The 131,173-nt window shown below is 48.3% G+C and overlaps 1 protein-coding gene across 1 annotated transcript; it reads right to left on the reverse strand.

The window, feature by feature from the left end:
* Positions 1–35,819: 35,819 nt before the first annotated feature.
* Positions 35,820–110,778, reverse strand: NGFR (nerve growth factor receptor). The gene is made up of 6 exons (XM_075580345.1): positions 110,646–110,778; positions 74,919–75,060; positions 70,131–70,490; positions 52,606–52,822; positions 46,342–46,493; positions 35,820–37,540 (listed from the first exon to the last, which is right to left on the reverse strand). The coding sequence occupies exons 1-6, from the start codon at positions 110,679–110,681 to the stop codon at positions 37,248–37,250; spliced, it is 1,200 nt and encodes a 399-aa protein (XP_075436460.1). The 5' UTR covers positions 110,682–110,778; the 3' UTR covers positions 35,820–37,247.
* Positions 110,779–131,173: the final 20,395 nt, after the last annotated feature.

Genomic DNA, 131,173 nt, shown 5'->3' on the forward strand with positions numbered 1-131,173 from the left:
AGGTTTGGAGACGCGGCAGAGTTAGGGTTGAGATGTTCTGCAGGTCTGGAGATGGGACAGGGTTAGGGATGAGATGCTCTGCAGGTCTGGAGACGGGACAGAGTTAGAGCTGAGATGCTCAGCAGGTGATCTCCAGACGGGCAGAGTTCGGGTTGAGATGCTCTGCAGGTATGGAGACGGGACAGAGTTAGGGATGAGATGCTCTGCAGGTATGGAGATGGGACAAAGTTAGGGATGAGATGCTCTGCAGAGCGGTTAATGCATTATTGCGATTATTTTTGGTAGCAGGTGTCCCTGACACTGAAGGGGTTAGCAGAGCGATGGTCTGCAGGTCTCTCTGGCAGGTGTCGCGGGGCATTGCTCCCCCTGTATCACTCACACCCCAAAACCCCATCCCTTAATGTTTCAGCTCTCCCCCTCTCCTCTTCATCCTCTCTCCCCTCTCTCACATCTTCCTCCTATCCCCCTCTCTCACATCTTCATCCTCTCTCCCCTCTCTCACATCTTCCTCCTCTCCCCCCTCTCTCACATCTTCCTCCTCCCCCCTCTCTCACATCTTCATCCTCTCCCCCCTCTTGTCTCCCACATCCCCCTCTCTCCTCTTCATCCTCTCTCCCCTCTCTCACATCTTCATCCTCTCTCCCCTCTATCACGTCTTCATCCTCTCCCCCCCTCTTGTCTCCTCTTCATCCTCTCTCCCCTCTCTCCTATTCATCCTCTTCCCCCTCTCTCCTTTCTACCCACTATCCTCTCCTCTCTGTGTAAGAGGGTGACCCTATTAAAGTGTATGGGGGTAACTGATGTGTGTAAGAGGGGGACCCTATTAATGTGTATGGGGTAACTGATGTGTGTAAGAGGGGGATCCTATTAATGTGTATGGGGGTAACTGATGTATGTAAGAGGGGGATCCTATTAATGTGTATGGGTATAACTGATGTGTGTAAGAGGGGGATCCTATTAATGTGTATGGAGGTAACTGATGTGTGTAAGAGGGGGACCCTATTAATGTGTATGGGGTAACTGATGTGTGTAAGTGGGTGATCCTATTAATGTGTATGGGGGTAACTGATGCGTGTAAGAGGGTGATCCTATTAATGTGTATGGGGGTGACTGATGTGTGTAAGAGGGTGATCCTATTAAAGTGTATGGGGATAACTGCTGTGTGTAAGAGGGTGATCCTATTAATGTGTATTGGGGTAACTGATGTGTGTAAGAGGGGGATCCTATTAATGTGTATGGGGGTAACTGATGTATGTAAGAGGGGGATCCTATTAATGTGTATGGGGGTAACTGATGTGTGTAAGAGGGGGATCCTATTAATGTGTATGGGGGTAACTGATGTGTGTAAGAGGGGGATCCTATTAATGTGTATGGGGGTAACTGATGTGTGTAAGAGGGGGATCCTATTAATGTGTATGGGGGTAACTGATGTGTGTAAGAGGGGGATCCTATTAATGTGTATGGGGGTAACTGATGTATGTAAGAGGGGGACCCTATTAATGTGTATGGGGGTAACTGATGTGTGTAAGAGGAGGATCCTATTAATGTGTATTGGGGTAACTGATGTATGTAAGAGGAGGATCCTATTAATGTGTATGGGGTAACTGATGTATGTAAGAGGAGGATCCTATTAATGTGTATTGGGGTAACTGATGTGTGTAAGAGGAGGATCCTATTAATGTGTATGGGGTAACTGATGTATGTAAGAGGAGGATCCTATTAATGTGTATGGGGTAACTGATGTATGTAAGAGGAGGATCCTATTAATGTGTATGGGTAACTGATGTATGTAAGAGGAGGATCCTATTAATGTGTATTGGGGTAACTGATGTATGTAAGAGGAGGATCCTATTAATGTGTATGGGGGTAACTGATGTATGTAAGAGGGGGGATCCTATTAATGTGTATGGGGGTAACTGATGTATGTAAGAGGGTGATCCTATTAAAGTGTATGGGGGTAACTGATGTGTGTAAGAGGGGGATCCTATTAATGTGTATGGGGGTAACTGATGTGTGTAAGAGGGGGATCCTATTAATGTGTATGGGGGTAACTGATGTATGTAAGAGGGGGATCCTATTAATGTGTATGGGGGTAACTGATGTGTGTAAGAGGGGAATCCTATTAATGTGTATGGGGGTAACTGATGTGTGTAAGAGGGGGATCCTATTAATGTGTATGGGGGTAACTGATGTGTGTAAGAGGGTGATCCTATTAATGTGTATGGGGGTAACTGATGTGTGTAAGAGGGTGATCCTATTAATGTGTATGGGGGTAACTGATGTGTGTAAGAGGGTGATCCTATTACAGTGTATGGGGGTAACTGATGTGTGTAAGAGGGGGATCCTATTAAAGTGTATGGGGGTAACTGATGTGTGTAAGAGGGGGATCCTATTAAAGTGTATGGGGGTAACTGATGTGTGTAAGAGGGGGATCCTATTAATGTGTATGGGGGTAACTGATGTGTGTAAGAGCGGGATCCTATTAATGTGTATGGGGGTAACTGATGTGTGTAAGAGGGGGATCCTATTAATGTGTATAGGGGTAACTGATGTGTGTAAGAGGGGGATCCTATTAATGTGTAATGGGGGTAACGGATGTGTGTAAGAGGGGGATCCTATTAATGTGTATGGGGGTAACTGATGTGTGTAAGAGGGGGATCCTATTAATGTGTATGGGGGTAACTGATGTGTGTAAGAGGGGGATCCTATTAATGTGTATGGGGGTAACTGATGTGTGTAAGAGGGGGATCCTATTAATGTGTATGGGGTAACTGATGTGTGTAAGAGGGTGATCCTATTACAGTGTATGGGGGTAACTGATGTGTGTAAGAGGGGGATCCTATTAAAGTGTATGGGGGTAACTGATGTGTGTAAGAGGGGGATCCTATTAAAGTGTATGGGGGTAACTGATGTGTGTAAGAGGGGGATCCTATTAATGTGTATGGGGGTAACTGATGTGTGTAAGAGCGGGATCCTATTAATGTGTATGGGGGTAACTGATGTGTGTAAGAGGGGGATCCTATTAATGTGTATGGGGGTAACTGATGTGTGTAAGAGCGGGATCCTATTAATGTGTATGGGGGTAACGGATGTGTGTAAGAGGGGGATCCTATTAATGTGTATGGGGGTAACTGATGTGTGTAAGAGGGGGATCCTATTAATGTGTATGGGGGTAACTGATGTGTGTAAGAGGGGGATCCTATTAAAGTGTATGGGGGTAACTGATGTGTGTAAGAGGGGGATCCTATTAATGTGTATGGGGGTAACTGATGTATGTAAGAGGGGGATCCTATTAATGTGTATGGGGGTAACTGATGTATGTAAGAGGGGGATCCTATTAATGTGTATGGGGGTAACTGATGTGTGTAAGAGGGGGATCCTATTAATGTGTATGGGGGTAATTGATGTGTGTAAGAGGGCGATCCTATTAATGTGTATGGGGTAACTGACGTGTGTAAGAGGGGGATCCTATTAATGTGTATGGGGGTAACTGATGTGTGTAAGAGGGGGATCCTATTAAAGTGTATGGGGTAACTGATGTGTGTAAGAGGGCGATCCTATTAAAGTGTATGGGGGTAACTGATGTGTGTAAGAGGGGGATCCTATTAATGTGTATGGGTATAACTGATGTGTGTAAGAGGGGGATCCTATTAAAGTGTATGGGGGTAACTGATGTGTGTAAGAGGGGAATCCTATTAATGTGTATGGGTATAACTGATGTGTGTAAGAGGGGGATCCTATTAAAGTGTATGGGGGTAACTGATGTGTGTAAGAGGGGAATCCTATTAATGTGTATGGGGGTAACTGATGTGTGTAAGAGGGAGATCCTATTAATGTGTATGGGGGTAACTGATGTATGTAAGAGGGGGATCCTATTAAAGTGTATGGGGGTAACTGATGTGTGTAAGAGGGTGATCCTATTAATGTGTATTGGGGTAACTGATGTGTGTAAGAGGGGGATCCTATTAAAGTGTATGGGGGTAACTGATGTGTGTAAGAGGGGGATCCTATTAATGTGTATGGGTATAACTGATGTGTGTAAGAGGGGGATCCTATTAAAGTGTATGGGGGTAACTGATGTGTGTAAGAGGGGGATCCTATTAAAGTGTATGGGGGTAACTGATATATGTAAGAGGGTGATCCTATTAATGTGTATGGGTGTAACTGGTGTGTGTAAGAGGGTGATCCTATTAATGTGTATGGGGGTAACTGATATATGTAAGAGGGTGATCCTATTAATGTGTATGGGGGTAACTGATATGTGTAAGAGGGTGATCCTATTAATGTGTATGGGGGTAACTGATGTGTGTAAGAGGGTGATCCTATTAAAGTGTATGGGGGTAACTGATATATGTAAGAGGGTGATCCTATTAATGTGTATGGGTGTAACTGGTGTGTGTAAGAGGGGGATCCTATTAATGTGTATGGGGGTAACTGATGTGTGTAAGAGGGGGATCCTATTAATGTGTATGGGGTAACTGATGTGTGTAAGAGGGGGATCCTATTAATGTGTATGGGGGTAACTGATGTGTGTAAGAGGGGGATCCTATTAATGTGTATGGGGGTAACTGGTGTGTGTAAGAGGGGGATCCTATTAATGTGTATGGGTGTAACTGGTGTGTGTAAGAGGGGGATCCTATTAATGTGTATGGGGGTAACTGATGTGTGTAAGAGGGTGATCCTATTAATGTGTATGGGGGTAACTAATGTATGTAAGAGGGTGATCCTATTAAAGTGTATGGGGGTAACTGGTGTGTGTAAGAGGGGGATCCTATTAATGTGTATAAGAAGGGGATCCTATTAATGTGTATGGGGGTAACTGATGTGTGTAAGAGGGTGATCCTATTAATGTGTATGGGGGTAACAAATGTATGTAAGAGGGTGATCCTATTAATGTGTATAAGAAGGGGATCCTATTAATGTGTATGGGGGTAACTGATGTGTGTAAGAGGGTGATCCTATTAATGTGTATGGGGGTAACTGATGTGTGTAATAGGGTGATCCTATTAAAGTGTATGGGGGTAACTGATATATGTAAGAGGGTGATCCTATTAATGTGTATGGGTGTAACTGGTGTGTGTAAGAGGGTGATCCTATTAATGTGTATGGGTGTAACTGGTGTGTGTAAGAGGGGGATCCTATTAAAGTGTATGGGGGTAACTGATGTGTGTAAGAGGGAGATCCTATTAAAGTGTATGGGGGTAACTGATGTGTGTAAGAGGGGGATCCTATTAATGTGTATGGGGTAACTGATGTGTGTAAGAGGGCGATCCTATTAAAGTGTATGGGGTAACTGATGTGTGTAAGAGGGGGATCCTATTAATGTGTATGGGGGTAACTGATGTGTGTAAGAGGGGGATCCTATTAATGTGTATGGGGTAACTGTGTAAGAGGGGGATCCTATTAATGTGTATGGGGTAACTGATGTGTGTAAGAGGGGGATCCTATTAATGTGTATGGGGGTAACTGATGTGTGTAAGAGGGTGACCCTATTAAAATGTATGGGGGTAACTGATGTGTGTAAGAGGGAGATCCTATTAATGTGTATGGGGGTAACTGATGTGTGTAAGAGGGGGATCCTATTAATGTGTATGGGGGTAACTGATGTGTGTAAGAGGGGGGATCCTATTAATGTGTATGGGGGTAACTGATGAATCCGACCTTTAAAAGTGCATTTCCAGTGAAGGTTTCAGGGTAACACTGGGTGAGTTCAGTGAGATATCGGCCCGCTACTTAATGATAGGATATACCTGTTTCCCAAACCCAAGTCCATACAGGATTTTACACCGGAAATCATTATTCCCAGCGCAAGAAAAGACGCGGTTTTATGAAGTGTTTCACAGAAGCTGCAGCACATGTTAATAAAATGTGGGGGGAACATTTCAGCCCAGATTAAACATCCCCCCCCCCGATTAATTTCCCCCTCTGCACCCGGCGCTGGGGCCGGTAACGACAGGGTTAATGTCTGAGGTTTGGCGTTCTTCCGCAATATCATTTCCCAGGAGACCCCGAGGTATTCGGTGAGAGGCGCGGCTCATTAACATAAAATGTTATTCCAAAACACTTGTCATTGGTATATTTTTAATAAATGGTGTTTAACCCATTAACCACGTCCCTGTCATTAGGTCACTTTGCCCCTATGTGGGACTGACCCTTTAACCCTTTAACCACGTCCCTGTCATTAGGTCACTTTGCCCCTACGTGGGACTGACCCTTTAACCCATTAAACACGTCCCTGTCATTAGGTCACTTTGCCCCTACGTGGGACTGACCCTTTAACCCTTTAACCACGTCCCTGTCATTAGGTCACTTTGCTCCTACGTGGGACTGACCCTTTAACCCATTAAACACGTCCCTGTCATTAGGTCACTTTGCCCCTACGTGGGACTGACCCTTTAACCCATTAAACACGTCCCTGTCATTAGGTCACTTTGCCCCTACGTGGGACTGACCCTTTAACCCATTAAACACGTCCCTGTCATTAGGTCACTTTGCACCTTCGTGGGACTGACCCTTTAACCCTTTAACCACGTCCCTGTCATTAGGTCACTTTGCTCCTACGTGGGACTGACCCTTTAACCCATTAAACACGTCCCTGTCATTAGGTCACTTTGCCCCTACGTGGGACTGACCCTTTAACCCATTAAACACGTCCCTGTCATTAGGTCACTTTGCCCCTACGTGGGACTGACCCTTTAACCCATTAAACACGTCCCTGTCATTAGGTCACTTTGCCCCTACGTGGGACTGACCCTTTAACCCATTAAACACGTCCCTGTCATTAGGTCACTTTGCCCCTACGTGGGACTGACCCTTTAACCCATTAAACACGTCCCTGTCATTAGGTCACTTTGCACCTTCGTGGGACTGACCCTTTAACCCATTAAACACGTCCCTGTCATTAGGTCACTTTGCCCCTACGTGGGATCGCCCCTTTAAATGAGATGAAAGCCGTAATCTTGCATGTTAAATGCAGAAATATTGCATTTTTAGGCCCGACGGGAGCAGTCCTATTAAAGGAGACAAGAGAAGGCTTGTCAGAAATAAAATATATCCCTGTAATATTTCCCTTACAAACCCAGTAGGATTTATTTATGAGGCCCTCTGGCTCGCTCTATATTATTACTAAATCTCCCGAAATCTGATTTAAAGCCAAATTATTATTAAAACTTCCATGTCCGATTTTTCTTAACCGTTAACTGATAGAAGCCTCTTGGTCCCACTGTTACGTTCTTGGCAAACAATGCAATATTACAGGGATTATTATGGGAATTTCGCCATTCATGTGATGGTTACAGAATGTCTTAGGGTCAGTGTGTAAAAAGGGTCTCGTTCCCATCTTACGGGTCAGTATTTTGGGGGAGAACTGGAGTCATAGGGAGCAGTTTTATGGGGTACTAGGTGGAGTTATAGAGAGGGTTATATGGGGTAATAGGAGGAGTTATAGGGAGCGGTTATATGGGGTAATAGGAGGAGTTATAGGGAGGGGTTATATGGGGTAATAGGAGGAGTTATAGGGAGGGGTTATATGGGGTAATAGGAGGAGTTATAGGGAGAGGTTATATGGGGTAATAGGAGGAGTTATAGAGAGGGTTATATGGGGTAATAGGAGGAGTTATAGAGAGGGTTATATGGGGTAATAGGAGGAGTTATAGAGAGGGTTATATGGGGTAATATGAGGACTTATAGAGGGTTATATGGGGTAATAGGAGGACTTATAGAGAGGGTTATATGGGTAATAGGAGGAGTTATAGAGAGGGTTATATGGGTAATAGGAGGAGTTATATGGAGAGGTTATATGGGGTAATAGGAGGAGTTATAGGGAGGGGTTATATGGGGTAATAGGAGGAGTTATAGGGAGGGGTTATATGGGGTAATAGGAGAAGTTATAGAGAGGGTTATATGGGGTAATAGGAGGAGTTATAGGGAGGGGTTATATGGGGTAATATGAGGACTTATAGAGAGGGTTATATGGGGTAATAGGAGGACTTATAGAGAGGGTTATATGGGGTAATAGGAGGAGTTATAGGGAGGGGTTATATGGGTAATAGGAGGAGTTATAGAGAGGGTTATATGGGTAATAGGAGGCGTTATATGGAGAGGTTATATGGGGTAATAGGAGGAGTTATAGGGAGCGGGTATATGGGGTAATAGGAGGAGTTATAGGGAGGGGTTATATGGGGTAATAGGAGGAGTTATAGGGAGGGGTTATATGGGGTAATAGGAGGAGTTATAGGGAGCGGGTATATGGGGTAATAGGAGGAGTTATAGGGAGCGGTTATATGGGGTAATAGGAGGAGTTATAGGGAGGGGTTATATGGGGTAATAGGAGGAGTTATAGGGAGGGGTTATATGGGGTAATAGATAGTGGGTTAGAGAGAGCGATAGATTTGCATATTTCCCAGGTATCCCACGCGCTCTCCCCCTCTCCTACTCAGTGTCGCACCTTTTACTAAGTGCGAATTTACTGGGGGGGAAAAAATTGCCGGTGAAAAAAAACGCTGTAAACGTGGGATTTTTGATAGTTTCCCATATCTGCGCTTTTCGGGGGATAATTTCCGGTGAGAAATGAATTCTGCTCTTTTTTGTTGTAATTTCCTAGCAATAAAACCGTTCGCTATACGCCGCCCCCTATATGCCACCTATATATTGTCTCCCCCCCCCCCCCCCGGAGTGGTTTAGATCTCTTTTGCTGTTGTAGGGTCAGCTCAGGGAGCGGGAAGGGTTGACCATGCAGTTGTAGGGCCGGCTGTAGGATTTGGTTACGGGGGAAAACGTCTCACTTTACTGTCACCATATTGTATTTTTTATTTTAATTATAGGCCGTTACACTACAGAGAGAAATACGGCAGGTAATGACGTTTATGGACTTTTTATACGTTCAGTCCCAGGAATAAAGTGGATCCGATGATATAGGAGGAAATCTGATCGATTTTAGTATGCGGGGTCATGCATAAATTAATTTCTCTATCTTCATGTGTCTGGGAATTGGCAGGGTGGGGGAGAGAGGGGTAAAGTGTGTGGGTGGGGGGGGGAGAGGGGGAGGGAGGGAGCAGGGGGAGGGAGGAGAGGTAGAGGGAGAGAGAGAGAAGATAGAGAGAGGAGGAAGGGAGCAGGGGGAGAGAGGAGAGGTAGAGGGAGGAGGAAGGGAGCAGGGGGAGAGAGGAGAGGGAGAGAAGGTAGAGAGAGGAGGAAGGGAGCAGGGGGAGAGAGGAGAGGTAAGAGTGAGAGAAGGTAGAGAGAGGAGAGGGTGAGTGAGAGAAGGTAGAGAGAGGAGGAAGGGAGCAGGGGGAGAGAGGAGAGGTAGAGGGAGAGGGAGAGAAGGTAGAGAGAGGAGGAAGGGAGCAGGGAGAGAGAGGAGGGAGAGGGAGAGAAGGTAGAGAGAGGAGGAAGGGAGCAGGGGGAGGGAGGAGAGGTAGAGGGAGAGAGAGAGAGAGAGAAGATAGAGAGAGGAGGAAGGGAGCAGGGGGAGAGAGGAGAGGTAGAGGGAAAGAAGGTAGAGAGAGGAGGAAGGGAGCAGGGGGAGAGAGGAGAGGTAAGAGTGAGAGAAGGTAGAGAGAGGAGGAAGGGAGCAGGGGGAGAGAGGAGAGGTAGAGGGAGAGGGAGAGAAGGTAGAGAGAGGAGGAAGGGAGCAGGGGGAGAGAGGAGAGGTAGAGGGAGAGAGAGAGAGAAGGTAGAGAGAGGAGGAAGGGAGCAGGGGGAGAGAGAGGAGAGGTAGAGGGCGAGAGAGAAGGTAGAGAGAGGAGGAAGGGAGCAGGGGAGAGGAGAGGTAGAGGGAGAGAGAGAAGGTAGAGAGAGGAGGAAGGGAGCAGGGGGAGAGAGAGGAGAGGTAGAGGGTGAGAGAGAAGGTAGAGAGAGGAGGAAGGGAGCAGGGGGAGAGAGGAGAGGTAGAGGGAGAGGAAGAGAAGGTAGAGAGAGGAGGAAGGGAGCAGGGGGAGAGAGAGGAGAGGTAGAGGGTGAGAGAGAAGGTAGAGAGAGGAGGAAGGGAGCAGGGGGAGAGAGAGGAGAGGTAGAGGGAGAGAGAGAGAAGGTAGAGATAGGAGGAAGGAAGCAGGGGGAGAGAGGAGAGGTAGAAGGAGAGGGAGAGAAGGTAGAGAGAGGAGGAAGGGAGCAGGGGGAGAGAGAGGAGAGGTAGAGGGTGAGAGAGAAGGTAGAGAGAGGAGGAAGGGAGCAGGGGGAGAGAGGAGAGGTAGAGGGAGAGAGAGGAGGAAGGGAGCAGGGGGAGAGATGAGAGGTAGAGGGAGAGAGAGAGACGGTAGAGAGAGGAGGAAGGGAGCAGTGGGAGAGGAGAGGTAGAGGGAGAGAAGGTAGAGAGAGGAGGAAGGGAGCAGGGGGAAAGAGGAGAGGTAGAGGGAGAGAGGGAGAAGGTAGAGAGAGGAGGAAGGGAGCAGGGGGAGAGAGGAGAGGCAGAGGGAGAGAGGGAGAAGGTAGAGAGAGGAGGAAGGGAGCAGGGGGAGAGAGGAGAGAGGAGAGGGGGAGAAGGTAGAGAGAGAGGAAGGGAGCAGGGGGAGAGGAGAGGTAAGAGTGAGAGAGGAAAAAAAAGGTTCAGTGAGAGGGAAATAGGAGGGGGAGAGAAAGAAAGGGGGAGTGAGAGTTGATAAAAGTAAGGATGGGAGAGAGGAGGAGAATATGGAGAGAGGGGAGAGGGACAGAGAGAGGATAAGTAGAGGGAATGATAAGACAGAAGAGGAAAGCACTGCCGCTCTCCCCCCCCGTGTCTGTGTCCCCCATATAATGTAAGGCAGACCTGTGTGTGTAGATATACTCTCCATATAGTGGGGGGACGGGGGCACGCTAAGATCTCTGTGATCTCCGAACTGTATCTAGCACTTACACAGGAGGTCCCGGCCCACTCATGTAACGGCCCTTTACCCAATAACCACGTCCCTGTCATTAGGTCACTTTGCCCCTACGTGGGACTGTCCCTTTAACCCATTACACACGTCCCTGTCATTAGGTCACTTTGCCCCTACGTGGGACTGACCCTTTAACCCATTACACACGTCCCTGTCATTAGGTCACTTTGCCCCTACGTGGGACTGTCCCTTTAACCCATTAAACACGTCCCTGTCATTAGGTCACTTTGCCCCTACATGGGACTGACCCTTTAACCCATTAAACACGTCCCTGTCATTAGGTCACTTTGCCCCTACGTGGGACTGTCCCTTTAACCCATTAAACACGTCCCTGTCATTAGGTCACTTTGCCCCTACGTGGGACTGTCCCTTTAACCCATTACACACGTCCCTGTCATTAGGTCACTTTGCCCCTACGTGGGACTGACCCTTTAACCCATTAAACACGTCCCTGTCATTAGGTCACTTTGCCCCTACGTGGGACTGTCCCTTTAACCCATTACACACGTCCCTGTCATTAGGTCACTTTGCCCCTACGTGGAACTGACCCTTTAACCCATTAAACACGTCCCTGTCATTAGGTCACTTTGCCCCTACGTGGGACTGACCCTTTAACCCATTAAACACGTCCCTGTCCTTAGGTCACTTTGCCCCTACGTGGGACTGTCCCTTTAACCCATTAAACACGTCCCTGTCATTAGGTCACTTTGCCCCTACGTGGGACTGACCCTTTAACCACGTCCCTGTCATTAGGTCATGGTGGGACTGACCCTTTAACCCATTACACACGTCCCTGTCATTAGGTCCCTTTACCCCTATGTGGGACTGCCCCTTCAGTATAGGACACAGTAGCCCAATATAGCTGCATCTGAAATGCATTGAATTTACAAGTTCTTTGAAGCCCTTTGGGGAGCCGGGGGGGGGGGGGGGCTCACTATTAGTCTGCAGAGTTTCTTTGAAGAGGTTATGAATTTTCACTCTACTAAATCTGGAGTTCCTTTTATTCCCGGTCTGGATCTGGTTAGCAGTTTATAAATCCTACAGCCATCCTCCGTCGTCGTTACCCCAGACCCAGAACACACACACCTCCACCACTCCCCCAATTCTCTAGTTCATATCGCTCGCTATCTAAGACATGATAACCTGTGTCCTAGGGGTGCAGCTTCGACCTTCCCATGCCTCAATTCCGGGGTGGGGTGGGGGGGGGGGGTTGTGGTTCAAACAGGATTACCCAATATACCCTACCCCAAATAATCCACAGGCAACAGCTTGGAAGAACAACTGGTCATAGCTTTATTTATACATTCAATATGTAACCAAAACTAGGTGTAGCCCCCCTATTGGTTGGCTACTAATTTCTAGTAGGGGTTCACCGAGTGGGCTCACTCCAGTTCCTCTTATTCCAATATGTCTTGTCACCAGGTTCTGCCCCTCCCTTGCTACCTTGTGATGTCAGTGTGAAGGGTAGAAATGCCCCGACCATGTTCTAGAAGCAGGTTCTTTGGAGTTCTGAAAGGGGTGGCCTCACTGTGAGTCCTGTACATAGGTTGTCTGTGTCTAGTCTGTAGCTGGCTATGTCCTGTGTCTGTTTGTTATTGTACAGTTAACAATGTGACCTGTTCTTTAGTAGGCGTCGGTTAGAGGATCAGGAAGCCTATGTCTGTGGGAGAAGTATGTAGCACTGTTATCATAGAGTTGCCCAAACTGTAACCTGAACTCATGTGGAATATGCCCCTCCAGAAGGTTCTTAAAGCACCACGGTCACCATGCGAGCTGTTTCTACCTCATCCTCCACAATGGTCACCAAAGTATGTACCTTCTCAGGATACCTACAGTACTACAGGACAATTCCCTAAAAGCTGTTCCTCTCTGTCAGTATATGGGAGCTCACTTCAGGTTCTGCCACAACATTTCCATGGGGTTTTGGTCCGGACTGTGACTAGGCCCATTCTAACACGCGGAATCTCTGACCCACTTTCGCTTCAGCTCCAGCTCACGGACGGGTGGCCTGACGTTCCCCTCTACAATCTTCTGATATAATGCCGAATTCATGGTTCTGTCAATGATGGCAAGCCGTCCAGGTCCTGAGGCAGCAAAACAGCCCCAAACCATCACGCTCCCACCACCATGCTTGACAGTTGGGATGAGGTTCTTCGGTTCAAAAGCAGTGTTTTCTTTTCGCCAAACATGGCGTTTCAAATTTGGGGCCATAAAGTTCTACCTTTGACTCGTCTGAACACTCAGATTAGCCAAGGGGAGAGAGGCCTGCAGATCCTTAGATGTTACTCTTGGGTTCTGTGTCACTTCCTGGATGATTTGCCGGGTTGTTCCTGGAGAGATTTTGGTAGGACGACCGCTCCTGAGTAGAGTGACTGTGGTCTTGAACTTTCTCCATTTGTCTGACAGTGGATTGGTGGAACCCCAAATCCTGAGAAAGGGTTACATAACCATTTCTAGACTGATGAGCATCAATAACAGCTTTTCTGAGGTCCTCAGAGATTTCTTTTGACCGTGGCATGACGTGCTTCCACACACACCTGTACGGTGAAGACCAAACTCACAAACCTTCTGATCTTTATATAGGGTGGGGCCTCCCAAACTCACACCTGAAGATCTACCTCATTATTTAAACACCTGATTGCAATTATCCCCTTTAATTTAGCAGATCAAACCAGGGTTTCACTTACTTTTTCCACATACCCTGACTCTTAATTACTCATTGTTTGTCTAATTCGTACATCATTTTGTTTCAAAAGACACGGAATTGGTTAATATAAACCCCTTTGGATATTTAAGAAAAGACTGGTTTTGATTCAAGAAGGTTATCATGGAAAAACGATGGAATTTCCGTAATTATCGTTGGGGTTCACAAACTTTTTCTCGACACTATATATATGTGTGTGTGTGTGTGTGTGTATATATATATATATAGAGGTATAAAAAGCTGGCACTCCAAGTGTGACACAATAAAGTAGGTGCATGTCCCATAATAGGTAGACAAGCATACGATACTGTTCGCCCGGGAATCAGCAGACCGCGCTCAGGTTTTGAGTTGTAGAAAATATATTACAGAGACGTAAGACACAAATCGCCAACGTTTCGGACCCACAAAGGGGACCTTCCTGCACTACTCCGAGGAAGGTCCCGTTTGTGGGTCGGAAACGTCGGCGATTTGTGTCTTACTTCTCTGTAATATATTTTCTACAACTCAAAACCTGAGCGCGGTCTGCTGATTCCCGGGCGAACAGTATCGTATGCTTGTAATATATTACTAAATATATTACTAAATATATTATAAATACTCTGTAATATATTTTATACAATTCAGAACCTGAGTGTGGTCTGCTGATTCCCGTGCTAACAGTATTGTATGCTTTTATATATATATAATATATATATATATATATATATATATATATATATATGTGTGTGTATGTGTGTATGTATAGTACTGTAGATATGAGAGAGAGAGAGAAGAGAGAGAGAGAAGAGAGAGAGAGGAGAGAGAAGAGAGAGAGAAGAGAGAGAGAGAAGAGAGAGAGAAGAGAGAGAGAAGAGAGAGAGAAGAGAGAGAGAAGAGAGAAAGAAGAGAGAGAGAAGAGAGAGAGAGAAGAGAGAGAGAGAAGAGAGAGAGAGAAGAGAGAGAGAGAAGAGAGAGAGAGAAGAGAGAGAGAGAAGAGAGAGAGAGAATAGAGAGAGAGAAGAGAGAGAGAGAAGAGAGAGAGAGAAGAGAGAAGAGAGAGAGACGAGAGAGAGAGAAGAGAGAGAGAGAGAGAAGAGAGAGAGAGAGAGAGAGAGAGGGAAGAGAGAGAGAGAAGAGAGAGAGAGGAGAGAGAGAGAGGAGAGAGAGAGAGGAGAGAGAGGAGAGAGAGAGAGAGGAGAGAGAGAGAGAGAAGAGAGAGAGAGAAGAGAGAGAGAGAAGAGAGAGAGAGAAGAGAGAGGGAGAGGGAGAGGGAGAGAGAGAGAGGAGAGAGAGAGAGGAGAGAGAAGAGAGAGAGAAGATATATATATATATGGGCCCCTGCCTCCATGTGCGGTACATATGGCCGGCAGATTGTAAACGGGATATGATTTCCTTCTGCTCACGGCTCACCTCAGCGAAGTGTAATTACTGTGTCACATACTCCTAACTAATCTATATACATGTTATGAAATCCCACACCAATATGCAGTTTAACCCCCCTTATAACGCTGTGCTTGGGGTCCTAAGAATCACACCGCGCTATAAGCGGGTCGCGTTAGAAATAATGTACCATTGTATGCGTTGTACAATAAAGTATTTAAGACGCCAACAACCGTGTTGTAAAGTATTCATACATACGATAAATTGGGAGCCACACGTGCACCGCGCTATAAGCGGATCCGCGTTGTAACGGACCGCGCTATAACGGGGTTGTGCTGTATTATATATAATATATGTGTGTGTGTGTGAGATATAATCCTATATACAGTACGTGTTATGAAATCCTACATCTATAATATATATGTGGAGAGGGGGTTCTTAGTCCCATTTTGCCATATAACACTGAGCTTAGGGTGGTCCGCAGAATGTGGGGGGGTTTGAGATGTCCTGACGAGTGTGGCCTCTGCTCAGACAGCCGGGGGGGATTTCGGCCTGGGCACACCGTCCATGTATTCGGGGACATAAACTCTGGGCGGTGAGAGGTCTCCAACTTTCTGCACCGTAGCTGCCAGCGGGACAGAAGCCATACAACGTCACCTCGTCGGTATGATGGACACCTGTCATACAACGGGGGTGTCCCGGGGTGGAGGGGAGGGGGTGGGGGGGGGGGGGGCTGCGGTGTTGGCTCGGTGATGGCCGCAGCTGTTGGGGAGGGTGTGTGGTTGTTGGGATGGGGTAGACGTGTTAACCCCTCGGCTGGCACGCCGGCGTGGCCTGTTTTGGGCTCGGGTGACAAAGCAGAAGGCGCGTGGGACATTGCAACGAGCTGAGGACACCGCCTGCCGCCGGCTACTAAACGTGAGCTGGTCTCGCGCCATGGGAGGGCGGTCTCGCTCAGAAAGCAGTCTGATTCACTACGAGGCAGTCTGATTCACTACAAGGCAGTCTTATTCACTACAAGGCAGTCTTATTCACTACAAGGCAGTCTGATTCACTACGAGGCAGTCTTATTCACTACAAGGCAGTCTGATTCACTACAAGGCAGTCTGATTCACTACAAGGCAGTCTTATTCACTACAAGGCAGTCTGATTCACTACAAGGCAGTCTTATTCACTACAAGGCAGTCTTATTCACTACAAGGCAGTCTGATTCACTACAAGGCAGTCTTATTCACTACAAGGCAGTCTTATTCACTACAAGGCAGTCTTATTCACTACAAGGCAGTCTGATCCACTACAAGGCAGTCTTATTCACTACAAGGCAGTCTTATTCACTGCAAGGCAGTCTTATTCACTACAAGGCAGTCTGATACACTACAAGGCAGTCTTATTCACTACAAGGCAGTCTTATTCACTACAAGGCAGTCTTATTCACTACAAGGCAGTCTGATTCACTACAAGGCAGTCTTATTCACTACAAGGCAGTCTTATTCACTACAAGGCAGTCTTATTCACTACAAGGCAGTCTGATTCACTACAAGGCAGTCTGATTCACTGCAAGGCAGTCTTATTCACTACAAGGCAGTCTGATTCACTACAAGGCAGTCTTATTCACTACAAGGCAGTCTTATTCACTGCAAGGCAGTCTTATTCACTGCAAGGCAGTCTTATTCACTACAAGGCAGTCTGATTCACTACAAGGCAGTCTGATTCACTACAAGGCAGTCTTATTCACTACAAGGCAGTCTTATTCACTACAAGGCAGTCTGATTCACTACAAGGCAGTCGTATTCATTGGATGGCAGTGTCATTCATTGGGAGACAGTCTTGTTTGTTGAAAGGCAGTCTCGTTCATTGGGATGCAGTCTCACACATTGGGAGGCAGTCTCACACATTGGGATGCAGTCTTGTTGATTGGGAGGCAGTCTCAAACATTGGGAGGCAGTCTCACACATCGGGAGGCAGCCTCACACATTGGGAGGCAGTCTCACACATCGGGAGGCAGTCTCACATATCGGGAGGCAGTCTCACACATTGGGAGGCAGTGTCACTCATTGGGAGGCAGTCTCACACATTGGGAGGCAGTCTCACACATTGGGAGGCAGTCTCACACATTGGGAGGCAGTCTCACTCATTGGGAGGCAGTCTAGCTCATTGGGAGGCAGTGTCACTCATTGGGAGGCAGTCTCATACATTGGGAGGCAGTCTCACACATTGGGAAGCAGCCTCACACATTGGGAGGCAGTCTCACACATTGGGAGGCAGTCTCACACATTGGGAGGCAGTCTCACACATTGGGAGGCAGTCTCACACATTGGGATGCAGTCTCACACATTGGGAGGCAGTCTCACACATTGGGATGCAGTCTTGTTGATTGGGAGGCAGTCTCAAACATTGGGAGGCAGTCTCACACATCGGGAGGCAGCCTCACACATTGGGAGGCAGTCTCACACATCGGGAGGCAGTCTCACACATCGGGAGGCAGTCTCACACATTGGGAGGCAGTGTCACTCATTGGGAGGCAGTCTCACACATTGGGAGGCAGTCTCACACATTGGGAGGCAGTCTCACTCATTGGGAGGCAGTCTAGCTCATTGGGAGGCAGTGTCACTCATTGGGAGGCAGTCTCATACATTGGGAGGCAGTCTCACACATTGGGAAGCAGCCTCACACATTGGGAGGCAGTCTCACACATTGGGAGGCAGCCTCACACATTGGGAGGCAGTCTCACACATTGGGAGGCAGTCTCACACATTGGGAGGCAGTCTCACACATTGGGAAGCAGTCTCACACATTGGGAAGCAGTCTTTCTTTAAAGTTTAACGCAGCTTAGCACACCTCGCCCTCCGTGTCCCACTTGGCCAATCTCCTCACATCCTTAATCACTTTATGCTTGGACTCTCCTTCAACGCGTGAAAACATCCCCCCCCTCCCGTGTAGCCATCTCCCACCAGCACCCACCTTCCCGTCCTCCTTCCACTTAGCTCGCCAACTCCTCGCCCCCTTCCATTTCATTCATGGCTCTTACGCGCATAATTACGGACCAGAAGCTGCCCGTTATTAATGCCAAACCCCCAGCACGGACTATTTAGGACAATTTACCACTGCCGTTGGAGTGTCTTTGAGAGTTAATGGGTTCATAGTCCTCGGCTGGTGTCACTTAATGGCAGAAAACACGTTTAATGGAGCGATGAGTAAGATGACATCTGCTCCTTGTCCCGTTACTCCCTCCCCACCACGCCCCTCTTATCTTTCATTTCAGCCACGATTAAACGTTCCTTTGTTCTGAGGACAAATATTAAACCTTCTCAATCTGCAGGAAATCATCACCCTGCGGCCCCCTACTCGTTAATTAACCGCCCCTCTGTGTTGGGCGCAGTCTACGGTTGAGCATTGGGCCACGCCCAGGCTGAATGGCTGTGCGCGCGCGTGTGCACGTGAGCGCGCGCGGCGCTCAGCTGCTGGGCGAGACAAATCAATTTGATTTGGCCGCTCGCTGGCGAGTCACGCGAGCGGTTCGCGCCCCGACATGCCCCCCCCCACCCGAACGCGCAACTGGCTGGCAAGGAATCACCCAGCACCTGACGTCACAGTGATGGAGCGCCAGCGAGCGCTCTCCCACGCTGACAAAGTCCATGCTGCCGCAGACTGCGTGGAGGCGTCCGCGCGCGGCGCGATCACATTGCCTTAAAGCATGGATGGTGCCCGTAGACTGGCGCGGACGCACGGCAGTAGAAGGAGGCACGCGTTGCGCGTAGAATCAGTTGAAACTGATTTGTCTGCGCGACGGGCAGGTCAAGTGAGCGGTTCGCCCAATGAGGGCAAACCAGCTCCGTGACGTCACTGTGACGCCCCTAGACACGCCCCCCCCGGCGGCACGTCTAGCATGTCCAAAAAACGCACCCGCTTTACGCGGGTGACATCACGGACACGCCCGCCTCCGCGCTTCTGTAGGCAGTATGGACCTGCCCTTAGAAGAGGAAAACTGATATACGGCTACATACTGTAACGACTGTTACCAATCCGTCACGGTTCATGGCTCACCTCCTCTCCACTGTCTAATCCACCGGGAATGTAGGGCATATGAAATTACTGACCCCCCTCTCACTGCCCTTAATCTCTCATCTTCTCTTCTTTTAGGGAAAATAATACTAGGATCCAAAGAGGCAAGCCCAGGACTCGACTCTGCCCCCTACGACCATTTTTGTCCCCCCACCATTTACCTACCTTGTTACCTTACTCTGGGGTTAGCATCCGCAGTTGTGCTTTGCTCTAAGTTTTGTCTTGCAGTTGACCTCTTGTGTACTGGCTCGGCTTGTTAGTGGACCCTTCTGGATTTTGGACTTTGGCTTACCCTTGACTACGGCGATCTCTCCTACCCTTGAACACGGCATACGGACTCGGACTACTCTACTCTACAATCCCAGACCACGGCTTACGGCCCCCTACTATCCTGATCTCTCCAAGCCAAGGACCCGGCAAGTATACCGCATCTCCTACACTCTCCAACCCAGACGCTGTAACGCTAAACTATCCGCCTTCCAGGCACGCCTCCGCTGCTGAGGGTGTGTGGTGTTATACCTTCCCACCTCAGTGCCGGGGTCTTGTCTTGTTTGTGGGCAGCGCGAGCGTTACAATATACGCTTAAGAGACCGTTGGTGAATGTTTCGCCCCCAAAATATGTGTTAACCTCAGGGAACATAACGCCCCCCGTTCCTGTTTTAGGTAACGGCGTAACGAGCCCGGATATAATGCAGTTTAGTGAATCAGGGACTTAAGACTAAAATCAGGACCTATGGACACTATTAAAACACCTCAATACTCTACGGCTCCAGGCTCTGATGAGTTTACAAATCATTATTTAAAGCCGTTTACCTCTAAATGGTCCTTCGTGTTTCATTTATATAATGCGGTGTTGAAAAGGTGATCCGTTTCTACAAACATTAATCCCGAAGGAAGTTAAAGATTCGACATGTTGGAGCATCTACAGACCAATATCTTTAATTAACTCTGACATCAAGATCTTTGCCAAGATACTTGACACCAGACTCAACGAGTTCATGCCCAGATTAGCATGCCCAGACCAGGTGGACTTCATACCAGGGAGGCAAGCGGCGGACAACACAGGAAGAGCTATAGACCTTACTTAAATTGCTAACAAGTCTATCCCACAAGCTTTCAACCAGGTAGACTGCCGATATGTGTTTACCGCTCTACAAACTTTCTACAGGCAATTTCTGCCTTATATTCCTCAACTAGCTGAGAGACCCGGCGTTACAGTGTAGGGGTTTTACTGACTGAACCAATCTATAGCATAAAGGTTTCAGACATGGATGTCCTCTATCCCCATTGCTGTTTGCCCTGTCCATGGAGCTCTTGGTATTATTCATATGAGATACTGTAATCTCAACATACAATAGTGTAACTTTTTTTGCTAAGGATATTAGAGATTTACAGGTAATATTGATATGGAAATACAAAAAAACCTAGGCTCAGTGAGAGTGCTGCACCAACGTACTCTCTTTGGCGGTCTAGCACTCAAGCCACCTTGTTATATTGTTATTGTTATTGTTATTGTTATTGTTATTGTCTGAGCTAAACAGATGGCTCGAATTTCCTCAATAGCTCCAACTAAATCGGACATGTTATTCCGGCAACTTCACTTCTCAAACTGTAGCTCGTTCTTTAAAATGTGTGGGAAATCCGCCAACTCCAAAAGATAAACTCGCTACCAGTAAGTGTATTATAAACCCCTTCGTTTTGGAAATACAGATTGTAAACATTGCGAAAACTTTACCGAGAAAATGGCCCTTGTTCGATTCCTTCAACGATGCTACTTTATTAACCATTACAGCCCCATGTCATCTCTGGACTACATTGGGGGTCCATGTTCAGTATACATTTACGAGGGCAGAAAGGTCTACTCTCTCTCTTCTATATATACCTCCTTATAGCTCTGAGCTTCTAGAAAAAGTCAGACATATTAAACATTGAGAGCCCGAACGTGTTAGACCAAGGGGTTTGGGATGATATATAAAGGTCATGTCAGGCCTGCCGCTTCGCCAGTCACCTGACCTGGCTTCCCTGGTATAGTGTCTTTGGCCGCTCTGGGTCTCCTGGTTTCAACTTTTAATCAAGTTGCTGAAGAGTAATACCTTAATCTGCCCCATTTTTTCCCCACGCTCATCTGTTGCTCTGTAAGTTCTTCACGGTTGGGACTACAGAAGCGCAGGAGATGCTATCATGCTTTGCTGCTGCAACAGGTTAAATCCCCTTGTTGGTCTCTGCTGCCTTCCTTATTATCTAGTTATTGCTGGACTTGCCCCCCCTTACTATCCTGACCCCTTTCTTTCCACTGGACTCCCCGTTTATGACCTCTGCTTGTCTGACCACCCGCCTGCTTGGAGCTGTACCTGCCTATTGCTTCTTCTTCTCCTGGACGCCTCTTCTCGCCTGGATCCACCTTCTCTACTGGACCCCTCCTCGCTCCTGGTTCCCTCTTCTCTACTGGACCCCTCCTCGCTCCTGGTTCCCTTTTCACCGGTGCAGTTACTTTGCAAGTTTTCCACTGTGGCCCCCTGGGTGTTGCTTATTGCCCCCCTGTGTGCTATCAGAGGGGGTGCTCCTGGGTGCTCTGCTGTCTGTGTTCTTACAATAAAAGCTTAGTACATCCAACGATTGTGTAGATGGCGTACAAACTGCTAATGAGATGGTGTCTCACCCCAGTAAGGCTTTCCCCTATTCTACTGTATGCCTACGAGAATGTGACCACGAGGGGGATTTTCTCCACATGTCCACATGTCCAATAGTGACACAACTGTGGCATTAGGTCCACACCCTAACTCAAAATATCCTAGGCCAGCGATTCCCCCTTAGACCTATGGTCGGTCCTATTAAGCAAACCAATTCAAGGAACCCACAAATGTGGCAATACCCTGTTTTGCCCGTTTGTAAGGCAATGTTTTTTTTAAATAAAGTTACTTTGAAAAGTACATTCTCGCCTTATAATCAGGCCCTGCCCACTTTCCGAGCCAATCAGCAGTCGGATGTATGAGGTGGGAGGAGCCTTAGGAGGGTAAAAAAAAATCCTATTACAGTGTATGGGGGTAACTGACGTATGTAAGAGGGGGATCCTATTAATGTGTATGGGGTAACTGACGTATGTAAGAGGGTGATCCTATTAATGTGTATGGGGTAACTGATGTGTGTAAGAGGGTGATCCTATTAATGTGTATAGGGTAACTGATGTGTGTAAGAGGGTGATCCTATTAATGTGTATGGGGTAACTGATGTGTGTAAGAGGGTGATCCTATTAAAGTGTATGGGGGTAACTGACGTGTGTAAGAGGGGGATCCTATTAATGTGTATGGGGGTAACTGACGTGTGTAAGAGGGGGATCCTATTAATGTGTATGGGGGTAACTGATGTGTGTAAGAGGGGGATCCTATTAATGTGTAACAGTATGGGGGTAACTGACGTGTGTAAGAGGGGGATCCTATTAAAGTGTATGGGGGTAACTGATGTGTGTAAGAGGGGGATCCTATTAATGTGTATGGGGGTAACTGACGTGTGTAAGAGGGCGATCCTATTAATGTCTATGGGGGTAAGTAATATGTGTAACCGGGGGATCCTATTAAAGTCTGGTGGTAACTGATGTGTGAAAAGGGTGACCCTGTTCAAATCTATGGGGTAACCGATAGGCGTATGATGGTTATCCTATTAAAATCTGCAGTGCAATTGAAGTGTGTAAGAAGGTGATCCTATTACAATCTACAGGGTCAACCGAAGCAGTCCTACAAATGAGAAAATACATAATTTCTCTTGGAGCAGCTGGTCTAAAATCCCAACACTGCAAAAAAAATAAAAATGTATATACAGTATATTACTATTATTATATACTAGCAGCAAGGGAGAGAGAGTGAGGAAATATCGGGCCGTCTCATGGTGTGAATGAGAAATAATATAATGGCAAGGAACCAAATGACATGATACCCCATTGCAGCGTCCTATCGCTGCACCGAGCCGTAACTGGCCAGCTGTGCGGAGATTCCGGAACGGGCTTGTTCCCCGGCTTCTCACACCACGGTTCTGTATCCCCCTCGGCCCATTACGTGATCACACGCAGCTAGACCACCCGCGCTGGATCCTCTCTCTGAGCCTTCTGCCAGGGGGGGGGGGGTTGACGGGGAGAGGAGGCAGACCCTATCGCTGAGACCCTTTAACCAGTGGGGACGGGGTCGTTCTTAAAGTAACGTGCCTCCCCCCCACCCCCGTTCCTATTGTTTGGCTATTAAGTAGAATATATTGGGACATATTTTATAAGAAGGAAGTATAGTTATATCTGTCATCTAAATTTAGCATAGGTTGAACTTGATGGACGTACGTCTTTTTTCAACCTCCTCCACTATGTAACTATGTAACTATATAACTATATCCTCCTACTATGTAACTATGTAACTATGTAACATCAGCAAGAATACACGAAAAGCGCAATCACAGAGGTCGCAGTGCGTGTCCGTGACCTGCCGGACGCTAGTTTTCCGCGGGACGCCTTCAAAAATCTTCTTCTTTTTTTTTCTGTGTCCATTAATCGTTGGCTTATTTTCGCATTGAAAGTGATCCTTGCTATTATTATATACCACCGTACTGCGCTGGAATGCCTATAATACACGCTCAAATATTTACACACCTTTTCCAACAAAGGATATTCGGGAAACAGGCAACATCTGCTCCCATCTCCTGCGTTGTGCTTTCATTCGGTATTATATTTTTATATTTGGATGTTTCCCTGAGCTTTGTCTCGGTATTATATTTTTATATTTTCATGTTTCCCCGAGCTTTGTCTCGGTATATGGGTTTTTTTTTTTTCTCTCTCCTTCTTTTCAACGTGAAACGCTGTTAACTTCATTCCAAAGGCAACCAAAGAATACAATAAAAATACAAATATAGGACCCAACTGGAACATATTATCTGCTTAACCTCTCTTCCTCTCTTTCTCTGCTCTGCTACCTCTTTTTATAGTCAGTTGGCATGACAACATAGTTCAATAAAAGTCATTTGTAGTTTGAACCTATTTAAGTGATTATTCAATGGACCTAATCCTCCCGCATTCCGTGATAAGTTACATAGTTACGTAGTTACATGGCGTTACATAGTTACATAGTAGGAGGATATAGTTATATAGTTACATAGTTACATAGTAGGTGAGGTTGAAAAAAGACGTACGTCCATCAAGTTCAACCTATGCTAAATTTAGACGACAGATACTTTATCCTATAACCGTACTTACTTATTGATCCAGAGGAAGGCAAACAAAAAACCCCAGTGTTATATAGAGGGGGGCGGGGGGGAGAGAGGGGGAGAGGGAGGGAGAGAGAGAGGGGGCGAGAGAAGGGGAGAGTGATGGGTGGGAGAGAGAGATGGAGGGGGGGGGAGAGGGGAGATAGAGAGAGACAGGGGGAGAGAGAAGGGGAGAGGGGATAGAGAGAGAGAGAGAAAGAGAGAGGGGGGAGGGAGAGGGGGAGAGAGAAGGGGAGAGAGAGAGGGGAAAGAGAGGGGGAGAGAGAGGGGGAGAGAGGGGGAGAGAGAGGGGGAGAGAGAAGGGGAGAGAGAGGGGGGATAGAGAGGGGGAGCGAGAGGGGGAGAGAGAAGAGGAGAGAGAGGGGGGAGAGAGAGGGGGGAGAGAGAGAGGTTTGACTCTTGTTGGGTTGCGTGGTAGTTTTGCTGGAAAGAGCCTCCTTTTGGTGTCTTTTCAAGAAAGTAAGCCTTGTCCGATTGCTGCTGCTTGGGCTCCTCCATTCCGTTCTTCGCTGCGAGAGGAATGCCTGCGCCTGTTGTGGGTTTTACAAAAAGATAATGATTGCTTTCTGCAAAACGCAACTGTCCTTTGGAACTGTTCCTTGCAGAGAGAATTGTACTACCGTGTGTGACGGCACACGCAGTCCCAGCGCCCCAGGAAAATCCCCATTTTATTAAACGTTAGGCTGTCTGACCAGCAGTCGTATCGCCAAAAGAGGTTAGATACGTGTTGTAAAAACCCTACAGCGCTTCACCTGTGAAACATGCCACATGCACATTTCATCCTAAGAGAGACTGACCCTTTAAATGGGCCGTTCCATTCAGGAAGTCTTTATGGGTAATTGGTGAGGGAATGACGGCGATCGTGACATTTTATAGGAGGATCCCGTTAAAATCTACTGTATATGGACAACTGTATTTGCATAACAAGGGGTAGGGGCTCCATACACCCCTTTAATTTTATAGATAGGGTGATCGTGAACTGAATGTCTATGGGGTAACTGATGTGTGTAAGAGGGGGATCCTATTAATGTGTATGGGGGTAACTGATGGGTGTAAGAGGGGTATCCTATTAATGTGTATGGGGGTAACTGATGTATGTAAGAGGGGGATCCTACTAAAGTGTATGAGGGTAACTGATGTGTGTAAGAGGGTGATCCTATTAATGTGTATGAGGGTAACTGATGTATGTAAGAGGGGGATCCTATTAATGTGTATGGGGGTAACTGATGTGTGTAAGAGGGGGATCCTATTAATGTGTATGGGGGTAACTGATGTGTGTAAGAGGGGGATCCTATTAATGTGTATGGGGGTAACTGATGTGTGTAAGAGGGTGATCCTATTAAAGTGTATGGGGACAACTGATGTGTGTAAGAGGGTGATCTTCTTAATGTGTATGAGGGTAACTGATGTATGTAAGAGGGGGATCCTATTAATGTGTATGGGGGTAACTGGTGTGTGTGTAAGAGGGTGATCCTATTAATGTGTATGGGGGTAACTGGTGTGTGTGTAAGAGGGGGATCCTATTACAGTGTATGGGGGTAACTGATGTGTGTAAGATTGTGATCCTATTACAGTATATGGGGTAACTGTGCAGTGTGTAAGAGGGGGATCCTATTAATGTGTATGGGGGTAACTGGTGTGTGTAAGAGGGTGATCCTATTAAAGTGTATGGGGTAACTGTGCAGTGTGTAAGAGGGGGATCCTATTAAAGTGTATGGGGGTAACTGATGTGTGTAATAGGGGGATCCTATTCATGTGTATGGGGGTAACTGATGTGTGTAAGAGGGAGATCCTATTAATGTGTATGGGGGTAACTGATGTGTGTAAGAGGGGGATCCTATTAATGTGTATGGGGTAACTGATGTGTGTAAGAGGGGGATCCTATTAATGTGTATGGGGGTAACTGATGTGTGTAAGAGGGGGATCCTATTAATGTGTATGGGGGTAACTGATGTGTGTAAGAGGGAGATCCTATTAATGTGTATGGGGGTAACTGATGTGTGTAAGAGGGAGATCCTATTAATGTGTATGGGGGTAACTGATGTGTGTAAGAGGGGGATCCTATTAATGTGTATGGGGGTAACTGATGTGTGTAAGAGGGAGATCCTATTAATGTGTATGGGGGTAACTGATGTGTATAAGAGGGAGATCCTATTAATGTGTATGGGGGTAACTGATGTGTGTAAGAGGGTGATCCTATTAAAGTGTATGGGGTAACTGTGCAGTGTGTAAGAGGGGGATCCTATTAATGTGTATGAGGGTAACTGATGTGTGTAAGAGGGGGATCCTATTAATGTGTATGGGGGTAACTGATGTGTGTAAGAGAGGGATCCTATTAATGTGTATGGGGGTAACTGATGTGTGTAAGAGGGGGATCCTATTAATGTGTATGGGGGTAACTGATGTGTGTAAGAGGGTGATCCTATTAATGTGTATGGGGGTAACTGGTGTGTGTAAGAGGGGGATCCTATTAATGTGTATGGGGGTAACTGATGTGTGTAAGAGAGGGATCCTATTAATGTGTATGGGGGTAACTGATGTGTGTAAGAGGGGGATCCTATTAATGTGTATGGGGTAACTGATGTGTGTAAGAGGGGGATCCTATTGAAGTGTATGGGGTAACTGATGTGTGTAAGAGGGGGATCCTATTAATGTGTATGGGGGTAACTGATGTGTGTAAGAGGGGGATCCTATTAAAGTGTATGGGGGTAACTGATGTGTGTAAGAGGGTGACCCTATTAAAGTGTATGGGGGTAACTGATGTGTGTAAGAGGGGGATCCTATTAATGTGTATGGGGGTAACTGATGTGTGTAAGAGGGGGATCCTATTAATGTGTATGGGGGTAACTGATGTGTGTAAGAGGGTGACCCTATTAAAGTGTATGGGGGTAACTGATGTGTGTAAGAGGGGGATCCTATTAAAGTATATGGGTGTAACTGATGTGTGTAAGAGGGTGACCCTATTAAAGTGTATGGGGGTAACTGATGTGTGTAAGAGGGGGATCCTATTAATGTGTATGGGGGTAACTGATGTGTGTAAGAGGGGGATCCTATTAATGTGTATGGGGGTAACTGATGTATGTAAGATGGTGATCCTATTAATGTGTATGGGGGTAACTGATGTGTGTAAGAAGGTGATCCTATTAATGTGTATGGGGGTAACAGATCTGTGTAAGAGGGGGATCCTATTAATGTGTATGGGGTAACTGATGTGTGTAAGAGGGGGATCCTATTAATGTGTATGGGGGTAACTGATCTGTGTAAGAGGGGGATCCTATTAATGTGTATGGGGTAACTGATGTGTGTAAGAGGGGGATCCTATTAATGTGTATGGGGGTAACTGATCTGTGTAAGAGGGGGATCCTATTAATGTGTATGGGGTAACTGATGTGTGTAAGAGGGTGATCCTATTAATGTGTATGGGGTAACTGGTGTGTGTAAGAGGGTGATCCTATTAATGTGTATGGGAGTAACTGGTGTGTGTAAGAGGGGGATCCTATTAATGTGTATGGGAGTAACTGGTGTGTGTAAGAGGGGGATCCTATTAATGTGTATGGGAGTAACTGGTGTGTGTAAGAGGGTGATCCTATTAATGTGTATGGGGGTAACTGATGTATGTAAGAGGGTGATCCTATTAATGTGTATGGGGGTAACTGATGTATGTAAGAGGGTGATCCGATTAATGTGTATGGGGGTAACTGATGTGTGTAAGAGGGGGATCCTATTAATGTGTATGGGTGTAACTGATGTGTGTAAGAGGGGGGATCCTATTAATGTGTATGGGGTAACTGGTATGTGTAAGAGGGGGGATCCTATTAATGTGTATGTGGTAACTGATGTGTGTAAGAGGGTGACCCTATTAAAGTGTATGGGGGTAACTGATGTGTGTAAGAGGGGGATCCTATTAATGTGTATGGGGGTAACTGATGTATGTAAGATGGTGATCCTATTAATGTGTATGGGGGTAACTGATGTGTGTAAGAGGGGGATCCTATTAATGTGTATGGGGGTAACTGATGTGTGTAAGAGGGTGACCCTATTAATGTGTATGGGGGTAACTGATGTGTGTAAGAGGGGGATCCTATTAAAGTGTATGGGGGTAACTGATGTGTGTAAGAGGGGGATCCTATTAAAGTGTATGGGGGTAACTGATGTGTGTAAGAAGGGGATCCTATTAAAGTGTATGGGGGTTACTGATGTGTGTAAGAAGGGGATCCTATTAAAGTGTATGGGGGTTACTGATGTGTGTAAGAAGGGGATCCTATTAAAGTATATGGGGGTAACTGATCTGTGTAAGAGGGTGACCCTATTAAAGTGTATGGGGGTAACTGATGTGTGTAAGAGGGGGATCCTATTAATGTGTATGGGGGTAACTGATGTGTGTAAGAGGGGGATCCTATTAATGTGTATGGGGGTAACTGATGTATGTAAGATGGTGATCCTATTAATGTGTATGGGGGTAACTGATGTGTGTAAGAGGGGGATCCTATTAATGTGTATGGGGGTAACTGATGTGTGTAAGAGGGGGATCCTATTAAAGTGTATGGGGGTAACTGATGTGTGTAAGAGGGGGATCCTATTAAAGTGTATGGGGGTAACTGATGTGTGTAAGAAGGGGATCCTATTAAAGTGTATGGGGGTTACTGATGTGTGTAAGAAGGGGATCCTATTAAAGTGTATGGGGGTTACTGATGTGTGTAAGAAGGGGATCCTATTAAAGTGTATGGGGGTAACTGATGTGTGTAAGAAGGGGATCCTATTAAAGTGTATGGGGGTTACTGATGTGTGTAAGAAGGGGATCCTATTAAAGTGTATGGGGGTTACTGATGTGTGTAAGAAGGGTGATCCTATTAATGTGTATGGGGTAACTGTGCAGTGTGTAAGAGGGGGATCCTATTAATATGTATAGGGGTAACTGATGTGTGTAAGAGGGTTATCCTATTAATGTGTATGGGGGTAACTGATGTGTGTAAGAGGGGGATCCTATTAAAGTGTATGGGGGTTACTGATGTGTGTAAGAAGGGGATCCTATTAAAGTGTATGGGGGTAACTGATGTGTGTAAGAAGGGGATCCTATTAAAGTGTATGGGGGTTACTGATGTGTGTAAGAAGGGGATCCTATTAAAGTGTATGGGGGTAACTGATGTGTGTAAGAGGGGGATCCTATTAAAGTGTATGGGGGTAACTGATGTGTGTAAGAGGGGGATCCTATTAAAGTATATGGGGGTAACTGATGTGTGTAAGAGGGGGATCCTATTAATGTGTATGGGGGTAACTGATGTGTGTAAGAGGGTGACCCTATTAAAGTGTATGGGGGTAACTGATGTGTGTAAGAGGGGGATCCTATTAAAGTATATGGGTGTAACTGATGTGTGTAAGAGGGTGACCCTATTAAAGTGTATGGGGGTAACTGATGTGTGTAAGAGGGGGATCCTATTAATGTGTATGGGGGTAACTGATGTGTGTAAGAGGGGGATCCTATTAATGTGTATGGGGGTAACTGATGTATGTAAGATGGTGATCCTATTAATGTGTATGGGGGTAACTGGTGTGTGTAAGAGGGTGATCCTATTAATGTGTATGGGGGTAACTGATGTATGTAAGAGGGTGATCCTATTAATGTGTATGGGGTAACTGTGCAGTGTGTAAGAGGGGGATCCTATTAATGTGTATGGGAGTAACTGGTGTGTGTAAGAGGGTGATCCTATTAATGTGTATGGGAGTAACTGGTGTGTGTAAGAGGGTGATCCTATTAATGTGTATGGGGGTAACTGATGTATGTAAGAGGGTGATCCGATTACAGTGTATGGCGGTAACTGATGTGTGTAAGAGGGGGATACTATTAAAGTGTATGGGGTAACTGTGCAGTGTGTAAGAGGGGGATCCTATTACAGTGTACGGGGTAACTGTGCAGTGTGTAAGAGGGTGATCCTATTACAGTGTATGGGGTAACTGTGCAGTGTGTAAGAGGGGGATCCTATTAATATGTATAGGGGTAACTGATGTGTGTAAGAGGGTGATCCTATTAATGTGTATGGGGGTAACTGATGTGTGTAAGAGGGGGATCCTATTAAAGTGTATGGGGGTAACTGATGTGTGTAAGAGGGGGATCCTATTAAAGTGTATGGGGGTAACTGATGTGTGTAAGAAGGGGATCCTATTAAAGTGTATGGGGGTTACTGATGTGTGTAAGAAGGGGATCCTATTAAAGTGTATGGGGTAACTGATGTGTGTAAGAGGGGGATCCTATTAAAGTATATGGGGGTAACTGATGTGTGTAAGAGGGGGATCCTATTAAAGTATATGGGGTACCTGTGCAGTGTGTAAGAGGGTGAGTCTGTGTTTAACACAAAGGTGACAGCCACACAGTGGAGGTGACCTGAGGGACACGAAAGAACACGACACCACAACTGAGCGTCTGTTGTGACCCTGAGAGCTCCGCATAGCAGGCCTCATTCTCCAGTTGCCATGGATACCTCATTAGGCCTCACTTCAACTGGTAACCATGCTGGGGTTGCCATGGATACGGCACAGGGCCTCAGCCCTGCTCCCATATATATATATATTCCCTATTCAGAGGTTCCCTTTAGTGTCCCTGCTAATGCAGGCTGGGCTGTGTTGGTGTGAGGAAGTCTCTTTAGTAAAAAAAGGCACCGGGGGCTTTTATTTCAAAGCAAACAACCTTTTATTATCTTCACCTGACAGCAGATGTCCCCCATTCCCAAGGACGAGGTCAGACACGTGTGTTGGGACATCCCCCATTCCCAAGGACGAGGTCAGACACGTGTGTTGGGACATCCCCCATTCCCAAGGACGAGGCCACACACGTGTGTTGGGACGTCCCCCATTCCCAAGGACGAGGCCACACACGTGTGTTGGGACGTCCCCCATTCCCAAGGACGAGGCCACACACGTGTGTTGGGACATCCCCCATTCCCAGGGACGAGGTCAGACAAGTGTGGTGGGACGTCCTCCATTCCCAGGGACGAGGTCACATGTGTGTTGGGACATCCCCCATTCCCAGGGATGAGGTCACACACGTGTGTTGAGATGTTTCCCGTTCCCAGGGGCGAGGTCACACACGTGTGTTGGGACGTCCCCCGGGAAGAGATCACATATATGTGTTGGGACATCCCCAGGGAAGAGATCACACACGTGTGTTGGGATGTCCCCCGGGAAGAGATCACACACGTGTTGGGACGTCCCCCGGGAAGAGATCACACACGTGTGTTGGGATGTCCCCCATTCCCAGGGCTGAGATCACACAATTGTGTTGGGATGTCCCCTGTTGCCAGGGATGAGGTTACACACACATGTGTTAGGATGTTTCCCGTTCCCAGGGATGAGATCACACACGCCTGTTGGGATGTCCCCTATTCCCAGGGATGAGGTCACACGTGTGTTGGGACATCCCCCTTTCCCAATGACTAGGTCACACGTGTATTGGGACTTCCCCGTTCCCAAGGATGAGATCCCACACGTGTGTTGTGACGTTCTCAGGAACGAGGTCACACATGTATTGGGATGACCCCCGTTCCCATGGATAAGATCACACACGTGTGTTGGGACTTCCCCTTTTCCCAGGGACAAGATCACACACTTAAGTTGGGACTTCCACCGTTCCCGTTCCCAGGGATGAGGTCACATGTATGTTGGGACATCCCCCTTTCCCAATGACTACGTCACACACTTGTATTGGGACGTCCCCCGTTCCCAGGGACGAGGTCACACACACGTGTGTTGGGATGTCCCCCATTCCCGGGGCCGAGATCACACAATTGTGTTGGGACGTCCCCCGTTCCCAGGGAAGACATCACACACGTGTGTTGGGACGTCCCGTTCCCAGTGACTAAGTTCCCAGTGACTAAGTCACACACTTGTGTTGGGACGTCCCCTTTTCCCCTTTTCCCAGGGACAAGATCACACACGTATGTTGGGACGTCCACTGTTCCCAGTGACTAGGTCACACATTTAAGTTGGGACATCCCCCGTTACCAGGGACGAGGTCACACCATTGTGTCGGGACGTCGCCCGTTCCCAGTGACTAGGTCACACACTTAAACTGGAATGAGTTCCCCAGGGAGCAGTGGAGGGTGGAAGAACTGGAGGGGGGCAGTGGCTGGTGTTAGAACTGGTGGGGGCAGCAGTGTGTGGATGGTGTGCAAGGACTGGAGGGGAGCAGGAGAGGGTAGATAGGGTGCTAGGAATTCCAGGTGACTGACAGCTGCCTAGTACTTTAACTTCCCAGAATTCAGCGGTGGAGCATCCTTCTGTGTAATAGGTCCAACTAGTCTTACATGAACCAAACCTATGTAGTGTTCCTGCTGAACACTGTAGGTACAGTACACATGGAGGGTATACATTTGCATCGTCACGCTCAGCTTCGACCTTGGAACATGTCCCCACCATGTGAGACCTGGCTGGTCACCATCTTTCCATGACTCTAGATGGGATACCCACACCCAATTAGCACCCTCTCCGTCCAACTTTAGGACCTCTTAAAACCCAGCTCCATAACGAAACACACGAGTAGCTCCGTGGCTGACACTTCACACCTCAAACATCGTCTTTGACCCCTTGCTGACGCACTTACCTGAACACCTTCCTACACCCTCTGTACATTCCTCCTACTTACCAATTAGAGTGTAAGCTCTTCGGAGCAGGGACTCATTTTCCTAATGTTACTTTTTGTATAGAGCGCATATTCTTATACTGTCACGTGTTACTGTGCCTGAAATATACATACAGCTCAACCCCCCTTATAACGCTGGGCTTGGGGTCCAAAGAATCACACCGCGCTATAAGCGAATCGCGTTAGAAATAATGTACCATTGTATGCGTTGCACAATAAAGTATTTAAGACGCCAATAACCGTGTTGTAAAGTATTCATAATTATGAAAAATTGGGAGCCACCCTTACATCGTGATATAAGCGGATCCGCGCTGTAACGGATCGCGCTATAACGGGGTTGAGCTGTACATACTCCGGCGGGAGACATGGGTTGAAACCGTGTGTCACACGGTGGGATGGCGCCCGGTCGCTCGACCGACACGGTTGGAGGTGATGGGTTTTCATCCAACTCTTACCAATCGGCAAACGGCGCCCGATTTGATATCGGAATAAACAGCCCACAGACAATTTCTCTGTAATAATTATAATGTTCATGTCGTAATTGTCAAGTGAAATTATTTTACACGAGGTTTCGGGGAGGGGGCAGGGGGACGGGGGGAAACGGGAGAGGATGGGGGGTGGGGGGGATTTATCGCAGGACAAGACGTCGAATATTTACAATGCCAACAGATATGAACACAGGAGAAAAAAAAAATCTCTCTGAACGGTAACAAAAACAGTAACAGAAACGGACATTTTTTTCTTTTATATAATATATATAAAAAAGTGCTATAAAAAATTATTTTGTAAAATAGCAGAAAACTCTGCGATTGGAGGGTCTGTTACAGAAAACAACGCATAGCAAAGTAAAGGCACCTTTTGAAAATAATGGGGAGTAGGCCTGCCGCGTGACCTCTGCTCTCTCGGGGGGGGGGGGGGTGGGGGGAGGTCGTGACCTCTGCTCTCTCGGGGGCGGCGGGGGGTAGGTCGTGACCTTTGGTTAAGTGCATGCCCTATGGCGGTGGCCTGTACCTCTGGCATCAGAATCTAGAACGGATCTCACCATTGCATAACTGAATGACCCTTGACCCTGAATGACCCTTGACCGTCACACCCGCCACCTACAGTTGGGGGGAGAATGTTTGATGATCGCGACCCTCCGTTAAGTCTTTTTGATCTAGGGGCTTTGATGAGATGGCAACCCCACTCCTGCAGTGCCTCGTTGCTACTTGCGCCACTGCAATGTGGTTATATGGAGTAAAAGGAGCATTTAGGGGAGGAGTTATAGGAGCAGTTAGGGGAGGAGTTATAGGAGCAGTTAGGGGAGGAGTTATAGGAGCAGTTAGGGGAGGAGTTATAGGAGCAGTTAGGGGAGGAGTTATAGGAGCAGTTAGGGGAGGAGTTATAGGGAGCGGTTATAGGAGCAGTTAGGGGAGGAGTTATAGGGAGAGGTTATAGGAGCAGTTAGGGGAGAAGTTATAGGGAGAGGTTATAGGAGCAGTTAGGGGAGGAGTTATAGGGAGCGGTTATAGGAGCAGTTAGGGGAGGAGTTATAGGGAGCGGTTGAAGGAGCAGTTAGGGGAGGAGTTATAGGGAGCGGTTGAAGGAGCAGCTAGGGGAGGAGTTATAGGGAGCGGTTAGGGGAAGAGTTATAAGGAGCGGTTGTAGGAGCAGCTAGGGGAGGAGTTATAGGGAGAGGTTATAGGAGCAGTTAGGGGAGGAGTTAAAGGAGCAGTTAGGGGAGGAGTTATAGGGAGCGGTTATAGGAGCAGTTAGGGGAGGAGTTATAGGGAGCGGTTGAAGGAGCAGCTAGGGGAGGAGTTATAGGGAGCGGTTAGGGGAAGAGTTATAAGGAGCGGTTGTAGGAGCAGCTAGGGGAGGAGTTATAGGGAGAGGTTATAGGAGCAGTTAGGGGAGGAGTTATAGGGAGCGATTGTAGGAGCAGTTAGGGGAGGAGTTATAGGAGCAGTTAGGGGAGGAGTTATAGGGAGCGGTTATAGGAGCAGTTAGGGGAGGAGTTATAGGGAGAGGTTATAGGAGGAGTTAGGGGAGGAGTTATAGGGAGCGGTTATAGGAGCAGTTAGGGGAGGAGTTATAGGGAGCGGTAATAGGAGCAGTTAGGGGAGGAGTTATAGGGAGATTTTATAGGAGCAGTTATGGGGAGGAGTTATAGGGAGCGGTTATAGGAGCAGTTAGGGGAGGGGTTATAGGGAGAGGTTATAGGAGCAGTTAGGGGAGGAGTTATAGGGAGAGGATATAGGAGCAGTTAGGGGAGGAGTTATAGGGAGAGGTTATAGGAGCAGTTATGGGAGGAGTTATAGGGAGAGGTTATAGGAGCAGTTAGGGGAGTAGTTATAGGGAGAGGTTATAGGAGCAGTTAGGGGAGGAGTTATAGGGAGAGGATATAGGAGCAGTTAGGGGAGGAGTTATAGGGAGAGGTTATAGGAGCAGTTAGGGGAGGAGTTATAGGGAGCGGTTATAGAAGCAGTTAGGGGAGGAGTTATAGGGAGCGGTTATAGGAGCAGTTAGGGGAGGAGTTATAGGGAGCGGTTATAGGAGCAGTTAGGGGAGGAGTTATAGGGAGAGGTTATAGGAGCAGTTATGGGGAGGAGTTGTAGGGAACAAGTTACTCTTTATAACATTATAACGGATGTAGCAGTTTCCCTCTCTCTCACCGTTAACCGCAAGAGATCAGCGTCAGACGCAGGAAACCCCCAACGCCCCCCAAAAAAGGTTTCAAACAGCGGACACGAGAGAAAAGTCGTGTTTTGGGGGGTTAGGCGGGGGGAGGGGGGAAAGGGGGCACAGTGTTCATCAAATATGACTATTACCCAGCTACGTAGGATAAGGCTAGTTCACTAGTATCTGGTCAGCTCGTGAACCCCGTTACCGTCGCTCCTCAAATCCCTGAGGGTCTCGCGGGCTGGAGGTATAAGGTTGCCCACTTATTAACCCCTTCCCTGCCAGAGAGGGGGGGCCCTGCGTGGGGTTGTTTTTTTATGCCGCCCCCCTCCTCTCTGGCAGTCACGGGGTTAACGGTTTGTGGCAGGCGTCGTGGTGACACTCTTTGCGCGCCTGGCAGTGCGCACCGCACACTCTTTGCGCGCCTGGCAGTGCGCACCGCGTGTGACAGCCGCCCGTGCCGCGTCATCTTTTTGTCCCGTCACCTGGGTCGACAATCAAGGCGGTCGGTGTGTGTTGGCGTGACACTCTTCGGGTGGGTGTGTGTGTGTATTCTTTGCGTGACACAACTTGTGCGTGATAGCATTTCTGAGCGTGTGTGTGTGTGACACATCTTCTCTAAATGTGTGGGTTAGTGAGCGCCACATACTGACACAATTGGCGTGTGACAACATTTCTGCGTGTGTAATACAATCTTTTCTTAAGGTGTGTGGGTCAGTAGGGAGCACAGCCTTGACCAGGGAAGCTTGCGCATGCGGGATAGAGCGCGGCCAGCGCCGCCCTAGTGGTGACGGAGTCTTGCCCCCCCCCCCCCCCGGTCATGCTGTATGTGACACCATTTTGGTGTGATAACCTTTGAGTGTGTGTGTGTTAAACCATTTCTCAGTGTGTGACACAATCCAAGTGTCTAAATACAGTGAGGCAGTGACAAATTTATGAGTGTGACACAACTTTTCAGTGTGTGACGCAAGGTCATGGAGTGACATTCTCTTTGAGTGATGTGCGACACAATTTGTGTGTGTGACCTCTGAGTGTGGGTGCGACACCATTTCTGATGGTGTGACACAATTCGGGCGTGAGTGTGACAGCTCATCTTCAGGTGTGTGGGTCAGCGAGTGACATTCTTTGAGTGCGTGGGTGACAGTCTATGTGTGTGACACATGTTTCTGGGGCGCATGCCACTGTCGTTCTAAGTGCGTGTGTGACAACATTCATGAACATGACAACGTGCACAGCCACATTGTGTTACAACACCCCGGTACTATACACAACCTGGGCATTTCATAAAGCAGGCTGTTTAAGGTGGAGGGGGGATCACCTGTTTTTTTGGGGGGTCACCAGCAGAGAGGCCTATAAAAGAACGAGGAACCACAGCAGATATAAGGGTGTGAGAGATCGGGGTGGGGGGGAGGGGATGCACCCCTGAATTCTCAGAGGGCCTCTGAGTTCATGATTCCTTTTCTCAACGTCCTATGGTCCATCACAGTGAGAAGACCCGAAGTCGACGGACACGAGAGCTCCAGACAGAAGAAGATTAAACAACGACAATACTGAAAATAATGCATCAGTGCAGACGGATCGTCCGTTAATACTGGATAACGGGGGAGGTCGGGTGGGGCGGGGGTGGGAGGGGGTTGGAGGTGGAGGGGCAAACTATCCTTCACATCTCGGGTGGGATGCTGCATTGAGTTAAGGGTCAACACGAGCATCTTCCTTCTGCCCCCACTGCTCCCTTTCACACCGGGGAAGTGGCGGTGGAGTCGCTGTACAAACTCTGGGCGATGTCCTCCCGTTGGATTTTACGGAGGGCAGAGTAGAGGCTGTCGGTCGTGGCACTGTCTTTGTTGGACCAGTCGGAGAGTAAAGCCCGCACGGGGAACTCTTCCTTAGTGAAGGAGTCTATGAACTCGTCTTGGTAGCCAAGTTCTCCGGCCAGGCACCTCCAGGTCTGTTCCACCGAGCCGGTCAAAAGCTTCTCCACCTCTTCTTGTTTGTGAGGAGACAGGTTGGTGAAGAGGTCGTTTTTACCTGGGGAGGGAAGGAAGGACAACGGGGGGGTCACTTGCTGCAGTTAATACTCCATCTTGGGTATTGCCATGAGACGTAACATCTCCGGTTGACTCCCCAAATCACAATCTGACTCGGTAGAAGACAAGGGAACGCGTCGGCGCTCATGGGAGGTGGGAAGAATCCTGTATTACCCCAACAGATCACGAAGAAAGAAGTGGACATCCGGGCACACGGACTCAATCAACAGGCGATTTATTCAGCACAACGTCCAACGTTTCGACCGACACGTAGTCTTTGTCAACTTGAGGGCTCGCTTTGACAAAGGCTGCGCGGCAGTCGAAACGTGGGACGTTTTGCTGAAAAAATCACCTGCTGATTGTCAGTGTGCCAGGATGTCCACTTCCCTTTTCCCCCCATTCATAGCAACACAATTGAAGAGACGTAGGATGAGGACAACTCAACATCCATTTAAGGCCCAAATTCCCGTCAACAAAGTGAAGAGCAGATCCGATCTCATATCACGGATCGCTACTAAACGCTAAACTCCTAGTTATATTAAAACAGGTATTATCACCCCCCAAAAAGCAACCAAAGCGAAAAGTAAGACGCCGAGAGCGTTATAAATACCCCATATATCATCACCCAATACAAAGGTATTGTACTGCTGGCTGTGCATTTTCAAGACGTTGGGGTTTACCATCACGTTTTAAGTTATGGTGGGTGAAAAAGGCAACAAGAATGTTACACTATATGGTGGAGGTTTCTTGTTGCCTTTTTTCACCCACCATAACTTAAAACACATATATATATATATATATATATATATATATATATCAACTGGAAATATTACTGTGTGCTCATTTGCATGTCTTAGACAGGTCTGCAACACTGCTTTTCACCATTATCACCCAGCATACAGTGCTTCCACTGCAGCAAGGGATTCTGGGAAAAGACAAGCACACAATGTGTCACCTTTTGCTATATATCTTGTGAGAGCCACAACATATCTCTCAGTAGATGGGACAGTAGGCAGGTCTAGCGTGAGCTACATGGTGTAGAAATGGTCGTAACACACCTCAGTACTCTCTATTCTTCTCATTCATACCAGAGACCGGGCAAGGTGCTAGGTCACTGGCGATAGAGCTGGCCACCGTAACGAAACGGTGCTAAAGCCATTTAAACTAGTATCTAGAAGTGGACCACACTGTACATGGTGTAATGTCTCCCAAGAGACAAGCGCCAGTCCTGTTATTAGGGTTATTATCAACGTGTGAAAATCCCGATGCAGAACGTTCTTGCTAAACCTCACTGCTGTTACAGAACACGTCCTAATGGTAATAGAGGGTTTAAACAAACCCTGTAATTAGATATTGGCTAATTACATTAGGACTTGTTCTGTAACGTCAATGTGGTTTAGCAAGGACATTCTGCATAGGGATTATCACGCTTTGATAAAAACCCTAGGGCTGACATTATTACCGATGTGGACACTAATAATGTGTATTTACTAACCATAGTTATATAATAATGTTACACTAATAATGTGTATTTACTAACACTGGCTATATAATAATGTTACACTAATAATGTGTATTTACTAACACTGGCTATATAATAATATTACACTAATAATGTGTATTTACTAACACTGGCTATATAATAATGTTACACTAATAATGTGTATTTACTAACACTGGCTATATAATAATATTACACTAATAATGTGTATTTACTAACACTGGCTATATAATAATATTACACTAATAATGTGTATTTACTAACACTGGCTATATAATAATATTACACTAATAATGTGTATTTACTAATACTGGCTATATAATAATGTTACACTAATAATGTGTATTTACTAACACTGGCTATATAATAATATTACACTAATAATGTGTATTTACTAACACTGGCTATATAATAATGTTACACTAATAATGTGTATTTACTAACACTGGCTATATAATAATATTACACTAATAATGTGTATTTACTAACACTGGCTATATAATAATGTTACACTAACAATGTGTATTTACTAACACTAGTTATATAATAATGTTACACTAATAATGTGTATTTACTAACACTAGTTATATAATAATGTTACACTAATAATGTGTATTTACTAACACTGGCTATATAATAATATTACACTAATAATGTGTATTTACTAACACTGGTTATATAATAATGTTACACTAATAATGTGTATTTACGAACACTAGTTATATAATAATATCACACTAATAATGTGCATTTACTAATAGTAGTTATATAATAATGTTACACTAATAATGTGTATTTACTAACACTGGTTATATAATAATGTTACACTAATAATGTGTATTTACTAACACTGGTTATATAATAATGTTACACTAATAAGGTGTATTTATTAACACTAGTTATATAATAATGTTACACTAATAATGTGTATTTACTAACACTAGTTATATAATAATGTATATTTACTAACACTAGTTATATCATAATTTTACACTAATAATGTGCATTTACTAACATTAGTTATATAATAATATTACACGAATAATGTGTATTTACTAACACTAGTTATATAATAATGTTACACTAATAATGTGTATTTACTAACACTAGTTATATAATAATGTTACACTAATAATGTGTATTTACTAACACTAGTTATATAATAATGTATATTTACTAACACTAGTTATATCATAATTTTACACTAATAATGTGTATTTACTAACACTAGTTATATAATAATATCACACTAATAATGTGTATTTACTAACACTAGATAAATAATATTACACTAATAATGTGTATTTAGTAACACTAGTTATATTGTATTGTATGTCTTTATTTATATAGCGCCATTAGTGTACATAGCGCTTCACAGTAGTAATACATGTGGTAATCAAATAAATAACAGATAATATAAATAACAGAGCATGGGAATAAGTGCTTTAGACATAAAAGTAACATTTCGGAAGAGGAGTCCCTGCCCCAAGGAGCTTACAGTCTAATTGGTAGGTAGGTAGAACGTACAGAGACAGTAGGAGGGAGTTCTGGTAAGTGCGTCTGCAGGGGGCCAAGCTTTATGTATCGTGTTCAGAATATCCACAGTGCTATTCATATGCTTCTTTAAGCAAGTGTGTCTTAAGGTGGGTCTGAAAGGTGGATAGAGAGGGTGCTAGTCGGGTACTGAGGGGAAGGGCATTCCAGAGGTGTGGGGCAGTCAGTGAAAAAGGTTTAAGGCGGGAGAGGGCTTTAGATACAAAGGGGGTAGAAAGAAGACATCCTTGAGAAGAACGCAAGAGTCTGGATGGTGCATACCGAGAAATTAGGGATATAATAATATTATTATATAATATAATTATATAATAATATTACACTAATAATGTGTATTTACTAACACTGGTTATATAATAATGTTACACTAATAATGTGTATTTACTAACACTAGTTATATAATAATGTTACACTAATAATGTATTGTATTGTGTCTTTATTTATATAGCGCCATAAATATACATAGCGCTTCACAGTAGTAATACATGTGGTAATCAAATAAATAACAGATAATATAAATAACAGGTTATGGGAATAAGTGCTTCAGACACACTGTAAGAATAACATTAAGGAAGAGGAGTCCCTGCTCCGAGGAGCTTACAATCTAATTGGTAGGTAGGGGAACGTATAGAGACAGTAGGAGGGAATTCTAGTAAGTGCTTCTTCAGGGGGCCAAGCTTTATGTATCATGTGTCCATGATTATCCAGTGCTACTCATATGCTTCTTTAAGCAAATGTGTCTTAAGGTGGGTCTTAAAGGTGAATAGAGAGGGTGCTAGTCGGATATTGAGGGGAAGGGCATTCCAGAGGTGCGGGGCAGTCAGTGAGAAAGGTTTAAGGCAGGAGAGGGCTTTAGATACAAAGGGGGTAGAGAGAAGACATCCTTGAGAAGAACGCAAGAGTCTGGATGGTGCATAGCGACAAATTAGGGCTGAGATGTACTGTAAGGAGGGGCAGAAGAGTGTAAAGCTTTAAAAGTGAGGAGAAGAATTGAGTGTGAGATGCGGGATTTGATAGGAAGCCAGGAGAGGGATTTCAGGAGGGGAGATGCTGAGACAGATCTAGGAAAGAGTAGAGTGATTCTGGCAGCAGTGTTTAGGATAGATTGTAGGGGAGACAGGTGAGAGGCAGGAAGGCCGGACAGCAGGAGGTTGCAGTAATCGAGACGGGAGAGAATGAGCGCCTGAGTCAGAGTTTTAGCAGTCGAATAACAGAGGAAATGGCGTATCTTTGTGATATTGCGGAGGAAAAAGCGACAAGTTTTAGAAACGTTTTGAATGTGAGAGGAGAATGTGAGAGAGGAATCTAGTGTGACCCCTAGGCAGCGTGCTTGGGCTACTGGGTGAATGATCGTATTTCCAACAGTGATGTGGAAGGAGGTAGTAGGGCCAGTTTTAGCAGGAAGTATAAGGAGCTCTGTTTTTGCCATGTTAAGTTTCAGTCGGCGGAGGGCCATCCAGGATGATATTCCAGAGAGACATTCAGAAACTTTGGTCTGTATAGCAGATGTAAGGTCAGGGGTTGAAAGGTAAATTTGTGTGTCGTCAGCATAGAGGTGATATTTAAACCCAAAAGATGTGATTAGGTCACCTAGAGAGAGTGTGTACAGAGAAAAGAGAAGAGGTCCCAGGACAGAACCCTGGGGTACCCCCACAGAAAGATCGATAGAGGAGGAGGAGGTGTTAGCAAAAGAGACACTGAAAGTATGATGGGAGAGGTAAGAGGAGATCCAGGATAGAGCTTTGTTCCGAATACCAAGAGTATGGAGAATGTGGAGGAGAAGAGGGTGGTCCACGGTGTCAAATGCTGCAGAGAGGTCGAGTAATATGAGCAGAGTGTAAAGACCTCTGTCTTTGGCAGCATGTAGGTCGTCGGTTATTGTAGTGAGGGCTGTTTCAGTAGAGGGAGCAGTGCGGAAGCCAGATTGTAGAGAGTCTAGAAGAGACTAGGTGTTGAGAAAGTGGAGCAAGCGAGAGAATACAAGACGTTCAAGGAGTTTGGAGGCAAAAGGCAGGAGGGAGACAGGTCGATAGTTAGAAGGACAGGTAGGGTCAAGCTTGCTGTTTTTGAGTAATGGTATAACGGTTGCATGCCTGAAGGAGGATGGAAAAGTACCAGAGTAGAGGGAAGAGTTAAAGATCTGTGTGAGCATAGGGATTATAGAAGGAGCAAGAGGTTTTAGAAGATGGGAAGGAATGGGATCAAAAGGGCAGGTGGTAGAGGGAGAAGAGGAGATCAGCAGTGACACATCCTCCTCCGAGATAGCAGAAAAAGAGTCAAGAAAGGCAGGAGGAGAGTTGGGAAGCGGTGTGGGATGGAAGGAGGAAAGAGATGGGATGTTCTGACGTATGGATTCCACCTTTTCCTTAAAAAAGTCAGCAAAGTCCTGAGGTGAGATGGAGGAAGAAGAGGAGGCAGCTGAGGGTGGTCTGAGTAGAGAGTTAAAGACAGAAAAGAGTCGGTGTGGGTTAGACTTGTGTGTGTTGATTAGTGCAGAAAAGTAGGTTTGTTTAGCCTGAGAGAGGGCAGAGTTGAAACAGGACAGCATAAATTTGTAGTGAAGGAAGTCTGCGAGAGTATGAGACTTCCTCCAGAGGCGTTCAGAGGAACGAGTGGAGGAACGCAGCATGCGTGTGTGGGAGTTTAGCCAGGGTCTGGGGTTAGAAGGGCGAGTGCGGCAGAGAGAAAGCGGGGCATGTAGATCACGAGAGGAGGACAAGGCAGAGTTTGAGTTCCTGACCAGGTTGTCAGGGTCTGTCACAGAGCTGAGAGAGGAGAGGGAGGAGCGTAAAGTGGACTCAAAAGCTGGTAGGTTAATAGAGCGTAGGTTTCTGCAAAAACGAGGGCTAGATGGAGATGGAGAGGGGGAGAAGCGAGTGAGAGAAAATGAGATGAGGTGATGGTCAGAGAGAGGAAAAGGAGAAATGGAAAAATCGGTGAGATAAAAGTTTTTAGTGAAAACCAGGTCTAGGTAGTGGCCATCTTTGTGGGTGCTGGCTGCAGTCCACTGTTGAAGGCCAAAAGAAGAGGTTAGAGAGAGAAAGCGGGAGGCCCAAAGAAGAGAAAGGTCATCAATGTGGTAGTTGAAGTCCCCAAGGAGAAGAACAGGGGAGCCTAAGGAGAGAAAGAAAGAGAGCCAGGATTCAAAGTGAGAGAGAAAGGCAGAAGGGGGATGAGTAGAGGTAGGTGGGCGATAGATGACCGCTACGTGGAAAGGGAGAGGCGAGAAGATCTGGACTGTGTGAACCTCAAAGGAGGGAAAAGCAAGAGAGGGGGGAATAGGAAGGGTTCGGTAACGGCAGAGAGAGGAGAGCAGGAGCCCCACGCCTCCACCCCTGCCATCAGGGCGCGGAGTGTGGGAGACGGAAAGGCCACCATAAGAGAGGGCAGCTTCCAGAGCAGAGTCAGGCTGAGTGAGCCAGGTCTCAGTTATAGCAAAGAGAAGCAGGGAGTGAGAGAGAAAGAAGTCATGCACAGGAGAAAGGGAGAGAGGAGGGAGGGTGGCAGGGGATGGGTATGAGGTTGGAGGGGTTGACACCAGAAGGAGTAGAGGTTGCAATTGGCAGGCGAGGACGAGCGCATGTAGGAATAAGGCAGGGACCAGGATTGGGAGAGATATCCCCAGAAGCAAGGAGGAGAAGCATGGAAAGAAAGAGAATGTGTGAGGATGATTTATAGGGGTGTGTTTTAGTGCAGGGGATATAGCTGTGTGGTGACAGAGGACACAGGTGAGAAAGGAGTTCATGTGAACAGAGACGTGGGGAAGTAAGGAGAGATGGAGATATATGAATAGAGTTAGAGACATAAGGAGGCTGGTGGAAGGAAGTGCAGAATTTGAAAATATGTGAGGTCACAGCAAATATAAAAAGTAAAGGCGGCATCACAGCAATAGTTAAGTGCTGAGATGTGCAGTCTGTGATAGATAATATGCTCCTTTCCAGCATACATCAAATGCAGGAATCAGAAGCAGTAGGTGATGTCCACTGTTCCACTTGTTTTTGAACTTCATCACTACTTTAAACATTTCTACTTATGAGCATGGTTGCTGTGAGTTTGCTTATATACTTTTACAAAGTCACCTGGCTGGCCCAACCAACTTAATTAGCACGTGTGAGGGACGTTAAAGCAAATGGTTTTTCTAAGATGGGTGTTGCCTTGCCCACGTGTGAAAGCTGAATTAAATTAAGACTAGACAGCAGGGAATGCTTTGGAGACAATGTGTATTTACTAACACTAGTTATATAATATTATTACGCTAATAATGTATATTTACTAATACTAGTTATATATTTATATTACACGAATAATTGATACTTACAAACGATAGATATAAATAATATTACACTAATAAATAAACTTATGAACTGTAGTTATAAATAATATTACACTAATAATTGGTACTTACTAAAACTAGTTATACATAGTATTACACTAATAATGTATATTTACTAACACTAGTTACAAATACTATGACACTAATAATTGATACTTCCTAACAATAATTATATCAATAATATGACACTAATAAATAACTTACTAACACTAGATATAAATAATATTACACAAATAACTGATACTTACTAACACTAGTTATAAATAATATGACACTAATAATTGATAGTAACATTTGATATAAATAATATTACAATAATAATTCATACTATCACTAGATATAAATAATATTACACAAATATTTGAGATATATATATATATATAAAAATAATGTGACACTAATAATTGATACATACAAACACTAGTTATACATAATATTACACTAATAATGGATAACAACTAACAATATAAATAATATTACACTAATTATTTATTAGAGAAGATAAAGAGGGACAGAGAAGGACAGGGGTACAGAGTATTAGAGAATATAAAGAGACAGGGGGTACAGAGTATTAGAGAATATAAAGGGACAGGGGTACAGAGTATTAGAGACTTTAAAGGGACAGGGGTACAGAGTATTAGAGACTTTAAAGGGACAGGGGATACAGAGTATTAGAGAAGTTAAAGGGACAGGGGTACTGAGTATTAGAGAAGTTAAAGGGACAGGGGGTACAGAGTATTAGAGAAGTTAAAGGGACAGGGGTACTGAGTATTAGAGACTTTAAAAGGACAGGGGTACTGAGTATTAGAGACTTTGAAGGGACAGGGGTACTGAGTATTAGAGAAGTTAAAGGGACAGGGGTACAGAGTATTAGAGACTTTAAAGGGACAGGGGTACTGAGTATTAGAGACTTTAAAGGGACAGGGGTACTGAGTATTAGAGAAGTTAAAGGGACAGGGGTACAGAGTATTAGAGACTTTAAAGGGGGGGTACAGAGTATTAGAGAAGTTAAAGGGACAGGGGTACAGAGTATTAGAGAAGTTAAAGGGACAGGGGGTACTGAGTATTAGAGACTTTAAAGGGGGGGTACAGAGTATTAGAGAAGTTAAAGGGACAGGGGTACTGAGTATTAGAGAAGTTAAAGGGACAGGGGTACAGAGTATTAGAGACTTTGAAGGGACAGGGGTTCTGAGTATTAGAGAAGTTAAAGGGACAGGGGTACAGAGTATTAGAGAAGTTAAAGGGACAGGGGTACTGAGTATTAGAGAAGTTAAAGGGACAGGGGTACAGTGTATTAGAGAAGTTAAAGGGACAGGGGTACAGAGTATTAGAGACTTTGAAGGGACAGGGGTACTGAGTATTAGAGAAGTTAAAGGGACAGGGGTACAGAGTATTGGCGGGTCCCCCTCCTCCTCACCCTGCGTGTGACCCGCCGGCTGCTCCGCGGTGCTATCGCTGTTGACGGAGATTCCGCTGTCACTGTGCAGTTTCTCACCCTCGGGGGATGGAGTCTGGTTCACCGGGTGACTGTTGTTGCCCCCCTGCTTGTTCTGTTTGCAGCTGTTCCACCTGCAGGGAGGGGAGTGAGGGTCACGGGGGGTCTCTAACAGGCATCTCTCTGCATCACACTCACAGCCTTCTCTTCCTCGCTCACAGACTTCTCTTCCTCACACTCACAGACCTATCTTCCTCACACTCACAGGCCTATCTTCCTCACACTCACAGACTTCTCTTCCTCACACTCACAGACATCTCTTCCTCGCACTCACTGGCTTCTTATCCTCACACTCACAGGCTTCTCTTCCTCACACTCACAGTCTTCTCTTCCTCTCACTCACAGACTTCTCTTCCTCCCACTCACAGACTTCTCTTCCTCCCACTCACAGACTTCTCTTCCTCCCACTCATAGACTTCTCTTCCTCACACTCACAGACCTATCTTCCTCACACTCACAGACTTCTCTTCCTCACATTCACAGACATCTCTTCCTCACACCCACAGACTTCTCTTCCTCGCACTCACAGACTTCTCTTCCCCAGACTCACAGACTTCTCTTCCTCACACTCACAGGCTTCTCTTCCTCACACTCACAGGCTTCTCTTCCTCTCACTCACAGACTTCTCTTCCTCCCACTCACAGACTTCTCTTCCTCCCACTCACAGACTTCTCTTCCTCCCACTCACAGACTTCTCTTCCTCACACTCACAGACTTCTCTTCCTCACACTCACAGACTTCTCTTCCTCACACTCACAGACTTCTCTTCCTCACACTCACTGGCTTCTTATCCTCACTCTCACAGACTTCTCTTCTTCACACTCACAGACTTCTCTTCCTCACACTCACAAATCTCACTTCCTCACACTCACAGACTCCTCTCCCACTCCGTCCACTTCCTAAGTAAAAAGGATCCCCACAAGAAACGAGCTATTAGGCATGTTCAAAAAACAGCAATTAACCCTTTTGGAGGGAGAGCCAAGTCCACAATGTTCTCACAAATAAGGAATGGAGATAACACCAATTCTTCAATTCCTTCCTAAGGTCCACCAAACATTGGTCTCACCACCCGAAAGGCCTATAATACCCGGGAGGAATCTTCATCTGAATACATCAACATGTATTTACAACTAGTGGTGGAAGCTCTGACTTCTTACAGTATGCACAAGAGATAATCGCATGATGTGTCATGGTGTAGGTACATTGTATGGGTTACCTCGGACGTAAGGTCCTTCTACAAAAATATTGACCATAGTTTGAGTTTGGAAGCTGTTGAATGTGGTATTTGGTTTGCCGAAGGGGCCTCTACCCTACACCAACCTTTCTATGAGTTGGTGGGAGCAGCCACACGTGTTGAGGTAAGAATCCCTTTCTGTATAAAAGATACATAGACGATGTCACTATCCCTTGGAAAGGTAACACACTTTTTCTTCCGTTTTTCCTTCTTTAAATTGACTTATCACTATCATCCACATAATATAGATTTTGTATCAATGAGTTGATTAAAGTGGGAACTTCGCCTATGTTTAGATTCATCATTTTCAATCGAAATTTGGAGTTCGTCAGTGAGCAATATCCCCTGAAATATGAGTGTGAGAGATAGATAGAGAGAGATAGAAATAGAGAAAGGGAGAGAGAAAGATAGAGAAATAGAGAGAGAATGATAGAGAGGGAAAGGGAGAGAGAGGGGGATAGGGGGAGGGAGAGTGGTTGGGAGGAAGGAAGAGACAGAGAGAGAGTAAAGGAGGGAGGGGAGAGTGAAGTGTTTGAGAGAGGGAGGGGAGAGTGAGAGAAAAAGAGAGGGTGGAGAGAGAGAAAGAGAGAGGGAGGGGTGAAAGAATGAGAGGGAGAAAGAAAGAAAGAAAGAGGGAAAGAGAAAGAGAGAGAAAGGGAGAGAGAGAGAGGGGGAGTAAGAGAGGGAAAGAGTGAGTTTTGGGGAGTATATACATCTGCCCCATTGGCCTCTCTCTCTCTACAAACCCATATTTTTGGCGGTGGAGATTAGTCTTTGCCCAGTTTTCAACAAAAAGGGTCAATGTTGCCAGTCGTAAAAAGCTGCCAAAGTCTTATTCTGCCATCTTCAGGAACCCCCCCCCCACCCCCGCAGGTAACCCCATTACGGAAGGGCACCCACCGCGGGCCGCCATTTTGAAAACGCGGCATTCCCAAGAGAGACATTTTCAAGATGTCGCCGGACCCGCTTTCCACCGACACACATTTCACAGCGCAGCCCGAGAAACACGAGAGGGTGAGATATCTCCTTGCAATGTACACCACAGAGGTCAACGTACACGACAGAGGTCAATGCAAAGTGGTAACAAACAAGATAATGAACAAGATGTGTCTGCCTCCCGGCTATCTTATTACAACATATAGAAGCAATGTCAAAGAACGTTGAAAGAATTATTTATAAAAACAAAACATCGGACATGTTTTAGATTTGAGGGATTTACAAGTATGTTGCTTCTGGGCTTAAATTTGTTTGTAGAAAGGCAAAGAAAACGTTGGGTAATTTCCTTCACGGGCATTGTTTTATCTTTAAAATAGAATTACAGAAGAGCACGATGTATATCCGGATATTAATAGGAAGCTTGCAAAATGTATACCATCGAAAAATTGTTGTTGCCGGCAGAGTTACTAGTATCCCCTCCTAAAAAAATTCCATATATTCATTGTTTCAGGGTAATATGCCCTTCATGTTTAACAGTGTACACGTCGGTAGGACAGCGAGACGCCTGAAGATACTTGTACAGTAGGGCCCCCCCCCTCATACGGCGGGTTAGGTTCCAGAACCCCTCCCCCCCCCGCCGAAAAAGCGCCGCAAAGCGGAAAAACGCAGCCGTTGTTTTTTCCCCCCCGTCGCTCCTACTCCTGCTCCGTCCCAGAATGCAGCATTCCGGGAAGCAAAGGGGCGGCGAGCCGAGAAGGGATTGGGTCGGGGAACCGAGGAGGAAAGGGGGGAGGGGGGCGCGAGTGTGCGGAGAGAGAGCTTGGGCTGCGCGACGAATGCCAGCGCACCGTATTGGCGGAACGCCGAGAAGCGGGGCGCTACTGTGTTAGAACATATGTGGGTGATTATACATTTAAGGCAGCAAAACGTTAAATCTTATGTTGTTGTTGTTTTTCTTTTTTAATAAATCAGTTCTGTATTAGATAACAGCGACTGTTTTTTTTTAACTCTTTATGCCATTTTTAATGAGTTTTAAAGCACCCTTTGATCTCTATAGCAGCTTTTAGCCTCACTTCCCCAGCAGTGCAAGATCTTGTCAACACTTTCCTGTTGGGGATTCATTTGTTGCCAACGTTCCCAGCAGTTTGAGCTGCAAACTGCAACAATAGACATAATTCGTCATAATATCAGAGATACATTGCAGCTGCTAAGTTACACTGGCTGCTTGAAACTGGAAGGCGGCCATTACGTTAGGCACACAGTCAGGACGGTGACAGACGTATAACAGGAGCGCCAAACGATTGCCAGCTTAGGTAAGAACGCCGAGTTATACACCGTCCCACGCTTTACGCGTTCAAATAAGAAGAAAAAGGGGGGGAAGGGGGTGTAGTATTTATTATTTATTTATTATTATTATTTGTATTTATTATTATTATTTATTTATTATTATTTATTATTTGTATTTATTATTATTATTTAGTATTATTATTTATTTATTATTTGTATTTATTATTATTATTTAGTATTATTATTTATTTATTATTTGTATTTATTATTATTATTTATTTATTATTATTTATTACGGCTTTTTAAAAGAAGACGTGGATACGCGGTATCTCAAACTTTGCTGGTCGGTCTGATTCGAGTTACTGAAGGTCAAAGGGGTCGATTCTATCCCCCCCTTCCCCCCCGTCCCCCGAAAGGAGGATAGGATTCATTATGTATCAGCGGAAGACAGGTGTTGGATTTCCAGCACAAAAAGGTTCGAGACATGTTCACGGGGAGAGATTTCCTCGACGTTTGCCTGTCATCTTCTCCCGTTACTCCGGGGGGGGGGGGGGGCATGTTCTTGTTATGAGGGGGGAGAGACAGTTACTGGGACTGTTTTGGTTTTATATTTCTTGTATTTTTTTATTTTAATGTCGGGATTAAGTTGAGGGTTTGCAGATGTCTCCCCGGGTCAGGCTGCGCACGGGGTTATGTGTCTGAGCGGGGTCATTCCTCGGGAATTCAGCCGTCTGGAACGTAGTTATTTGGGGCTTGTAGAGGATATGGAAATATATATATATATATACTTAGTTAAGCTATGGTGGGTAAAAAAAGTGACAAAAACCCCTCCACAGCAAAGCATATAGCAAATAAATGAGCGCACACACACACACACACACACACACACACACACACACACACACACACACACACACACACACACACACACACACACACACTAGAGGTTACTTGTGTATTTATGTATATATATATATATATATATATATATATATATATATATATATATATATATTTCTCTGTTCCTCTCCCAGGCTTCTAAACCAGACACAGACTTATTTATCTCGGCCCCGGATGTCATTACCCGGCTCCTCTCATCACTAACTTCTCTCTAAGTTGCAGACCCCTCTATGATACAGTACTTTTACATGAAGCATCCCAATAGCCTGCACCCCTGGCTGCTGTCCCGCACCCATAGTCACGCCTACCCACCGTGGTGGCCAAGCACTGTGGTCTGCTGCAGCTGCCCACCATCAAGGCCAGGCACTGCTATCTATGGCACCTATCCACCATCAAGGCCAGGCCCTGCCATCTACTGTACCTATCCACCATCAAGGCCAGGCCCTGCCGTCTACTGCACCTACCCATCATCAAGGCCAGGCACTGCCATCTACTACACATACCCACCATCAAGGCAAGGCACTACCATCTACTACACATACCCACCATCAAGGCCAGGCACTGCCATCTACAGCACTTACCCCATCAAGGCCAGGCACTGCAATGTACTGCACCTACCCACCATCATGGCCAGGCACTGCCATCTACTGCACCTACCCACCATCAAGGCCAGGCACTACCATCTACTGCACCTACCCACCATCAAGGCCAGGCACTGCCATCTATTGCACCTACCCACCATCAAGGCGAGGCACTACCATCTACTGCACCTACCCACCATCAAGGCCAGACCTTGTCATCTACAGCACTTACCCCATCCAGGCCAGGCACTGCCATCTACTGCCACTACCCACCATCAAGGCCAGGCACTGCCATCTACTGCACCTACCCGCCATCAAGGTCAGGCACTGCCATTTACTGCACCTACCCACCATCAAGGCCAGGCACTGCCATCTACTGCCCCTACCCACCATCAAGGCCAGGCACTGCCATCTACTGCCACTACCCACCATCAAGGCCAGGCACTGCCATCTACTGCCACTACCCACCACCAAGGCCAGGCACTGCCATCTACTGCACCTACCCACCATCAAGGCGAGGCACTGCCATCTACTGCACTTACCCACCATCAAGGCCAGGCACTGCCATCTACTGCCACTACCCACCATCAAGGCCAGGCACTGCCATCTACTGCACCTACCCACCATCAAGGTCAGGCACTGCCATCTACTGCACCTACCCACCATCAAGGCCAGGCACTGCCAGCTACTGCCCCTACCCACCATCAAGGCCAGGCACTGCCATCTACTGCCACCACCAAGGCCAGGCACTGCCATCTACTGCACCTACCCACCATCAAGGCGAGGCACTGCCATCTACTGCACTTACCCACCATCAAGGCCAGGCACTGCCATCTACTGCCACTACCCACCATCAAGGCCAGGCACTGCCATCTACTGCACCTACCCACCATCAAGGCCAGGCACTGCCATCTACTGCACCTACCCACCATCAAGGCCAGGCACTGCCATCTACTGCACTTATTCCCTCACCTGCTGTCTCTGCAAGTCTCCCGACATACCAGTTAGAGTGTAAGCTCTGCGGGGCAGGGATTTCCTCTCCTATTGTCTGATCTTACTGTATTATTATCACTCCCTGTATCATCCTTCTTGTGCAGCGCTGAGTACACTGTGGGCGCTATATAAAGCTATCCATCCATCCGCGTTTCCCGACTTCTCTCACTCACTCACAGACTTCTCCTTAGCCACCACTACCAAGACCAGCGACATACAGATAGGCCGTATTGGGTGGGGGGGGGGGGGTCTTACCGTTTGAACACTATGAACGCCACCAGCCCGGCGATCACGGCCGCCAAGATGGAGCAGTAGACGGGGATGAGGTTCTCCGCCGCCCCGCGAGGGCGCACGGGCTCCGAGCTCCCGGGGGCCACGCTGCTGTACCCCTCCCCCGGCTCCGCGCTGCTGGCGGTCGGCACCTCGGAGCTCGTCAGGAACGGGATCACCGAGGACAGGCGAGGGTTGGGATCTAGGCAGAGAGAGAGGGGAGATGTTGAGTCCCATCACTGTCACTTCCTAGTGTTCTAGAGTCTCTTTCAGCTCATACATAGTTACATAGTAGTAGGAGGATATAGTTACATAGTTACATAGTTACATAGTAGTAGGAGGATATAGTTACATAGTTACATAGTTACATAGTAGGAGAAGGATATAGTTACATAGTTACATAGTAGTAGGAGGATATAGTTACATAGTTACATAGTAGTAGGAGGATATAGTTACATAGTTACATAGTTACATAGTAGTAGGAGGATATAGTTACATAGTTACATAGTTACATAGTAGGAGAAGGATATAGTTACATAGTTACATAGTAGTAGGAGGATATAGTTACATAGTTACATAGTAGTAGGAGGATATAGTTACATAGTTACATAGTTACATAGTAGTAGGAGGATATAGTTACATAGTTACATAGTAGTAGGAGGATATAGTTACATAGTTACATAGTTACATTGTAGGAGGATATAGTTACATAGTTATATAGTTATATATTTACATAGTAGATGAGGTGGAAAAAAGACGTACGTCCATCAAGTTCAACCTATGCTAATTTTACACAACAGATACTTTATCCTATATTTGTATTTACTTATTGATCCACAGGAAGCAAACAAAAACCCCAGTGTCACATCATCCAATGATATCTCATAAGGGGATAAATAAATTCCTTCCTGACTCCAAGAATTGGCAATCGGATGACTCCCTGGATCAACATCCTTCCCATGTTACTTATTTGGTATATCCCTGTACACCTTTCCCATCTAAAAAGATGTCCAACCTTTTTTTGAACAAATCTATTGTATCCGCCATCACAGTCTCCATGGGTAATGAATCCCACACTGTAACTGCCCTTACTGTAAAGAACCCTTTCCTTTGTTGCTGGTGAAATTTCCTTTCCTCCAACCTTAAGGGATGCTCCCGAGTCCTTAGTACTGCCCTGTACTGTATACTGTACTGTATAGCTCAGTTCTTATACCTGGAGCTCCTCTGGTTCATATATATATATATCTTGGAGAACTACTCATTTCTGAAAAGACTTAATTGCATTAAGGAGTTAACGGTGTGGGCTCACTTGGGTTGCCCCCTCCCCACCATGTGATATTACATCGTGGTTACCAGGCGTCCAGTGTTGAACCGGACTGTCCTGTATTTGGACACTCTGCCCAGTAAAAAATTAGAGGTAATACTGGACATGCATGTGTATACTGGTATTACCTCTCTGGACATAGTGACCTGACCGGCTGGGGGGGAGGGGGAGGGGGCGCGGAATTTCCCCGAGCAGGGAGAGAGCAGGGCTGGTGGGGGCTGGGCAGCTTCCTCCATCCTGATTGGCTGCTGCTGAGAAATGCAGCTACTCAGGAGGTGGTGTCAGGAGCCTGGGGGTGGGGCCAAGGAGAGGAGGAAACAGCATGGAGTGGTGAGAGGTGAGTGTGGAGAAGCCACCTGGCAAATCTAGTGATGTTGTGTCTATATATATATTATATATATGTGTGTGTGTGTGTCGTTCGTGTATATATATATATATATATATATATAAAAAATATGCATTGAGTTAGAGGTTTATACTCTCTTCAGAGTGCCAAAATCTCACCGACGCCCCGACCCGCACACTCGCCACAGCTTGTGACGTCACATCCGGCAGGACACCTCTCTCGTTCTGGGAGATAGGTGTAGCGGCGTCAGCATGAGACTGCAGGAAACGAGATCTGGGCCCTGCGCGTTTCACTGCATCCGCCTCCTCAGGAGTCTCAGAATCGAAGATGCTCCTGATGAAGCTGACAGAGCGAAATGCGTGGAATCCACACCTGGTTTCCTGCTGCCCCATGCTGACGCCGCTACGCCTATCTCCCAGAACGAGAGCCGTGTCCTGGTGAGAAGATTCTTAGGCTTGCTGTCTATGTTTTCACAAATCTCCAAAATGTGTCTCTGCGTCTCCTCTGCTGAAATCCCTCTCCTGGCTTCCTATCAAATCCTGTAACACTCCTCACTTTTAAAGCTTTACACTCGTCACATCTCAGCCCTAATTTCTCGCTATGCACCATCCCGACTCGCATTCCGCTCAAGGATGTCTTCTTTCTACCCCTTTTGTATCTAAAGCCCTCTCCCGCCTTAAAGCTTTCTCACTGACTGCCCCGCACCTCTGGAATGCCCTTCCCCTCAACACCCGACTAGCACCCTCTCTATCCACCTTTAAGACCCACCTTAAAACACACCTCCTTATCGAAGCATATGAGCAGCTCCGTGGCGAACACTATACACCTCATACAAAAAGCTTGGCCCCCTGCAGACGCACTTACCAGAACTCCCTCCTACTGTCTCTGTACGTTCTTCCTACTAAATAGATTGTAAGCTCTTCGGAGCAGGGACTCCTCTTCCTAAATGTTACTTTTATGTCTGAAGCGTTTATTCCCATTATGTGTTATTTGCATTATTTGTTATTTATTGTATTGTATGTCTTTATTTATATCGCGCCAAAAGTGTACTCAGCGCTTCACAAAGAATACAGTACAGGGAATTATAATAATACAATAAGTGCAGCAAAAATCAGACAATAGGAATTTTTATATTGATATGATTGTCACGTGTATTACTGCTGTGAAGCGCTGTGTACATTAATGGGAGAGGGGGATGTGAGAGAGAAAGGAGGGAGAGGGATGTGAGAGAGAAAGGAGAGGGAGGGGGATGTGAGAGAGAAAGGGGGAGAGGGGGATGTGAGAGAGAAAGGAGGGAGAGGGGGTGTGAGAGAGAAAGGAGGGAGAGGGGGGATGTGTGAGAGAGAAAGGAGGGAGAGTGATGTGAGAGAGAAAGGAGTGAGAGGGGGGGGGTGAGAGAGAAAGGAGGGAGAGGGGGATGTGAGAGAGAAAGGAAGGAGAGGGGGATGTGATTAGAGAAAGGAGGGAGAGGGGGGTGTGAGAGAGAAAGGAGGGAGAGGGTGTGTGTGAGAGAGAAAGGGGGGAGAGGGGGATGTGAGAGAGAAAGGAGGGAGAGGGGGATGTGAGAGAGAAAGGAGGGAGAGGGAGGTGTGAGAGAGAAAGGAGGGAGAGGGGGATGTGAGAGAGAAAGAGGGAGAGGGGGATGTGAGATAGAAAGGAGGGAGAGAGGGTGTGTCAGAGAGAAAGGGGGGAGAGGGGGATGTGAGAGAGAAAGGAGGGAGAGTGGGGTGTGAGAGAGAAAGGATGGAGAGGGGGATGTGAGAGAGAAAGGAGGGAGAGAGGGGGATGTGAGAGAGAAAGGGAGAGAGGGGGGTGTGAGAGAGAAAGGAGGGAGAGGGGGATGTGAGAGAGAAAGGAGGGAGAGGGGATGTGAGAGAGAGAGGAGGGAGGGGGGGGGTGAGAGAGAGGAGGAAGCTGTGATATAGACGTATATATCAGTAAGGTGCCACGGTGGAAGCATTTCAGATAGAAAGGGAAATCGTAAAATCAGAGCTCGGCCTCTGAAGCTGAAGCGTGGGGAGGCTGAGATGTATTTCTTCGCTGAAAGTGTAGTGGATACCTGGTCCAGCCTCCCAGCATAGGTGGCTGGAGGTTGATCCAGCAAAGGGATCAGGATATCAGGGAAGTATATGGGGTTAGGAAACACAGAGCCCTTCCTCAGCTCCTTGTCACCAAACCCCTGCAGAGTATCCCACCCTTAACCCCTGCAGACTATTGCTCTGATAGCCCCCTCCCGCTGCACTGGTCCGGCGGGGGTGCTTCGTAGAACAGGGTTGCCCCTGTTGTGGTATAATTGCCTCCCGGCTGTTTCCTGCCTGCGTTGTGTCACACAATAAGGTCACTGTGAGCTGTGTCAGGAGCGTGAGTCATACAAAGACCGACAATATAATGTGTATCTGTGTGTGTGTCACTATGTATGTGTGTGTGTGTCACTGTGTGTGTGTGTCACTGTGTGTGTGTGTCACTGTGTGTGTGTGTGTCACTGTGTGTCTCTGTGTGCGTGTGCTACTATGTGTGTGTGTCACTCTGTGTGTCAATATTTGTGTGTGCCACTATGTCTTTGTATGTGTGTCACTGTGTCTGTGTGTTCCACTATGTGTCTGTGTGTGCCACTATGTATCTGTGTGTGCCACTATGTGTCTGTGTGTGCCACTATGTGTCTGTGTGTGCCACTATGTGTCTGTGTGTGCCTCTGTGTGTCTGTGTGTGCCACTATGTGTCTGTGTGTGTGCCACTATGTGTCTGTGTGTGCCACTATGTGTCTGTGTGTGCCACTATGTGTCTGTGTGTGTGCCACTATGTGTCTGTGTGTGTTCCACTATGTGTCTGTGTGTGCCACTATGTGTCTGTGTGTGCCACTATGTGTCTGTGTGTGCCACTATGTGTCTGTGTGTGTTCCACTATGTGTCTGTGTGTTCCACTATGTGTCTGTGTGTGCCACTATGTCTTTGTATGTGTGTCACTATGTGTCTGTGTGTTCCACTATGTGTCTGTGTGTGCCACTATGTGTATGTGTGTGCCACTATGTCTTTGTATGTGTGTCACTATGTGTCTGTGTGTGCCACTATGTATCTGTGTGTGCCACTATGTGTCTGTGTGTGCCACTATGTGTCTGTGTGTGCCACTATGTATCTGTGTGTGCCACTATGTGTCTGTGTGTGCCACTATGTGTCTGTGTGTGCCACGATGTCTTTGTATGTGTGTCACTATGTATCTGTGTGTGCCACTATGTGTCTGTGTGTGCCACTATGTATATGTGTGCCACTATGTGTCTGTGTGTGCCACTATGTGTCTGTGTATGCCACTATGTGTCTGTGTGTGCCACTATGTGTCTGTGTGTGCCACTATGTGTCTGTGTGTGCCACTATGTGTCTGTGTGTGTGCCACTATGTGTCTGTGTGTGCCACTATGTGTCTGTGTGTGCCACTATGTATATGTGTGTGCCACTATGTATCTGTGTGTGCCACTATGTCTTTGTATGTGTGTCACTATGTGTCTGTGTGTGCCACTATGTATCTGTGTGTGCCACTATGTGTCTGTGTGTGCCACTATGTGTCTGTGTGTGCCACTATGTATATGTGCGTGCCACTATGTGTCTGTGTGTGCCACTATGTGTCTGTGTGTGCCACTATGTGTCTGTGTGTGCCACTATGTGTCTGTGTGTGCCACTATGTGTCTGTGTGTGTGTGCCACTATGTATCTGTGTGTGCCACTATGTATCTGTGTGTGCCACTATGTGTCTGTGTGTGCCACTCTGTGTCTGTGTGTGTCACTATGTATCTGTGTGTGCCACTATGTGTCTGTGTGTGCCACTATGTGTCTGTGTGTGCCACTATGTCTTTGTATGTGTGCCACTATGTGTCTGTGTGTGCCACTATGTGTCTGTGTGTGCCACTATGTCTTTGTATGTGTGTCACTATGTGTCTGTGTGTGCCACTATGTATCTGTGTGTGCCACTATGTGTCTGTGTGTGCCACTATGTATATGTGTGTGCCACTATGTATATGTGTGTGCCACTATGTGTCTGTGTGTGCCACTATGTGTCTGTGTGTGCCACTATGTGTCTGTGTGTGCCACTATGTGTCTGTGTGTGTGCCACTATGTATCTGTGTGTGCCACTATGTATCTGTGTGTGCCACTATGTGTCTGTGTGTGCCACTATGTGTCTGTGTGTGCCACTATATGTCTGTGTGTGCCACTATGTCTTTGTATGTGTGTCACTATGTGTCTGTGTGTGCCACTATGTATCTGTGTGTGCCACTATGTGTCTGTGTGTGCCACTATGTATATGTGTGTGCCACTATGTGTCTGTGTGTGCCACTATGTGTCTGTGTGTGCCACTATGTATATGTGTGTGCCACTATGTATCTGTGTGTGCCACTATGTCTGTGTGTGCCACTATGTATGTGTGTGCCACTATGTGTCTGTGTGTGCCACTATGTGTCTTTGTGTGTGTCACTATGTATCTGTGTGTGCCACTATGTGCATGTCTGTGTGTGTGTGCCACTATGTGTCTGTGTGTGCCACTATGTGTCTGTGTGTGCCACTATGTGTCTGTGTGTGCCACTATGTATCTGTGTGTGCCACTATGTGCATGTCTGTGTGTGTGTGCCACTATGTGTCTGTGTGTGCCACTATGTGTCTGTGTGTGCCACTATGTGTCTGTGTGTGCCGCTCTGTGTTTGTGTGTGCCACTGTGTCTGTGTGTGCTACTATGTGTCTGTGTGTGCCACTATGTGTCTGTGTGTGCCACTATGTGTCTGTGTGTGCCACTATGTGTCTGTGTGTGCCTCTGTGCCTCTGTGTGTGTGTGTGTGTGTGTGCCACTATGTGTCTGTGTGTGCCACTATGTGTCTGTGTGTGTGCCACTATGTGTCTGTGTGTGCCACTATGTGTCTGTGTGTGCCACTATGTGTCTGTGTGTGTGCCACTATGTCTTTGTATGTGTGTCACTATGTGTGTGTGTGTGTGTGTGTGTGCCACTATGTATCTGTGTGTGCCACTATGTGTCTGTGTGTGCCACTATGTATCTGTGTGTGCCACTATGTGTCTGTGTGTGCCACTATGTGTCTGTGTGTGCCACTATGTGTGTGTGTGTGTGTGTGTGTGCCACTATGTGTCTGTGTGTGCCACTATGTGTCTGTGTGAGCCACTATGTGTGTGTGTGTGCCACTATGTATGTGTGTGTGCCACTACGTGTGTGTGTGTGTGTGTGTGCCACTATGTATATGTGTGTGCCACTATGTGTCTGTGTGTGCCACTATGTGTCTGTGTGTGCCACTATGTGTCTGTGTGTGCCACTATGTGTCTGTGTGTGCCACTATGTGTCTGTGTGTGCCACTATGTATATGTGTGTGCCACTATGTGTCTGTGTGTGCCACTATGTGTGTGTGTGTGTGTGTGTGTGTGCCACTATGTGTCTGTGTGTGCCACTATGTGTCTGTGTGAGCCACTATGTGTGTGTGTGTGCCACTATGTATGTGTGTGTGCCACTATGTGTGTGTGTGTGTGTGTGTGCCACTATGTATATGTGTGTGCCACTATGTGTCTGTGTGTGCCACTATGTGTGTGTGTGTGTGTGTGCCACTATGTGTGTGTGTGTGCCACTATGTGTCTGTGTGTGCCACTATGTGTCTGTGTGTGCCACTATGTATATGTGTGTGCCACTATGTGTCTGTGTGTGCCACTATGTGTGTGTGTGTGTGTGTGTGCCACTATGTGTCTGTGTGTGCCACTATGTGTCTGTGTGAGCCACTATGTGTGTGTGTGTGCCACTATGTATGTGTGTGTGCCACTACGTGTGTGTGTGTGTGTGTGTGCCACTATGTATATGTGTGTGCCACTATGTGTCTGTGTGTGCCACTATGTGTGTGTGTGTGTGTGTGTGCCACTATGTGTCTGTGTGTGCCACTATGTGTCTGTGTGAGCCACTATGTGTGTGTGTGCCACTATGTATGTGTGTGTGCCACTACGTGTGTGTGTGACTATGTGTCTGTGTGTGTCACTCTGTGAGTGTGTGTCGATACACACATAAACACACATACACACACACAAACTGTGTGTGTGTGTCTCTCTCTGTGTGTCACTATGTGTGTGTGTGTCTGTATGTGTGTCACACTATTACCCCATTTCACCCCTCCCTATAACTCCTCCTATTACCCCATATACCCCCTCCCTATAACTCCTCCTATTACCCCATATAACCTCTCCCTATAACTCCTCCTATTACCCCATATACCCCCTCCCTATAACTCCGCCTATTGCCCCATATAACCTCTCCCTATAACTCCTCCTATTACCCCATATAACCTCTCCCTATAACTCCTCCAATTACCCCATATACCCCCTCCCTATAACTCCTCCTATTACCCCATATAACCTCTCCCTATAACTCCTCCAATTACCCCATATAACCCCTCCCTATAACTCCGCCTATTGCCCCATATAACCGCTCCCTATAACTCCCCCTATTGCCCCATATAACCACTTCCTATAACTCCTCCTATTACCCCATATACCCCCTCCCTATAACTCCGCCTATTGCCCCATATAACCTCTCCCTATAACTCCTCCTATTACCCCATATAACCTCTCCCTATAACTCCTCCTATTACCCCATATACCCCCTCCCTATAACTCCTCCTATTACCCCATATAACCTCTCCCTATAACTCCTCCTATTACCCCATATACCCCCTCCCTATAACTCCGCCTATTGCCCCATATAACCTCTCCCTATAACTCCTCCTATTACCCCATATAACCTCTCCCTATAACTCCTCCTATTACCCCATATACCCCCTCCCTATAACTCCTCCTATTACCCCATATAACCTCTCCCTATAACTCCTCCAATTACCCCATATAACCCCTCCCTATAACTCCGCCTATTGCCCCATATAACCGCTCCCTATAACTCCCCCTATTGCCCCATATAACCACTTCCTATAACTCCTCCTATTACCCCATATAACCTCTCCCTATAACACCCCCTATTGCCCCTACAACCTCTCCCTATACCTCCCCCGTTTGCCCGTATAACCTCTCCCCCATATTCACGGCGGTCCCTGGGTTAGCACGCACACTGCGGCTAATCCCTTAACCCTTCCCGCCCCCTGGCCGGCGCTCCGCTCCTGCCGCAGTAACTCTCGCTCCCTTGTAGGAACGCCGTGTCCCGGCTCTCCCTCACGTTATATTTCCTGGCACGTCGGGACAACCAACTCACCCAAGAAACATAAAGCAGCGGCCAACATTTCTGGGGAGGAATTAATGACTTTTCCACAACTTAAGAGCCGTTTCGAGTTTTAATATGTGTTTCAGCTACTGCGAATCCTATAATAACATATATACTGCGATCCCTATAATAACATATATACTGCGATCCCTATAATAACCTATATACTGCGATCCCTATAATAACCTATATACTGCGAATCCTATAATAACATATATACTGCGATCCCTATAATAACATATATACTGCCATCCCTATAATAACATATATACTGCGATCCCTATAATAACATATATACTGCGATCCCTATAATAACCTATATACTGCGATCCTTATAATAACCTATATACTGCGATCCCTATAATAACATATATACTGCGATCCCTATAATAACCTATATACTGCGATCCCTATAATAACATATATACTGCGATCCCTATAATAACATATATACTGCGATCCCTATAATAACCTATATACTGCGATCCCTATAATAACATATATACTGCCATCCCTATAATAACCTATATACTGCGAATCCTATAATAACCTATATACTGCGAATCCTATAATAACATATATACTGCGATCCCTATAATAACATATATACTGCCATCCCTATAATAACCTATATACTGCGAATCCTATAATAACCTATATACTGCGAATCCTATAATAACATATATACTGCGAATCCTATAATAACATATATACTGCGATCCCTATAATAACATATATACTGCCATCCCTATAATAACCTATATACTGCGAATCCTATAATAACCTATATACTGCGAATCCTATAATAACATATATACTGCGATCCCTATAATAACATATATACTGCCATCCCTATAATAACCTATATACTGCGAATCCTATAATAACCTATATACTGCGAATCCTATAATAACATATATACTGCGAATCCTATAATAACATATATACTGCGATCCCTATAATAACATATATACTGCGATCCCTATAATAACCTATATACTGCGATCCCTATAATAACATATATACTGCGATTCCTATAATAACATATATACTGCGATTCCTATAATAACATATATACTGCGATCCCTATAATAACATATATACTGCCATCCCTATAATAACCTATATACTGCGAATCCTATAATAACCTATATACTGCGAATCCTATAATAACATATATACTGCGAATCCTATAATAACATATATACTGCGATCCCTATAATAACATATATACTGCGATCCCTATAATAACCTATATACTGCGATCCTTATAATAACCTATATACTGCGATCCCTATAATAACATATATACTGCGAATCCTATAATAACATATATACTGCGATCCCTATAATAACATATATACTGCGAATCCTATAATAACATATATACTGCGATCCCTATAATAACATATATACTGCGATCCTTATAATAACCTATATACTGCGATCCCTATAATAACATATATACTGCGAATCCTATAATAACATATATACTGCGATCCCTATAATAACATATATACTGCGAATCCTATAATAACATATATACTGCGATCCCTATAATAACATATATACTGCGATCCCTATAATAACCTATATACTGCGATCCCTATAATAACATATATACTGCGATCCCTATAATAACATATATACTGCGATCCCTATAATAACCTATATACTGCGATCCCTATAATAACCTATATACTGCGATCCCTATAATAACCAATATACTGCGATCCCTATAATAACATATATACTGCGATCCCTATAATAACATATATACTGCGATCCCTATAATAACATATATACTGCGATCCCTATAATAACATATATACTGCGATCCCTATAATAACCTATATACTGCGATCCCTATAATAACCTATATACTGCGATCCCTATAATAACATATATACTGCGATCCCTATAATAACATATATACTGCGATCCCTATAATAACATATATACTGCGATCCCTATAATAACATATATACTGCGAATCCTATAATAACCAATATACTGCGATCCCTATAATAACATATATACTGCGATCCCTATAATAACATATATACTGTGATCCCTATAATAACATATATACTGCGATCCCTATAATAACATATATACTGCGATCCCTATAATAACCTATATACTGCGATCCCTATAATAACCTATATACTGCGAATCCTATAATAACCTATATACTGCGAATCCTATAATAACCTATATACTGCGATCCCTATAATAACATATATACTGCGATCCCTATAATAACATACTAGCTGAGAGACCCGGCGTTGCCCATGATGTAATTTTGGGGGGGGCGTACGACAGGGTTAGGCTTCCCCCCCCCCCTTGACAGCTAGGTGGGTGACTGAGTTGACTGAGTGTGTGGGTGACTGTGTGGGTGGGTGGGTGACACTTGACTGAGTGGGTGGGTGGGTTGGTGACTGAGTGGGTGACTTTGGGTCGGTGACTGGGTGGGTGACTTTGGGTCGGTTTGACTTTGGGTCGGTGGGTGGGTGACTTTGAGTCGGTGGGTGGGTGACTTTGGGTCGGTGGGTGGGTGACTTTTGGTCGGTGGGTGGGTGACTTTGGGTCGGTGGGTGGGTGGGTGACTTTGGGTTGGTGGGTGGGTGACTTTGGGTCGGTGGGTGGGTGACTTTGGGTCGGTTTGACTTTGGGTCGGTGGGTGGGTGACTTTGGGTCGGTGGGTGACTTTGGGTCGGTGGTTGGGTGGATGACTTTGGGTCGGTGGGTGGGTGACGTTGGGTCGGTGGGTGGGTGGGTGACTCTGGGTTGGTGGGTGGGTGGGTGACTTTGGGTGGGTGGGTGACTTTGGGTCGGTGGGTGGGTCGGTGACTGGGTGACTTTTTCAGGGTCGGTGACTGGGTGGGTCAGTGACTGGGGTCGGTGACTGGGTGGGTCAGTGAGTGGGTAGGTGGGGTCGGTGAGTGGGTGGGTGGGGTCGGTGAGTGGGTGGGTGGGGTCAGTGACTGGGTGGGTGGTTTTGGGTGAGACTGGGTGGGTGAGTGTGAGACTGAATGGGTGGGTGAGTGTGAGACTGAATGGGTGGGTGAGTGTGAGACTGAATGGGTGGGTGAGTGTGAGACTGAATGGGTGGGTGAGTGGGAGACTGAATGGGTGGGTGAGTGGGAGACTGAATGGGTGGGTGAGTGGGAGACTGAATGGGTGGGTGAGTGGGAGACTGAATGGGTGGGTGAGTGGGAAACTGAATGGGTGGATGAGTGGGAAACTGAATGGGTGGATGAGTGGGAAACTGAATGGGTGGGTGAGTGGGAAACTGAATGGGTGGGTGAGTGGGAAACTGAATGGGTGGGTGAGTGGGAAACTGAATGGGTGGGGTAGTGGGAAACTGAATGGGTGGGTGAGTGGGAAACTGAATGGGTGGGTGAGTGGGAGACTGAATGGGTGGGTGAGTGTGAGACTGAGTGTGAGACTGAGTGTGAGACTGAGTGTGAGACTGACTGGGTGGGAGACTGACTGGGTGGGAGACTGACTGGGTGGGTGAGTGGGAGACTGACTGGGTGGGTGAGTGGGAGACTGACTGGGTGGGTGAGTGGGAGACTGACTGGGTGGGTGAGTGGGTGACTGACTGGGTGGGTGAGTGGGTGACTGACTGGGTGGGTGAGTGGGTGACTGACTGGGTGGGTGAGTGGGTGACTGACTGGGTGGGTGAGTGGGTGACTGACTGGGTGGGTGAGTGGGTGACTGACTGGGTGGGTGAGTGGGTGACTGCCTGGGTGACTGACTGGGTGGGTGAGTGGGTGACTGACTGGGTGGGTGAGTGGGTGACTGACTGACTGGGTGAGTGACTGGGTGGGTGAGTGGGTGACTGACTGGGTGACTGGGTGGGTGAGTGAGTGACTGAATGGGTGGGTGACTGGGTGACTGACTGAATGGGTGACTGAATGGGTGGGTGACTGAGTGGGTGACTGAGTGACTGGGTGGGTGACTGAGTGACTGGGTGGGTGACTGAGTGGGTGGGTGAGTGGGTGGGTGACTGAGTTGACTGAGTTGACTGAGTTGACTGAGTGGGTGGGTGGGTGACTGAGTGGGTGGGTGACTGGGTGGGTTGGTGGTTGACTGGGTGGGTGTTTGACTGGGTGGGTGACATTGGGTGGGTGACTGGGTGGGTGGGTGGGTGACTGGGTGGGTGGGTGACTGAGTGGGTGGGTGACTGGGTGAAAGTGACTGGGTGGGTGTGTGGGTGACTGGGTGAAAGTAACTGGGTGGGTGTGTGGGTGACTGGGTGGGTGACTGGGTGGGTGACTGGGTGGGTGGGTGGGTGACTGGGTGGGTGGGTGGGTGGGTGACTGGGTGGGTGGGTGGGTGACTGGGTGGGTGACTGGGTGGGTGACTGGGTGGGTGGGTGACTTGACTGGATGACTGACTTGACTGACTGGGTGGGTGACTGACTGACTGGGTGGGTGACTGACTGGGTGACTGGGTGGGTGACTGGGTGGGTGGGTGACTGACTGACTTTGACTGACTGGGTGGGTGACTGACTGACTGGGTGGGTGACTGACTGACTGGGTGGGTGGGTGGGTGACTGACTGGGTGGGTGACTGACTGACTGGGTGGGTGACTGACTGTTTGGGTGGGTGGGTGACTGACTGGGTGGGTGGGTGGTTGACTGACTGGGTGGGTGACTGGGTGGGTGGGTGACTGGGTGGGTGGGTGACTGGGTGGGTGGGTGGGTGATTGGGTGGGTGGTTGGGTGACTGGGTGGGTGACTTGACTTAGTGAGTGGGTGGGTCGGTGACTTGACTGAGTGAGTGGGTGACTTAGTGAGTGGGTGGGTGGGTTACTGAGTGGGTGGGTGGGTGACTGAGTGAGTGGGTGGGTGACTGGGTGAAAGTGACTGGGTGGGTGACTGAGTGGGTGGGTGGGTGACTGAGTGGGTGGGTGAATGAGTGGGTGGGTGACTGGGTGGGTGGGTGACTGGGTGGGTGGGTTACTGGGTGGGTGGGTGACTGGGTGAAAGTGACTGGGTGGGTGTGTGGGTGACTGGGTGGGTGACTGGGTGGGTGTGTGGGTGACTGGGTGGGTGGGTGAGTGGGTGACTGAGTGGGTGGGTGGGTGACTGAGTGGGTGGGTGAGTGGGTGGGTGACTGGGTGGGTGGGTGACTGGGTGAAAGTGACTGGGTGGGTGTGTGGGTGACTGGGTGGGTGACTGGGTGGGTGTGTGGGTGGCTGGGTGGGTGACTGGGTGACAGTGCGTGGATGGGAGACGGTGGGTGACTTACCTTGACCCCGTGGCATCTGGCTGGGGCAGGAGGTGAGTTTGGGAAGCTGGGGGGGGGGGGGCAAGAGTGGCAGGAGACCCGCGCCGCGCTTCCCCTCTCCGGTAGCGGCGCACGTGATGGGGAGTCTCGCGCCGCGCTTCCCCTCTCCGGCAGCGGCGCACGTGAGGGGGAGAGCAGGAGGCCCGGGCCGCGAGGGGGGAGGAGCCTGGAGTTTGCTGCTGAGCAGGAGGGCCGCGGCGCACGGTGAGGGTGATGGTGCGGCTGGGGATGTTGCGGAGCGTGGGGATTTGGGTGAGGTGGGGGGAGAGAGTGAGGGGCACCGGGAGAGGAGGGGGGGGGTGTGTGTGGAAGGTGAGCTGCGGTCCAACTGACGGGGGAGAGTGTGTGTGTGTGTGTGAGGGGTGTGTGTGTGTGTGTGTGTGTGTGTGTGTGTGTGTCCCTGTGTGTCCTTTGGCCCGTCACTCCGCCTCAGGCCAATGAGAGGTGCGGGGGCGGGCAGGCCAAGGGACCAATGAGATTGCCGCTAGGGACGCAGACATACAGTGCTTTCAGAAATATATAGTAGATATACTGCGATCCCTATAATAACATATATACTGCGATCCCTATAATAACATATATACTGCGATCCCTATAATAACCTATATACTGCGATCCCTATAATAACATATATACTGCGATCCCCTCTTCTCTGCCACGTTACTGACCCTATAAATGCACATCTAGAAGCATTATATATATATCTGTCTGAAGCGCAAACCACTTTATTTCGGGTTTAAAACGGTTTGTTAGATCAGGGGGAGCTCAACTGCAGACCTGAAGCCCCCCTCCCCCATAACAGGTAAGGTTTTCAGGACACCCCTGCTTCAGCACAGGTGGCTCAATCAGTCCCAGCTTCAGCACAGGTGGCTCAATCAGTCCCTGTTTCAGCACAGCTGGCTCAATCAGTCCCTGCTTCAGCACAGGTGGCTCCATCAGCCCCAGGTTCAGCACAGGTGGCTCAATCAGTCCCTGCTTCAGCACAGGTGGCTCAGTCAGTCCCTGTTTCAGCACAGGTGGCTCAGTCAGTCCCTGATTCAGCACAGGTGGCTCAATCAGTCCCAGCTTCAGCACAGGTGGCTCAATCAGTCCCTGATTCAGCACAGGTGGCTCAATCAGTCCCAGCTTCAGCACAGGTGGCTCAATCAGTCCCTGCTTCAGCACGGGTGGCTCAACCAGGGGCTCAGCCTTCGACTACAGAAGCACCTCAAGAACAGGGCGATAGAGACGCCCCCAGTTGTACTGGCACTGAACCCCTATAATCATTACAAGTGTCCAGCGGGAAGTGACCCCCCCCCCCCCAAATACGGCCTGAGCCGAGGTCCGAACGTGCAAGATATCAAATAGAAGAAGAACGACCCCGGAAAGGGGAGGACTGAATGATTCCAACCTAAAAACCCTTGTTATGCCGGGCCACACTATATCAATACGGCCATTTTAATAGGCCCACTTTTTCTCTCTGCAGCTAACATACCCGGGAAGGTAGCAGCGGGTGGCGGGAGGATGTGTACTGGCACTTGTGCTGGTGGGTATATCCATACTATTAAAGCTTGGACAATATACCCGGGTAACGAGGGGAAGGTACTCGCCAACATGCAAATGAGGCCGGCGTGGCAAGGTAACGCCTCAACCCCCCAAATATGGGACACACCAAAAAGTTAATGGCCCTCGTTCTCCGGAGGCTGGATTGTCCCTGTGACACCGTTTAGGAGACATGAAGGCAGAGGGGGCTAAGAGACCCCCCCGGAGCGGTCATTCAAACCTACACCTGGCGGACTCTCTCCAGGGAAGACGCCCGGCAAGAGCTGGAAGGGGAACGTGAAAAGACTCGATGGGATGTTGTTGGTCTTAATGAGGTTAGAAGAAAAGATGAAGGTCTCATTGAGCTCCAAAGTGGAGACCTATTCTGTTACAGAGCTACAGATAATGGAAGAATCGGTGGAGAAGGCTTCATCGTTAACAAGAGATGAAGAAACAACCTCCAGTAGGAGTATGAAAGCTCATCAGAAAGAGCGGCCAGAATCGTCATTCAGCCGACAAAGATACAGACTTCAAATAATCCAAGTGTATGCTCCAACATCAAGTCACGCGGACAACGAGGTGGAGACTTCTACCATGAAATCAACCAACGTAACAATGGAAATGGTCATCTCAAGATCTTCTGCCATGAAATCAAGCAACGTAACAAGGAAATGGTCACCTCAAGATCTTCTGCCATGAAATCAACCAACGTAACAATGGAAATGGTCACCTCAAGATCTTCTACCATGAAATCAACCAACGTAACAATGGAAATGGTCACCTCAAGATCGTTACGGGAGATTCCTCTGCAAAGATTGGCGCCCAGCAGAAAGACCAAGCATCCGTTGGTTACGGTAACGAGAATGAACGTGGGGACCGACTGGGAGAATTTTGCCGAATGTGAAAAATTCTCCATCGTAAATTCAAGTCGAATCCAAACAGAACATGGACATGGAATGGACCCAATGGGACCAAGAATGGAATGGACTATCTCCTAGCCAACAAGAAAACACGTGATTGAAGACCTGTGCCCAGGTATGGTTGTGAAACTTGGAGCCTAGATGCCAAGATAATTGAAAAGCATTGAAGACGTAGAAGAAGTATGGAGAGATGCATGCTGGGTATTACCCAGAGATGTTACATGGTGTAGCTTTTCTCAGTTAAGTTCCATCAGAATACTGTCTCCCATTGAGGTAGAATACCCTCTTAAATGATACGAATACCTCCTTTTAGGTTTACCATTTGACACACCGTTGGCCTAGTCCCCAGTGAACGCGACTCCGCGCGTGACGGCGAGTGCGGCGCGAACAAAGAGACGGCCCTCTACGAGGCCGGCCCCAGTCAGTGCGCAAAGTGCGATGGCGCCACCACATTTGGAAAATGTCACGCAACGTGACTTTTGGCGCGACGCCCACGTCACGGCGGCGGGTCAGCCAACGAAGGCGAATCAGCTGCGTGACGTCATGGACACACACCCCCCCCCGCCACGCCTACCCGTCGCGAATGATCAGAAGTCCTCAGATCGCTCGGGTGAAGGTCATGAGCACCACCAGCCGCTCCATTGCTCGTCGTTGCCTCGGTCTCAGAGAAGACCTCTTACACAGATCAAGAGAACTATAGTCTTCAATAAGATCGCCCTCTTATACACCTCAGCTGCACCCGTGAACTGTAAAAGGATCACACTCTAAACCATCAGTGGACCCCATAGACATTGTAGGACAACCCTCTAACATGTCTCAGATGCCCCCCATGAGTTCAATAGTGACCCGATTCCCGCAAACTCACCCATGCACACGGTGTCCGACACCGACGTGCACTCCTCCAGCATGATCTCCTCATCCTCACAGATAGTACATGGCAGGCAGGGGTCCATGTTGTTGTCCTCGTCCGAGAAGGTCCCGTCCATGCAGGTCTCGCACACGGTGTCCTGGTTCATGGAGCAGGAGAGCATCATGCCGTTCCCCAGCGGGCAGCTCCGGCACGTCTGGCAGACGCCCGTCTCGTCGCTCTGAAAGTAGCCGTACGCGCAGCCGCAGATGGCGTCGTCGGTCTCCACGCAGGGGGCCACCATACGCGTGTTCCCCAGACATTCTGTACATGCCTTGCACGTGTCGGTGTGGCTGACGGTGTCCGAGAACGTCACACCTGCGGAAGGGTGGGAGAGTGTCAGCAAAGTGACCTAATGACAGGGACGTGTTTAATGGGTTAAAGGGTCAGTCCCACGTAGGGGCAAAGTGACCTAATGACAGGGACGTGTTTAATGGGTTAAAGGGACAGTCCCACGTAGGGGCAAAGTGACCTAATGACAGGGACGTGTTTAATAGGTTAAAGGGTCAGTCCCATGTAGGGACAAAGTGACCTAATGACAGGGACGGGTTTAATGGGTTAAAGGGTCAGTCCCACGTAGGGGCAAAGTGACCTAATGACAGGGACGGGTTTAATGGGTTAAAGGGTCAGTCCCACGTAGGGGCAAAGTGACCTAATGACAGGGACGTGTTTAATGGGTTAAAGGGTCAGTCCCACGTAGGGGCAAAGTGACCTAATGACAGGGACGTGTTTAATGGGTTAAAGGGTCAGTCCCACGTAGGGGCAAAGTGACCTAATGACAGGGACGTGTTTAATGGGTTAAAGGGTCAGTCCCACGTAGGGGCAAAGTGACCTAATGACAGGGGCGTGTTTAATGGGTTAAAGGGTCAGTCCCACGTAGGAGCAAAGTGACCTAATGACAGGGACGTGTTTAATGGGTTAAAGGGTCAGTCCCACGTAGGGGCAAAGTGACCTAATGACAGGGGCGTGTTTAATGGGTTAAAGGGACAGTCCCACGTAGGGGCAAAGTGACCTAATGACAGGGACGTGTTTAATGGGTTAAAGGGTCAGTCCCACGTAGGGGCAAAGTGACCTAATGACAGGGACGTGTTTAATGGGTTAAAGGGACAGTCCCACGTAGGGGCAAAGTGACCTAATGACAGGGACGTGTTTAATGGGTTAAAGGGACAGTCCCACGTAGGGGCAAAGTGACCTAATGACAGGGACGTGTTTAATGGGTTAAAGGGACAGTCCCACATAGGGGCAAAGTGACGTAATGACAGGGACGTGTGTAATGAGTTAAATGGTCAGTCCCACGTAGGGACAAAGTGACCTAATGACAGGGACGTGTTTAATGGGTTAAAGGGTCAGTCCCACGTAGGGGCAAAGTGACCTAATGACGGGGACGTGTTTAATAGGTTAAGGGGTCAGTCCCATGTAGGGGCAAAGTGACCTAATGACAGTGACGTGTTTAATGGGTTAAAGTGTCAGTCCCACGTAGGGGCAAAGTGACCTAATGACAGGGACGTGTTTAATGGGTTAAAGGGTCAGTCCCACGTAGGAGCAAAGTGACCTAATGACAGGGACGTGTTTATTGGGTTAAAGGGACAGTCCCACGTAGGGGCAAAGTGACCTAATGACAGGGACGTGTTTAATGGGTTAAAGGGACAGTCCCACGTAGGGGCAAAGTGACGTAATGACAGTGACGTGTTTAATGGGTTAAAGTGTCAGTCCCACGTAGGGACAAAGTGACCTAATGACAGGGACGTGTTTAATGGGTTAAAGGGTCAGTCCCACGTAGGGGCAAAGTGACCTAATGACGGGGACGTGTTTAATAGGTTAAGGGGTCAGTCCCACGTAGGGGCAAAGTGACCTAATGACAGTGACGTGTTTAATGGGTTAAAGTGTCAGTCCCACGTAGGGGCAAAGTGACCTAATGACAGGGATGTGTGTAATGGGTTAAAGGGTCAGTCCCACGTAGGGGCAAAGTGACCTAATGACAGGGACGTGTTTAATGGGTTAAAGGGTCAGTCCCACGTAGGAGCAAAGTGACCTAATGACAGGGACGTGTTTAATGGGTTAAAGGGACAGTCCCACGTAGGGGCAAAGTGACCTAATGACAGGGACGTGTTTAATGGGTTAAAGGGACAGTCCCACGTAGGGGCAAAGTGACGTAATGACAGGGACGTGTGTAAGGAGTTAAATGGTCAGTCCCACGTAGGGACAAAGTGACCTAATGACAGGGACGTGTTTAATGGGTTAAAGGGTCAGTCCCACGTAGGGGCAAAGTGACCTAATGACGGGGACGTGTTTAATAGGTTAAGGGGTCAATCCCACGTAGGGGCAAAGTGACCTAATGACAGTGACGTGTTTAATGGGTTAAAGTGTCAGTCCCACGTAGGGGCAAAGTGACCTAATGACAGGGATGTGTGTAATGGGTTAAAGGGTCAGTCCCACGTAGGGGCAAAGTGACCTAATGACAGGGACGTGTGTAATACGTTAAAGGGTCAGTCCCACGTAGGGACAAAGTGACCTAATGACAGGGACGTGTTTAATGGGTTAAAGGGTCAGTCCCACGTAGGGGCAAAGTGACCTAATGACGGGGACGTGTTTAATAGGTTAAGGGGTCAGTCCCATGTAGGGGCAAAGTGACCTAATGACAGGGACGTGTTTAATGCGTTAAAGGGTCAGTCCCACGTAGGGGCAAAGTGTCCTAATGACAGGGACGTGTTTAATGGGTTAAAGGGACAGTCCCACGTAGGGGCAAAGTGACCTAATGACAGGGATGTGTGTAATGGGTTAAAGGGTCAGTCCCACGTAGGGGCAAAGTGACCTAATGACAGGGGCGTGTGTAATGGGTTAAAGGGACAGTGCCACGTAGGGGCAAAGTGACCTAATGACAGGGACGTGTTTAATGGGTTAAAGGGTCAGTCCCACGTAGGGGCAAAGTGACCTAATGACAGGGACGTGTTTAATGGGTTAAAGGGTCAGTCCCACGTAGGAGCAAAGTGACCTAATGACAGGGACGTGTTTAATGGGTTAAAGGGACAGTCCCACGTAGGGGCAAAGTGACCTAATGACAGGGACGTGTTTAATGGGTTAAAGGGACAGTCCCACGTAGGGGCAAACTGACGTAATGACAGGGACGTGTGTAATGAGTTAAATGGTCAGTCCCACGTAGGGACAAAGTGACCTAATGACAGGGACGTGTTTAATGGGTTAAAGGGTCAGTCCCACGTAGGGGCAAAGTGACCTAATGACGGGGACGTGTTTAATGGGTTAAAGGGTCAGTCCCACGTAGGGGCAAAGTGACCTAATGACAGTGACGTGTTTAATGGGTTAAAGTGTCAGTCCCACGTAGGGGCAAAGTGTCCTAATGACAGTGACGTGTTTAATGGGTTAAAGTGTCAGTCCCACGTAGGGGCAAAGTGACCTAATGACAGGGACGTGTTTAATGGGTTAACGGGTCAGTCCCACGTAGGGGCAAAGTGACCTAATGACAAGGACGTGTTTAATGGGTTAAAGGGACAGTCCCACGTAGGAGCAAAGTTACCCCATACAGTAAGTCACGTTGTATCATGTGGCGTTACAGTTTTAAGTGGATAGCATTAAGATTTGTCAGGTGTCTGACCCCCGTCCCCTCTCTCCCTTCCCCCTGCGCCCCCCCCCTGAATTATTGATGAAGACCATCAAGCAGGGAGTAAGTAGTCCAGCGCTACGAAGAGGAGAGGAGGGGAGCAGTGTCATCCAGACGCAAGGGGACATGGACGCCTGGGACAGAAGAACAAGGAGACACCCAGTTTAAATATAAGGTAGAGGGTTGTGAATCTAAAAAGGTTTGGTACTGTAATCCCAACACCTTCACCCTGTCCTGTCAGCAGTGAGGAGCTTAGAGACGATCCTCTGCTGTGGTCTGTGACCATGCACTGTAACTGCCCTACCAAGGTCAAACTCAAGGGCATCGCAGGAAACGGGGAGGGACCCATTGATTTTTGCACTAATGAGGTTTACGTTATGGCAGATGGCATCCAGATTTTGATTTGGAGAGGGTAAAGAGAGGGTCCCCGAGGGGGGCGGGGGGGGGGGGGCGGGGCGGGTGTGACGACAGACCCCGGGTCTGGGGAACAGCTGCGGAATTAACCTGTTCGGTGCTGGAAGAGTTATAGGGAGCCGTTATATGGGGTAATAGGAGGAGTTATAGGGAGAGGTTATATGGGGTAATAGGAGGAGTTATAGAAAGCAGTTATATGGGGTAATAGGAGGAGTTATAGGGAGCGGTTATATGGGGTAATAGGAGGAGTTATAGGGAGAGGTTATACGGGGTAATAGGAGGAGTTATAGGGAGCGGTTATATGGGGTAATAGGAGGAGTTATAGGGAGCGGGTATATGGGGTAATAGGAGGAGTTATAGGGAAGGGTTATATGGGGTAATAGGAGGAGCTATAGGGAGCGGTTATATGGGGTAATAGGAGGAGTTATAGGGAGCGGGTATATGGGGTAATAGGAGGAGTTATAGGGAGGGGTTATATGGGGTAATAGGAGGAGTTATAGGGAAGGGTTATATGGGGTAATAGGAGGAGCTATAGGGAGGGGTTATATGGGGTAATAGGAGGAGTTATAGGGAGGGGTTATATGGGGTAATAGGAGGAGTTATAGGGAGCGGTTATATGGGGTAATAGGAGGAGTTATAGGGAGGGGTTATATGGGGTAATAGGAGGAGTTAGTGAGGAGATATAAAGTGGAGTACCTGATCTGGTTTGTACTTACTGTCTAGACAGGACTCGCAGACGGTCTGATTTACCCCGCAGGGCTGAGTGACTCCCTCCCCCATGGGGCAGGTTCGGCAGCACTCCCCACCCGCTGTCTCCTTTCCTGTGGGACACGGCTTCTTCCCAACACTCACCCACACCTACAGGGGGCGACAGAGAGAGACAGCAGGGCAATGAGAGAGGAGACAGTCAGAGACAGCGGGGCAGAGAGAGAGGAGACAGTGAGAGACAGCGGGGCAGAGAGAGAGGAGACAGTGAGAGACAGCGGGCAGAGAGAGAGGAGACAGTGAGAGACAGCGGGGCAGAGAGAGAGAGAGGAGACAGTGAGAGACAGCGGGGCAGAGAGAGAGAGAGAGAGGAGACAGTGAGAGACAGCGGGTCAGAGAGAGAGAGGAGACAGTGAGAGACAGCGGGGCAGAGAGAGAGAGAGAGGAGACAGTGAGAGACAGCAGGGCAGAGAGAGAGAGAGGAGACAGTGAGAGACAGCGGGCAGAGAGAGAGAGAGGAGACAGTGAGAGACAGCGGGGCAGAGAGAGAGAGGAGACAGTGAGAGACAGCGGGTCAGTGAGAGAGGAGACAGTCAGAGACAGCGGGGCAGAAATAGAGAGGAGATAGTGAAAGACAGCGGGACAGAGAGAGGAGACAGTGAGAGACAGCGGGGCTTAGAGAGAGGAGACAGTGAGAGACAGCGGGGCAGAGAGAGAGGAGACAGTGAGAGACAGCGGGGCAGAGAGAGAGAGGAGACAGTCAGAGACAGCAGGGCAGAGAGAGAGGAGACAGTCAAAGACAGCAGGGCAGATAGAGAGGAGACAGTGAGAGACAGCGGGTCAGAGAGAGAGAGAAGACAGTGAGAGGCAGCGGGCAGAGTGAGGAGACAGTGAGAGACAGCGGGGCAGAGAGAGAGGAGAGACAGCGGGTCAGTGAGAGAGGAGACAGTGAGAGACAGCGTGGGCAGAGAGAGAAAACAGTGAGAGACAGTGACAGACAGCAGGGCAGAGAGAGGATACAGTGAGAGACAGTGACAGACAGCAGGGCAGAGAGAGGAGACAGTGAGAGGCAGCGGGGCAGAGAGAGGAGACAGTCAGAGACAGCAAGGCAGAGAGAGGAGACAGTGAGAGACAGCGGGTCATTGAGAGAGGAGACAGTGAGAGACAGCGAGGCAGAGAGAGAAGACAGTGAGAGACAGTGAGAGACAGCGGGGCAGAGAGAGGAGACAGTCAGAGACAGCAAGGCAGAGAGAGGAGACAGTGAGACAGTGCGAGACAGCAAAGCAGAGTGAGGAGACAGTGAGAGGCAGCAGGGCAGAGAGAGAGGAGACAGTGAGAGACAGCGGGTCAGTGAGAGAGGAGACAGTGAGAGACAGCGAGGCAGAGAGAGGAGACAGTGAGAGACAGCGGGTAAGTGAGAGAAGACAGTGAGAGGCAGTGAGAGACAGCGGGACAGAGAGAGGAGACAGTGAGAGACAGCGGGTAAGTGAGAGAGGAGACAGTGAGAGACAGCGAGGCAGAGAGAGAAGACAGTGAGAGGCAGTGAGAGACAGCGGGGCAGAGAGAGACAGCAGACAGATAGGGGAGACAGTGAGAGACGGCAGAGAGAGGAGACAGTGAGACATTGCGAGACAGCAAGGCAGAGTGAGGAGACAGTGAGAGACAGCGAGGCAGAGAGAGGAGACAGTGAGATACAGCAGGGCAGAGAGAGAGGAGACAGTGAGAGACAGCGGGGTAGAGAGAGGACAGTGAGAGACAGTGGGGCAGAGAGAGGAGACAGAGAGAGACAGTGAGACGGTCTCATAACGTGTGAGACTGCCTTCCAATGAGTGTGACTTTATGGGCCTGTGAGAGACAGATACTGAAAGTGGAACACATGGACGAGAGAGAGACAGAGAGAGAGAGAGACAGAGAGTGCAAGAGAGAGACAGCGAGAGAGAGGGTGAGAAAGCGAGATACAGAGAGGGAGAGCGATAGTGGACAGAGAGAGAGAGAGAAATAGTGAGAGCGACAGAGAGAGCAAGAGAGAGAGACAGTGAGGGCGAGAGACACAGAGAGCCAGAGAGAGACTGGGAGGGCGACAGAGTGCGAGAGAGACAGAGAAAAAGCACGCGAGAGAGCCAGAGAGACAGAATGCGAGAGAGAGAAAGCGAGAGACAGAGAGAGCGAGAGAGAGACATAAAGACAGAGAAAGCGAGAGAGAGAGCTAGAGACAGAAAGAGAGAGCGAGAAAGACAAGTACTATTTCTCCACCACCAACAATGAAAGCAAAGTACCTAAGTTTAGCCCATACTGGGGTCACCCGGCTCCTAATCCCCTATACGAGAAGCACATGTCCCCCCCCCCCCCGTGCGCTCTCCCCCCCGTGCGCTCCCCCCCTGAGGCATTATCCACATCAAAGGTTTATAGAGCGCAGAAGATCACAGGATTCTCCTTAATCCGCGAACAAGCTGTATATATATATATATATATAAACACGCGGGGAACAGGTCTGTGTTTCCTCTGCTGCCGGATACTCTCTAAGGATCTCACATCTGCAGCTGGATGTTCAACGGATGCTAAGAGAGTCAGTCTCAAGCTGTTATAGGTTATATATGGGGTAATAGGAGGAGTTATAGGGAGCGGTTATATGGGGTAATAGGAGGGGTTATAGGGAGCGGTTATATGGGGTAATAGGAGGAGTTATAGGGAGCGGTTATATGGGGTAATAGGAGGAGTTATAGGGAGGGTTATATATGGGGTAATAGGAGGAGTTATAGGGAGCGGTTATATGGGGTAATAGGAGGGGTTATAGGGAGCGGTTATATGGGGTAATAGGAGGAGTTATAGGGAGCGGTTATATGGGGTAATAGGAGGAGTTATAGGGAGGGTTATATATGGGGTAATAGGAGGAGTTATAGGGAGCGGTTATATGGGGTAATAGGAGGAGTTATAGGGAGGGGGTATATGGGGTAATAGGAGGAGTTATAGGGAGGGGTTATATGGGGTAATAGGAGGAGTTATAGGGAGCAGTTATGTGGGGTAATAGGAGGAGTTATAGGGAGCAGTTATATGGGGTAATAGGGGGAGTTATAGGGAGCGGTTATATGGGGTAATAGGAGGAGTTATAGGGAGGGGGTATATGGGGTAATAGGAGGAGTTATAGGGAGGGGTTATATGGGGTAATAGGAGGAGTTATAGGGAGCAGTTATGTGGGGTAATAGGAGGAGTTATAGGGAGCAGTTATATGGGGTAATGGGAGGAGTTATAGGGAGGGGGTATATGGGGTAATAGGAGGAGTTATAGGGAGGGGTTATATGGGGTAATAGGAGGAGTTATAGGGAGCAGTTATGTGGGGTAATAGGAGGAGTTATAGGGAGCAGTTATATGGGGTAATAGGAGGAGTTACAGGGAGCGGTTATATGGGGTAATAGGAGGAGTTATAGGGAGGGATTATATGGGGTAATAGGAGGAGTTATAGGGAGCAGTTATATGGGGTAATAGGAGAAGTTATAGGGAGCGGGTATATGGGTAATAGGAGGAGTTATAGGGAGCGGTTATATGGGGTGATAATAATGGGAGGTGTTATAGGAAGCGTTTATATGGGGTAATAGGAGGAGTTATAGAGAGCAGTTATATGGGGTAATAGGAGTTATAGGGAGCAGTTATATGGGGTAATAGGAGGAGTTACAGGGAGCGGTTATATGGGGTAATAGGAGGAGTTATAGGGAGCAGTTATATGGGGTAATAGGAGGAGTTATAGGGAGCGGTTATATGGGGTAATAGGAGGAGTTATAGGGAGCGGTTATATGGGGTAATAGGAGGAGTTATAGGGAGCGGTTATATGTGGTAATAGGAGGTGTTATAGGAAGCGGTTATATGGGGTAATAGGAGGAGTTATAGGGAGCGGTTATATGGGGTAATAGGAGGAGTTATAGGGAGCGGTTATATGGGGTAATAGGAGGAGTTATAAGAGCAGTTATATGGGGTAATAGGAGAAGTTATAGGGAGCCGTTATATGGAGTAATATGAGGAGTTACAGGGAGTGGTTATATGGGGTAATATGAGGAGTTTTAGGGAGCTGTTATATGGGGTAATATTAGGAGTTATAGGGAGCGGTTATATGGGGTAATATTAGGAGTTATAGGGAGCGGTTATATGGGGTGAGGAGTTATAGGGAGCGGTTATATGGGGTGAGGAGTTATAGGGAGCAGTTATATGCCCCATGGGTTTTATTACCTGAGAGGGCAATTAACTGCATTTCTCACGTCCCTTGCTGTTATTGGGGAGTCCAAGCCTATCAGGTTATCCTGAAGCTCTGATGGGACGTTGATAGAATCCAGATAACTTCCCATTTCTAGAGAGTCAGTGGTTTTTTTTTTGTGCTAAATATTCAGTGACCATGTTTAGCATCTCCTCTGTACTAGTAACACGCACACCCTATGTGTGCTTTAGGCAACACATCACCTTTTCAGTTCTGGATTTTACCATTTTCATAGGGATCTGGAGAATAACATCAAAATACTTCAAGTTTGTTAAAGAGGGTAATCGTTCACATTGTAATAACCTCCTGTTTTCTTTAACACGCCTATAATGCTCAGAATCCCATTTTTTTTTTTACTATTTTGCATTCCTGTATATAATTGCAACAATTTAGAACGGAGGACCAAATACTTCTCATACCTCATCTTGTTTGTTAGATCTGAGGTTTTCTTAAAAATATATATTTTTAGTGGCCTCCCGCCAATGCACTATATTGGGATACAGAACTTGTGTGGATACGCTGCCCTTGAAGAACTGTAGGAAACCTTCTCTTACAGTCTCCTCCTGTAACATGGAGGAGTTCAGCTTCCAAACACTGCGGCCTAGAATCACAGAGGAGCCTAAGTGTAGAGTTATCTGTAGAAGAGCCTGGTCAGAATATTCTACTGGTGACAATCTGCAGCTGGCAGTATTTACGTTGCTCCTAACATATAACCTGTCTATTCTGGTTTCTCTCTCCCCACATACACATGTGTTTCCCGGAGTGTTTGGGTTATGAAGTCTATTAACATCGCTTAAATCAGCCTGTGGACACATATCATTTAGGAACACTATATCATACTCTAATACATCCCTACCGCTGCCACGGTCCAGATTCGAGGTCACACAATTAAAACCACCCTCTAGAACGAGAAAAGGTTTAACCAAACCAAACAAATCCCTTCTTTGCTTTTTGGTTTGGTAGCCACACACATTAATGAATCTGTGCTTGACATTCTGGAATGACACCTCTAGGAGAAGACATCGGCCTGGGCTCAGGTCAATCACCTTTTCCCACTGGAAGTCACACCCCTTAAATAGAAACCCCCACCCCATCACACAGGTCAGGGCCGTAGGACCAAGAAGATGCACCGCTTGTCCATTCCGCGGAAACTGCCGGAATGTTCCCTAAGGGACGAGAGTCTGGTCTCCTGCAGGAATAAAATGTTAAAGGCATCTGTCCCTCGGAGTGTAGGTCTTTGTCCACCTCTGTTGTAGGGTGCTGCAGAACATACTCTTGTGCTTGATTGTGTCGGGCATGGGGACACACATTGTATGAATGCCCACTTTTTGAGCACAAGTCGCACAAAATGTCGTTCTTGCATTTTTTTCGGTGGTGCCCCAAATCTTTGCATAGGCTGCATCTGATCTTGTTACACCCTGATGAAAAGTGTAATCTGGTTCGCACTTAAAGCAACATTTGGGCTGCCCACGGTAGAAACACCTTCCTCTTTCATTTCCAATGTATAGGAAGTTTGGTAAGTGTGTCACAGTGTTGTCTGCACACACCAGTTTCACCTCAAACTGATATCCTCCATTCCGGTATTCACCATTACAGGCATACCCCGGTTTAAGGACCCTCACTTTAAGTACACTCGCGAGTAAGGACATATCGCCCAATAGGCAAACGGCAGCTCACGCATGCGCCTGTCAGCACGTCCTGAACAGCAATACCGGCTCCCTACCTGTACCAAAGCTGTGCGCAAGCGGGGAGACTATAGAGCCTGTTACACATGTGTTATTTACATCAGTTATGCACGTATATGACGATTGCAGTACAGTACATGCATCGATAAGTGGGGAAAAGGTGGTGCTTCACTTTAAGTACATTTTCGCTTTACATACATGCTCCGGTCCCATTGCGTACGTTAATGCGGGGTACGCCTGTGTAGAGTTTCCTTGGTCCTTTGAGGATGTCACACTGGCGCTTCAGCCAGAACTCAATGTCAGCCACTGGGATAGATTCGTGGTCAAAGATAATATTCACCATCACAGTCTCAGGCTTAGATATCGTCGTAGGCCTCAAAAGACTTCCACTCAGGGCTGCTACTCACTGCTGTGTATCGCTCCCAGAATTTCTCAAGGTGGGTGGAGGTCTTAAAACTGATATCATAGTATGGTGAATAAGGGCCATGCAGGAGGGCGTAAACATCCTCTGGGTCAAAGCGTTAGGCTAAGGCCCCGGTCACGGCGCTCTAATGCGCGCCCGCGATATTGGCGGCGCGTTCAGCCGATTCCCCGGTCTGCAGCTCACTGCAGGAGGAGAGACCGGGGGGGGGGGCGTGGCGGGGGAGTGACGGGGGCGCGGCCATGACGTCACCCGGCAGGTTCGCCCTCATTGGCTGAACCGCCGGGGGGCGTGCCTAATCGCTCGACGCGAGTTCCTGCTCTCAATTCTATTGTGAACAGGAGCAGCTCTCGCCCGAGCGCTGCGGCCCCCCTCGCAGCGGGCCCGGCGCCATTGAGGGGAGGGCTCTCGTCCGTCACAGCGGACGCTGTAGTAGGCAGCGGGGGCAAGGCCTTAGGCCGCGCTTATAGTGCCGGCGACAGCGAACGATGACGTCACCGTCGCCATTGCGATAGCTGTATATCAAATTTAGGCGGCGTCGGAAAGGGGGACGGCAGAGGGACGGAGAAGCTCTCCGATTGGCCGCAAGGGGAGACGGTCGCCGAAAAAAAATCAAATAACAGCGACTCCCGGATTTTTTGGTAGCGCAAATGCATTGCCGCCGTTGCGTGCGCTTATAGTAAGCGCGGAGCGACGGCGCGGTCGCGTTCGCCGGAAGTCGTCTCTATTTCATTTCTTCCGGCGACCGCGGCCTGACGTCGCCGGCGGCGACGAGCGCGGCCGTAGAAATGTCAGCCGCGCCACTGAAAGGGTTTCTTCTGGGGATTGTGGGAGAGAATCTGAGACCTGTCAGTGATTCCCAAGCGTTGGGGTTTTGCTGGTGCGGGCTTTTCCTGGCAGGCTGAGCCCCCCCAGCAGCGGGGACATGTTCCAGGCTATCAGTGCTGGCTGCAGAGCTGATCTCGTTAACCTCTCTCAGGGAGATTTCCTCTGCAGCCTCTCTGTGTGTCTCCCTGCAGCATCTGTGCGTCTCCCTGCAGCCTCTCTGTGTGCCTCCCTGCAGCCTCTGTGCGCCTCCCTGCAGCCTCTCTGTGTGTGCCTCCCTGCAGCCTCTCTGTGTGTGCCTCCCTGCAGCCTCTCTGTGTGTCTTCCTGTAGCATCTGTGTGTCTCCCTGCAGCCTCTCTGTGTGTGCCTCCCTGCAGCCTCTGTGTGCCTCCCTGCAGCCTCTGTGTGTGCCTCCCTGCAGCCTCTCTGTGTGCCTCCCTGCAGCCTCTGTGTGCCTCCCTACAGCCTCTGTGTGTGTCTCCCTGCAGCCTCTGTGTGCCTCCCTGCAGCCTCTGTGTGCCTCCCTGCAGCCTCTGTGTGTGTCTCCCTGCAGCCTCTGTGCGCCTCCCTGCAGCCTCTGTGTGCCTCCCTGCAGCCTCTGTGTGTGCCTCCCTGCAGCCTCTGTGTGCCTCCCTGCAGCCTCTGTGTGTGCCTCCCTGCAGCCTCTGTGTGTGCCTCCCTGCAGCCTCTGTGTGCCTCCCTGCAGCGTCTGTGTGTGCCTCCCTGCAGCCTCTGTGTGTGCCTCCCTGCAGCCTCTGTGTGTGCCTCCCTGCAGCCTCTGTGTGTGCCTCCCTGCAGCCTCTGTGTGTGCCTCCCTGCAGCCTCTCTGTGTGCCTCCCTGCAGCCTCTGTGTGCCTCCCTACAGCCTCTGTGTGTGTCTCCCTGCAGCCTCTGTGTGCCTCCCTGCAGCCTCTGTGTGCCTCCCTGCAGCCTCTGTGTGTGTCTCCCTGCAGCCTCTGTGCGCCTCCCTGCAGCCTCTGTGTGCCTCCCTGCAGCCTCTGTGTGTGCCTCCCTGCAGCCTCTGTGTGCCTCCCTGCAGCCTCTGTGTGTGCCTCCCTGCAGCCTCTGTGTGTGTCTCCCTGCAGCCTCCGTGTGTCTCCCTGCAGCCTCTGTGTGCCTCCCTGCAGCCTCTGTGTGTGCCTCCCTGCAGCCTCTGTGTGTGCCTCCCTGCAGCCTCTGTGTGTGCCTCCCTGCAGCCTCTGTGTGCCTCCCTGCAGCCTCTGTGTGTGCCTCCCTGCAGCCTCTGTGTGTCTCCCTGCAGCCTCTCTGTGTGCCTCCCTGCAGCCTCTGTGTGTGTCTCCCTGCAGCCTCTGTGTGTCTCCCTGCAGCCTCTGTGTGTGTCTCCCTGCAGCCTCTGTGTGTCTCCCTGCAGCCTCTCTGTGTGCCTCCCTGCAGCCCATGTGTGTGTCTCCCTGCAGCCTCTGTGTGTCTCCCTGCAGCCTCTGTGTGTCTCCCTGCAGCCTCTCTGTGTGCCTCCCTGCAGCCTCTGTGTGTGCCTCCCTGCAGCCTCTGTGTGTGCCTCCCTGCAGCCTCTGTGCGTCTCCCTGCAGCCTCTCTGTGTGCCTCCCTGCAGCCTCTGTGTGCCTCCTTGCAGCCTCTCTGTGTGCCTCCCTGCAGCCTCTGTGTGCCTCCTTGCAGCCTCTCTGTGCGTCTCCCTGCAGCCTCTGTGTGTGTCTCCCTGCAGCCTCTGTGTGTGTCTCCCTGCAGCCCCTGTGTGTGTCTCCCAGCAGCTGAGAGCTGTTCCAGGTTAGCAGTGCTGGTTTCAGGTACCTGTGTGGTCTGTGTTTCTCTCAGGGAGTTAACCCCTCTCTGGCAATCTGACTCCCCTGCAGCCTCTGTGTGTGTCTCCCTGCAGCCCATGTGTGTGTCTCCCTGCAGCCTGTGTGTGTCTCACTGCAGCCTCTGTGCGTCTCCCTGCAGCCTCTGTGTGTGTCTCCCTGCAGCCTCTGTGTGTGTCTCCCTGCAGCCTCTGTGTGTGTCTCCCTGCAGCCCCTGTGTGTGTCTCCCTGCAGCCTCTGTGTGTGTCTCCCTGCAGCCTCTGTGTGTCTCCCTACAGCCTCTGTGTGTCTCCCTGCAGCCTCTGTGTGTCTCCCTGCAGCCTCTGTGTGTGTCTCCCTGCAGCCTCTGTGTGTCTCCCTGCAGCCTCTGTGTGTGTCTCCCTGCAGCCTCTGTGTGTGTCTCCTTGCAGCCCCTGTGTGTGTGTCTCCCTGCAGCCTCTGTGTGTCTCCCTGCAGCCCCTGTGTGTGTCTCCCTGCAGCCTCTGTGTGTGTGTCTCCCTGTAGCCCCTGTGTGTGTCTCCCAGCAGCTGAGAGCTGTTCCAGGTTAGCAGTGCTGGTTTCAGGTACCTGTGTGGTCTGTGTTTCTCTCAGGGAGTTAACCCCTCTCTGGCAATCTGACTCCCCTGCAGCCTCTGTGTGTCTCCCTGCAGCCTCTGTGTGTCTCCCTGCAGCCTCTGTGTGTCTCCCTGCAGCCTCTGTGTGTGTCTCCCTGCAGCCTCTGTGTGTGTCTCCCTGCAGCCCGTGTGTGTCTCCCTGCAGCCCCTGTGTGTGTCTCCCTGCAGCCTCCGTGTGTCTCCCTGCAGCCCCTGTGTGTGTCTCCCTGCAGCCTCCGTGTGTCTCCCTGCAGCCTCTGTGTGTGTCTCCCTGCAGCCCCTGTGTGTGTCTCCCTGCAGCCCGTGTGTGTCTCCCTGCAGCCTCCGTGTGTCTCCCTGCAGCCTCCGTGTGTCTCCCTGCAGCCCCTGTGTGTGTCTCCCTGCAGCCTCTGTGTGTCTCCCTGCAGCCTCTGTGTGTGTCTCCCTGCAGCCTCTGTGTGTGTCTCCCTGCAGCCTCTGTGTGTGTCCACCTGCAGCCCCTGTGTGTGTCTCCCTGCAGCCTCCGTGTGTCTCCCTGCAGCCTCTCTGTGTGCCTCCCTGCAGCCTCTGTGCGCCTCCCTGCAGCCTCTCTGTGTGTGCCTCCCTGCAGCCTCTCTGTGTGTGCCTCCCTGCAGCCTCTCTGTGTGTCTTCCTGTAGCATCTGTGTGTCTCCCTGCAGCCTCTCTGTGTGTGCCTCCCTGCAGCCTCTGTGTGCCTCCCTGCAGCCTCTGTGTGTGCCTCCCTGCAGCCTCTCTGTGTGCCTCCCTGCAGCCTCTGTGTGCCTCCCTACAGCCTCTGTGTGTGTCTCCCTGCAGCCTCTGTGTGCCTCCCTGCAGCCTCTGTGTGCCTCCCTGCAGCCTCTGTGTGTGTCTCCCTGCAGCCTCTGTGCGCCTCCCTGCAGCCTCTGTGTGCCTCCCTGCAGCCTCTGTGTGTGCCTCCCTGCAGCCTCTGTGTGCCTCCCTGCAGCCTCTGTGTGTGCCTCCCTGCAGCCTCTGTGTGTGCCTCCCTGCAGCCTCTGTGTGTGCCTCCCTGCAGCCTCTGTGTGTGCCTCCCTGCAGCCTCTGTGTGTGCCTCCCTGCAGCCTCTCTGTGTGCCTCCCTGCAGCCTCTGTGTGCCTCCCTACAGCCTCTGTGTGTGTCTCCCTGCAGCCTCTGTGTGCCTCCCTGCAGCCTCTGTGTGCCTCCCTGCAGCCTCTGTGTGCCTCCCTGCAGCCTCTGTGTGTGTCTCCCTGCAGCCTCTGTGCGCCTCCCTGCAGCCTCTGTGTGCCTCCCTGCAGCCTCTGTGTGTGCCTCCCTGCAGCCTCTGTGTGCCTCCCTGCAGCCTCTGTGTGTGCCTCCCTGCAGCCTCTGTGTGTGCCTCCCTGCAGCCTCTGTGTGTGTCTCCCTGCAGCCTCCGTGTGTCTCCCTGCAGCCTCTGTGTGCCTCCCTGCAGCCTCTGTGTGTGCCTCCCTGCAGCCTCTGTGTGTGCCTCCCTGCAGCCTCTGTGTGTGCCTCCCTGCAGCCTCTGTGTGTGCCTCCCTGCAGCCTCTGTGTGCCTCCCTGCAGCCTCTGTGTGCCTCCCTGCAGCCTCTGTGTGTGCCTCCCTGCAGCCTCTGTGTGTCTCCCTGCAGCCTCTCTGTGTGCCTCCCTGCAGCCTCTGTGTGTGTCTCCCTGCAGCCTCTGTGTGTCTCCCTGCAGCCTCTGTGTGTGTCTCCCTGCAGCCTCTGTGTGTCTCCCTGCAGCCTCTCTGTGTGCCTCCCTGCAGCCCATGTGTGTGTCTCCCTGCAGCCTCTGTGTGTCCCTCCCTGCAGCCTCTGTGTGTCTCCCTGCAGCCTCTCTGTGTGCCTCCCTGCAGCCTCTGTGTGTGCCTCCCTGCAGCCTCTGTGTGTGCCTCCCTGCAGCCTCTGTGCGTCTCCCTGCAGCCTCTCTGTGTGCCTCCCTGCAGCCTCTGTGTGCCTCCTTGCAGCCTCTCTGTGTGCCTCCCTGCAGCCTCTGTGTGCCTCCTTGCAGCCTCTCTGTGCGTCTCCCTGCAGCCTCTGTGTGTGTCTCCCTGCAGCCTCTGTGTGTGTCTCCCTGCAGCCCCTGTGTGTGTCTCCCAGCAGCTGAGAGCTGTTCCAGGTTAGCAGTGCTGGTTTCAGGTACCTGTGTGGTCTGTGTTTCTCTCAGGGAGTTAACCCCTCTCTGGCAATCTGACTCCCCTGCAGCCTCTGTGTGTGTCTCCCTGCAGCCCATGTGTGTGTCTCCCTGCAGCCTGTGTGTGTCTCACTGCAGCCTCTGTGCGTCTCCCTGCAGCCTCTGTGTGTGTCTCCCTGCAGCCTCTGTGTGTGTCTCCCTGCAGCCTCTGTGTGTGTCTCCCTGCAGCCCCTGTGTGTGTCTCCCTGCAGCCTCTGTGTGTGTCTCCCTGCAGCTTCTGTGTGTCTCCCTACAGCCTCTGTGTGTCTCCCTGCAGCCTCTGTGTGTCTCCCTGCAGCCTCTGTGTGTGTCTCCCTGCAGCCTCTGTGTGTCTCCCTGCAGCCTCTGTGTGTGTCTCCCTGCAGCCTCTGTGTGTGTCTCCTTGCAGCCCCTGTGTGTGTGTCTCCCTGCAGCCTCTGTGTGTCTCCCTGCAGCCCCTGTGTGTGTCTCCCTGCAGCCTCTGTGTGTGTGTCTCCCTGCAGCCCCTGTGTGTGTCTCCCAGCAGCTGAGAGCTGTTCCAGGTTAGCAGTGCTGGTTTCAGGTACCTGTGTGGTCTGTGTTTCTCTCAGGGAGTTAACCCCTCTCTGGCAATCTGACTCCCCTGCAGCCTCTGTGTGTCTCCCTGCAGCCTCTGTGTGTCTCCCTGCAGCCTCTGTGTGTGTCTCCCTGCAGCCTCTGTGTGTGTCTCCCTGCAGCCCGTGTGTGTCTCCCTGCAGCCCCTGTGTGTGTCTCCCTGCAGCCTCCGTGTGTCTCCCTGCAGCCCCTGTGTGTCTCCCTGCAGCCTCCGTGTGTCTCCCTGCAGCCTCTGTGTGTGTCTCCCTGCAGCCCCTGTGTGTGTCTCCCTGCAGCCCCTGTGTGTGTCTCCCTGCAGCCTCCGTGTGTCTCCCTGCAGCCTCCGTGTGTCTCCCTGCAGCCCCTGTGTGTGTCTCCCTGCAGCCTCTGTGTGTCTCCCTGCAGCCTCTGTGTGTGTCTCCCTGCAGCCTCTGTGTGTGTCTCCCTGCAGCCTCTGTGTGTGTCCACCTGCAGCCCCTGTGTGTGTCTCCCTGCAGCCTCCGTGTGTCTCCCTGCAGCCTCTGTGTGTCTCTCAGCAGCTGAGAGCTGTTCCAGGTTAGCAGTGCTGGTTTCAGGTACCTGTGTAATCTGTGTATCTGTCAGGGCGTTAACCCTTTCTGGCTCACAGTTTAGCTCCATTGCCTCGTCAGAGTTTATTGCAATGGTCTCTGAGTGAGAAGAAAGTTTTTCAGGGTCTCTTTCCATTGTTTCTGCCTCCGCTGCTGTCTGCAGTGTACCTATGTTTGCCTCCTGACTGACTCCTGCTGCAATCCCCCCATGTAGGAGGCTATCAGCCTCAGTTTCCATGTGCTGAGGACTCTCGGCCTCAGTTTCCATATGCTGAGGACTCTCAGCCTCTCTTCCCTTGGCACATTCAGCCTCTGCATTGAGTTTGGGCACTTTGCTATAAGGCTTGTTTGTCCGCCTGCTCTCTCTCTTGCCGCCGCCTGCTCTCTCTCTTGCCGCCCACCTGCTCTCTCTCTTGCCGCCCGCCTGCTCTCTCTCTTGCCGCCCGCTTGCTCTCTCTCTTGCCGCCCGCCTGCTCTCTCTCTTGCCGCCCGCCTGCTCTCTCTCTTGCCGCCCGCCTGCTCTCTCTCTTGCCGCTCGCCTGCTCTCTCTCTCGCCGCCCGCCTGCTCTCTCTCTCGCCGCTCGCCTGCTCTCTCTCGCCGCCCGCCTGCTCTCTCTCTTGCCGCCCGCCTGCTCTCTCTCTTGCCGCCCGCCTGCTCTCTCTCTTGCCGCCCGCCTGCTCTCTCTCTTGCCGCCCGCCTGCTCTCTCTCTTGCCGCCCGCCTGCTCTCTCTCGCCGCTCGCCTGCTCTCTCTCTTGCCGCCCGCCTGCTCTCTCTCTTGCCGCCCGCCTGCTCTCTCTTGCCGCCCGCCTGCTCTCTCTCTTGCCGCCCGCCTGCTCTCTCTCTTGCCGCCCGCCTGCTCTCTCTCTTGACGCCCGCCTGGTCTCTCTCTTGCTGCCCGCCTCCTCTTTTCCAGCTCAGCCTCTCTTTTCTTCTTGCCTTCAGTTATAACATTACTTTGCTGATGGAATTTGCTGATCTGGGTTTGTATGTTACTTTCCCCGGACAGAACCAGCACTTCACCTGAAAGAACCAACAAGGCTACCGACCCATCTTTGGCTCCAAGACTAGCTCTAACACATCCCCTCATATGTACTGGTTCTCTGTAATCATTCATTAGATCAATGGCTTCCTTCACGGCTAAAGGCCGGCAGCCATCCAGTTGGATTTGGGCACCAAAGGGTGTCATAGGATATGTTCCATCTAATTGCTGTATCTTTATATTTTGTATACCTTACCAAGAGGCATTATTTTTTATACCTCATTTTAACACTTTGAAATCACTTGACCAAACTCTAAAGAAATCTTGGCCGTGAATACAATAAAAATGAGAACCCTCAAACTGGTTCTGAGTTTTGGGTTGATAAAATCCTTCTGGACAGATCGCTGACGAAACCCCCCCCTTCTCTTCTCAGAAGATAAGTGATAGTCCTTCTTACTACAGTATGCTGGCTTCATTTCCTCGTCATTGCGGCAGGCCCAAGGGAACCCCTGCCAACGTGGATTTGAGGCAAAAAAGGTGCTCGTTGGCAGGCCATTTCCCAGAATCCCTTGCTGCAGCGGAAGCGCTGTATGCTAAGCGATAATAGTGGAATGCCGGGTGGCAGAGCTGTGTGAGGCGTGTGAACGACCTCACGTGATATTTTTTTTACGAGGGACCTTCGTTACTCCTTTGTAATTGGTGTGTAAAAGTGGCCCGCCAGCTTTTCGAAAATCCCCTTGGGTTTTACCTTTTTTTGGGGGTAACAGAACTAGAATAGGTGGTTGACTGTGAAGTTAGAACATGGCCAGGCGGCAGTAACTCATAACACACACGTGTGTTAGATTTATGCACGTGTGTTACATCTGGGACCAACACGTTTTTAAAAAAAAACTCATTAGTCTGACCAGCCCAACCTTGGGCTTTTCTTTCCCCCGACACTGAATACCCGCCGTTATCTCTGCTGCAGAAACTCGGAGGATCAGGTTTTTTGGCTTTCACCGGATCTACACTTTGGCATGTCAACATTTTTTTTTTTTAAAGATACTGTTTGGATTTTTTTCCAACAATTTGTCATCGAACGCTTGGATTAGACGACGCGCCCCCCCCTCTCACCGCTGCGCAAATTCCCATCATCGGGCCAGCAAGTTTACACGCGAGTTTACCCTTTAGTTAAATGTACAGCTCAACCCCGCTTATAACGCTGCGCTTGGGGGTCCAAAGAATCACACCGCGCTATAAGCGGATGGCGTTAGAAATAATGTGCCATTGTGTGCATTGTACAACAAAGTATTTAAGACACCAATTTCCGTGTTGTAAAGTATTTATAATTACGAAAATTGGGAGCCACACGGGCATCGCGATATAAGCGGATCCGCGTTGTAGCGGATCGCGTTATAATGGCGTTGAGCTGTATTCGCAAGCAGCAAAGGGATCAGGTAGAAATCCCTCCCCGCCCATATCTGTTAGCCTGGCTCTCCCCTTATGGAGATCCCCCCCCCACCCATCATATTGTCCTTTTTCTCTTTAATCTGACGGATACGTTCACTTTCCGTTCTCTCGCCATTACTCACTTTTGAATATAACCGACTTGGCGCCCATTTCAGGGCGAAAATATCTTGTGAGCGTTTCGATGGCTGTATCTTTTCGCCCCATTTTCAGACCTTTCCACCGGTTCTGCTATCCTGTCTTCTGTCCTCGGACAATCGCGCCAATTACTCGTTTATCTTATGGTCTCAAAGAACGGCACGGTTATATTTCCAATATCCCTTATTACATATAACAGCATCGTCTGGATCAATATACTGTAAGTATGGATCGAGGATAAAGTGTCTGGCGTCTACATTTAGCATAGGGTGAACTTGATGGACGTACGTCTTTTTTCAACGTCATCTACTGTGTGACTGTGTGACTGTGTGACTGTAAGACTGTGTGACTGTGTGACTGTGTGACTGTGTTACAGTGTGACTGTAAGACTGTGTGACTGTGTGACTATCTACTACAGTATGTGACTGTGTGACTGTGTGACTGTGTGACTATCTACTACAGTATGTAACTGTGTGATTGTGTGACTGTGTGACTGTGACTATAGTATGTGACTATGTGACTGTGTGACTGTGTGACTGTGTGACTATGTGACTGTGACTATAGTATGTGACTGTGTAACTATGTGACTGTGTGACTATGTGACTGTGTGACTATGTGACTGTGACTATAGTATGTGACTGTGTAACTATGTGACTGTGATTATAGTATGTGACTATGTGACTGTGTGACTATGTGACTGTGTGACTGTGACTATAGTATGTGACTGTGTGACTGTGTGACTGTGTGACTGTGTGACTATGTGACTGTGACTATAGTATGTGACTGTGTGACTATGTGACTGTGTGACTGTGACTATAGTATGTGACTGTGTAACTATGTGACTGTGATTATAGTATGTGACTGTGTGACTGTGTGACTGTGACTATAGTATGTGACTGTGTGACTATGTGACTGTGTGACTGTGTGACTGTGACTATAGTATGTGACTATGTGACTGTGTGACTATGTGACTGTGTGACTGTGACTATAGTATGTGACTATGTGACTGTGTGACTATGTGACTGTGTGACTGTGTGACTGTGTGACTATGTGACTATGTGACTGTGACTATAGTATGTGACTGTGTGACTATGTGACTGTGACTGTGACTATAGTATGTGACTGTGTCACTATGTGACTGTGACTATAGTATGTGACTGTGTGACTGTGTGACTGTGTGACTGACTATAGTATGCGACTGTGTGACTATGTGACTGTGTGACTGTGTGACTGTGTGACTATCTACAACAGTATGTGACTGTGTGACTGTGTGACTGTGTGACTGTGTGACTATCTACAACAGTATGTGACTGTGTGACTGTGTGACTGTGTGACTATCTACAACAGTATGTGACTGTGTGACTGTGTGACTGTGACTATAGTATGTGACTATGTGACTGTGTGACTATCTACTACAGTATGTGACTGTGTTTCTGTGTTTCTGTGTGACTGTGTGACTGTGTGACTATCTAGTAGACTGAGCCTTCTTCTGAGTTTTATGCATGTTGTGTCTCTCCCCCCGCAGAGCATTGCTCCGCTATCCGTCCCGCAGAGCATCGCTACGCTATCCATCCCGCAGAGCATTGCTCCGCTATCCCTCCTGCAGTGAATTTCTCCGCTATCCCTCCCGCAGAGCATCGCTACGCTATCCATCCCACAGAGCATTGCTCCGCTATCCCTCCTGCAGAGCATTGCTCCGCTACCACTCCCGCAGGGCAACGCTCCGCTCTCCCTCCTGCGAAGCATCGCTCCGGTATCCCTCCCGCAGAGCATTGCTCCGCTATCCCTCCCGCAGAGCATCGCTATGCTATCCCTCCCGCAGAGCATTGCTCTACTATCCCTCCCGCAGAGCCTCGCTATGAAATATTGACACTGTCGCCCTATAATATCCGGAGTTTCAAAAGTAAAAACCTGAGACAGTCGAAAAAAATGATTTATATAAAAAAATGACATCACTTAAAAAAAAATATTATAATTGAATTTGACTAATAGCGTCCCAATGTATGCTGTATTATTAATTCTCTCTCCCCCCCAAATATCTCTCAACCTCGCCCCCAGTGTCTGTCTCTCAGTCTCTCTCCAGTCTCTCTGTCTCTCTCCAGTCTCTCTGTCTCTCTGTCTCTCTCCAGTCTCTTTGTCTCTCTCCAGTCTCTCTGTCTCTCTCCAGTCTCTCTCTGTCTCTCTCCAGTCTCTCTCCTAAAAGAGAACCATCCCACGGGGAGCTGAGCCACCAGAGGAGCCCGGCTCAAAGAGGACCATCCCACGGGGAGCTGAGTCCCCGGAGGACCCTGGCTGAAAGAGGACCATCCCACAGGGAGCTGAGTCCCCGGAGGACCCTGGCTGAAAGAGGACCATCCCACGGGGAGCTGAGCCACCAGAGGACCCCGGCTCAAAGAGGACCATCCCACGGGGAGCTGAGTCCCCGGAGGACCCTGGCTGAAAGAGGACCATCCCACAGGGAGCTGAGATACTGGAGGAGCCTGGCTAAAAGAGGACCATCCCACGGGAGCTGAGCCACCGGAGGATATCGGCTAAAAGAGGACCATCCCACAGGGAGCTGAGCCACAGGAGGACCTCGGCTAAAAGAGGACCATCCCACGGGAGCTGAGCCACCGGAGGACCTCAGCAAAAAGAGGACCATCCCACGGGGTACTGAGCCACCGGAGGACCCGGCTGAAAGAGGACCATCCCACAGGGAGCTGAGCCACCAGAGGAGCCTGGCTAAAAGAGGACCATCCCACGAGGAGCTGACCCTCTGGAGGAACCTGGCTGAAAGAGGACAATCCCACGGGGAGCTGAGCCACCAGAGGAGCCCGGCTAAAAGAGGACCATCCCACGAGGAGCTGACCCTCCGGAGGACCCTGGCTGAAAGAGGACAATCCCACAGGGAGCTGACCCTCTGGAGGAACCTGGCTGAAAGAGGACAATCCCACGGGGAGCTGAGCGACCGGAGGAGCCTGGCTAAAAGAGGACCATCCCACGGGGAGCTGAGCCACCAGAGGAGCCTGGCTAGAAGAGGACCATCCCACGGGGAGCTGAGCCACTGGAAGAGCCCGGCTAAAAGAGGACCATCCCACGGGGAGCTGAGCCACCGGAGGAGCTCGGCTAAAAGAGGACCATCTAACGGGAGCTGAGACATCGGAGGACCCGGCTGAAAGAGGACCATCCCACGGGAGCTGAGCCACCGGAGGAGCCCGGCTGAAAGAGGACCATCCCACGGGGAGCTGAGCCACAGGAGGAGCCCGGCTGAAAGAGGACCATCCCACGGGGAACTGAGCCACAGGAGGAGCCCGACTGAAAGAGGACCACCCCACTGGAGCTGAGCCACTGGAGGACCCCGGCTCAAAGAGGACCATCCCAGAAATACAGTAAGATTGAAAGCCACCACGATACATGGTAATACACCGCAGTAACTCTGCGCTGCCAAAACACGTGTACATTGTAAGTAACTTGGCATGCCGGGCAGCACGTTAGTGAAGGGGAGGGGGGGTATGGGAGTGTGGGGGGGGGAGGTGTAGGGGGTGTTACCTAGATTCACTTCAAACATTCGTGAGAAATTCTCTCTTTTTGGCACAGAAGTTCTAGAAATTGTGCTGGAACTTTTTTTGTCATTTCCGTAAAATTGGTGAATTTAACCGGTAAATCTGCATTCACACAACATGCATTCACTGACATACTGTAGGTTCTCTCTCTCTCCCTCCCCTCTCTCTGTTTCTCCCCTCTCTCTCTCACGTCTCTCTACCCCCCACCACTCTCTCCCTCCTCACTCTCTCTCCCACCCCCCCTCTCTCTCTCTCTCTCCCCTACCCCTCTCTCTTCACCACCCCTCTCACTCTCTTCCCCACCCACCCCTCTCCCTCCCCCCATACCTCTCTCCCCCAACCTTCTCTCCTCTTCCACCCCTCTCCCCCCCGCCCTTCTCACTCCCCCACCCTTCTCTCTCCCCCACCCTTCTCTCTCCCCCCAACCCTCTCTCTCCCCCCCACCCCTCTCTCTCCCCCCCACACCTCTCTCCCCCCACACCTCTCCCCCCACACCTCTCTCCCCCCACACCTCTCTCTCCCCCCCCACACCCCTCTCTCACTCCACACCCCTCTCTCCCCACACCCCTCCCTCTCCCCCCACCCCTCTACCTCCCCCCACCACTCTTACTCCCCCACACACCCCTCTCCCCCCCACACCCCTCTCCCCCTCCACACCCCTCTCCCCCTCCACACCCCTCTCCCCCCCACACCCCTCTCCCCCCCACACCCCTCTCCCCCCTCACACCCCTCTCTCTCTCCCCTCCACCCCTCTCTCTCCCCCCCACCCTCTCTCTCCCCCCCCACCCTCTCCCTCCCCCCACCCCTCTCTCTCCCCCCCACCCCCCTCTCTCCCCCCCACCCTATGAAATGCAAACTTTATAAACTGTGCACATTGCTCTTGCAAAAAGAGGGTCATTTGCACACACCACAAGTGTGGTAACGCCGCGTTATATAACATGCACACGCATGCACGCTAATGCACACACATGCACATATATGCACACACAGCACACACATATACAAACACATGCACACGTACAGAAACATACAGAAATGTACACACGCATACACATATATACAAACACATACAGAAACATACAGAAACGTACACACGCACACATACAGAGACATGTACACACGCACACATACAGAGACATGTACACACGCACACATACAGAGACATGTACACGCACACATACAGAGACATGTACACGCACACATACAGAGACATGTACACACGCACACATACAGAGACATGTACACACGCACACATACAGAGACATGTACACACGCACACATACAGAGACATGTACACACGCACACATACAGAGACATGTACACGCACACATACAGAGACATGTACACACGCACACATACAGAGACATGTACACACGCACACATACAGAGACATGTACACACGCACACATACAGAGACATGTACACACGCACACATACAGAGACATGTACACACGCACACATACAGAGACATGTACACACGCACACATACAGAGACATGTACACACGCACACATACAGAGACATGTACACACGCACACATACAGAGACATGTACACACGCACACATACAGAGACATGTACACACGCACACATACAGAGACATGTACACACGCACACATACAGAGACATGTACACACGCACACATACAGAGACATGTACACGCACACATACAGAGACATGTACACACGCACACATACAGAGACATGTACACACGCACACATACAGATACATGTACACACGCACACATACAGAGACATGTACACACGCACACATACAGAGACATGTACACACGCACACATACAGAGACATGTACACACGCACACATACAGAGACATGTACACACGCACACATACAGAGACATGTACACGCACACATACAGAGACATGTACACACGCACACATACAGAGACATGTACACACGCACACATACAGAGACATGTACACACGCACACATACAGAGACATGTACACACGCACACATACAGAGACATGTACACACGCACACATACAGAGACATGTACACGCACACATACAGAGACATGTACACACGCACACATACAGAGACATGTACACGCACACATACAGAGACATGTACACACGCACACATACAGAGACATGTACACACGCACACATACAGAGACATGTACACACGCACACATACAGAGACATGTACACACGCACACATACAGAGACATGTACACGCACACATACAGAGACATGTACACACGCACACATACAGAGACATGTACACACGCACACATACAGAGACATGTACACACGCACACATACAGAGACATGTACACACGCACACATACAGAGACATGTACACACGCACACATACAGAGACATGTACACACGCACACATACAGAGACATGTACACGCACACATACAGAGACATGTACACACGCACACATACAGATACATGTACACACGCACACATACAGAGACATGTACACACGCACACATACAGAGACATGTACACACGCACACATACAGAGACATGTACACACGCACACATACAGAGACATGTACACACGCACACATACAGAGACATGTACACGCACACATACAGAGACATGTACACACGCACACATACAGAGACATGTACACACGCACACATACAGAGACATGTACACACGCACACATACAGAGACATGTACACACGCACACATACAGAGACATGTACACGCACACATACAGAGACATGTACACACGCACACATACAGAGACATGTACACACGCACACATACAGAGACATGTACACACGCACACATACAGAGACATGTACACACGCACACATACAGAGACATGTACACACGCACACATACAGAGACATGTACACACGCACACATACAGAGACATGTACACACGCACACATACAGAGACATGTACACGCACACATACAGAGACATGTACACACGCACACATACAGAGACATGTACACACGCACACATACAGAGACATGTACACACGCACACCGATCCCCTAAGTATGTGTTTACCTCCTGTGTCTTCTAATGAACTCTATGAATCATTAGACTCGCTCAGGACCTGCTCATACAAACACCCTCACCCCCCCCTCAGGGGGATGCAATGCACAGGGGATCCGGTCAGCTGTGTATATATGCGTGTGCGTGTGTGCTTATACTGTGTGTCTGTGTGTGTGTGTGTGTGTGTGTGTATATGCGTGTGCGTGTGTGCTTATACTGTGTGTCTGTGTGTGTGTGTGTGTGTGTGTGTGTGTATATGCGTGTGCGTGTGTGCTTATACTGTGTGTCTGTGTGTGTGTGTGTGTGTGTGTGTGTGTATATGCGTGTGCGTGTGTGCTTATACTGTGTGTCTGTGTGTGTGTGTGTGTGTGTGTGTGTGTATATGCGTGTGCGTGTGTGCTTATACTGTGTGTCTGTGTGTGTGTGTGTGTGTGTGTGTATATATGCGTGTGCGTGTGTGCTTATACTGTGTGTGTGTGTGTGTGTGTGTGTGTGTGTGTGTGTATATGCGTGTGCGTGTGTGCTTATACTGTGTGTCTGTGTGTGTGTGTGTGTGTGTGTATATATGCGTGTGCGTGTGTGCTTATACTGTGTGTCTGTGTGTGTGTGTGTGTGTATATATGCGTGTGCGTGTGTGCTTATACTGTGTGTCTGTGTGTGTGTGTGTGTGTGTGTGTATATGCGTGTGCGTGTGTGCTTATACTGTGTGTCTGTGTGTGTGTGTGTGTGTGTGTGTGTGTGTATATGCGTGTGCGTGTGTGCTTATACTGTGTGTCTGTGTGTGTGTGTGTGTGTGTGTGTGTGTATATGCGTGTGCGTGTGTGCTTATACTGTGTGTCTGTGTGTGTGTGTGTGTGTGTGTGTGTGTATATGCGTGTGCGTGTGTGCTTATACTGTGTGTCTGTGTGTGTGTGTGTGTGTGTGTGTGTATATATGCGTGTGCGTGTGTGCTTATACTGTGTGTGTGTGTGTGTGTGTGTGTGTGTATATGCGTGTGCGTGTGTGCTTATACTGTGTGTCTGTGTGTGTGTGTGTGTGTGTGTATATATGCGTGTGCGTGTGTGCTTATACTGTGTGTCTGTGTGTGTGTGTGTGTGTATATATGCGTGTGCGTGTGTGCTTATACTGTGTGTCTGTGTGTGTGTGTGTGTGTGTGTGTATATGCGTGTGCGTGTGTGCTTATACTGTGTGTCTGTGTGTGTGTGTGTGTGTGTGTGTGTATATGCGTGTGCGTGTGTGCTTATACTGTGTGTCTGTGTGTGTGTGTGTGTGTGTGTGTGTGTATATGCGTGTGCGTGTGTGCTTATACTGTGTGTCTGTGTGTGTGTGTGTGTGTGTGTGTATATATGCGTGTGCGTGTGTGCTTATACTGTGTGTCTGTGTGTGTGTGTGTGTGTATATATGCGTGTGCGTGTGTGCTTATACTGTGTGTCTGTGTGTGTGTGTGTGTGTGTGTGTATATGCGTGTGCGTGTGTGCTTATACTGTGTGTCTGTGTGTGTGTGTGTGTGTGTGTGTGTATATGCGTGTGCGTGTGTGCTTATACTGTGTGTCTGTGTGTGTGTGTGTGTGTATATATATGCGTGTGCGTGTGTGCTTATACTGTGTGTCTGTGTGTGTGTATATATGCATGTGCGTGTGCTTATACTGTGTGTCTGTGTGTGTGTGTGTATATATGCATGTGCGTGTGCTTATACTGTGTGTCTGTGTGTGTGTGTGTATATATGTGTGTGCATGTGTGCTTATACTGTGTGTCTGTGTGTGTGTATATATGCGTGTGCGTGTGTGCTTATACTGTGTGTCTGTGTGTGTGTGTGTGTGTGTGTGTGTATATGCGTGTGCGTGTGTGCTTATACTGTGTGTCTGTGTGTGTGTGTGTGTGTATATATATGCGTGTGCGTGTGTGCTTATACTGTGTGTCTGTGTGTGTGTATATATGCATGTGCGTGTGCTTATACTGTGTGTCTGTGTGTGTGTGTGTATATATGCATGTGCGTGTGCTTATACTGTGTGTCTGTGTGTGTGTGTGTATATATGTGTGTGCATGTGTGCTTATACTGTGTGTCTGTGTGTGTGTATATATGCGTGTGCGTGTGTGCTTATACTGTGTGTCTGTGTGTGTGTGTGTGTGTGTGTGTATATGCGTGTGCGTGTGTGCTTATACTGTGTGTCTGTGTGTGTGTGTGTGTGTGTGTATATGCGTGTGCGTGTGTGCTTATACTGTGTGTCTGTGTGTGTGTGTGTGTGTATATATATGCGTGTGCGTGTGTGCTTATACTGTGTGTCTGTGTGTGTGTATATATGCATGTGCGTGTGCTTATACTGTGTGTCTGTGTGTGTGTGTGTATATATGCATGTGCGTGTGCTTATACTGTGTGTCTGTGTGTGTGTGTGTATATATGTGTGTGCATGTGTGCTTATACTGTGTGTCTGTGTGTGTGTATATATGCGTGTGCGTGTGTGCTTATACTGTGTGTCTGTGTGTGTGTGTGTGTGTGTGTGTATATGCGTGTGCGTGTGTGCTTATACTGTGTGTCTGTGTGTGTGTGTGTGTGTGTGTATATATGCGTGTGCGTGTGTGCTTATACTGTGTGTCTGTGTGTGTGTATATATGCATGTGCGTGTGCTTATACTGTGTGTCTGTGTGTGTGTGTGTATATATGCATGTGCGTGTGCTTATACTGTGTGTCTGTGTGTGTGTGTGTATATATGTGTGTGCATGTGTGCTTATACTGTGTGTCTGTGTGTGTGTATATATGCGTGTGCGTGTGTGCTTATACTGTGTGTCTGTGTGTGTGTATATATGCATGTGTGTGTGCTTATACTGTGTGTCTGTGTGTGTGTGTGTATATATGTGTGTGCATGTGTGCTTATACTGTGCGCCTGTGCTTATACTGTGTGCGTGCGTGCGTGCGTGCTTATACTTTGTGTGTGTGTGTTTGTGTGCTTATACTGTGTGTTTGTGTGTATATATGCGTGTGCGTGTGTGCTTATACTGTGCGTCTGTGCTTATACTGTGTGTGTGCGTGCGTGTGTGCTTTTACTGTGTGTGTATGTGTGTGCTTATACTGTGTGTGTCTGTGCATATACTGTGTGTGACTGTGCTTATACTGTGTGTGTGTTTGTGTGCTTATACTGTGCGTGTGTGTTTGTGTGTGTGTGTGCTTATACTGTGTGCCTGTGCTTATACTGTGTGTCTGTGCTTATACTGTGTGTGTCTGTGCTTATACTGTGTGTGTGTTTGTGTGCTTATACTGTGCGTGTGTGCTTATACTCTGCGTGTGTGCTTATACTGTGTCTGTTCTTATACTGTGTGTCTGTATGTCTGTGCTTATACTGTGTGTGTGTGTGTGTGCTTATACTGTGTGTCTGTATGTCTGTGCTTATATTGTGTGTGTGTGTGTGTGTGTGTGCTTATACTGTGTGTCTGTATGTCTGAGCTTATATTGTGTGTGTGTGTGTGTGTGTGTGCTTATACTGTGTGTCTGTGCTTATACTGTGTGTGTGTATGAATGTATGTGTGTATGTGCGTGTGTGCTTATACTGTGCGTGTGTGCTTATACTGTGTCTGTTCTTATACTGTGTGTCTGTATGTCTGTGCTTATACTGTGTGTGTGTGTGTGTGTGTGTGTGCTTATACTGTGTGTCTGTATATCTGTGCTTATACTGTGTGTGTGTGTGTGTGTGTGTGTGTGTGTGTGTGTGTGTGTGTGTGTGTGTGTGTGTGTGCGCGCTTATACTGTGTGTCTGTGCTTATACTGTGTGTGTGTATGAATGTATGTGTGTATGTGTGTGTGCGCACGCACGTGGTTCTGTGTATACCTGTGTGGTTTGTCAGCGTGTGTATGAATGTGACTCTGTGTGTACCTGTATTGTGTGTGTGTGTGTGTGTGTACTTGTGGCCCTGTGTGTGCGAATGTGGCACTGTGTACCTGTGGTGTGGTTTCAGTGTGTGAATCTGTCTCTGTGTATGTGTGAGTGTGTGTGTACATGTGGCTCTGTGTATACCTGTGCTGTGTGTCACTGTGTGTGTGTACATGTGGCTCTGTGTATACCTGTGCTGTGTGTCACTGTGTGTGTGTACATGTGGCTCTGTGTATACCTGTGCTGTGTGTCATTGTGTGTGTGTACATGTGGCTCGGTGTATACCTGTGCTGTGTGTCATTGTGTGTGTGTGTACATGTGGCTCTGTGTATACATGTGCTGTGTGTCACTGTGTGTGTGTACATGTGGCTCTGTGTATACCTGTGCTGTGTGTCACTGTGTGTGTGTACCTGTGGCTCTGCGTGTACCTGCGTGTGTGCACACATGGCTCTGTGTATACCTGTGCTGTGTGTCACTGTGTGTGTGTACATGTGGCTCTGTGTATACCTGTGCTGTGTGTCACTGTGTGTGTGTACCTGTGGCTCTGCGTGTACCTGCGTGTGTGCACACATGGCTCTGTGTATACCTGTGCTGTGTGTCACTGTGTGTGTGTACCTGTGGCTCTGCGTGTACCTGCGTGTGTGCACACATGGCTCTGTGTATACCTGTGCTGTGTGTCACTGTGTGTGTGTACATGTGGCTCTGTGTATACCTGTGCTGTGTGTCACTGTGTGTGTGTACCTGTGGCTCTGCGTGTACCTGCGTGTGTGCACACATGGCTCTGTGTATACCTGTGCTGTGTGTCACTGTGTGTGTGTACCTGTGGCTCTGCGTGTACCTGTGCTGTGTGTGTGTACCTGTGGCTCTGCGTGTACCTGCGTGTGTGCACACATGGCTCTGTTTGACACCGTGTACGTCAGAGTGTGTGTGACGTGTGTGGCGTGTGTGTAAGATACAGGGTGGAGTAATTAGCAGGGGTTAGGAATGTGGTTTCATGTTATTTGGAACTTTTACCTGAGAGACGGAGCTTAATAATCCCGAGGCATCCACAAGCCCTGCAAATCTGTACTGCATATCCAGAATAACCTCTACAATATAGCAATCCCCCGCCCCCAAAACCAATCCAGAATACCCTCTACTGAGCCCCCCAAACCAATCAAGAATATCCCCTACTGAGCCCCCCAAACTAATCCAGAATATCCGCTACTGAGCCCACCAAACCAATCAAGAATATCCCCTACTGTTCCCCCCCAAACTAATCCAGAATATCCGCTACTGACCCCCCCAAATCAATCAAGAATATCCCCTACTGTTCCCCCCCAAACCAATCAAGAATATCCCCTACTGTTCCCCCCCAAACTAATCCAGAATATCCGCTACCGCCCCCCCCCAAATCAATCCAGAATATCCCCTACCGATCCCCCCAAACCAATCCAGAATATCCCCTACCGATCCCCCCAAACCAATCCAGAATATCCCCTACTGATCCCCCCAAACCAATCCAGAATACCCCCTACCGCCCCCCCACCAAATCAATCCAGAATATTACCTACCGATCCCCCGAAACCAATCCAGAATATCCCCTACTGATCCCCCCAAACCAATCCAGAATACCCCCTACTGATCCACCCCCAAACCAATCCAGAATTTCCCCTACTGATCCACCCCCAAACCAATCCAGAATATCCCCTACCGATCCCCCCCCAAACCAATCCAGAATATCCCCTACCGATCCCCCCCCCAAACAATCCAGAATTTCCCCTACTGATCCCCCCCCAAAACCAATCCAGAATTTCCCCTACCGATCCCCCCCCCAAACCAATCAAGAATATCCCCTACCGATCCTCCCCCCAACCAATCCAGAATATCCCCTACCGATCCCCCCCCAAACCAATCCAGAATTTCCCCTACCGATCCCCCCAATACCAAAATATCCCCTACTGATCCCCCCCAAACCAATCCAGAATTTCTCCAACCGATCCCCCTCAAACCAATCAAGAATATCCCCTACCGATCCCCCCCCAAAACATATCCAGAATATCCCCTACCGATCCCCCCCCCCCCAAAACCAATCCAGAATATCCCCTACCAATCCTCCCCCCCAAACCAATCCAGAATATCCCCTACCGCCCCCCAAACCAATCCAGAATATCCCCTACCGATCCTCCCCCCAACCAATCCAGAATATCCCTTACCGATCCCCCCCCAACCAATCCAGAATTTCCCCTACCAGATCCCCCGCAAACCAAAATATCCCCTACTGATCCCCCCCAAACCAATCCAGAATATCCCCTACCGATCCCCCCCCCAAACCAATCCAGAATTTCCCCTACCGATCCCCCCCAAACCAATGTAGAATATCCCCTACCAATCCCCCACCAAACCAATGCAGAATATCCCCTACCAATCCCCCACCAAACCAATGCAGAATATCCCCTACCGATCCCCCCCAAAACAAATCCAGAATATGCCCCCAAACTAGAGATGAGAGAGAGCGAGAGAGACCAACCGATTTGACTAAATTCTATATATATCCGCTCAAACCTCCCTCCGATAACATCGGTCAGGACACCTGAGCTCCGACCAGAAATCTGCTGATGAGACATGCAAACAATATTGAAATGACTCCCATCCCCCGCTTCCAAGAAGGGATTTCCATGGGAACTCCATTGATAAGTCTACGGATGCGTCCACGGTTAGCGCGACCGGTCGGGTGACGTGAGCGGTTTGCCCCAACGAGGGCGAACCTGCTCCGTGACATCACGGCCACGCCCCCCTGACACGCCTCCACGTCGGTTCTTCCTGGAGGGCACAAATCGCTCAAGCTGGAGGCTCACGTGAAGCCGTCATGGACGCGGCCTACGGCAGTCTTGTGAGGAACAGGGTACTGATTGGAGATGGGAGAATCGGCAAACTCTGCCGTTGGGTTCAACCAATGGACGGATCTGTCGAATACAATCCGCCGAATCAGCGATCCGTTGGCGGATTCTTTAGAACCCCCAAAACCCCGGCCACGGATTGCTGAATCCACGGACCAAAAGGAACCGACCGATCCGCTGCAGATCCAAATCCAGCCAAAGAATTTGTCCGTCTCTGGTGCTGATGTCAAGCCCAACATGGCCAGAACTCACAACCTCTGCTATTCTGGGTTCTGAGTATACTCTCTCCCACTCTAGAATATCCCGTACCGAACCCCTGAACCAATCCAGAACATCGCTTGTAAAGAAATCCCAAACCATTGCAGAATACCACCCCACAAACCCCCAGACAATTCAGAATATCCCTTATCAAACCACCAAAACCAATCCAGAATACCCCCTCCCCACCAAAATCAATCCGGAATACCCCCTCCCCACCAAACCAATCCGGAATACCCCCTCCCCACCAAACCAATCCGGAATACCCCCTCCCCACCAAACCAATCCGGAATACCCCCTCCCCACCAAACCAATACGGAATACCTCCTCCCCACCAAACCAATCCGGAATACCCCCTCCCCACCATACCAATCCAGAATACCCCCTCCCCACCAAAACCAATCCAGAATACCCCCTTCCCACCAAACCAATCCAGAATACCCCTCCCCACCAAAACCAATCCAGAATACCCCCTTCCCACCAAACCAATCCGGAATACCCCTCCCCACCAAAACCAATCCAGAATACCCCCTCCCCACCAAACCAATCCAGAATACCCCCTCCCCACCAAAACCAATCCAGAATAACCCCTCCCCACCAAACCAATCCGGAATATTCCCTACCAAACCCCTGAACCAATCCGGAACATCAGCTACTGTATATATATATATACTGTGTGTGTGTGTGTGTATGTGTATGTATATATAAGTGTATATGTGCGTGTATATATATATATATATATATATATATATATATATATATATATATATAGTGTGTGCTCATTTGCATGTCATTTCCCAGAATCCCTTGCTGCAGTGGAAGCACTGTATGCTAGGTGATAATGGTGAAAGGCGGGGTTGCAGACCTGTTTTATACATGTGAATGTGCTCGCAGGTGATATTTTTATTTGCTATATGCTATACGGCGGATGTTTTTTCACCCACCATCATTTATATAAAGTATGGTGTATTTATATACATATATATATATATATATATATATATATATATATATATATATATATACATACACACACACACACACACACACACACACACACACATTCCAGGATACCCGCCACGAACACCAGTCCAGAATAACCCTTATCAACCCACCAAATCCAATCTTGTATATATCCCAGACAATCTACCCCTCCCCCACAAACCAATCCAGAATATTCCCCACAATCTCACACACTAATCCAGACTGTCTCCTAACAAACCCCAGACCCAATCCAGAATATCCCTTACCAACTCCCCAATCTGGCCCAGAATACCCTTTACCAAACAATAATCCTATCCAGGATATTAGTTCACAAATCCCCAAACCAATCCAGACTATTCCATACCAAAAACCCCAACCCAGAATATTCCCTACCAAACACCCAACCCCATCTAGAATATTCCCCACCAAATCTCATCCAGAATATTCCCCACCAAACCCCATCCAGAAAAGTCCCTACAGTACCAACCTCTTCATAATATTCCTTACCAAACTCCCAAACCAGTCAAGAATACAGTGTCTCTTATTAAACCCCCAAACCTATCCAGAATATTCCACACCTATCCTGAATATCCATTATCGGCACCCGAAACCTATCTAGAATAACATAAATCCATACCAGTCACGAAAATATACCAACGTAGGGAATTTATCCAGAAAAAACCCCCCAGAACTACTCATCAAATTACACTCACCCAAATTGCCATCATATCTATCCAGAAAACCCCTCCCCAAAATCCAGAACCCCCATTCACCAATACCTGAAACATCTGGAATAGCCCCAGCAAAACTAATATAGCTATTCAGAACCCCCCCCCACCCAAATGACATGCCCACCTAGAGTACTACAGTCCTTCCCAAATCATTAACCCATTCAGGATACTCCTTCCCAAATCATTAACCCATTCAGGATACTCCTCCCCAAATAATTAACCCATTCAGGATACTCCTCCCCAAATAGTTAACCCACTCAGGATACACCTTCCCAATTTATTAACCCATTCAGGATACTCCTTCCCAAATCGTTAACCCACTCAGGATACTCCTTCCCAAATCACAAACCCACTCAGGATACTCCTTCCCAAATCGTTAACCCACTCAGGATACTCCTTCCCAAATCACAAACCCACTCAGGATATTCCTTCCCAAATCACAAACCCACTCAGGATACTCCTTCCCAAATCGTTAACCCACTCAGGATACTCCTTCCCAAATCGTTAACCCACTCAGGATACTCCTTCCCAAATCGTTAACCCACTCAGGATACTCCTTCCCAAATCACAAACCCACTCAGGATACTCCTTCCCAAATCACAAACCCACTCAGGATACTCCTTCCCAAATCGTTAACCCACTCAGGATACTCCTTCCCAAATCGTTAACCCACTCAGGATACTCCTTCCCAAATCACAAACCCACTCAGGATATTCCTTCCCAAATCACAAACCCACTCAGGATACTCCTTCCCAAATCACAAACCCACTCAGGATACTCCTTCCCAAATCGTTAACCCACTCAGGATACTCCTTCCCAAATCGTTAACCCACTCAGGATACTCCTTCCCAAATCGTTAACCCACTCAGGATACTCCTTCCCAAATCACAAACCCACTCAGGATACTCCTTCCCAAATCACAAACCCACTCAGGATACTCCTTCCCAAATCGTTAACCCACTCAGGATACTCCTTCCCAAATCACAAACCCACTCAGGATATTCCTTCCCAAATCACAAACCCACTCAGGATACTCCTTCCCAAATCGTTAACCCACTCAGGATATTCCTTCCCAAATCACAAACCCACTCAGCATACTCCTTCCCAAATCGTTAACCCATTCAGGATACACCTTCCCAAATCGTTAACCCACTCAGGATACTCCTTCCCAAATCGTTAACCCACTCAGGATACTCCTTCCCAAATCGTTAACCCACTCAGGATACTCCTTCCCAAATCGTTAACCCACTCAGGATACTCCTTCCCAAATCGTTAACCCACTCAGGATACTCCTTCCCAAATTGTTAACCCACTCAGGATACTCCTTCCCAAATCGTTAACCCATTCAGGATACACCTTCCCAACTTATTAACCCATTCAGGATACTCCTTCCCAAATAGTTAACCCACTCAGGATACTCCTTCCCAAATCGTTAACCCACTCAGGATATTCCTTCCCAAATCACAAACCCACTCAGGATACTCCTTCCCAAATCACAAACCCACTCAGGATACTCCTTCCCAAATCACAAACCCACTCAGGATACTCCTTCCCAAATCACAAACCCACTCAGGATACTCCTTCCCAAATCACAAACCCACTCAGGATACTCCTTCCCAAATCACAAACCCACTCAGGATACTCCTTCCCAAATCACAAACCCACTCAGGATACTCCTTCCCAAATCACAAACCCACTCAGGATATTCCTTCCCAAATCACAAACCCACTCAGGATACTCCTTCCCAAATCGTTAACCCACTCAGGATACTCCTTCCCAAATCGTTAACCCACTCAGGATACTCCTTCCCAAATCGTTAACCCACTCAGGATACTCCTTCCCAAATCGTTAACCCACTCAGGATACTCCTTCCCAAATCACAAACCCACTCAGGATACTCCTTCCCAAATCACAAACCCACTCAGGATACTCCTTCCCAAATCACAAACCCACTCAGGATACTCCTTCCCAAATCACAAACCCACTCAGCATACTCCTTCCCAAATCACAAACCCACTCAGGATACTCCTTCCCAAATCACAAACCCACTCAGGATACTCCTTCCCAAATCATTAACCCACTCAGGATACTCCTTCCCAAATCGTTAACCCATTCAGGATAGTCCTTCCCAAATCACAAACCCACTCAGGATACTCCTTCCCAAATCACAAACCCATTCAACACTTCCCCCCCATCACAAAATCTCCGGGAATAGCTTCTTGCACATTCCCTTCCCACTGGACCAGAACCTCGATACCAGACCCTACAGCATAGAAATTGACGTGCTACACTGGCCGTGGGTTCAATGGGTGAAGATTATTACTTAGCCTCAGGGGTAATATTATTGTTGACATGGGGGTGGGTTAAGACTCTAGAATGAAGAGCCATGATAAATGCCTTCTTCAGGATAGGGGGACCAGCCCCCCCCCCCCCCCATCTGTCTCCCGCTCCTAAACTAGGGGACTGTTACAGAGGGAGGGTGCTGAGGGGAGAAGGGGCTTGTGGTGACGAGAGAGAGTGAGAGTCAGAGAGAGAGAGAGAGTCAGAGAGAGAGAGAGAGTCATAAAGACAGAGAATATGAAAGAGTCAGAGAGAGACAGAAAGAGAGAGAGTCAGAAAGAGAGTCAGAGAGAGAGAGCCAGAAAGAGAGAGAGTCAGAAAGAGAGAGAGAGACAGAACGAGAGACAGAAAGAGAAAGAGAGTCAGAAAGAGAGAGAGACAGAAAAGAAAGAGTCAGAAAGAGAGAGAGAGAGAGAGAGAGTCAGAAAGAGAGAGAGACAGAAAGAGAAAGAGAGAGTCAGAAAGAGAGAGAGAGAGTCAGAAAGAGAGAGAGAGACAGTGTCAGAAAGAGTGAGAGAGAGTCAGAAAGAGTGAGAGAGACTGAGGAGAGTCAGAAAGAGAGAGTCAGAGAGAAAGAGAGTCAGAAAGAGAGTCAGAAAGAGAAAGACAGAAAGAGAAAGAGAGAGTCTGAAAGAGAGAGTCAGAAAGAGAGAGAGAGAGAGAGAGAGGGACAGAAAGAGTGAGAGAGAGACTGCGGAAGAGAGAGAGAGAGACAGAAAGAGAGAGAGAAAGAGAGTCAGAAAGAGTGTGAGAGAGAGACAGTGTCAGAAAGAGTGAGAGAGAGAGTCAGAAAGAGTGAGAGAGAGAGAGAGAGAGAGAGAGTCAGAAAGAGTGAGAGAGAGACTGAGGAAGAGAGAGAGAGTCAGAAAGAGAGAGAGTGTCAGAAAGAGTGAGAGAGAGACTGAGGAAGAGAACACCGTTTCACTGCATTAAAAAAACCCCAATTGATTTATTCCACTAATGGATTTTTGTTTAAGGGGGAGGACATGTTAAATGTTTTGAATTTGCTGGTTTAAAGGACAGCTCCTGAAATCTGAGCTTTCTAGTTGTTTGTGTGTGTGTGTGTGTGTGTGTGTGTGTGTGTGTGTGTGTTGTGTGTGTGGTGTGGTGTGTGGTGTGTGTGTGTGTGTGTGTGTGTTGTGTGTGTGTGCACAGGGTAACAGGGAGGATATTATCAGCACCACTGCAATATCCACAGACCAAACCCAAGCACACTGCAGGCTGGGACTACTGCAGGATACCCAATCCCACAGATACACCCCCCCACCAGCACCCCACATCCTACAGATACTAATACCCCCCCCCCCCCCACCAGCACCCCACATCCTACAGATACCAGCACCCCACATCCCACATCCCACAGATACACCCCCCACCAGCACCCCACATCCACAGATACACCCCCCACCAGCATCCACATCCACAGATACACCCCCCACCAGCACCCCACATCCTACAGATACACCCCCCACCAGCACCCCACATCCTACAGCGGTGGCACTGTAAGGATCACAGCCAAACAATGATGATAACACAACCAAGGGGTGTGGGGGGGGGGGGGGAGCATTGAAAACCTTAATATCAGGGATAGGAGGAGGGGGGTACTTCCTAACCTGTGTGGTTGTATAGTGGAGGGGGGCAGTTATAGGGGTGAGTGGGGTTGATGGCAATATACAGTAAATCCCTTCCATAGGGAGAGAGAGGGGGGGGGGACGCTGAGCCTGTTAACCCTTTATGTACCAAAGAGCCTGCCACGCATGGGGACAGCTGTATTATCTACCAGGAAAGGGGGGGGGGGGGGTGGGGGGGGGGGGGGGGCAAGAACCTAGCCATATAGCTAAAGAAAAATCCCATATACAGCAGAGAGAGGGGTGGGGGACACAGCAGGTTATGTCGCTATAATCTGATTTGTGGACAGCAGCTATTAAGCAGAGAATAAGGACACGCTGCACATCAACCCTAATACAGCATAACACTTCCCCACTCAGGAAAAAGCACCCAGGCACTGAGAATCCCATTTATACAGCATAACAGTTCCCCACTCAGGAAAAAGCACCCAGGCACTGAGAATCCCATATATACAGCATAACACTTCCCCACTCAGGAAAAAGCACCCAGGCACTGAGAATCCCATATATACAGCATAACACTTCCCCACTCAGGAAAAAGCACCCAGGCACTGAGAATCCCATATATACAGCAGATAGGGGGGGGGGGGGGGGGGGGGGGTGTTGATACCCCTTACAATCTAATTTGTGGACAGCACCTGGAAAGCAGAGAATAAGGGCACCCTATACATCAATCCTAATATATATATATATACATATATATATATATATATATATATATATATATATATATATATATATATATATATATATCATATATATACATATATATATATATATACATATATATATATATATACATATATATATATATATATACATACATACATACATACATACATACATACATACATACATACATACATACATATATATATATATATATATATATATATATATATACTGCTATATGTACTGCTAACCCTATATATATATACTGCCTCCCCTCTCAAGAGAAAAGACCCTGTTATGGAGACCCCATATAGAGCAGAGAGGGGGGAGAATGGACAAGTTGATACTGATGGTTTCTCTCAGTATTAAACCTAATCAAATATTACACCTCCCCACATAGGACAAGGAGCCCTTCCATTAAACCCCCCCCCCCCCCTGTAATTATGCAGAGGTATCAGGGCTGAGCTGTGTGTAATGAGGGAGAGGGGACTTACCATGCAGTACAGGAGGATAAGCAGTGGGGTCTCCATGCTGCTGGCTGTATGGACCGTGGCTCAGGTTTAGGAGAGATGTGCACAGGCTGAGTGCAGCTCTGGGACTCAGCACCTGCCCCTAAACCCAGCAACCCAAAAAAAAAAGCCACACACCCCTTTCTCTTTTATTAAAACCATTCCCCTACACTGTCCTCCCACTGGGTGCAGTGCAAAGTCACTCCTCCCATCCACCCAGAGCCAGCACCAGCAAACTCCCTCCCCTTATACAGAGGCAGCCTCTGCAGCCAGCCAAGGGGGCTGCTGATGGGATGGGATGTAGGGGATGGGATGTAGGGGATGGGATGTAGGGGCTGGGGTTTTGGACCGCAGCCCCAAAGACACTTAGCCTGCTCATTATGAGAAGAGACGAGGCAGCACATTTCACTGACTTGTTATTTCCCTTTGTCTTGTTCTCTCGTGTGGGGTTTTGGGGATGGGAGTAATGGCTCTTGCTCATACTGCTGATGGCTGTGGGGGGGGGGGGGGGGGGGGGGGGGGGGAGGAGGGGTGGTGTATGGGGTGAGTGTGGTTGTGGTAGGAGGGGGATCCTATTGAAGTGTATGGGGGGTAACTGGTGTGTGTAAGAGGGGGATCCTATTGAAGTGTATGGGGGTAACTGATGTGTGTAAGAGGGGGATCCTATTGAAGTGTATGGGGTAACTGATGTGTGTAAGAGGGGGATCCTATTGAAGTCTATGGGGGTAACTGATGTGTGTAAGAGGGGGATCATATTAATGTGTATGGGGGTAACTGATGTGTGTAAGAGGGTGATCATATTAATGTGTATGGGGGTAACTGATGTGTGTAAGAGGGTGGTCGTATTAATGTGTATGGGGTAACTGATGTGTGTAAGAGGGTGATCCTATTAATGTGTATGGGGTAACTGATGTGTGTAAGAGGGTGGTCGTATTAATGTGTATGGGGGTAACTGATGTGTGTAAGAGGGGGGTCGTATAATGTGTATGGGGGTAACTGATGTGTGTAAGAGGGGGATCCTATTAAAGTGTATGGGGGTAACTGATGTATGTAAGAGGGGATCCTATTAAAGTGTATGGGGGTAACTGATGTGTATAAGAGGGAGATCCTATTAAAGTGTATGGGGGTAACTGATCTGTGTAAGAGGGGATCCTATTAATGTGTATGGGGGTAACTGATCTGTGTAAGAGGGGGATTATATTAATGTGTATGGGGGTAACTGATGTGTGTAAGAGGGTGGTCGTATTAATGTGTATGGGGGTAACTGATGTATGTAAGAGGGTGATCCTATTAAAGTGTATGGGGGTAACTGATGTGTGTAAGAGGGGGATCCTATTAATGTGTATGGGGGTAACTGATGTATGTAAGAGGGTGATCCTATTAAAGTGTATGGGGTAACTGATGTGTGTAAGAGGGGGGATCCTATTAATGTGTATGGGGGTAACGGATGTATGTAAGAGGGTGATCCTATTAAAGTGTATGGGGGTAACTGATGTGTGTAAGAGGGGGATCATATTAATGTGTATGGGGGTAACTGATGTATGTAAGAGGGAGATCCTATTAAAGTCTATGGGGGTAACTGATGTGTGTAAGAGGGGGATCCTATTAAAGTGTATGGGGGTAACTGATGTGTGTAAGAGGGGGGATCCTATTAATGTGTATGGGGGTAACTGATGTATGTAAGAGGGTGATCCTATTAAAGTGTATGGGGGTAACTGATGTGTGTAAGAGGGGGATCCTATTAATGTGTATGGGGGTAACTGATGTATGTAAGAGGGTGATCCTATTAAAGTGTATGGGGGTAACTGATGTGTGTAAGAGGGGGATCCTATTAATGTGTATGGGGGTAACGGATGTATGTAAGAGGGTGATCCTATTAAAGTGTATGGGGGTAACTGATGTGTGTAAGAGGGGGATCATATTAATGTGTATGAGGGTAACTGATGTATGTAAGAGGGAGATCCTATTAAAGTCTATGGGGGTAACTGATGTGTGTAAGAGGGGGATCCTATTAAAGTGTATGGGGGTAACTGATGTGTGTAAGAGGGGGGATCCTATTAATGTGTATGGGGGTAACTGATGTATGTAAGAGGGGGATCCTATTAAAGTGTATGGGGGTAACTGATGTGTGTAAGAGGGGGATCATATTAATGTGTATGGGGGTAACTGATGTGTGTAAGAGGGGGATCCTATTAATGTGTATGGGGGTAACTGATGTGTGTAAGAGGGGGATCCTATTAATGTGTATGGGGGTAACTGATGTGTGTAAGAGGGGGATCCTATTAAAGTGTCTGGGGGTAACTGATGTGTGTAAGACGGGGGATCCTATTAATGTGTATGGGGGTAACAGATATGTGTAAGAGGGGGATCCTATTAATGTGTATGGGGTAACTGATGTGTGTAAGAGGGTGATCCTATTAAAGTATATGGGGGTAACTGATGTGTGTAAGAGGGGGATCCTATTAATGTGTATGGGGGTAACTGATGTGTGTAAGAGGGTGATCCTATTAAAGTGTATGGGCGTAACTGATGTATGTAAGAGGGAGATCCTATTAAAGTGTATGGGGGTAACTGATGTATGTAAGAGGGTGATCCTATTAAAGTGTATGGGGGTAACTGATGTATGTAAAAGGGGGATCCTATTAAAGTCTATGGGGGTAACTGATGTATGTAAGAGGGGGATCCTATTAAAGTCTATGGGGGTAACTGATGTGTGTAAGAGGGTGATCCTATAAAAGTCTATGGGGGTAACTGGTGTGTGTAAGAGGGTGATCCTATTAATGTGTATGGGGGTAACTGATGTATGTAAGAGGGTGATCCTATTAAAGTGTATGGGGGTAACTGATGTATGTAAGAGTGTGATCCTATTAAAGTGTATGGGGGTAACTGATGTATGTAAGAGGGTGATCCTATTAAAGTGTATGGGGGTAACTGATGTGTGTAAGAGGGGGATCCTATTAAAGTGTAAGGGGGTAACTGATGTGTGTAAGAGGGGGATCCTATTAATGTGTATGGGGGTAACTGATGTGTGTAAAAGGGTGATCCTATTAATGTGTATGGGGGTAACGGATGTGTGTAAGAGGGTGATCCTATTAAAGTGTATGGGGGTAACTGATGTGTATAAGAGGGAGATCCTATTAATGTGTATGGGGGTAACGGATGTGTGTAAGAGGGTGATCCTATTAAAGTCTTAGGGGAGAAGAAACGTACAAATAGTAGGACAAGTGTAATGAAATAGAAGGTGACAGCCTCTGGGATCTCAGTACTACACCACCCTTGCCAGATCTGCTACGTTGGTTTAAAAAAAAAAATTAAATCATATTTACCAAATATTTCCACAAAAAATGTAACCCCTCGGTTAACACTGACACGGTGAGGCGGATCAGTGTCGGAGGACTCCTTTATTCTGGCGCTGAGAGGGTTAAGGTAGGGAAAGTGCAGTTTGGGATCCCCGGAGACTTGTAGGATGGAATTTCTGGCCTGGGGCTTTGGGGGGGTCTGTCAGAGAGAGAGAGGGGGTTACAGGGAAATCCGAAGCCTCTTCCCCTGTAAGGAAGGGGATGCCCGCTGACCCTTGTCCCCCCTCGCCCTCCCCTTGGCATTACTGCAGGGCAGCACGGAGCAGAGGAAACAGGGGTCAGGCGAAGTGGTCCATCGAGGGGCAGCATCCGGTGTGTGACAGCGGTTAGGAATGGAGGATTCTGGGAAGAGAACAGAGCAGGCGTTTGTGCGGGGCAGGTTCCACACTCATATAGTTTAGGGAGAGTTATAGGGAGGGTTTATATGGGGTAATGGGTAATAGGAGGAGTTATAGTGTGGGGTTATATGGAGTAATAGGAGGAGTTATAGTGGGGGGTTAAATGGGGTAATAGGAGGAGTTATAGGGAGGGGTTAAATGGGGTAATAGGAGGGGTTATATGGGGTAATAGGAGGAGTTATAGTGTGGGGTTATATGGATTAATAGGAGGAGTTATTGTGGGGGGTTATATGGGGTAATAGGAGGAGTTATAGTGTGGGGTTATATGGGGTAATAGGAGGAGTTATAGGGATGGGTTATATGGGGTAATAGGAGGGGTTATATGGGGTAATAGGAGGAGTTATAGTGGGTGGTTATATGGAGTAATAGGAGGAGTTATAGTGGGGGATTATATGGGGTAATAGGAGGAGTTATAGGGAGTGGTTATATGGTGTAATAGGAGGAGTTATAGAGAGAGTTATAGGGAGGGGTTATATTGGATAATAGGAGTTATAGGGAGAGGTTATGTGGGGTAATAGAAGGAGTTATATGGAGGGGTTATATGGGGTAATAGGAGGAGTTGTAGGGACAGGTTATATGGGGTAATAGGAGGAGTTATAGGGACAGGTTATATGGGGTAATAGGAGGAGTTATACGGAGCGGTTATATGGGGTAATAAGAGGAGTTATAGGGAGCGGTTATATGGGGTAATAGGAGGAGTTATAGGGAGCGGTTATATGGGGTAATAGGTGGAGTTATAGGGAGCGGTTATATGGGGTAATAGGTGGAGTTATAGGGAGCGGGTATATGGGGTAATAGGTGGAGTTATAGGGAGCTGTTATATGGGGTAATAGGAGGAGTTATAGGGAGCGGTTATATGGGGTAACAGGTGGAGTTATAGGGATCGTTTACATGGAGCGATAAGAGGCGTAATAGGGCGCAATTATATGGGGTGACAAGATGAGTTATAGTGGTGTAATAAGGTCCTTCTCTTACACACATCGGAAATCCCAAAGGACTTTAATAAGACCCCCCTTTTTCACAAGTCACCGCCGACCCCCTTTTTGTAGCGAGAGCGCAAATCCCACATAAGAAACGGTGCAAAGTTGGGCGCAGTCTTCCAAAGGATATCTATTTGATATCCCACCATAAAGGCATTTTATCTCAAAGGAAATCCTACAGGATCAGCATGAAAAGCATGGGAAGCAATCCATGCAGCACCCTACATCTGTGGTTTGTAATATACTGAGCATCCTTTGATCTCCTTTGCAGGTTTAGCACTCAGTGCGAGAGCTTGGCAACACTTTCCTGTTTGCGATACTTTGTTGCCAATGATCCCAAGCCGTTTGAGCTGCAAACTGTCACAACAGACAATGTCACCGTAGTAATATAAGGATACATGGTAGCTGCTGAGTTTAACTGAAGGGTTGATTGCAACTGAAAGGCGGCCATTTAGTGAACCCCGGGGGGGAAGCAGGAGCTTTGCCGATCGATCACGGGAGAACCAATCGGTCGGCAACGTGGGTAATTTGTTTTCAATAAAGGTAATCAAAGGCGGCGTATATTAAAACAACAAAAAAAAGCTATTTTAATTTTATTATAGTGTGGAACGGGCTGCCAATTCCTATATATATATAGGAATTGGCAGCCCGTATATATATATATACGCTCATTTTACTATATATATATATATATATATATATATATATATATATAATACTTTGTATAATAATACTTATAAAAATAGCAATAAAATATATGAGCATTCAATTTTATATACAGTATGTATCATACATTTAAAACAACTATTTAAATATTATTTTTCTTATGTATATTATTTATAAAAAATGTTTTACCAGGCAGTGCTACTGCTGATCTAGGACTGGAAACAGGCTTCCGGTAATTGTATCATTCTAACCATTTTTTAAGGCATTTACTTCATATACCTGATACCAGGCAGTAATACATAGAGAGTTACCTCTCGTTTTCAAGTACAGTATGTCCTGGGCACAGAGTTAAGATGACAAATAACACATGGTTACAAATACCTAGTTACATAATTGACTATAAGTGCATTACTGTATATACAAGACATTGCATGCACAGTTAGGGATAATATATGTTATAGGCGTATGTAACAGTTACAGATAATATATATTATAGGCGTATGTAACAGTTACAGATAATATATATTATAGGCGTATGTAACAGTTACAGATAATATATATTATAGAAGTATGTAACAGTTACAGATAATATATATTATAGGCTTATGTAACAGTTACAGATAATATATATTATAGGCGTATGTAACAGTTACAGATAATATATATTATAGGCGTATGTAACAGTTACGGATAATATATATTATGGGCGTATGTAACAGGTGCAGATAATATATATTATAGGCGTATGTAACAGTTACAGATAATATATATTATAGGCGTATGTAACAGTTACAGATAATATATATTATAGGCGTATGTAACAGTTACGGATAATATATATTATGGGCGTATGTAACAGGTGCAGATAATTTATATTATAGGCGTATGTAACAGTTACAGATAATATATATTATGGGCGTATGTAACAGTTACAGATAATATATATTATAGGCGTATGTAACGGTTATAGATAATATATATTATAGGCGTATGTAACAGTTACAGATAATATATATTATAGGCGTATGTAACAGTTACAGATAATATATGTTATAGGCGTATGTAACAGTTACAGATAATATATGTTATAGGCGTATGTAACAGTTACAGATAATATATATTATAGGCGTATGTAACAGTTACAGATAATATATATTATAGGCGTATGTAACAGTTACAGATAATATATATTATAGGCGTATGTAACAGTTACAGATAATATATGTTATAGGCGTATGTAACAGTTACAGATAATATATATTATAGGCGTATGTAACAGTTACAGATAATATATATTATAGGCGTATGTAACAGTTACAGATAATATATATTATAGGCGTATGTAACAGTTACAGATAATATATATTATAGGCGTATGTAACAGTTACAGATAATATATATTATAGGCGTATGTAACAGTTACAGATAATATATATTATAGGCGTATGTAACAGTTACAGATAATATATATTATAGGCGTATGTAACAGTTACAGACCAGATTAAAATGTGAGACAGCTTTAGTTATGAAAGAACTTAGCCTGGTGGCGGCTGTGAGAGTCTCCGGCAGACTGTTCCAGTTTTGGGGTGCACGGTAAGAGGAGGAGGAGCGGCCGGATACTTTGCTGAACCTTGGGACCATGAACAGTCTTTCGGAGTCTGATCTCAGGTGATAAGCGCTTCGTGTGGTCGGGGTGAGGAGCTTATTCAGATAGTATTTGAAGGCAAGACAGGAGCAATATTTGAAGGCGATGTAAAGTGTATATTTCTCGCTCTTATTGAATAATATTAAATTCAACATTTATTGTAACAATTTCTATTATTTAATTATGTATCAACATATACACGTGTGTATTATATTAGTAATATTTTAATACGTGCAAATTGAATAGTCGCCATATAAAGGTGAAATCCACCTGTGGTTGGGGAGAGAGAGAGAGAGATCTTTTTGTGGCACTGAGATAGGAGTGGAGTGAGGGAGGAGTGGAGGGGGAGAGAGAGAGATAGGAGTGGAGTGTGCAGGGGGGGAAAGAGAGAAAAGCGGAGGGGGAGAGGAAGAGGGAGAGGGGAGCGAAAGAGAGGGGGAAAGGGGCGAGGGGAGAGGGAGAAGTGCGGAGGGGAGAGGAGTGGAAGAGAGAGAGATAGGAGCAGAGGGGGAGAGAGAGATAGGAGCAGACGGTGCAGAGGGGGGAAAGAGAGAGAGGGGGAGAGGAAGGGGGAGAAGGGCGGGGGAGAAGGGCGGAGGGGAGAGGAGTGGAGGAGAGATAGGAGCAGAGGGGGAGAGAGATAAGAGCAGAAGGAGCAGAGGGGGGAAAGAGAGAGGGGCGGGGGAGAGAGGAGTGAAGGAGAGATAGGAGCAGAGGGGGAGAGAGATAAGAGCAGAAGGAGCAGAGGGGGGAAAGAGAGAGAGGGGGAGAGGAAGGGGGAGAAGGGCGGAGGGGAGAGGAGTGGAAGAGAGAGATAGGAGCGGAGGGGGAGAGAGATAGGAGCAGAGTGGGCAGAGGGGGGAGAGAGAGAAGTGGAGGGGGGAGAGATAGGAGCAGAGGGGGAGATAGAGATAGGAGCAGACGGTGCAGAGGGGGGAAAGAGAGGGGGAGAAGGGCGGGGGAGAGGGGGAGAAGGGCGGGGGAGAAAGGCAGAGGGGATAGGAGTGGAAAAGAGAGAGAGATAGGAGCGGAGGGGGAGAGAGATAGGAGCAGAGTGTGCAGAGGGGGGAGAGAGAAGCGGAGGGGGAGAGAAAGGAGCAGAGGGGGAGAGAGAGATAGGAGCAGAGGGGGAGAGAGAGATAGGAGCAGAGGGGGAGAGAGAGATAGGAGCAGAGGGAGAGAGAGAGATAGGAGCAGAGGGGGAGAGAGAGATAGGAGCAGAGGGGCAGAGAGAGGTAGGAGCGGAGTGTGCAGAGGGGGGAGATGAAGAGGGAGAGGGGAGCGAGAGAGAGGGGGAGAAGGGCGGGGGAAAGAGAGATAGGAGTGGAGGGGGAGAGAGTGAGAGAGCGGAGGGGGAGAGAGAGTGAGAGAGCGGAGAGAGTGAGAGAGCAGAGGGGGAGAGAGAGTGAGAGAGCGGAGAGGGAGAGTGAGAGAGCGGAGGGGGAGAGAGAGTGAGAGAGCGGAGGGGGAGAGAGAGTGAGAGAGCGGAGAGGGAGAGAGTGAGAGAGCGGAGGGGGAGAGAGAGAGAGAGAGCGGAGGGGGAGAGAGAGTGAGAGAGCAGAGTGGGAGAGAGAGTGAGAGAGCGGAGGGGGAGAGAGAGTGAGAGAGCGGAGGGGACAGACAGCGGGAGAGTGTGTCTTCATTAACCCCTTAGTGTCAGAGCCCATGTCACCTCTCTGTCCCCTGCAGCACTGAGTAAGGGGGGATATATTTTGGGGGTGACGCACCCGGCTGTTCATACAAAGCCCGGGTTGGCGCTTGTCCTGCACCGCTCTGCTCTCCATCCAATGTCGGGGTCCCTGACTTTCTGGGCTCGGTATCTCTTGGACGTCCATCAATTACTACTCATATTATATGGTGACTGAGGGTGGGGGGGCGGGGGGAACAGTGCATGTGTTGAAGGGTTAATCCCATAGAGCGCCCTGCATGTCACGGGCAGTAATATGTGACGCTCTGCAGGTCTCTGTCGCTGACACTTTAATTGCGCTCTATAACCAAGTCTCTCTCTTCACATCTGTCTTCATTTTATCCTTCATGTCTCTGAATCACGCTCTCTCTCCCTCTCACTGTTTCCACCCCTCCCTTTCTTATTCTCTCTACCTCTCCCTTTCTCCATCGCTCTCTCACGCTCTCTCTCCATTTCCCTCTCTCTATCCCTCCCTCTCTTATTCTCTCTTCCTCAATATCCCTCTCCCGCCATCTCTCTCTCTAATTCTATCTTCTTTTCCCTCCATACCAGTGTATTTCTCTCTATTTCTCTCTTCACCTTCCTCTCTCTCCATCCTCCTCCCTCCACCTCTCTCTCTCTCTCCCCCCATTTCTCCCTGTCTCTCTCTCTCCTTTTCTTTCTCTCTGTATCTCTCCATCCCTCTTCTCTCATCACCCCCCATCTCTCTCTCCATCTGTCTCTCCATTCTCTCTCAGTTTCTCTGTCTTTTCCCACCTCTCTCCTCTTCTCTCTCCCTCTCTCTCATTCTCTCTCCCTCCCTCCCATTCTCACCCTATCTCTCTCTTCCCTTCCCTCCCTGTCTCTCTCTCTTTCCGTCTCTCTCCCTCTCCCCTTCTCTTTCACTCTTCCTCTCCCCTTCTCTTTCACTCTTCCTCTTCTCTCCCCTTCTCTTTCACTCTTCCTCTCCTCTTCTCTTTCACTCTTCCTCTCCCCTTCTCTTTCACTCTTCCTCTCCCCTTCTCTTTCACTCTTCCTCTCCCCTTCTCTTTCACTCTTCCTCTTCTCTCCCCTTCTCTTTCACTCTTCCTCTATCCCCTTCTCTCCCTCTCCCCCCTTCTCTCTCTCCCCTACTCTCTCTCTCTCTCTCTCTCTCTCTCTCTCTCTCTCTCTCTCTCTCTCTCTCTCTCTCTCTCTCTCTCTCTCTCTCTCTCTCTCTCTCTCTCTCTCCCCTTCTCTCTCCCCTTCTCTCTCTCCCTTCCTATCACTACTGTTCAATTATCTCTTGTTTGGGCTTATTTATCTATTTCTATTTTTAGCTCGCTCAATAATGTTTCCAATCGTCTCAGGTCTGTCTTTCATTGGAACTTGGGCCTGCTCATTAGAGGAACACATGTGTGTATATATACACATGCACACACACAAATATACACACACATACTCGTCTCCATGTCGCTCCCACACATTCCCTCATCCCATCCTCTCCAGCCCGTGTCTCCCCACTGCTGGATGAAGTCTCCCCAGTGATCCCCCAGGTCCTGCAGTTACAGCCTCTCTTCTCCACGTCACTCCCACACATTCCCTCATCCCATCCTCTCCAGCCTGTGTCTCCCCACTGCTGGATGAAGCCTCCCCAGTGATCTCCCAGGTCCTGCGGTTACAGCCTCTTCTCCACGTCGCTCCCACACATTCCCTCATCCCATCCTCTCCAGCCTGTGTCTCCCCACTGCTAGATGAAGCCTCCCCAGTGATCCCCCAGGTCCTGCGGTTACAGCCTCTCTTCTTCACGTCGCTCCCACACATTCCCTCATCCCATCCTCCCCAGCCCGTGTCTCCCCACTGCTGGATGAAGCCTCCCCAGTGATCTCCCAGGTCCTGCGGTTACAGCCTCTCTTCTCCACGTCGCTCCCACACATTCCCTCATCCCATCCTCCCCAGCCCGTGTCTCCCCACTGCTGGATGAAGTCTCCCCTGTGATCCCCCAGGTGCTGCGGTTACAGCCTCTCTTCTCCACGTCGCTCCCACACATTCCCTTATCCCATCCTCTCCAGCCTGTGTCTTCCCACTGCTGGATGAAGCCTCCCCAGTGATCCCCCAGGTCCTGCGGTTACAGCCTCTCTTCTCCACGTCGCTGCCACACATTCTCTCATCCCATCCTCTCCAGCCCGTGTCTCCCCACTGCTGGATGAAGTCTCCCCAGTGATCTCCCAGGTCCTGCGGTTACAGCCTCTCTTCTCCACATCGCTCCCACACATTCCCTCATCCCATCCTCCCCAGCCCGTGTCTCCCCACTGCTGGATGAAGCCTCCCCAGTGATCTCCCAGGTCCTGCGGTTACAGCCTCTTCTCCACGTCGCTCCCACACATTCCCTCATCCCATCCTCCCCAGCCCGTGTCTCCCCACTGCTGGATGAAGTCTCCCCTGTGATCCCCCAGGTGCTGCGGTTGCAGCCTCTCTTCTCCACGTCGCTCCCACACATTCCCTCATCCCATCCTCTCCAGCCCGTCTCTCCCCACTGCTGGATGAAGCCTCCCCAGTGATCTCCCAGGTCCTGCGGTTACAGCCTCTCTTCTCCATGTCGCTCCCACACATTCCCTCATCCCATCCTCCCCAGCCCGTGTCTCCCCACTGCTGGATGAAGTCTCTCCAGTGATCTCCCAGGTCCTGCGGTTACAGCCTCTCTTCTCCACGTCGCTCCCACACATTCCCTCATCCCATCCTCTCCAGCCCATGTCTCCCCACTGCTGGATGAAGTCTCCCCAGTGATCCCACAGGTCCTGCAGTTACAGCCTCTCTTCTCCACGTCACTCCCACACATTCCCTCATCCCATCCTCTCCAGCCTGTGTCTCCGCACTGCTGGATGAAGCCTCCCCAGTGATCCCCCAGGTCCTGCGGTTACAGCCTCTCTTCTTCACGTCGCTCCCACACATTCCCTCATCCCATCCTCTCCAGCCCGTGTCTCCCCACTGCTGGATGAAGCCTCCCCAGTGATCTCCCAGGTCCTGCGGTTACAGCCTCTCTTCTCCACGTCGCTCCCACACATTCCCTTATCCCATCCTCTCCAGCCCGTGTCTCCCCACTGCTGGATGAAGCCTCCCCAATGATCTCCCAGGTCCTGCGGTTACAGCCTCTCTTCTCCCATCTTACTTTGGGTCGTCTTCAATCTTTCAATCTCTCTTGGAATCCAATCGAGTTCCATCTTTGTCCAACGATGGTCGTTTCTTCTTGTGATGTGTCCGGCCCACCGCCATTTAAATTGCTTCCCCTCGGATGATGATGTCACAGGCTTGTGTTTGGTTTCGACCATTCATTCTTTTTCTTGTCTCTTCTGGTAATACCCAACATGCATCTCTCCATACTTCTTTGAGTAATACCCAGCATGCATCTCTCCACATGTCTCTGGGTAATACCCAGCACCCATCTTTCCATAGTTCTTTGGGTAATACCCAGGTTGTCTGAAGCTTCTGCATTATCTTTGCATTCAGCGCCCCAGGCTCACATCCATACGTGGGCACCGGCAGGACACACTAGTCGGAAACTTCCCTCTTGAGATACAGTGGAAGGCTCCCCGTCTTGTTTCTTCCCAACGCCTCCATCCCATCTCCATTCTCCTTCATTACAAAGGTTCCCACCCATTGTTACTCGCCGGCCGAGGTAGACATGGTCTTCCACGTCTTCTATCTCTATTCCATGTATGTAGATCTGTGCAGAAGTGACACAACATCACTTTGGTCCCGCTGAGATTCATATGGAGGCCACGTTCTTACTGGACACGGTCTCGTAAATATTCTTTCTGATATCAACGTACGCTTCTTCAACACTTTGTCTTCTTGACGCCTCTAAAAGAGCCGAGGTGTACCCAGAATCGGATGCTTTATCGTAATCCTAAATGGAGTGGGAGATCATATTCATTACTTGGGGAAATTACTTCTTGTGCGACTTGGATGTGATCCATTGTGTTATATCCACTGTGAAATCCCGCGTGTTCTCCAAGCTGGGCAAAGTCCAGAGGCCGTTGCAGCCAATTAGTGAGTATCTTCATAAACATTTTGTAAGTGATTGGCAATAGACTGATTGGTCTGTAGTACTGAAGGTCTTTGTCTCCTCCTTAAACCTTTCTCACTGACTGCCCCACACCTCTGGAATGTCCTTCCCCTCAATGCCCAACTAGCACCCTCTCTATCCACCTTTAAGACCTGTCTTAACACACACCCCCTTTTGTATCTAAAGCCCTCTCCCGCCTTAAACCTTTCTCACTGACTGCCCCGCACCTCTGGAATGCCCTTCCCCTCAACACCCGACTAGCACCCTCTCTACCCGCCTTTAAGACCCACCTTAAAACACACTTGCTTAACGAAGCATATGAGTAGCACTGTGGCTAATACTATACACCTGATACATAAACCTTGGCCCCCTGCAGACGCACTTACCAGAACGCCCTCCTACTTTCTCTGTACGTTCTTCCTACCTACCAATTAGATTGTAAGCTCTTCGGAGCAGGGACTGCTCTTCCTAAATATTAGTTTTTAAGTCTGAGGCACTTATTCCCATGACCTGTTATTTGTATTATTTGTTATTTATATGATTTTGTATTACTGCTGTGACGCGCTATGTGCATTAATGGCGCTATATAAATAAAGACATATATATATACACACAAACATATATATACACACACACACTCGCATGTCTATGTATACACAGACATGTACACACACATATATATATATATACACACACACACACACACACACACATATAGACAGGCACACAAACATATGTATATACACACACTGATTTTCCCTAATGTTACTTTTATGTCTGAAGCGCTTATTCCCATTATATGTATTATTATGCTACGTTTATTACTGCTGTGACGCGCTATGTACATAGATATACACACACACACACACACACACACACACACACACACACACACACACACACACACACACACACACACACACACACACACACACACACACACACACACACACACACAGTATATCCTGGAGTATTTGAGTTATGAAATCTATTAACATCGCTTAAATCAGCCTGTGTACACATATCATTTAGGAACACTATATCATACTCTAATACATCCCTACTGCTGCCACGGTCCAGATTCGAGGTCACACAATTAAAACCACCCTCTAGAACGAGAAAAGGTTTAACCAAACCAAACAAATCCCTTCTTTGCTTTTTGGTTTGGTAGCCACACACATTAATGAATCTGTGCTTGACATTCTGGAAGGACACCTCTAGGAGAAGACATCGGCCTGGGCTCAGGTCAATCACCTTTTCCCACTGGAAGTCACACCCCTTAAATAGAAACCCCCACCCCATCACACAGGTCAGGGCCGTAGGACCAAGAAGATGCACCGCTTGTCCATTCCGCGGAAACTGCCGGAATGTTCCCTAAGGGACGAGAGTCTGGTCTCCTGCAGGAATAATATGACAAAGTCTAGGTCCTTGCGAGCGCTATATGCCAGCGATCTTCTTTTCCCTCATTTTTGTTTAAAAAGACATGGAATTGGTTAATATAAAACCCTATTGGATATTAAAGAAAAGACTGGGTTTGGTTCAAGAAGGCTATCATGGAAAAACTATGGAGGGGGGGGGGGGTGAGGAGGGGAAAGGGGGGGAGGGGGAGAGGGAGGGAGAGAGACATCCATCACTTGGGAGGATTTAGAGGGATTATTACAGGGGGATTTAGGACTTTCCTGACATATGAAACACACACAGAGTTATTTCCAGACATGAAAACATTAGGATTAAAGGGTTTTTATTAATAGGGGTGTCGCCTAACTTTAATAGGTTCGTGGCTAGATTGCTAGCTCTGGGGGCCAGAGGTCAAGGGAAGTGACATGGATCGGCACATTTGCTCCTGAAGTCTCCGAGCTAATTGGGATGCCCCATATCAGGGTTAAAATGTGATGCCAACCAGAACCCCAGCGCATGTTCCAGTCCATAATAATGACGGCTGTGCCGCAATGCATCCTGGGAATTAGGGTAACTTCGGCAGCAAAGGATTCTGGGCCATGGTGCCCAATTTCAGCAGCAATGCCTTCTGGGCCATGGTGTCCATGCTCTGCAGCAATGCATTCTGAGCTATGGTGCCCAATTTCAGCCTCAATCCCTTCTGGGCCATGGTGTCCATGCTCTGCAGCAATGCATTCTGAGCTATGGTGCCCAATTTCAGCAGCAATGCCTTCTGGGCCATGGTGTCCATGCTCTGTAGCAATGCATTCTGGGTCATGGTACCCAATTTCTGCGGCACTGCATTCTGGGACATGGTGTCCATGCTCTGCAGAAATGCATTCTGAGCCATGGTACCCAATTTCTTCTGCAATGCTCCCTGGGCCTGAACAGAACTGCAGGAAAGGATTCTGGGCCGCGAAAATCAATTTCTAATGCCGGTTTTGGAGCAATGCATCCTGGACCACGATGTCCAAATTCTAACAGCAATGCGTTCTGGGCCGGGAGCTGCCCATCATATTGCAGCCTGTGCCGCAATGCATCCTGGGAATTAGGGTAACTTCTGCCGCAAAAGGATTCTGGGCCATGGTGCCCAATTTCTGCAGCAGTGCATTCTGGGCCATGGTACCCGAATTCTGCAGCAATGCATTCTGGGGCACGCCCTTGCCCAAGCTGGCACAGAGCCGACCCGTAGGCGCCAGAGTGACGGGGAAAGCACTCATCCTATTCACACCGGAGCCACTCAAACCACATCATATAGGGGAGGGGAGGGGGGGGGAGAGGGGCAGCTCCTGTTTAAAAGGGCCACAACAGGTCAGGTGCTCAGCATATCCCTGCTTCAGCACAGGCGGCACAGTCGTAATCGCTGAGCCACTGATGGAGCCACCTGTGCTGAAGCAGGGATATCCTGAACCAGCCGAGCGGTTGGTGGATTGAAGCTCGCCCCTCCCCCCCCCCCCCCCCTGATTCATAAGTGTTACCTGGCAGAGAAAGTGTTAACCCAACAGAACCCTACAGAAATATAATGGGGGGTATTCAGACTCCGACACAGCGTTCCTGGCCGCGGCTTGTAGGATTGGACATGGGGGGGGGTGGAAATGACTCACGCTTCCTCACCGCCCTAAACCCACACCCTCTCCCTTATAATAAAGCAAAGGGGGGGGGGAGGGTTACCCTACTCTTTGTGATGGGATAATAATGGCAGCTGACATATAACAATGAGCGCAATCCACTTAAGCCATAATTACACGCGATATAATTAAGGAGCATCATTCTTTCTCGTTCCAATATATCACCCCGTTACTGCGGGGGGGGGGGGGGAGAGGAGGGCGGGGGGGGGGGGGTGAAGTGATAGAAATAGTCGGGCATTAAATCATATGTAGGATGAAGCGGCATTCGTTTGAATTAGATTGTAGGGCAGGCACTTAGCCACTGGACGCCTTCTACAATGGTTTTTTACCAGCACGGACGCTGGAACCCAACAAGGGGGAATGGGATAGCAGTGCGGAGGTACTAAGTGCTGGGGGGGAGGAGAGGGGAGGGAGGGGAGGAGGAGAGGGTGGGGAGGAGGAGAGGGTGAGGGTGGGGAGGAGGAGAGGGTGAGGGAGGGTTGGGCATTTTTTAAGATATGGGGTTGGTGTTGATGGTTTCAGCAATGGGGGGAATTCATTGTGAGATGGCGCGGAGTAAAAAAAGGCAATTAGGGGTCAGTCCCACGTAGGGGCAAAGTGACCTAATGACAGGGACGTGTTTAATGGGTTAAAGGGTCAGTCCCACGTAGGGGCAAAGTGACCTAATGACAGGGACGTGTTTAATGGGTTAAAGGGACAGTCCCACGTAGGGGCAAAGTGACCTAATGACAGGGATGTGTTTAATGGGTTAAAGGGTCAGTCCCACGTAGGGGCAAAGTGACCTAATGACAGGGACGTGTTTAATGGGTTAAAGGGACAGTACCACGTAGGGGCAAAGTGACCTAATGACAGGGATGTGTTTAATGGGTTAAAGGGTCAATCCCACATAGGGGCAAAGTGACCTAATGACAGGGACGTGTTTAATGGGTTAAAGGGTCAGTCCCACGTAGGGGCAAAGTGACCTAATGACAGGGACGTGTTTAATGGGTTAAAGGGACAGTACCACGTAGGGGCAAAGTGACCTAATGACAGGGATGTGTTTAATGGGTTAAAGGGTCAGTCCCACGTAGGGGCAAAGTGACCTAATGACAGGCACGTGGTTAATGGGTTAAACGGTCAGTCCCAGGTAGGGGCAAAGTGACCGAATGACAGGGACGTGTGTAATGGGTTAAAGACCTAAATTACAAGGGCCAGATTAACCCCGTCTCTGTCAGTGAATGGGTTATGTTCAAATATCTGAAACCATATTAGCATTTCCATAATTAGATTCCCTTTGTCTATTTTTGCTTCTGTCTGTGCTGCCTCCGTATACGGAGGAACATTTCTGCTAATACAAGGATCCCCCGCTCCCTGGCTCCCTCTCTATAACACTCAGACGCTGCATTGATTTTCACAATTAACCTCAGAGCTCGGTTACTGCCTTAAAACGAGTCCTGTTCCCCCTTTCATTAATAGCGCGGGGGGAGGGGGATAGTCACAGGGTCTCCCTATAACTCCTCCTATTACCCCATATAACCCCTCCCTATAACTCCTCCTATAACCCCATATAACCCCTCCCTATAACTTCCTCCTATTACCCCATATAATCTCTCTCTATAACTCCTCCTATTACCCCATATATTCTATTACCCCATATAACCGCTCCTTATAACTCCTCCTATTATGCCATATATCCACTCCTATAATACCCTCCTATTACCCCATATAACATCTCCCTATAACTCATCCTATTACCCCATATAACCGCTCCTATAACTCCTCCTCTCTATAGGATGGTGTCTGTAGGGTCATATCTGTCTATAGGATGGTGTGTCTGTATTTTTAGGGCCGTGTATATCTGTAGGATGGTGTGTTTGTAGGGCCGTGTATATCTGTAGCATGGTGTGTTTGTAGGGCCGTGTATATCTGTAGGATGGTGTGTTGTAGGGCTGTTTATATCTGTAGGATGGTGTGTTTGTAGGGCCGTGTATATCTGTAGGATGGTGTGTTTGTAGGGTCGTGTATATCTGTAGGATGGTGTGTTTGTAGGGCTGTGTATATCTGTAGGATGGTGTGTTTGTAGGGCCGTGTATATCTGTAGCATGGTGTGTTTGTAGGGCCGTGTATATCTGTAGGATGGTGTGTTTGTAGGGCCGTGTATATATGTAGCATGGTGTGTTTGTAGGGCCGTGTATATCTGTAGGATGGTGTGTTTGTAGGGCCGTGTATATCTGTAGGATGGTGTGTTTGTAGGGCCGTGTATATCTGTAGGATGGTGTGTTTGTAGGGCCGTGTATATCTGTAGGATGGTGTGTTTGTAGGGCCGTGTACATCTGTAGGATGGTGTGTTTGTAGGGCCGTGTACATCTGTAGGATGGTGTGTTTGTAGGGCCGTGTATATCTGTAGGATGGTGTGTTTGTAGGGCCGTGTATATCTGTAGGATGGTGTGTTTGTAGGGCCGTGTATATCTGTAGGATGGTGTGTTGTAGGGCCGTGTATATCTGTAGGATGGTGTGTTTGTAGGGCCGTGTATATCTGTAGGATGGTGTGTTTGTAGGGCCGTGTATATCTGTAGGATGGTGTGTTTGTAGGGCCGTGTATATCTGTAGGATGGTGTGTTTGTAGGGCCGTGTATATCTGTAGGATGGTGTGTTTGTAGGGCCGTGTATATCTGTAGGATGGTGTGTTTGTAGGGCCGTGTATATCTGTAGGATGGTGTGTTTGTAGGGCCGTGAATATCTGTAGGATGGTGTGTTTGTAGGGCCGTGTATATCTGTAGGATGGTGTGTTTGTAGGGCCGTGTATATCTGTAGGATGGTGTGTTTGTAGGGTCGTGTATATCTGTAGGATGGTGTGTTTGTAGGGCCGTGTATATCTGTAGCATGGTGTGTTTGTAGGGCCGTGTATATCTGTAGGATGGTGTGTTTGTAGGGCCGTGTATATCTGTAGGATGGTGTGTTTGTAGGGCCGTGTATATCTGTAGGATGGTGTGTTTGTAGGGCCGTGTATATCTGTAGGATGGTGTGTTTGTAGGGCCGTGTATATCTGTAGGATGGTGTGTTTGTAGGGCGTGTATATCTGTAGGATGGTGTGTTTGTAGGGCTGTGTATATCTGTAGGATGGTGTGTTTGTAGGGCCGTGTATATCTGTAGCATGGTGTGTTTGTAGGGCCGTGTACATCTGTAGGATGGTGTGTTTGTAGGGCTGTGTATATCTGTAGGATGGTGTGTTTGTAGGGCCGTGTATATCTGTAGGATGGTGTGTTTGTAGGGCTGTGTATATCTGTAGGATGGTGTGTTTGTAGGGCTGTGTATATCTGTAGGATGGTGTGTTTGTAGGGCTGTGTATATCTGTAGGATGGTGTGTTTGTAGGGCCGTGTATATCTGTAGGATGGTGTGTTTGTAGGGCCGTGTATATCTGTAGGATGGTGTGTTTGTAGGGCCGTGTATATCTGTAGGATGGTGTGTTTGTAGGGCCGTGTATATCTGTAGGATGGTGTGTTTGTAGGGCCGTGTATATCTGTAGGATGGTGTGTTTGTAGGGCCGTGTATATCTGTAGGATGGTGTGTTTGTAGGGCCGTGTATATCTGTAGGATGGTGTGTTTGTAGGGCCGTGTATATCTGTAGGATGGTGTGTTTGTAGGGCCGTGTATATCTGTAGGATGGTGTGTTTGTAGGGCCGTGTATATCTGTAGGTTTTGCGTCCCAGGGCAGATATCTGAGTCCTGAGAAATATTCCCAAGGAATGTCTTTTAATAAACAAAACCGTTTAAGGATGTATTTTATTAGAGATAGAAGTAGAATGAAGGGGGGTGGGAACGAGGTGTGGAGGGGGGGGAAGAGGTTAGAGGAGGGAGAGGAGGAGGAGGGGAGAGGACGAAGAGGTGAAGGGGGAGGAGGTGAGGGGCGAGAAGGGGGAGAGGTGGGGGGAGGAGCTGAGAAGGGGGGGATGTGGGAAGGGGAGAGGCGGGGGGAAGGATGGAGGAGGTGAGGGGGCAGGAAGGGAGAAGAGGAAGAGGTGAGAGGAGGGGGAAGAGTTAAGAGGAGGTGAGAGGAAGGGGGAGGAGGGGAGAGGAGGGGAGAGAAGGTGAGTATGGGGGAAAAGGTTAGAGGAGGAGGAGAAGAAGAGGAGGAGGTGAGTAGGGGGAGGAGGTTAGAGGAGGAGGGGCAAGGAGAATGGGGGACCAGGAGGTTAGAGGGTGGAGGTGAGAGGAGGGGGGGAAGGTGAGTGGGGGAAGAGGTTAGAGGCGGGGGAAGAGGAGGTGAGAGGAGGGGCAGGAGGTGAGTAAGGGGGAAGAGGGGGAGGAGTTGAGGAGGGGGGAGGCGAGAGGAGATTGCGAGAAGGGGGGGAGGAAGGAAGTATGGGGGGAGGAGTTGAGGAGGGGGATGGAGGGAGGAGGTGAGCGGAGGAGGGAGGAGGTGGGGGTGAGGAGGAGGAGCTGAGGATGGATGGAAGGAGATGAGAGGAAGGGGAGGAGGTGTGGGTGAAGCTGTGAGGAGGGGGTGAGATGAGGGGGGGTGGAAGGAGTGAATTTGCTACATGTATAAGTTCCTCAAAAAGAGCAGTACAGTATGTTAAAGAGTGACAGGTGTTCCGAAAGGATTACTGTGTAATGCATCGTATGATATACGTCCAGGGGGAGAACAGATATAGAAGTCAGAATTAGCCAGACACATTCATGACAGGGACGTGTTTAATGGGTTAAAG

The sequence above is a fragment of the Ascaphus truei genome, chromosome 23, assembly GCF_040206685.1.
Source record: "Ascaphus truei isolate aAscTru1 chromosome 23, aAscTru1.hap1, whole genome shotgun sequence".
Taxonomy (NCBI): domain Eukaryota; kingdom Metazoa; phylum Chordata; class Amphibia; order Anura; family Ascaphidae; genus Ascaphus; species Ascaphus truei.

Bases quoted from the DNA above. Each gene is read 5' to 3' on its own strand.
- NGFR (XM_075580345.1), bottom strand. From the start codon at position 110,681: ATGGAGACCCCACTGCTTATCCTCCTGTACTGCATG. The intron at 70,491-74,918 runs GTAAGTACAAAC...ACCCTTCCGCAG, and splicing joins CTGCGAGTCCTGTCTAGACA to GTGTGACGTTCTCGGACACC. The intron at 46,494-52,605 runs GTAAGACCCCCC...CCCTCCCTGCAG, and splicing joins GCGTTCATAGTGTTCAAACG to GTGGAACAGCTGCAAACAGA.